General features: G+C 39.7%; 1 protein-coding gene across 1 annotated transcript; it reads left to right on the top strand.

Moving 5' to 3' along the window:
- Positions 1-46,681: 46,681 nt before the first annotated feature.
- Positions 46,682-139,605, top strand: ENTHD1 (ENTH domain containing 1; the record flags this gene model as incomplete). Its single annotated transcript, XM_079714370.1, is given in 8 exon segments — positions 46,682-47,030; positions 63,865-64,107; positions 66,137-66,192; positions 66,194-66,236; positions 74,038-74,156; positions 93,612-93,735; positions 127,969-128,364; positions 139,001-139,605. Coding segments are annotated over 8 exon segments (1,935 nt in total).
- Positions 139,606-141,983: the final 2,378 nt, after the last annotated feature.

The raw sequence follows: 141,983 nt of genomic DNA, 5'->3' as shown, positions 1-141,983 counted from the left end.
GGGGCAGCAGACCGGAGGACCCGTTTACAAGGATGGATTAATTTCCCATTCAAAGGTGCCCTGACTTCTGGGCAAACTCAGCCAGAGATAATGAAGCATGCACCCACGCTAAAGGTCTGATTTATTTAATCCAATAGAGGGCAATGGTGCGCCCCAAACAGTGGATTCCATCTCGTACCTTTTCTACGCATCTCGAGTCCCCGCAACCTCTCTCCAAACAGTTTGGCGACTGTCTTCTTTCTCTCTGGTGCGTTTTAAGGCATATAAACTTTAACGTTTCAAAGAGTCTCAAACCCATAAAATACAGAATTGCTTTGATGGATAAAAATTGGAAGACATCTGCTCCTACACATTTTCTGATGCTTAAATTCTCTCTGAGCTCCCTGGAAAGTTGGTCCCCTTTCATCTCAAAGTGACCAGTCCCTCTCTGCTACTTTGAGTCTAGGTTTATGATTTGTGTTGAAATCCCTACTGTGTGTTTTTCTTTTATCTGAACCTTACAGCTGTGATTAGGGCCTTTCTGCTTTATCACCTCTTACTGGGCATTGGACAGAGCAGGAAACCAAGAAAGGTCATAGATGGCTCTTCTTGAAAATCTGTAAGCATAGGATGGACAACTACCTGTAACTCACCTGTTAGCCTCTGCTGAAATATTCTTCTAGAGACCTAAATCAATTTATTCTGGAAAAGAAAGTGAAAAAAAAACAAGAAAGAAAAGAAAAAGGCTGCGCATGGCCAAGTGACCAAGGGCTGGCCTTTCCTCCCTTTGCGCTCTCAGTGACATTTTGGCTCTATTCGAAACCAGCAGAACCTCGCTTACAGGCTACCTCTTTCATTAGCTGGCCATGCTGGAAATGTTAACCTTCTCTCTGAATGTCTAACAAGGCTTACAGATTCCTTTACTGTGCCTGCTCTTCAATTACTTCTAACTCATCCTCTGGGGCCCTTAAAATAGAGAGCCTCCAGTCCTATTCTAGTAAGATCCTCCTTCTGGTTTCTCTGGAGACTTGGATCTGAGGCCAGGTGTGGAGGGTGAAGTGGGAGTTGGAATCATGCGGCTACAACCAAGCTTGCAGATAGCCGTGAACTTGGGAGTGGCCACCATGGGCTTCTCCTTTAAAAGATTTACAACCAACAACTCCTATGCTTATCTGGATCTCCCAAGTCAGAGAGGCAGGACCATTTCTTTTTGGGTTTAGGATCTCAGGGGCCTTCTCAGGAGGACCTGGCCTGTTTCCATAGGTACTCTCTCCACGGGATATAAACATTTCTGATTTTTATTGCAACCAGAGTACGCCAAGACAAGCAAAATATACTCCACAAACCATTTCTGGCTAGTTGGCTGAGATCTTTGTACTGTACCCTCTAAAAGCCTCCATTTTAAATGATTTTGTGCCCATGGGACATTCTTATTTTCCTCTTGTCCCCGGGTGACTCATTATTTCCCCCTCATAAGCCCCAGGAAAGCATAAATCCCCTGGCATGACCAGCAGGGGTGAACACACGGAACTAGAGGGGCCCTTTGAAGCTTGTCCGAGGACGATCATTCCTCGGCAGCTGATCTGCTGACGCCAGTCCTGAAGCCACTAGGAAGTGGCCGATGAACGGAACCCTTCAGGGACTGCTCCATCTCCCCGCGCAGGTGTGTTCCGTACCGAACAATGCATCCTCTAGCTGCTTCAGTGCAGAAAACGGCAACAGAGCGGTCTCTGATGACAGGTTAACAAATGGGCAGCGGGCAGTGGGATAGGAAACATGGGCAGGGGAGGCATGCTCTCTGCAATGACCTCAGGCTCAGCCCATAACCATCCACTGCAAGGCTGGCAGTACCCACCCTGACCTTCTAATGCCTCTCTCTGCCAGCACCTCCTGCAGACCCTCTGCCAGCCTCTTAGGTTCAGTCCAACCTGGGAACCCAACCCTGCCTGGACCCCTTGGATTTGCCCTGAGATTTTTTCCTATTTTCCAAATGGGAACATCTCCCCAGCTAGAAGGCACTTGGTTTCCAGGTTTGGAAGCCAAAGAAATATATTTCAAAAACTAACAGACAGACGTGACACAATGGGAGAGTCCCTCTAAGTCCTTGATATCCTTATTTAATCAAATTGCTCTTCTGCTGGTCCCCGTCTGTCACTGTGGATTATGGAGATTTCATTGGTCTCAAGGATGCTTTCTTCTTTTAAAATTAGCTCCTCTTTTCCTGCTTAAGGTTTTTTGTTGTGTGTGTGTGTGTGTGGAGGGGGGGAGGGATGGCAAGGGGAGGGAAGCAGAAGAGGGAGGAGACAAATCAGGAGATGGTCCCTGTGCAAGTCGCTCCCCTCCCCTGCCTCATAAACTGAGTGGCGCCCAGATAAAGTGTCATTTGCTCTTCCTTCTTCTGATTATTTATTACCTTACTTTTCTTTCATCAACACCAGTTTGGTTTATAAAACATAACTTTCTTTTTAAGTTCAAAGCACATCATATAAAATCTCATTCGTCTTCACACTTTTTGTAAGAAAAATCTTTCTTGAAGCAAAATGTGGAAGTTCTTTCAAACTCAAGCAAATTCTATTCTTTTTTTCCTAATTTGCCAGTCTCTGCAAGGTGAGGCTGCCAGTAACAGTGACCTGGTTTCATACCTCAAGTCTGTTGCCGACTTGGTAGCTGGGGAAACAAATTCTCTGTGCCATGGTTTTCTCATCAAGACTGGAGAGAATAATCCTCACCCCACAGTGTTTTGGGAAGAGGATGTAGAAGGCACAGCTCATCATTGGGGATCAACAGTTTAGTGTGTCTTTCTCCAAAGTATTTTTGCCTCTCAGCTCTCTACCATTCTTTCTCGTGAAGAATTTCAAAAAATTTCAAAAATTTCAAAACTCTCAATCCAAGCATATACTCCTTTTCAGCTTTTCAAGGCCCAATTTTCCCCCACTTACCCTGGGCAAGTGTTAGCTTCTCCCTACTTACTATGGGGCCCTGGCTGCAATGTCACCAGAAGGTACAATGCTTGTAATCAAGACGATCCAGTAACTAAAGAGAAAAGATAGCACTAACCAGAGGGAAGTGGGGAAATGGAAGGTTGAGAAACACAAAACTGATTTGGCCTCTAAACCCTGCCGTGGGCCCAGAGCTTGGTCACTGCGTTGCTATCTTTAAACAGGAAGCTCCAGGACAGTCATGTAGGGAGAGCACATGGAACATGCCTCACCAATGGCTAGGAACAAGAACCAGCAAAGACTAAGTTCCATTTATTGCCATGGTCTATCACGTGCCAAGGGCTTCACAAACGGCCATCCTTTGCAACATGCATTATTATTATTATTACCATTCACATTTTATGAATGAGAAAATGAGGTGAGAGTTTAGAGTACGTGCTCTCTCTTCTCGGTCCTAGCAAAATAATGCAAGTCCTGCGCTAGTTCAGGATAATTGCTAACTCGAGGGCTGCCTGAACCTTCCTGGGCTGCTGTCCATCAGCCAATGGGAGCAATTCTCACATACCTGCAAAATTCAAGCCCATTGTTCCTTGGTCAAAGAGGCAAAGACTCCAATAAATCTGGCGGACCTCACACCAAGCAATCATGTGTTAAGGCAACTGCAGATGTGGAAACAATCTCAATTAATAAACTTACAAGCAGCTGTTCTCTTTTCCTTTCCTTTCTGTTCCTCTCCCTCTCTCTCCTTGCCTCTTTCTCTCTTGTGATATCATGGTTGTCTAACCTTTCCCACCATCCACTTTCCCCACAATGTGTTCTGCTGTTTTCAACTTCTTTTTCTTTCTCTTCAAAACATTAGTAATTTACCATGGATCTATATAGTTAGAAAAAGTGTATCTAAAATGTTCCTGTTTAAATATCTTCCACACTTTTCTTATTCAAATAACCCCATGAAAACATCAATCTAAAACAACAACAACAAAAATGAAACAGAAAGAGCCCACGACCCGGAGATGTTACCTCTAGCCCCACTCTGCTGCAAGACTTGCCACTTTCTCATTTTATCCTGATGGTTTCCTAAAACTGTAACAATTGTCTGCAGAAACAGCAGGAATCCTGTTGGCAAAACCCAACCAGGAATGAAGCATTAAAAATACCCAGCTAAAATCAGAAATTACTTAATGAGCCCTATAAGAAGGGCAAGAGAATTGGTGGTGGATGTGAGTGGAAGCCAAGAACGAGACAGAAAGACAGACAGGCATTTTACACATCTCCAGTCTCCCTTTTTTTCACTTCTCATTTTCTATTCACATCCTGATTTTCCCTAGAATATATCACTGGGATTTTATGGTGCCCTCTCTTTTCCTTCTTCCCTTCCGTTCGCTTCGTGTTTGTTTTTATTGATTTGGGCTCTGAAAGCTTGGCTCATTTATCACATATTTGAAAGCCTCCATCTTCCTGATCTGTTGTCACCAGGGCTGTAACATCATTCACAAACACCACAAATACTCACAGCGCCCGCCGCCCCCCGCCTTTCCCTCACCATCTGTGCTCTGTGCTCCCTTAACTTTACCAAAGCACAAAAGGGAAGAGTGAATGACTGCATGACCACAGCTACCTTCATCTTCTTGTCACTTTTACTTATATTCCCCAGCCCCCATTTATTATTGGAATGCGGATCATTTTTTTAGCTCACTGGTCTCAAAAGCTTGCAGAAGTGGACATGAACCCGTATGACAGCATAGCTTCCTTCATTTGATAAGTCTGTCCCTGAGAAATTGGAGGTAATTACATTTTTATTGATCAAGTCACCCCATAAATGTACTAAAAAGCTGCCAATAGAACGGAGGATATTGTGAATTGCTTCCATCAAATGAATAAGTGTAACATTCTTACTTTTTGGAAATGTAGGTCTTAATTGGAGTTTGCTTGAACTGAGGAACACCTATATTAACCTTGTTTTAAAGCAGTTCTCTTTCTTTTTTAATTGCCAGTTTTGATCAAGTAGGGCCCTAAATCTTGGATTCTCAAAGTCGGAAGTGACCCAGAAAGTTGGTCTGGTCTTTCCCTAATGTATTGAGATGACAGGGAATGGGCGTGGCAGAGGGGAAGGGTGCGGTAGGAAGGGTGGACTTGGAAGGAATAGACTAAGAGCTTGGTGAACTGGTTATATGGAACCAAAATGTCTCACGATAATTTTCAGTCCGAAAGCTTAGACATAAGAATTTGGGACTTGTGAGCATCATCTTCTCATATTCAATTTTTTTTTCTTCTTAGGGCAAAATTCAGACTGAAAATTATTGTATTCCTTCCCTCTGCTTCTCTTTTCCAACTCTTTTTTTGTTTGTTTGTTTTTTTGCGGTACGCGGGCCTCTCACTGTTGTGGCCTCTCCCGTTGCGGAGCACAGGCTCCGGACGCGCAGGCTCAGTGACCATGGCTCACGGGCCCAGCTGCTCCGTGGCACGCGGGATCCTCCCGGATTGGGGCACGAACCCGCGTCCCCTGCATCGGCAGGCGGACTCCCAACCACTGCGCCACCAGGGAAGCCCATCAACTCTTTTTTTCGTAAGCAAACTTAATGCCTTTTTGGTCTTTATTCCATAATAAATGGAATGCGGGCTTTGGAGTCAGGCAGAGTTGGATTTGAATTCTGACTCCTTCATTCACCAGTTGTGTGGTGATAAACAAATTGGTTACCTGTGAACTCAGTTTCCTTACCTAAAAACTCCCTCCAGGTTGACGCTAACCTCTTAATCTATATTTTTTGCGTATCAACTCCAAACCAGCCAGTTCTGGTAGTTATCACTCGATCTGTCTTTCTTCATTTTTTAAAAAAAAATTTATTTATTTACTTTTGGCTGCATTGGGTCTTCGTTGGGCTTCTCACTGAGGTGGCTTCTCTTGTTGTGGAGCCCGGAATCTAGGCGCGTGGGCTTCAGTAGTTGTGGCACATGGGCTCAGTAGTTGTGGCTCGCAGGCTCTAGAGCGCAGGCTCAGTAGTTGTGGTGCACGGGCTTAGTTGCTCCACGGCATGTGGGATCTTCCCGGATCAGGGCTCGAACCCATGTCGCCTGTATTGGCAGGCAGATTCTTAACCACTGCACCACCAGGGAAGTCCCTCTTTCTTCATTTTATTCTCTAGGGTATCATGAAAAATGCAACCAGATGCCTTGCTGAAAGCAAACTGTGCTGTGCTTTTTCCAACCCTCAGGAAAAGAAAAATCAGAACAGGTCAACTCTTCCTTGACACTTGGGGAAATGCAAAGTGGAAGAAATTCACCTTCTCACTCACTTTCCCTCTTTTGTGTTTTCTGTTCCCCACTCCTTGTCCCCTTTTCCAGTCTGTTGAGTTTCCTTTTCTCATGTCTTTTATTTTTTATTTTTTGGCTGCGCCGCGGGGATCTTCATTCCCTGACCAGGGATCGAACCTGGACTCTCTGCAGTGGAAGTGTGGAGTCTTAACCACTGGACCGTCAGGGAAGTCCCTTCTCCTGTCTTTTAAATAGGCTGCTGTCACATTAGCTATCGTGCCCCCATCCTCCCTCTACCCTGTGTGTTGAAGATTTCTGACACACACACTTTCTGAGGGTCATTTTTCCATTCAGAATTCGTCAATGTCATGTTGCCATGCCACCTCCCAGATCCACTCAAGACTCTTGTTGTCATTTCAGGCCTTCAGCAATCTCTCCCCTGCCTGTCTCTCTAAACTGACTTCAGAGCACCACGTACCCCGTGCAAACGTGCTTTAGTGACTGGCCCCTCACTGTCCTCTAAGCACCCTGTCTGCATCCTCGCCTCTGCACTGGCCCCCCTTCTGCCATCTAACTCAGGCTGCTATGTACAGCTATGCAGGTTGTCTGCTGTACAAGGGCCCCTGGCTAAGGCTTCAGTGGGGACTGAAATCCATCTGGTGCTCTTCTAATCAAGCTGCCAGTCCTGGTGTGGTGCTGCATCTACCCTTTTCTAGCTTAAATAAAGGCACCTGGTCTAACTTCAACTGCTCCTTCAAGGCCTCACTCAGGGCCCGCCCTTGTCATCCCCTATGCTCCCACTTGTCTCGTACTCTTTTGGGGGACTCAATGTATCTACCCCTTGCTTGCTGCTGCCACCATGTCCGGTGAGGTGAGCAAGTACATGGGCTTTGCAGTCAGACTGCCAGAGTTCAAGTCTTGGCTCTGCCAATGGCTATCTGGGTGACCCTGAGCAAGTTATTTAATCTCTCTGAGCCTCAGTTTCCTCGTCTTTAAAACAGGAATAATACTAGTGCCTGCCTCCTAGCGTGCTTGTGAAAAACATGTGAAATATCCCCCTAAACCACTTAGCATGGGGCCTGGCACATAGTAGGTGTACTCAAGAATTGTTAGTTATTGTGACTTCCCACACATTCCTCGATTATTGAGATGTGTGTGGCTCCAAGGCAGTACGAATGAGGAAATGTATACCTCACTAAGGAGGGGTGTGAGATAAAACACAGAAGGCCCAGTTCAATTTGAATTTCAGATAAACAAAAAATACCTTCTAGCATAAGTATATCCCAGATGTTTACCTTCTCCACAGAACTCTCAAAGAGGACTGGCTCATTGTCGAGAATGATGGCAAAGGATCATTTGATCTTTTCACCCTCTCACCTCAATTCTCCCCGCTGTCCCTTCTCCTCACACCATACCTGTCCCATGAGGCCTTTTACATGAAAACTGAGGAGTGAGCTATCCTGTGGGATGAGACCTGAGGTGTCAGAATGAAGCCTTTAGGCATTTTTGTGAAGGTTGTGGTTTGTGTGTAGAAGTATATATTTTCCCATTCATATACCCCATGAGCCACAAAATGTCATACTTCTTACTTTCTCTACCTTTCTGGTGTTATTTGCTAGTTTTAATATTGTGTGCGTGTCAAAAGACACGCGTTTAGCATTATGCATTCTGGAATGCTACATGTTTTGATAAGTGGATTTTATATAGTGGAATTTCTGTCTTTATAAGTGAATTTTCTTGCAATCCATATTTGTGGTAAAGCTGGAATCCTCTAAACCTTCTTATGCATTCAGATATTTCTCTTGTGATTATTCTGGCATTTCACATCATTATTCTCAAATTCACTATCTGCTTTCTCATATCTATAATGTGTCAAAATTTTCCATGCTTGGCATTTGCACCACAGTAAAAGAATTCCTGGGCACCAGCCCCAGTAAATTATTAGTAGTCTCATCACGTAGTCACTAGGTTGACGTTTACTTGTATCACCCATGTATCTAGTCCTGATAACAAATAATCCTTGAATGGGTTGCTGATACCTCATCCTTTCTTTATATGATTTGTGCTTTCCTAGAGTCTTATTTCTTCCTGGAATCATTGTAGAGGAAGTTACTAAGCCACCAGCAGTACCAAATGTGGTTCTGTTCTTTTCATGATCTTCTCTTTTTTATAGTCTTTCATTTCAAATCCTCCATTACTGACTCCTTGCCCAGATTCTTTCCTCTCTCTTAATTCTGTCTGCATGGCCAAGAAGCATCAATTTCTCCTCGGGCTAGTCTTCAGATTTTCTGCTGCTTGACCTCACTAGCTCTCACTCTCCTTATTTCCCTCAGGAGTATCTCCTATACTTTAAGCATTCACTCAACAAACATTTACCAGGCCCCACTTTGTGCTGGGCACCCTGTTCAGCGTGGAGATCCCAAGTGGACTGGGGAGCCCATCCTAGCCCTCAGATGGCTCAGAGTCTTGTAGGACAGACAGACACATTGACCAAAGAAGCAAGAGCAGTATGACAATGTAGCCAAACCTCAAGTTGTTGAGGACCCCAAAGAAGTGGCTCCTAATCCAGCCTGGGATGGGCACAGGCACAGCAAGGACCAGGGGAAGCTTCCCCAAAAAGGTGTCAATTGAGCTGAGACTTGTGGACAGGTAGAGGGCCCGTACATCACAGATAGAGAGAGAGGTGTGTGCAGGAAGGAACTGGGGAGCCCAGTGTGTTCATTATAGCCATCGGGGATTGGCAGGAGGCGGGGTTGGTGTTTCCATTGGGGGCAGGTCATGGAGGGCCTTGCATAGCATACCAAGGACATTGGACTTTATCCCAAGGGTGATGGGGACTCACTAAATGTTTTGATAATATTTGCATTGGAAAATGTTTAGTCTGGTGGCAATATGAAGGATTGGAGAGCAGGATGAACTGGAGATGAAGAAACTATTACAGTAGCCTTGGCCTGAAATGATGAGGGCCTGAAATATGACTGTGAGAAGCTGTGCTCTTTCTCTTGGCATTGGGCCTTTGCACAGGCTTTTATCTCCATAGTAAGTGCTTTACATGTATCCTCTCACTTAATGGTGTCTGAACCTGAGGGGTAAGAACTAACATTATATCCATCTGACAGATAAGGAAATTGAGGCTCAAAAAGATTAAATAATGGCCCAGGTTCACATGTATCAAAAACTGGTGGAGCCAGGATTCAAATTCAGCCTGTGCACGTTGCTGATATTGTATACCTTGTCTTAACTCAGGAGAATCACTGTGACTTTTTGACCAATTAGGAGTGGCTAAAAGGCAGAGAAGAGTCTAGAGCAGCACCATCCAGTAGAAATATAATGCAAGTCACACATGCAAGCCACACATGTAATTGAAAATATTCTAGTAGCACATTAAAAAGTAAAAGGAAATTTTTCAAAATAATTTGTTCTATTTAATATTATAAATCCAAAATATCATCACTTCAACATGAAATCAGTATAAAATATTAAAATATTTTGTCTTCTTTTTCTGAACTAAGTCTGTTATGTGGTTTACACTTATAGCACATCTCAGTTTGGACCAGCCATATGTGAAGTACGTAATAGCACATGTGACCAGAGGCTACAAGACTGAGCAGCATGGGTCTAGAAAGGCTCTCCTTTTTCTGCCATGGACAATGTAGTAGATGGCGATGACATTTTTGGAGATAAGGGAATATAGGAAGAAATGATGACTTGGAAAGAGTTTGAAATGCGAAATATCTAAGTAGAGATTCCCAGTCAGGGGTTGAATACATAGGTGTGGATCTCAGCAAAAAAGGTTGGAGTGGACATATACATTTGGGAGCTATTCTCATCTAGATGGTTGTTAAAACCCCGGATAAGAAGGAATCACACGGGGAGATTATGTAGAAGGATGAGCCTTTGGAAACAGCAGGAAGGTATGGATGCCTTGTGAAGGTGAAGGAGTTCATCTGTAGCAGCAGATGAGGTATCTCCCCTCGAACGGGAAGGAAGGAGGACAAGGTGAGTGCGGATACGGAGGGTAAGTCTGTTCAGGTAAAGGGTGTGGGGAGGGGCAGGTGGTAGGCCTTCTGACCCGATTTGGCAGGGGTTCTCCTGACTCATTCTGACTCATTCTACTTCTTTCTCCTCTTTTATAGAGAAATGAACCCTAGCTTTTTATATCTGACTGCTCACAAAAGCTACATGTGAAAAGGGGAGGAAGAGGAAAACAAAATATGAATATTTGTCTAGCTGGGGAGCAAAACCAAGATGAGCATTCATTTCTCCTAATTGCCACCCCATTCTCCTTCTCTCTTTCTTTCTCTCTCATTGAACTTTTTATTTTGAAGTAATTATAGACCCAAAGGAAATTGCAAAAGTAGTACAGAGAGTTCCCTTATACTGTTTATCCTGCTTCCCCCAATGGTGATAAAGGTATCACCATAGTATAGTATCAAAACCAGGAAACTGACATTGGTACAATACTACTAACTTCTTTTTTACCACTTCCTAGAAAGAAGTAGCCTGAATAAAAAGAATCAAAATGATTAAGATGTAATGTCCTACCAGGTCAAGGGCTTTGTGTGTGTTCAAGAGGTTTTATCCCTGTAACTAAATGACATGCATCAGACACCGCACTAAATGCCACCGAAATGCTCAGGCCAAAAATACCTTCTTACAGACATTTGTAATTTGCACCAACATTATTTGGTTAAACCAGACTCTTCTCTGTCTGTTTGGTGGTTATCTCAATATGGAGAACAGCAAAGAAGAATAGACTGTTCTGTTGTTCCCATCAGCATCTCTAACAAGGAATGTGTGGCTCAGAAAAGAGAAGCCATATGCCCAAGACTGCACCGTTTTACGACCTGGGTCTCGCTGACTACAGCACTCTAGTTCAGTTTACAACATCGTGCTATCTCTTGGTAGATGGCTATTTCATGCCCCCGTCTACACAGAGGAAAACCAATGGATTACGAGGAAGTCAGCATTCAGATAAGTGACTCCATCCAACGTGCAAGCAGGGAGGATTTCAGAGGAACCCACAGCACCCAACACAATAGATTCCTCAATAAATGCTAAGAGGTTAATCGAACCAGCTCACAAAACAAAGACCGAAAGGAGACGGGTACATTCCTCAAAAGCAGGATCAAAGAAAGGAACAAGAGTCTCTTTGCTTCAAGGAAACAAAAACCAACGAGAGAAAATTAAGCCAACTTGAAAAGAGCAGTGGCAGTCCATCCAACCAAGATATGGCCAAGGCGAGTAACACATTTATTCAGAGAGTGAGAGAGTTCTGTTGTATTTTCACTGAAAGTGATAATTTGTTAACGGGTAAATATACAATGACTTTCTTTCTCCCTTGGAGATAAATGAGCTCACATTCTCAGAACAAAACAAAACAGAAATACAATATATCTGGCAAGAGGTAGAAGACAGAAAAAAGAAGTAACTCATCCATTAAGATCTGAAAAGCAAAGGAAATACATATTTCCGGTAGCTGGCTGAAAAGAGTTTAGCCTTGACAATTCCTGAGCAGCTGAAGAAGGAAAAATTTAGCAGGAATAGACTGAATAAGGGTGGTCAGGTGCCTTAAGGCTGATCAATCTCTATAAAATGCCATTTCTCCTACACGGGCTTCTTATTTATTTTGTGTACCTACACCTTCCCTTATATCACAGAGTATTATACGTGTGCTACCAGTAATAAAATAGTTTTTGTCAAATCCAAGAAGACAGGCTGAGAACAGTTTGCAGCTGTGAAGACAAACTAAAGGGAACAGGACACAGGGAAGGGGTTTTGTAATCCATTGTAGCCACTGGAAAGGGTCTTCAGCCCTCAAATGCCAAGACAGAGCAGCACACACATGATGAGAGCGGAGGAAATAGCTGAAATCAACTCAGCTCTACAAATGCTGCTATCAAATAGTCAAGGGGAGGAGAAAAAAAATCTCTTGTTTGGTGGACTGGCTCTGCATCGACCAGAGTTCAAATTCAGCCAAGAGGTCAGTTTTGTCATTGACCTCCCCCTAACCATGCCACTTGGCCATTTGTACCAGACCCCGGCCATTGGTTTGGGGAGGAATGGGTGCAGCCTGCATTTTGAAATCTGTGCAGATGCTCAAACAGACCCTTCTCTCCAGGAAGACAACATGAACCCCACCAGATATGACTTCAACTCGCCTCACCTTTTAGCTGTGGAAGTGTGAGAAATTCCTCCTATATCTAGTCCACTGCACTGGACTATTTTTATCAGGGTCTTTCAAGCCCAGCTCTTAGACACATCAACAGATATTCCCACAAAAGCTCCGTGAGTGGACAATGAAATAAACCCAATGCCAGACAGACATGCACACCCAGGCAGGCAGAGAGGGTAGGAATCTTGTCACAGCAACGTTCCCCGAGATCACTCTGAACTACAGATAAGCTACTGGGGGCAGCGCGGCCGTCGGGGCAGAATTAAAATGTGATCAACGGGGCATCTGGTTTCCTGTCTCTCTGCAGCATTCACAGAAGTGATCATGAAAAAAGGGAAGAAGCGAGGAGGAAAAATAAGGAGAGACATGGCCCCTTCTGGGGAAAACAATTCTAGTCCTGAATTCTCAGCTGTGCATTGCACCTCAGAAGCTGGTGATGGCTTCTACTGAGCACCGGGTGACAGACATGCTGAGTTAGAAGCAGGCTGGAGCCAGGCAAGGGGTGGCAGCTTCTGCCTCAATCTTTCTGCTCTCCCTTCCCCACTCCAGTCACGATAAATATATTTATACTCACTTGATTATGTCAGCCAGACAATGCTCACCTAATTGGCAGTGATCAGGGTTTCAGAATTGCTTGGGTGAACCCGCTGTCTCTCTATCAGGCCGAGCAAGAAGGGGCCGCTAACGCTGTCCCCATTAACAATTTCCAGTGGAATAAAAAGTAATCCCCCGACTCGTGCATGGCAATGAATTTTCCTAACAGCTCCTAAAGCCAACCCTTGAGGAACTCAGGTTTACATGAACCTGCCCAGCACAGAATGATTTTATAAGTCTTCCCCACCCCTGGGCTTGAGTGCACAGAAAAAAAAACCATAGCCACTTCCTTCTGCTCAAGTTTCTTTTGTTCTTTTGCTTTTTTTCTCTTTTCTTCTCTAGGGCTTCTATGGAGCTAACTGTCATTTTTGGTTCTTGGTTCTTTGCAAATTTCAGAGACATCTGGCACACAGTTTACTGCATTTGCCAGCTCTGGTGTTTGTAGACATGTACACAGTCTCTGCTGCATGTGCATGTGGACACACCACGTGCATAACTTATGCGTGCATAACTTGGAGCTTGAGTGCCTTGGTGTATTTTGACGTGTAAGGGTGAACCGTCAGTAAATATTTATTAAATGAATGAATGAATGCACCAAGAAGGCAAATGCCATTCATTCATTCATCAGACATTTGAACGCCTCGTATGTGCCAGGCTTTGGGCAAGATGCTGGGTGTTCAGTGATGCATACTCAGTCCCTGCCCTCAGGGAGCTCACAGTTGACGGGTGGGAGGCAGGCACATTATAAGACAATTATAAGACAATTATAAGACATCTAAGGCAATTATAAGACATCTAAGAGACACAGGGATACAGGCTTGTGTAGGGTAGCGCAGAACTCCAAGGAGGGAGACCTGAGTCCATCTAGGGGAGGGGCTGAGGCCAAGGGGTCTCCTGAAGGTGGTGAGGCTTACACTGGGACCATAAAGGGCTCTGGACAAAGAAGACAGCACAATCCATGCCAAGACACAAGAAACAACAGGGTCTGAGCAGAGAACTGGAAGCCAGAAGATGCTGTGGGAAAGCATGCAGGCAGGGAGTTGGCAGCAATGAAGAGGGGGCTCAAGCAGGGACTGGATCTGGGGGAATGGTTCTGGGAAGAGTCAAGGAAAGTAGCTTCAACTATCTCAGTTAGGGACCGGATTTTTCTGGATCCTGCCAGAATGTATATATACACACACACCTGAAAGCAGAATTTGGACCGGCTTTGGAAGCTTTGCTGGGGTGCAGTAAGGAGATCTGGTGGCGCTCTGAGCCCGACATTGACGAGCTGTGTGAACCTGAGAAAGGGCCGGCCCCTGGATCGGTAAACTGAGGGAGTGGACTTCGTGGGCTCTGAGATTCCTCCCAGCTTTTATCCTCTGAGTTGCCTAGATTCTCTGACGTTTACAGAGAGATCACACCTGGGCCTGTTCCATGTACACACTGTGGGGCTCTAAAGGAATGAGTCTACTTCCAAGCAGCACGCAGTATCACAAAATCACTGTCTTACGGTATGGAGCCAGTCAGGCACATTGAGTGCAATTTCGTAGAAATCCCTATAAGAAGCATTCACAGGAATGTACTGCATGATGGAGATATCCTACTGTCCCCAGCCTGGGTCATGGTCTCATTATCTCAATTCTGAAGACCCCCAATTAAATTCATAGCGTGGATCTCTGTTTGATTTAATTTCTGTAAAGCATTACTTAGCTCACATCCTTTCTGCTCCAAAATTCTCAATGATTCCACTTTACTTCTAGAATCAAGCCCCACAATCTTAGAGTGGCATTCAAGGCCACCCCCAATCTAGCCCCTACCTTAGCTGCTACAACCTTCACCTCAGCCGGTGGGACCCCTAGCAATGGCATCCAGGAATGTTCCTACCACTTTGCCCTTTCTCACTGCAGTCCCCCACTAAAGGTCCAAGTCAAATTCAAGTCCATCTCCTCTAGGAACACCATCTGGTTACCACTGTCCTCTTCTCAATCCTGTGTAGCACTTACTGACCATGTAGTTCATTAGTAACTATTAATTTTACTTTGTGGTTTCTGTCTTACTGCCCCAGCTAATTTGTAAGCCCCAGGGGATAGGAACCTTGCCTCGCTCCTCTTTGCAGTGTACAGACCTAGCACAGTATCCAGCTCATGGAAAAGATTTGCTGCTGCTGCTGAGTTTCCTACATTGTAGCCTCTAGGAGGCTACTGAGTAACATCCATGGGAAGTGTGATTGCTATTACTGTTATCTTAGTGCTGTGCGTTGAAGTTTTTTCCTTCTTGGAAAATAAGGAACCTCGGAGAGAGTGGTTTGGAGCAACCGTGTTGGAGTGATGAGGATGTGAAACATTTCTCCCACGATTCATAAGACAGTATTTTACATGCATCATTTGGGAGCTTAAAGTTTATCCGGGAATGAATTATTTCACAGATCAAAAGGAGCATATGTGCAATCCACCAGGAGGAATAATCTCTCTGCTAAATTTAAAGGGGAAAACAATTGAACACCCTAGCCTGAAAGTAGAAATGGTTTAACATCACCTCACCAGAGAGGAACATGAGAGACTTAATTTCTGGCCCCCAGTGTTCGGGTTTTCTTGTACGTGTTCCACTGAACAGCACACGGGAATTTTCACAAAAGAGGAACTGGCATGAAATCAATAAGGAAAATCACCATTTCCTTCCTGATCCAACAGCATTTAAGGAAGCTGAGCTCTGCCAATGTGTACAACTGTGCAGAATTTGTAACTGGGCAGTTAAAACCACCATCTAAGCTGGCAGCTGTGATTTTCCCAGAAGTAGAGCTTCAGGAAGAAAAATAGCTTTTAAACGTCAGTTCCATTTTTGCAAATTGGATCTGCTCATGAAAAATTGTTTTAAGTCCAGGTTTTTTTTCTTTTCTTTCCTCATTAGTAAAGGATATGATGATTTCTTTTCACCCGTATGGAAATTCATTCATTTACTCAACAAATATTTATTGAACAACTACGGTGAGGCAAACACTGTTTTAGGGGCTGGGGATGCAGATGTGAACAAAAGAGGCAAAGTCCTTGACCTCATGGAGCTTGTCTTACTTAATAAATAAGTAAACAGATAAGTAGATATCTTAGTGGTTATCAGGCACAGACAACTGAAATAATGCTAACATCTCACTGTATCTGGAAAATTAATTTCCAGAAAGTTAAAAATTAACTTAATTTTTAATTAACTCCTAAATGAATATTATCTTAGCTCATGTAAGCCACATATATTAAGGGGTCTTTCGAAAAGAATAACTAGTAGGGAATATATATACTGCCCTCTGCATACAACATTGACATTCCCTACTGACCTTCAACAAGACTTATGTCTTTGAGGAGCATTTCTAGGAGAAGGATTTGTGCCAACTTGTATTCGCTCCATTATGGCACAATATGGCACCGAGGCTCTCACAGGGGTCCACAATGGAAACCTCGAACTCCTTCTGGACTCTTCCTTCTCTTTTCCTCCTATTTCCCAAATCTGGCACCCCTCTCTGCTGGGTCTTTAAACCCTGTCTTTTAAATATGCCTAAAATGACTCCCTTCTTTCCTTCACCCTCCCCTTAGTGAGGCTTTACAGTCTCTCTCCATGACCCCAGCATCCTGCTTTTCCTCTCTGACTCCAGACTCAAATGCCTCCAGTCTCCCCTCTTCACTGCTTCCAGAGTGATTTGTGTAAAACACACCCTCCCCACTCTCCCTGGACCTGCAGGATGGAGCTCAAGCTTCTTGGGCTGGTCACTGTGGGCCCAGCCCCAGCCAACCTGGGCAGCTTTGTGTTTCTGCATCCTCCTTAGATCCTGGCCCCAGACATACCAGCACCACAGAAGCTAATGGTTTCTTCTTCCTTGAATACTCTCCTCCTTTTCTCCCCTGCCTCTTTTTTTTTTTTTTTTTTTTTTTTTTTTGGCTGCACCGGGTCTTAGCTGTGGCATGAAGGATCTTCGTTGCGGCATGCGGGATCTAGTTCCCTGACCAGATATCGAACCCGGGCCGCCTGCATCAGGAGCTCGGAGTCTTAACCACTGGACCACCAGGGAAGTCCCTCCCTGCCATTTTTTAATATGGCTCAAAAGTCACCTTCTCTGTGTAGCCTTCCTAGACCCACCAAGCAGGGCTGAATTCTCCCTCCCTTCTGCCCCAAGGTTATCCTGCCACCTTCTCACTTCAAGTACAGCATCTAATGAAAGACTATGACAATGCTTTGTTTACTTCCATGTCTTCCCTCCCAAGCTCTAAGCTCCTCTAAGCAGGGCATGTCTCATTTGTAATCTTAGAGGCTAGCACAGTGCCTGGCACATCATAGGCCCTCAACAAATATTTGGTAAATGAATGAATGACTTCTGGTCTTGTCTGGTTTGGCTTGTGCTGAATTATGCATTTGAGAATTAGTTGACTATGGCAATATGACAGAATAAAACCAACTGACAAATATGGTAAAGAACTTAACTTTGATCTTATGAACAATAGTTTTAAATATTTGAGCTAATGGACTGTAGATGATAAAGGATTCCAAAACCAAATTTTCCTAGACAATGTTTCTGCGTGTAGTAAATCTAGAGATGGTTGAGAAGTTCAAATACATGATTACAGCATGTAAAACAGAACGATTAAGTAATCTGGATCATTTCCGCAGAAAAGAAGCTTGAAGACACTTAATAATGGTTTTTAATGAAAGGAAAGATTGTACTCCAAGGATGGCTAAACATCTTCCTTCTGCACATACATAAAAGAAGAAGAAATAAGAAACTAAGTGCCACAAAGATTAAAGTGATGGGAATTCCCTGGCAGTCCAGTGGTTAGGACTCCACGCTTCCACTGCTGGGGGCCCAGTTTTGATCTCCAGTCGGGGAACTAAGATCCTGCACGCTGCGTGGTGCGGCCAAAAAGAAAAAAAAAAGAAAAGAAAGAAGATTAAAGTTAAAAACAAAAGAGAACTCAAGAGTTTCCTGTTGGGATATGTGAGCCCATTTGAAGTTACTGTTCCAAATAACTCCCATATCTTGGGGGCTTGCTCTGAACCAGGCATTGTTCTAAACACTTTACCACGTATTATTTCATCTGCTCTTCATAAAAAACCCACTGGGGTTAGTTTTAGTTATATTATTCCCATTTTACACGTGAGGAAATGGAGGCACAGGATGGATAAGTAACTTACCTGGGTTGTACAGCTGGAAGACAGTAGAGCTGAAATTCCAGCCTGGGGTGTCTGGCTCCTGAGCCTTCTTTCTTACCTACTCTGCTTACTGCCCTACTAAGGCTGAAATCTGTGCCAGCCTTCCATCTGAGGATGGAGGCCTAAAGCCAAGCTCACTAAGCTCATGGGACCAGTTTAAATTTGAACAGGAAAATCCTGGAAAACATTAATTTTCATTCACTGCCTGGGCAACTGTCTTGTGGGCTGCATTACACAAATGTGTGGTGTGTGGTGTGTGTGTGTGTAGAAGTTAGAGTATCCATTTTTCTTTTCTTTATTCTGGTGAGTTGGCCTACCAGCTCTTGTCTTCCTAATGAGACAGTAAGTTGTTTTGTTTTCGGCAGTCAGCATACATGGTTTAAGCATCCATGCACCAATACGTACGTGGTGCATGTATTTATCAGACCTGACATAAGTTGAATCAAATTTACATATTATGGTTTTACTTTCAGAGTGATGGAATTTACTCTTGGGGCTGAAAAGCCAGAATCTTCCTCCGTCTTATTTTTTTACAAGGCGACCTTGTTGAACTGGCCTCAGGGACATAAGCGGTGGGGTTACCGGCAGCACAGAGCAGGGGCGGCTGGCTGAGCAACCCTACCGTCTGTGCAGCGGGGAGTTAGCACTGATCTGATCTGCAGAGGAGAGCGATCAAGCCCTGAGCTGTACTCGGGCTGCAGGCGCCTGGAGGCCGGTTCAGGAGAAGCCGGGTGGCCCTCAGGAGCCCCGTTAAAAGGGTGTGAATGAGTCACTGGACTTTTCAGGTTGACTGAGATGACTTCTGTTGCTTTTCTTCGAATTTAGATGTGTTATCAGTGCTCACACGTTGGGCATAACGGGAAGACGAGCAAACACTTTCTTGATAGAGACTGACGTTTGGCAGGGTTGTGATAAGATTTGGGGTAAGATGTGACTCTGCAAGAATGCCCTGGTCAGCACGTGTGGCATGTGTCCCCGTGTGCACTGGGGCCTCATGGAGGCATGTCAGTGTGTTCTGAGCTGGGAGGAAACCCAGCGTGACAGGCGCGAGTGTTTTCTGTCATTGTGCACAGGTCGGTCTGGGTTGATATTTACCATTTTAGGGCATCAGAAGGCACTGCTAATTTGTCCCACTTTAACTTCATGGTCTGGGAAAAGCACTTGCTTTCTAACCTCGGGTCCTCCACAATAACCAGAACAATGGTTGGTGCCTTGGTCAGGTGTTTGAGTTCTAGAAGCTCACTTAACCTCTCTGGCCTCAGTTTCCTCATCTTTAAAATAGATATAACCATGGAACCTACGCCCCTCGGGTAGGGTTCAATAGACCAACGTGTCAGGTGCAAGAACAGTTCCTGGTACTTAGTTTGCACTAAATTCGTATGTATGTGAATGCATGCATTGTGGCCATATGACTTCGTATTTGACAGAAGCTGTTCCATAGCTTGCACAAAATAGGCGCTTGGTAAATATTTGTTAAATGTTGAAGGGATTAGAGGAATGGATTTAGTGGAATACCTGTGTGGTAACCTGTTCTGACTGCTCAGTAATCTGTAATTCAGGGACAGACCGACAAAATTGGATGTTAAGATTTAATCTTCCATAGAGAAATAGATCAAAAAAGGCAAGAGTGTTTAGCACTCAAACATCTCTGCAGAAAAGAAGGGAGACAGGAGAATTTTGCATGAAGATCACAAAGGAAATTGCCTGAAGAACTGAGTTGGGGAATATCACACTTGAAGAAGAGGTAGTAGGGTCTGTGACTCTAAATCAAATCAACAGAAGTCTCCAGTATAGTAGAAAACAAAGAAACAAACAAAGAAACAAACAGAGAAACCAAAAAAAAAAAACCTTAAAAACTACAAAATACATGCTATTTTTTTGAGTCTACAAAAATAAATAAATATGAAAAACAGGAGTCAAATCCCTGACCTATATTTACCTTCTACTGATTTTCTGATAATGACAGCTTCAACTTGAATCATTTCATTTAAAAAATAGAAAACGAACACTATAATATTTTAGGAACTGATACAGTATGATAAGAGTGCCTTAATTTTGGGTTGAATCATATGAAATTGCCACTTCTTTTGGTAAAAAATGGTCAGACATTGTCAATTTCATATGGTTCAATCTAGTATACTTAAACTAATTGACACTGAATTAAAACTCTTAATATTATCTTGCTCTTTTTTGCCTTTTAACTATGACTATAAAACTAAATTGGCCAATTTCGCCCATCTCAGCCTCTTTTGCCTCTTAGAATTTGTGCACAGTAGGTGCTAAACAAATGCCTTGTTAATTGAGTAGTGTTTTCTGTTACCTTCTCTCAAAACTTAGGCCGAAATTTCACTACACAACCTAATGCTGAGACTGCCCTTAAATATAATTAACAAGGTGTTAGCTTTATTTCATGTTTCATGGTTTAGATAAATCCTCTCTGTTCCTTGTTGGGACAGCACTGGGAAGCTAATTAATACATTATTGATATGCTGTAGAGGCAAACAAGACTCTGCTTGCACACCCAGCCATGACAAGAATAAATTCAGGTCAGAAATAGTTTTGCAAATAAGGAAAAATGTTATTATAAAAATGAGACATTACTGTTTATATTACACATCTCTCTGCGTTAAGACATATTATACACTCACAAGTGAAGCAAATGGTAGAATCAGGCAGCCTTCTCCTGAAGGTACCAGTCACTTAAGGCCCGACATGGGCATCCAAATTGCCCTGCGATGAACTAGAAATGACCACCTTTGGGACCCCAGGACTGAAGAGCATCATTATTATTCATATAAGGTTTCATAACCTTTGGGATTGGTCCCAAACTTAGGAGCGTTTACTGAAATAATTGAGCAGCCAGCATGAAATGGTTTTCAATTCAGAAAGTGAAGAGCTCCTTCTATGGCGGAAGAGATGCGGAAGTTCAAGAAGGAGTGTGAATTACCTGTGAGTTATTGCACCTCCTTGGGCCTCAGTTTCCCCATATTTGTTAACTACCTCCTAGAGGACAGTCATTCTTTATAACATCTGTTGTTGCCTGGGATCATACCTTCAAATGCCATGCATTTCTTTGGGGGGAAAAGCTAGAGCTCTAAAATGTATTATTTTCGTTTTGGTGGACCCAGTGCTGTGAGAGCAGGCACATTGCATAAGCAGAGTTCTGAGAAAACAGAGTTGCTTTCATTTTTTCAAACAGTAGAACCACAATCATCTCTATGTTTGGATCCTTATACAAATTAAATATATGGGTAAGAGAAAGCTCACGAAGTCAGCAATTTTAACCTTTCCCTCAATGCTGTGGATTTTTCTTAGAGATTTTTTTGGAGCATGGAGCATGCACAGTTCTGCTCGATTTGTGCTGTCTAATGGGAGCCCAGCCCTAGGTGATGTGCTCCTACAACAATGTCTTCGTGTTAATTACATTTTAGAATGGTGAGGGCAAGGATAGTTCCAAACATACTTGAGGTAATAACTAGTCATTTATCCAGAAGGTCAACAGTTCAATCAAAGAGAGAAAAAAATTAGCATATCTTAAGAACGAGTTCAAGTGGTTTTGTACAAGAACTCTCATTTAAGTCTTCAAGAATACTTAAAATACTGATAAGCTAGGTAATTCTATATTTTCTTTTTTAACTTGTTGAAAGCCCTCAATTTCAAGGTGCAACATCTGAGAAAAAGAAGCATCTGGCGGGCTTCCCTGGTGGCGCAGTGGCTGAGAATCTGCCTGCCAATGCGGGGGACACGGGTTCGAGCCCTGGTCTGGGAAGGTCCCACATGCCGCGGAGCAACTAGGTCTGTGAGCCACAACTACTGAGCCTGCACGTCTGGAGCTTGTGCTCCCCCAGCAAGAGAGGCCGCGACAGTGAGAGGCCTGTGCACCGCGATGAAGAGTGGCCCCTGCTTGCCACAACTAGAGAAAACCCTCGCATAGAAACGAAGACCCAACACAGCCAAAAATAAACAAATAAATAAATAAGTAAATAAAAATACAATTAAAAAAATAAAGCGTCTGGCAAGTGAAGGGGAGAAAGTGCGTAGTTAGGGAAATTGGCTGGAGTTTTAGGTTAGGGGTCTGTGCCAGGACTGTATCGCACAGAGTCTGAGAGTGGTGGGGGGGTGGGCAGCTGATGAAAAAACAGAGCCGATGCTAGAGGGTTTGGCATTGGATGAGGGCTCTGGGCCAATCTTTTATTATAGTAACAACGCAGCTTTAATCCACAATAACAATAAATCCCTCAAATAATTGTATATCAAATCACTATAAACAAAATTACAATCTGCTCTCATCAATGCAGTTTCCATAACAGGTCTGATATTTTCCCCAAATTCCCATTTTTCTATGATTTCTAATGAATACAAAAGAGCAGCAAATGGAAGCTATACCCATTGCTGTTTGTTTTAAGTGACTGAAGTTATCTTTCTTTTAGAAAGGCATAGTATTTTAATTTATTTTAAAAATATTTATTGAGCACCTATTATGTACTTGGCAATAGTTATATGGCTAATCATTTTAAAGATGATTCCTAAAAAAGACTTTCTGCTCTGGCAAAGGTAAAGTATTAAAATAATAAAACAGCTCAGGATTTTTTAAACATGTGCTAAAAAGTGGTACTTTTTATTCTCCAAGAGCCCCACCCTTTGCACAAGGAGTTCCTTTCAATATGGATGCAATGCAAGGTGGAATTGTGTGGATCACAGTCTATGGACTATTGATTTCATTGGGTACCATATTCAGTAGATAAAATACAGCTAAGCTGTGGCACGAAGGATGACTTTTCTAATTTAAACTACAGGAAAACTTTGAGACTGAAAATCAAGTTAGAATACAAGTTACTCAACTCACTAACTTTTAAATAGGATGGGGTCTTTTATGTTCATTTAAACATATGAAATAATTGCAAATGAAAAGTACGAAGAAGAATAAGAACGCTCCGTGTACCCACCACTCACAGGGTTTTTATGAGTCTACTTCATAGACCCTGTTCCATTTCATAGGGTCCAAAAATTAGCTGTGCAAGTAAGTACATAATCATATCTGAGACCAGCCTCTGGGAATAAAGCCTTTTTGTAGGACATTTTTGGTCCGTGGAATTCTCTCCTTTATCCTCTGGCCACTTTTCTTTGACTTCTTATGTCCATTTGTGGCGGGGAAGAGGGCCTGGCAGATGCTAGGATGGCCCTGCCCTTCAGCAGGTTGCAGGGAGATTGATACCCACATAAATAATTCTAAGGCTCATATGAGTGCTGGGGAGAAAAAGATGAATTCTGTCTGGGTAAGAGCTGGGGATAGAGAGTGGGTTTGGGGCTAGCCCTTGAAGATTGGCTGGGATTTCGGAAGGTGACTGTGGGAAATGGGGACACTCAGGTGAGAGTGAAGGCCTAGTTCCAGAATGGTGAGCAGACACAGTCCTTGGACCAGAGTGTATGTTCTCAACAGAATGGGTGTGCTTTGGCTGTAAAAAATGTTGAAGAGTTCTGGCTTATTGATGAAGAGGTCAATGCCCCAAATTCTCTAATTTTCATTTCCAACTGGGTTACCAAGTCTTACTGAACTTTTTATATCATCCAGCTGCTTTTTAAACCCTAAAATCATGTAATACAGTAATAATTTACTTTGAGAGAGTGTGTTACAGTTTACAAATGGCTTTTTCAGTACACATTATTACATTTGATCCATATAACAGCCCTGTGACACCACAGGCTCATCTCCACAAGCTATTTCCTTTGAAAGTAACCACTAGTTATAGAAACTACTAACTATGGAAATCAGAAATGTTTTTCCAATGGCTGCTTTATTGGGTTAGAAGCACAAACCAGCATAAAGTCAGCAATCTGGGAGAAATGAAAGGAGGGGTCCCAAGATAGACAGAGATTGAGAGTTCTGGGAGAATTGTGAGATTGTGGTTTTGGAAATGGAGAGTGAAGCAGAGGAGACAAGTGCGCAGCAGAAATTAGAGGATGGAGTGAGGGGGTGGTGGTCCAGTACTGGGTGGGCTGTGGTCCTTAGCGCAACAATGAGCACACAGCAAGCGCATGGTCAATACCTGTTCACCCACGTATGGGCTTGTGTATATCTTGAGCAGTACCATGTGAAACACAATTCAAAGATCTACAATGGCGGCTTTTAGAACATGAATACAGAATGAAATTAATATTTTTATAATATTTTCTCATTTTACATATCTGTGTTCTTTTTCATTCTAAAACATTCCCATCTAATCGTAACTTTGCTAAATTTTTTAATGCACATACTGAAATGGTGCACTTTTGCAACTACTTTATAGAGGCTAAAACAACCAGAGCACTGTGATTGGTGTAATCAAGCTGGAATAAATCTTACTGACGTAGGATGTATCAATATACCCTTTTAGCCTGCTGCAAATCAGTTTACTTTTCTACTTAGAGACATGATGTGAAATGAAATTAATCCAGTTGCAGCAAAGCGAGTGCATTCAGTTGAATAAATCCCTTTACGTGGAAAAGAACTTTGTTTTGCAGCTCATTTGAAAGAAAATCCACATGGCAGTATAATGCCTTCTCTGGAACTGAACAAATGCACTTATCCCACTTTTATTTACAGTTAAATTCACATCAGAGATATTTTATATGACAGTACACTCTGTTGCCCTTAGGTGATGGTCACAGTGAAAGCATTTACAGGACAACTAAAATTTGACAACGGAACTTAGCCTAAGGGCTGTTGTTCCAACTAGACTATGAACTTGGCAAAGATTGACAACTCCTTCGAGAGAAAAGAGACAAATAAAACCCAACAAAACCATGTATATCCTTTTATATTCTTTCTTTGCTTTCCATGGTCAAAAGGGCAATCTACACACAGTGTATATATATATATATATATATATATATATATATATATATATATATATATATATATTTTTTTTTTTTTTGCTGTACGCGGGCCTCTCACTGTTGTGGCCTCTCCCATTGCAGAGCACAGGCTCCGGAGGCACAGGCTCAGTGGCCATGGCTCACGGGCCCAGCCGCTCTGCGGCATGTGGGATCTTCCCAGACCGGGGCATGAACCCGTGTCTCCTGCATCGGCAGGCGGACTCTCAACCACTGCACCACCAGGGAAGCCCCACAGTGTATACTTAATAAATACTTTTTGGTGGTGACTATCGTGAGCAGGCAACACTTGGAGAGGGTCCAGAGACAAACAAAGGGATGAAGAGGTTGAGCAGAGACTCTTAGGGTGACATGCTAATGGGCCTGAGGTTCTTTAGTCCAGAGAAGAGAAGGCTGGGTTTGGCAGCTGTGAAGGTAGTTGGTGTTATTTATCATTACTGAATGTTAGAAAGCACATCATATGCAGGGTAGGATGAAATAAAGTTGACCTACATCCCGTAAGGTGATTTAGGGTTAGGAATACGGAAGCAGTTTTGACTTAGATGGATTATAAGGCATCAGCACAGGTCCTTAAGAAATCTTACTTTGGAAATTTTACAGTTGAAGAGTAGGTCATCTTTCTGAAATGAGTTAGGTGCCATGCAGTAGGTAAATGACTCAGAGGACCTCTCAAGTTCTATTCCAGTTCTTATCCTGTGACTTTTCAGCAGCCAGTATCAGGATCTGACTTGCTTCTTGCCCAACTTTCTCCTTAGCTGGAAGCCCTTGAGCTCTTCCCGCAAGTCAACCATACGGTACACTCAGCCCTAAGCCTTTCTTGGTTGGGAGGGATTTAAGAAGCTCACTCTAGCTGAACGCTCAGCTAACTGTCATCAGGTCACCCCCTGCTGCTGGCCTGGCTCTGAAGTGTCCCAGTTCTAGCAAGTGGGATTCTATCTTGCACCTAAGTCCACTTCTTACTGGATCTATATGAAATCCACCTGTGTCTTCCTGTGCTAACACCCAAAATCCTTTCTTTCTTTCCAGGTTTAACGTGATTTTTTTTTTTTTTTTTTTTTTGCGGTACGCAGGCCTCTCACTGTTGTGGCCTCTCCCATTGCGGAGCACAGGCTCCGGACGCGCAGGCTCAGCAGCCATGGCTCACGGGCCCAGCTGCTCCGCGGCATGTGGGATCTTCCCGGACCGGGGCATGAACCTGTGTCCCCTGCATCGGCAGGCGGACTCTCAACCACTGCGCCACCAGGGAAGCCCTCTAACATGATTTTGAGATCACACCTAACTTCCAGTCCAGGACTGAAGCTTTGTCTCTTTCCAGCCCCTCCCTCCCCCTACCCCAGCTCAGACATGGTGTCCAATCTCTGAACGCCAACCCTGTTACCTAAAGCTGGCAGTCTGCACACAGAGCACTGGTTACAATCTCCCTGAGATCTCTCCTCTCACCTGTGGCTGGATTCTCCACTCGCTGCCCCCCAGGCCCCCACCGTCATGACTCAGGCCACTGCCAATGTGTTTGCTCTTTGCCTGGCCACGTGATGATCTGCCCCATGGCTTCATTCTCCTGCATTCTGCTGTGAACCGTTGCACATGTGAGTCCCTCTCTACAAACCACATACCTCTACAATAGGCCTCCTCAACCTCGTTGCCATTGACACGTGGGGCTGGTTCAATCTTTATTGTGTATTGGGGCAGGAGGTGTCCCGTGTATTATAAGGTCCTTAGCAGCATTGCTGGCTTCCACCCACCAGATGCCAGTGATAGCCCCTCTCCCCCACCTCCTGATGGAGAGGGGGTTTCAAAATTATCCCCTGTTGAGAATTCTTGCTCTGCAAGAACCCAGAAAGGCAAGAGCATTTTAAAAACCAGTTATAGATACTTTGAGAAATAGTTGGATGTATCTAGAATATTTAAATGCAGATAAAAAATTTAACTAACAAATCTAAACTATTAATAAACACCAAATGGAGTTTTGTAAGTTTTGTATTACGACACAAGGGGTAAAGTGGGTAAAATGGGGTTATGGTGGGTAAAGTGGGGTGAAATCCCTTCACCTTAGATCCATTCTCCTCACATCTTATTGGGCAGAAGAATCACAAGAGGACTTTTTTAAAGTTCAGATTCTGATTCAGCAGGTTTTAGTCAGGGTCTGAGATACTCAGTCCTAACAGGCTCCCAGGTGATACCAATATCATTGGTCCCGGGACCTCACATTGAGTAGCAAGGCCCTAGATCAAAATCACTACTGAGAGGTGGGGGAGGGGCTATTTGAATCTCAATGATTACAAGGTCATAAAAGCAAGATTAAAATTTGCATTCGGAGGACAGACTATAAACGTGTGACTGTTCCCTGCACTCTTCAATAACGAATAAAACTGTTCTCAGAGATGTGTTTTGAAATGTGACATTTCTATTAGCTTGAAATTATAAATATTATACAAGCTACCTGCAAAAACCTGTGAACTGCTAAATTAGCTTGGCAAGACTTTGAAAGGTTTCCAAAACTCTGATGGAAATCTAAACTTCAAGGTCTTTGTAGTCCTTGTTTTAGGGAGGAAGAGACTAGGGGTGAGGATGGGCCTGGGGGAGGGGATGGAGAGAGGAGAATCATTTTAAATGGGGCCTTGCAAAGAAACAGATTCCTAGACCTTCAAACTACAAATAATCGTGTGCTGAAATTACACTGACACCACATGAAGTTACTACAACCCCAAATCAGATAACTCAATTATAGCTATAAAACAGTTGCAAAAATGAATGCTATTTACTGTAATGTATAGCGATCAGGGTAATCAAGTCTTCTGAAAGCTGTCAAAAGCCTGATATAAAAACTTCCTCCTCTCATTTAATACTGCCTTTGAGTAACTTTGACTTGGAGTTTTGCAGACATCTGACTCACTGTTGCATACCCTCGGGAAGGAAAGGGCTATTCACATTTGTTCCTAGTTTACAGTTAGAAAGATTGGGGCTCACTAGTTTCTCTAAAGATGTAGATAATAAAGTCCTGACACTTTTGAGGTCTCTTCCAGGCCAGTGATGAGACTAGCTATGCCCTCATGCCAGCAGATAAGAATTCACCTTGGGGAGGGAGAACTAATATCCTAGCTCTGAGATGTATTGATGGGTTGTTATCAATTTGATCAAGTGTAATAGAGCTAAATGTCTCTACATTTAAAACTCTGTGTTTTCTTTTCTTTCTTTCTTTCTTTTTTTTTTTTTTTTAAGAAAATCAATAATGTAAGTACAGAATAAGGATGAACTGGCTTAATAGTAGTGCATGGGAACTCATGGGTATGAGTTGACCACAATTTCAGTATGTTCATAGTCAGCAGTGTGACGTGACATGAGTGCCAAAAAGGCTAATGCAATCTCGGGCCATATTAATAGAAGTATAGGGTATAGATCAAGGGAGGCAACTACCCCATGGGATTCCGCATTTGTCAGACCACTCCTGGAGAGCTCTGTCCCATTCTGAGCACCATGGTTTAGGAGGGGCCTTACGCTGGAGTCCATTGGAGGTGAACACTTAAAATGATGCGAGCATGAAAAACCACATCATAGGAGGAAGAGTTAAAAGAACAAAGGATAGTTATGCTTGAAAAAGAAGACTTAGGGGGACATGATAAGAAGTGAAGGAAAAACAGGTTATCCGGGAAAAGAGCTTGAGGTACGGTTTCCGGTGGCACAAGTTTAATATCTGGATCCCCAAGGAAAAAAATTCACAAGAGCCTTCTCTACTCTTTGTCACTTGCAAAATAAACAGGTCTTTAGCAAAGAAGACTCCATTCCTCCTATGATATCCTTGAAGTACGCAAATTTGTGGATAACTTTATGCCCCTTTGCCAAGCCATCTCCATCTGCCTGCAGACGCACCTCCTTCAGGAAGCCTTCCCTACAAAGCCCGGCCTTGGGCCACTTACCCTATCTCCTGGGTGTTTGCCCTGCGGTAGCGTTTGCTTTCATTTGTCCTAGTTTCCCTAGGAGCTTGTTAGTTCCTTAGGGAAAAGGACCCTGCTTTCTTTTTGTTTTTATTACCCTAAATGTTCTCAGTACCTCTGGGTCCTCTGAATTAGGGACTGAGGGGATGTCTGCTGACAGTAGCCAAAAGATGAATTAAAGTCACCAGACAGGTAATTTTTTTTATAGTGTCTACATGACAGAGCATTACAGCATGCTCTCTTGATGGTAAGAGCACCTAATTGACCCTTCACTTTATGGAATAATATGAGCTGACAAAGTTGGCTGTGTAGTAAATCTTACTTTCCCTTACATCTTGCATTTTAAAATCAAAGTTGTGCATCCAGGCCACTATTTAAGAGCCCCATCTTCCTTGTGTCAGGTCTTGGGAATTACTCTCCAGCTAGGAGATTCTTTGACTTCACACATCCTCTTTCTTTGTTTATCTGGATATTTACAGGGTACCTAGTGTCAAGCCACAGCATCACACAGTATCTGGTTTGTAAAATGAATGAGTCGTCTATTGAACAATATTGGTCTAAGAAATAGAAATTCCACAAATGAGTTTAAATGAGAAAGCACCATGTTATGCATTTTAAAACTGAGAGATTGCACATTTATGTTATGTCCAAGATATAATAAACATGCTTTGGGGGTAGCAATGCACGACTCTTCTTAAGTCTCCTGTGTAGTGGGTTAAAGAATGGTATCGTTTCCCTCAAGGACAGAGGCATGGATGGGGCGCTCTGAGTCATCCATGAAGCTGAGAATAGAATGCAAACACAGGAGCTAAGTTCATGCTCTGTCACTCTCATCACTGGACAGTATTACCTCCTAAAATCCAATGACCTGACACGGTACAGAGCAAATTATACACTTCTCTCCAAGGAGTTGATAGAACTCCACTCGCCAGCCTAACGTTCAGTACAGAATGCAGTGAGCAAAAAGACAGGGCCCCCAATTTTCTATCATCGGCTGTTAATGATAAATAGAGACCGACACCTTCCTTGTTACTGAGGTAGCTAACCTGTCTGTGCTGATAGTGCTTGGCTCGGATGATTCAAAAGGCCAACAGCAGGGTGGTTCCTGTGATGGGTAGAACACCTTCGGTTCTAAGTTTCCACCGTTTGACAGCTGATATTATAAAACCCTGGTTTACTGACATACGGAGCATGAGAATTTTCTGCTTGTTTTATCTTCCTGGAGAGACCCAAAATTAAACTGGGGCTATATCATGGATTTTGTATACTTGGCAACATGCACTGCAGACACTTTTTATAAATCTGAAACAGAGGCTAACATACAAATTTGTCCTAATTATACTGACCCAAAGATTCTACGAATACCCCTAAAGGAAAGGGCTTGGTCATGTCCTTTCTTGTCTCAGGGCGTCTGTGTTCAGTGCTGTTGGTTCTCTCACAACTCTCCGATTTCCAAGCACATTTCAGGGACATTAAGGGAAATAACTGCTAATGACGAAAAATCGGGTGGAAGATTTGCGTCCTTCAAGAGAAATAACCTTTTTAGAAGGATAAGGTCTATCAGCCCCAAATAAGTCCATCAGCGTTCTTTATTTCCATATTATATTCTGAACTATCCAAGAGGGATCATAAAATATTATGGTACGTCTGTTGGATGCAGAGCACAGAGTTAGAGCAAAATTGCTGTGAGACAGCCAGCCCTGCAGGAAAATGAGGCAACCAGCAGGACGACACACCAGCAGCCCACAAAAGCACTGTCCATGTTGATAGTTTCTAGCAGGATCTGGACATTGAAAAGGACCCCATCTAAACTGGACGCCAGCTCTAATGACCTACAGGGCAGGGTGAAAGGTCTTGCCATCTATCACAGAGAAAAGTCATTTCCCTCTGCTCAGATTGCGGGGGGGATTAGGAAGTTTGCCACAGAGAATGGAAGGGGCTTCAGAGAACATGTGATCTAACCTCTCACTCGACCGAGAAGGAAACTGAGGCCCAGAGAGGCTATGGTGTCATGTTCAAGGTCACGCGGGTAGTTTCCAGTAGAGCCAGAATTCAGATTTCCAGAACCCCCATCAAGGGTTCCTGTGTCTCCAGAATGCTGTGCCCAGACCAGAGTAGCAGAAGGAGCCCTGGGTTACAATTTCACAGCCTAGGTACTAAGTCTTGGCAGACGTTAGCAAAATTACCTTGAGCAAGTCACTTAAACTCGCGAGCTTTGCTTTTCCCACTCTGCAGCATGAGAGGCAAAATATGTGGTCTGTCTGCCTCAAAGATCATAGGCAGATCAAATGAGATAATGTGTGAAAATGCTTTTTAAAGCTTTATAAGGCTTAGGGTAAAAAAACCCCAAAACCCTTCAGATAAAGGATGTTTTTCCTTCTGAGAATATATGGATAGACTCTTGGAGGGGAAGGAGGGAGGTGGTCCACTGGAAATTCTGTGTAAAGGTGTGTGTGGATGAACGCTAGACGTATTTTTTACCCCTGGGGAGAGTTTCTGTAGCTTTCATCAGCTTCCTAAATGTGTCTCTGAAACTCCTATTCACCTCTAGCTTCACCACCACCAGTAAGAACCTCTGTGCTATGGATATCAACACATTTATGATCAACCTAAAAGGTTGATATAATGTATTAAAATATGATTTAATGTATAGCTGGGATCTTCCTGCTGGCTTTACTAATTCACATTTTTAGAATATAAATCCATTTGGGGGAGGGGAGCTAATCTGACCTCACACTTTGCTCTGTAAACTGATAAAAATCTATCACTTATAAAATGATGATGAAAATTCAAATTATAAATCAACCAGGTTTTTTTCTACTAGTGTACTTCCTTAGTAATATTTCCTACTTATTTAAAGACTTTCCTTTAAAATCACATTTAACAAGAGAAGTATCTACTTATTATTTACTGAGTTCCTACTGAGTTTCCAGCAGTTTGTTTCCAGTATTTTCCCATAAAGCACTGGACAGTAGACACAAATCGTAAACCATTTGGAGACTGCCACATTAAGCTCGTGGTTCTGGAAGGCTGAGAGGTGTGGAGAAAAACAAATGAAAAAGTATTATTCATGACCAATTGATCAATTAGCCTGCTTTTCATTAAAAAACATAAAAAGGCAGAACCAATTTAGCAATGACTATGTTGGAAATGCATAAAAGCATTATTAATGTTGGACTTTTTTCTCATTTATTTTTAGTTCTCTTTAGAAAATTATACTTGAGAGCTTTTTGTAACAGCAATAGAAAGAGTGAATAAGACAGTACTGGAACCATTTTTTAATGCTAATGAAGGGGTAGGGGCCAATACCTGGTTTGTGAGGTCTCTTCTGTATACAGTTATGTGTTTCCAAAGCCATAGACTGACTTATGGAATATCTGAGTGAGTGAGATAACCAACCAGGAAGGTTACCTACTAACAAGACTCATCCATCGTCCCATAAAGAAATCCAGTGTGGTCTTTTATAAATCTGACAATGGCTATACTCTTGTGTTTTAGTGGTAAAATCTTACACAGTACAGTAATGTGAAAAATGAGGGGTTTTTTCCCCCCTTGACTATATCAAAATATCACCTTCTGCCCCAAGGCTCTGAGATCTCATAACTCCCCTCTGGTATTATTCCTTTCAGTTTTTTTTCCTTCCTCTTCCTTTATAGTTTTATATTTTAATAATCCTAGCATTATCTCTGATGTTTAAAGTTTCTTATACATAGCCTTGAGCTACAGAAATGCAATAAGCATACTCATCTGTGTTTAACAGAGTGTTATTATCAGATGAACAAAACCTAAAATACATTTTGGTAGCAACGCTTCCAGATTTTCAGTAACTTAAAATAACTTAAAACTTGGGTGGTGATAGGATGGGGTGGTGGTGGAGGCTATAACTGATTTTCTTTCAGTTCCAATTGTGTTCCTTCTCATCCCATGTGCCAGAAATCTTCAAGAGAATGCTCTGGAATCAGACTGCATGGGTTCAAATCCAGGCTCTACCACATACAAGTTAAGTGACCTTGTGCAAGTTACTTAACCTTTCTGTACCTCAATTTCCTCACTTACAAAAGAAGGGTGATATTAGCCCTCATCTCATTGTGCCGTTAGGAGAAGCAAATGAGTTAATACCTGTAAAGTGCTTGGCAAATAATAACAGACACTGTTTTAGAAAATTTACGTATAACAGAGAAAGACAAATATCATATGATATCACTCATATGTGGAATCTAATTTTTAAAAATGATGCAAAGGAACTTATTTACAAAACAGAAACAGACTCACAGATTTCAAAAACAAACTTATGGTTACCCAAGGGGAAACATGGCAGGGGGGAGGAATAAATTAGGAGTTTGGGATTAACATACACACACTACTATATATAAAATAGATAACCAACAAGGACCTAATGTACAGCACAGGAAACTCTACTTAATATTCTGTAATAACCTATACGGGAAAAGAATTTGAAAAAAAATGAATATATGTATATGTATAACTGAATCACTTTGCTGTACAACTGAAACCAACACAACATTGTAAATCAACTATACTCCAATAAAGTAAAACAAAGACAAAAAACAAACAAACAAAAACCTTTACGTGTATAAATTATTTAATCTTCAACACAATATGATGAGATAGGTACTAATATCACTCTCATTTTATAGCTTAAGAAACTAAGGCACAGAAAGACTAAGTAACTTGTCCCTATTGGCCTAGTTAGTAACGGAAGCATTGGCCTCAAACTTAGACCATCTGGCTCCACAGCAACACTCAGTAAATGTTACTTATTACTATCATCATCATCAACATCATTATCATCATCCTCATCACCATCATCATCATCCTTGATATTACCTGAACTTAGACACTCGATAAATATCTGCTGTTGCTGCTGATAATGATGAATGTCTAATCCTTCTTCAAAGTGTACTAAAATGTATATGACCCCCAATGGAATAGTTGATTTAGGCAAGGATTCTAAAGACTCACTAAAGCTAGTGAGTGAGGTTTGTTAGGAAATAGGATATTACCACAATGCCTAAGTGTGATCCTGTCAGATCACTTGTTAATTGCAAAGGGATCCCTGGAGTGAGAGGACGACCTTGAGCCACAATCAAACTGAGTGTCACAAATAGAGGGACAATCTGCCATTAAGTGTCTCCTGATGAGTTGCAATATGGAGCACCCTGTAAAATATGTTCATTTGAAATCTAATCAGTGCTTCAGTTCTAACTTGGAGTTTACAGGGAAATACAGGGGATAGAAGAACAAATTAAATGACACCATGAGACAACAACAAATCCAGGATGTAGGACATTCTACAAGATAACGCCTCACCTTTTCAAAAAAATCCAATGTTGAATAAAAAGACATAAAATCCTAATGCAAAAATGTATTTTTCTCTTTAAAAATTATATCCCAGTTTTTTTAAGGTACGGACAACATTTGGGGGATAATGGTTAAGGTTAGACATGGTCTAGATATTAGGTGATATTAATGAATTGCTGTTCATCTTCTTAGGTATAATGATTGCACTGTGGTTATGTAGGAGAATGTTCTTATTCTTAGATGTTTATTGAATTATTTAGGGGTGAAGTATCATTTTGTCTGTAACTTACAGGTAGTTCAGAAAGAAATACATATAGATAGAACAAATATGCCAAAAAGTTAGCAATTGTTGAACCTAGGAGGTAAGTATAGAGGTATTCACTGTACAAATATTTCAACTTTTCTTTATGTTTGGACATTTTATTCACTTTCTTCATAAGATGTATGTCTTATATCTTCTTTGGAGGGCATGTAAGACTTTAATCTTCACGTACTTAGTAATAGTTTCTTTTAATTCTCCAAAATGTTTGCTGTGAATGCCCATTTTTTTTAAAAACCTGTTTTTTTAATTTAATTTAATTTTTTTTTTTTTGCGGTACGGGGGCCTCTCACTGTTGCGGCCTCTCCCGTTGCAGAGCACAGGCTCTGGACGCGCAGGCTCAGCGGCCATGGCTCATTGGCCCAGCTGCTCCACGGCATGTGGTATCTTCCCGGACCGGGGCACGAACCCGTGTCCCTTGCATCGGCAGGCGGACTCTCAAACACTGAGCCACCAGGGAAGACCAAAAAAAAAAAAAACCTGTTTTAAAAATATATATATTTATTGAATTCCTATTGGCTCAATCTTATTGAAACCTAATATAATATTAACATTGTTGAAGAGAACTCAGTGCCTAGCACAAGGCCTGACACATAGTAAATGCAAAATAAGTGTTAATAAATGTTCATTTGTTAAATGAGGCTATATTTTCCTAAGAATTGTAAAGAGGCAAAAAAAAAAAAAAGACATGCACACACACACACAGAGGGCTGTGTTGCTCCTTTACAAATCAAGATATGGTGGGCAAGTACTTGAGATGGACAAATGGGGGTCAGTCAACCCCATCCTTTGATTCAAATAGCTTAGGTCATAAAGATTCTTGACCAAGTTTTGAGTTTGTTTTATGAAGGCACAAAAATGAAGCCTGTCCCTAGGACTAATCCAGCAGCAACTCTTGCTTGTTTAAGAAATCCTGATGGAATCACACTTAATGACACATTTTTGAACAATTGTAGACTTTTCTTGAGCCAGGAAAAGAAGCAGTGTCTGCTAGAGTTCAGGCATGAGCCCTACAAATCACCAATACCCACAGGTGTTATTCTCTGAGAATCAATAACTATGTGGGAACTAGGCTCATTTTCAGCCCCTCCAGAAGGCAAGGGCTCTGAAAGAGACGGCTTCAGGCAGTAAGTGAGATATATTTCATATAAGAGGTGGGAAGAAAATGATCAAGATTCAAAGAGATAACTAATACTGATATCACCCTATATTTTCACAGCGCCTTTTTCCTAAGCCATTTCATATCTATGTTAACTCGTTTATTCTTACAATATCCCTACGAGATAGACATAGAACAATTGAAATTTTTAAAAAAGATAAGGGATTTTCATCAGGACCCAAGATATAGAAGATATTCAAAAGGATATTATATTAGCAATGGAGATACTTCATTTTGAACAAATCGATCACCTCCTTCTCCTCTGCTTCAGTAAAGTCATTTTAAAAAGATGAAATCTATTACAATGTAGGGAGAATCAGATTACAGTTTACTACATGGGAGACACTCCAGGTTCAATCTAAAAAGATAGTTTTATTCAATGATATAGGGCTGCCTCCCTTTACCAGAAAAATCCCCAAGTTTCTCCAAAAGGGTGCAAATCAATTTTTAAAACTTGAAATTTAAATACACTTAGATGGTTCTCAACTTACACAGTGCCCTTAATTTAATAATGGATCCTTTTGTAAAGAGGATCACTTTAAAATTATTTTTAAAATGTGCAGTTTTATAAACAATACTGGGTTGTTAAAGCAGGGTACACTTATACTAAATGTTCTTTCTGAAACCAAAAAGAAGGAAAAAAAAAGAAAAAAAGAAAGAGGACCCACTAAAGAACAAGTAAGTCTATGATAAATGTAGTTGTAGAGGATGAAAGGTTTTTCACCCTGAGGTTTCCCACCCTCAGATGACAGGACATGAGCACATGTAATCTTTCCTATTGGAGTTTTAGATCCTAAACATTTTCCCTCCTCTTAATTCCTCGGGGGGTGTATATTTTCAGTAATGTGCAGATGAAGTTACATATACTTTATTAACAATTCCAGGTATGTAAAAATGATATTTTTAAGTTGGCTCAAACTTTGGTGCGTGTATTCAATCCTCAGGTTCGAGGGCAGGTGGGGCAGAGAGTGTCAGAGAGTTGTGTTCAGGCTCAGTGCCTGAACTGGAGACCATCTTAGGGACACAGTGTTAACTGTTAATAAAGAGACAGACAGACAACACTCTCTCAAAACCTATTTCAACGTAGTTTTCTTTTTGTAAAGGAACCCAAACTGGTGTTCTTTGTAAAGGCACCATAAATACTAACAGAAGTAGAAATGCAAGCCCCAAGAGAAATCCTGACCACACAGTACTGGTGTTCATTCATTGCTGCTCCGCCCTTCACCTGCCCCACCCCCACCCCAATTTGGAATAAATGCTGACACTGGTGAAGTGGAATTTCACCTCTGTAATCCCACGGTCCAAAGTCTTTCCCTGAGATGGCTCAGAAGCCAATTAGTGGAGTCTTTTTGTGTAACGGGCTGGGTAAGGAGCAGCCTAGTTCATTCGCTAGAAGTCGAATCCTATCACCACAAACACTGTTACAGAAAAAGATGTAGAGACCTTAGGTGATGCACCGAAAATTAAAACCAATATTTACAGAGCCCATGGGATTCATTTAATTAGATTGACTCCTAGAGAACATTCTGCAAATAATAAAACTATCCAAGTTCTTTAGAGCGTGTGGACGGATGGTGTATAATAACATACCTTTCAGAAGAGAAGAGGTTGAGTCTATGCCTTTGACACCGAGTTATTAGAATCCTTTCTTGCAACAAGGAAGATGAATTCCAACATCAAAATGTCTGCATTTCAGAGTACAGATCCACCTTGTGCTGTCTTCCAAGTACCACACTAACCCAGGGCACAGGCTCGCAGATCCATCGAGTGCCTCGTCCTCCCCGACTTCTTCTTCCCTCCCTCAAACTACCCCCAGTCGGCCCTGCAGTCTGAGTGCAAACCACACAGGAACTAGCAGATACAGGGCTCCAGAGAGTTGGGCGTGTGCCTTAGGGTATGTGGTTTTGTCTTCTTGCTGCTGGAGTAGAACTAAAATGCAGGAGGTTCACTGAAACACTTTTTCTTCCTTATGCTTGGTTTCAGTTTTAACAAGTTCGCCCTGAACGATTATGTTCACATAAGAAAATTTCTAATCCTAGAGATGGTCTGTCAGCGAGCTGCTGCTGGTCTTAAGGAAAATGCATTTTCTGAGTCTATCCAAGCATCCAGAGGAACATTAGGACTTCTTAGTGGAAATTTGTTAATACCATCCTGGATCACTCACAATGTTAAAATCCCAGAAAAAAAAAAAGCTTTCTTAGTGAACTCAGCCCATAATATTACCCTTAGCCCATAATATTACCCTTAAGAAAAGACAGAAGAAAAACTTAAGCCAGGATGAGTTCTAACCCCAGCTTTGCCATAGTCAGGTGTGAGCTGGGGCTTGTTACTTAGATTTGGGCGATTTCATTTTCTCCTGAGTAGGTTGGACTGAAATATTTCTGGGATTTTAAGATTTTTCACAACCTAACGTTTTTGTCACCTTCAACTTCCTTAGCTCTTACCTTCAAATTTATAGCCAGCTCTCTTCTTTAAGCTCCTTCCTCCCATACCAAGTGTAACTTGCAAAGGCCTCTTCCTCTGTCTTTGCTCTTGCTAGAAAACGGATTGCCAACGTTGCATCTTTTGCACAAAATTAGAGACATTGCTACTTGCTAAGTGGCACCGTTCAGTGTTGGGTGACCGGACCCAAGATAAAGAGGGAAATACTGGCTGACAAGATGTTCCCAGTGTTAATCCCTTAAAGGCTAAGAAGGAGGGTATCAGATAAGACAACTTGGGAGTCTCCGATTTAAACTTATTCTCCATTGTGAAATGGTATCCTTTTCTATCTCTTTGCCCCTTTATACCTAAACCTTGCTCAAGATTTACTTTTTTGGGGGGGGAATTTCTCCTTGGTTATGATCGTTCAACATTTTTATTGAAATAGAAAAGAAGAATCTTGTGTGGAGTCATTAGAGTACTTGGTCATAGTGGGTGCTCAGTAAATGATTGGTCAAATGACTTAAAGGAAGGAATTTGCTCCTCTTAAGTCTGTCATAAAGAACTTTCTTTTTATTAATGCAAGTTTGTCAAATGTTCTTAAATCCAAGTTGCATCTGAACAGGGTCCCCACTACTTCCACATGTTATAAAGACAGACTTTTCAAGATAACAACGATTTTAAAACCACATCTCCATGTTGGCCTCAGTGTTCTTCAGTCTCCAGATTCTAAGGGCCTTCTTGGTGGGATCACCCGACAGCTCCATCGCTAGTTTTTGAACACTGAAATCCTCTGGCCACAGTCCTTATCCCGAGCCAGTGGCTTTGAAGTGGGAAGGAGGGGGACTGTTGACTAGGGCTGTACAGGAAGTGCCATGGTGTTCTGAGCACGGGCCCAGCGAGGAAGCTGCTTTCCCACAGGGCAATGCCCCCAGGGAGCAGAATACAACCCCTTCCCCTCCATGTATGGCACCGAGGGCAGAACAGGAAGATCTCAGAGAGAAGTTATTTTGGTAGTAATGATCTGCAGACATGCTACAGAGCATACTGGGTGGGAAGCAAGGCCCCTTCAGTGGTTAATTTCATAGCAGCTCTGTAACTGAACCGGTGCAAAGGCAGAAACTGAGAATAAAAACCCTCATGTAAGAATGCCAGCAACTCAGTCCTCACCATCACAGGACGCTCATAAAAATATAAGCAAAATCAGGAGGATTAAGACATATATGAAATCTGGACTTATCCACCATGGAGACATTTTCATTTAAAACCATACTTGTTTAAATTTTTCCAGCAATTCCTTTTGACGGGTCATTGTTACTATCAGAACTTCTTATTTATAATTATGTTTAATTTAACTTCATAGTAAAATGTGTACTTTTCATCCAATAGTATGGATTCAGACATTCTCTTTTTATTCATTCAGTAGATAATGTTTGAACACCTACTCCTCGTTAGGCCTGTTCCAGATACTGGGAATGTATCAGTGAACAAAACATAGTCCCTGACCTCCTGGATCTCACATTCTGGTAGAGGAAGGAATAATATATACGTCAGGTGGTTGTACTGCCACGGAGAACTATAAAATGGAGCAAGAGTCATAGACAGTGTGGCTGAAGCGGGGGTTGTGATTTCATTAGGAGATCAAGGATATTTGAGCAAAGTCCAGAACAAAGTGAAGGATCTGGCCTGATGGTTCTTTGGGGAAACAGCTTTTGCAGGTATTGAGACTCGCAGGGGCAAAGCCTGAAGGTGGAAGCAAGCTTGATGCAGTGAGTGAGGTGACGAGGAGTCGAGATGGAGGTCAGAGAGGGAGCAGGGGCCGGAACACGTAGGGCCTCACTGGCTGTTGCAAGGTCTTTGGATTTTATTCTGGGGTGAGATGGGAGCCAATGGAAGATTTTGAACTAGAGAATGATATGATCTGACTTGTGTTTTAAGTTTTTCAAGTCTCATGCTGATCACTGTGTTGATAATAGATTGTACAGTAAGAAAGCAAGAGAAAAAGCAGAGAGAGCAGGTGGGAGGCTACTGCAACCATCCTGGCAAGAGATGATGGTGACTTAGGACAGATGTTGGGGAGTGATTGAATTCTGTATATACAGGGTGACCATAAAGTCTGGAGCCATACATATTATTATTATTTTATGTGTATTAGAAATGTGGCATTGATAAACCGTTTATTACCTATGGAGCACACATAACCCAGACTTGGTAGCCACCCTGTGGCACAGGTGCGCTCATGGACGTGATGTGCAGTGTGAGAGAAAAAGAGATACGTCAGCGGTGACCCCAAGGTTCGTGGCCCGAGAGACTAGCAGCAAGGATGTGTCATTTCCTGACACAGGAGTGACTGTGGGGTAGCATGTCTGGAAGACCAGATCAGGAGTTTGCTTTCGGACATATTAAATTTGAGATGTCTATGAGACATGCCAGTGGGGCCGACAAGGGAGTTAGACATGTGAGTCTGGAGGTCGAGAGAGGTTAGGGCTGGCGATGAAACCTTGACTGTTGTTGACAGACAGAAGGATGTTGAAAACTATGAGACTGGATAAAAACACCCCGGAAATGAATACAGACAGAGAGCCGACTCCTCCAAAGTTGAGAGGTCAGAGAAATAAGAGGAAAACCGCCAAGGAGATGAGAAGAAGCGATGTCCTGGAAACCAAGTGAAGAAAGCTTTGTTCACTTTTATAAAACTCTGAGTTCAGGAAAAAAACCAAAACAAACCCACACCAAGTTATTGTGGTAAAATGATGTCTGTATTTGGTGGATGCTACAGTATTGCAACTAAATTATGGTGCCCCCAAATGGAGGAAAGCAGACAAGAAGAATCTCTTTACACAATGTTTCTTTAGTGGAGTTAAATTCATAGGTTGGTAGCACGTGAGCCCTTTGCCTGCCTGATCCACACCGTCAGTGTTACTGGCCTCTCTACCTGCACCGGGACCACCGCCTTCGAGTTTGCTCTGTTCTCTTTTTCCCACCTGCCCCTTCAATCACCTCCTATGTGCTGGTTACTCTCAGGTCTGTGAGCCCAGCCCAGAACCCTCTCCTTTATTCCAGTTATTTCTACTCAGCTGTCTCCTGGGCATCTTCCCATGGTCGCCCCCAGACACCTCACATTCAAAATGTCCAAAACAGAATTATCTTTCCTGCCAAATCTGTTCCTCAGACCGTGTACATATCTAGGTGAACTAGCGACAACCATTCACCCAAAACAGAAACTTGAGAGTCACTGTAGACTCCTTCTTCTCCCTCACTCCCACATGTATTTGGAGCCAAGTCCAGTAACTACTACGCTTTAACATCATATGCAAAAGTCTGCGTGTCAGAGAAGAATGAGCAGAGTGGAGTATGGCACCAGGCCCATGACTTCTGCTTTGGTTACGGCTTTCATCACTTATTGCCAGAACTGTTATAAAATTCTATTCTATTTCCAATCCCTCTGTTCCTGCTTCCAATCTATTTTTCTGAACATACCGGGAGATTTGTTCTAAAAGGAGAAAGTGGATGGGTTTAAAAAGAAAAAATTGGGGTCTCTGACCTTCTCAAAATATAACAGGTAGACTTGTGACTGAGAAGGTCAATGAAGCTCAACATCAAGGACAAAAGATTGCTTCTCAGCATAGGGGAAAGAGCATAGGATTGCATGCAGGAAATCTGGGTTCAAGTTCCAGTTAAATCTTTGCTAGTTGAATATTACTGGGGAAGTCATATAACCTATTTGTTCCCGCAAACTCAGCTCAGGTTCACCTCCTCCAGGAAGCCTTCCTTAACTGTGTGGTTTGGACAAATTCCTTTTTGACTCCCATAGCAAGCTATACTTGCCTTTATCATGGTAATTTGTCACATTTACTGACGTATTCCTGTTTATTAGACTATTAGATTATAACTTCCTTATATTCTCATGGCTCAGAATAGTGCCTGGCTCTAATGTAGAATGATGGCATGTGCCTCAAACTTAACATTATTATCTGTAAAATGAGATAATAACACCTACATTTCAGACTTCCTTTGAAATTTACATAAGATATGCATATAGAAAGTCTTCATAAACTATAACTCTATGTAAAAAGTACTTTTGGTTTATTCCTCACTACTTTATCAAGTCCAACACCTTACCATGGCATTCAAGGTTCTGAACCACCCATTTCCAGGCCATCTTTTCAATTTCCCTCTGGCTCCTACCCCTACTACTCTATACTACAGCCAGCTAAGTTGGTTATAATGTACCAACTTCTTTCATATCTCCTATCATTTTAAAATATATTTATTTTATTTATTTATTTTTGGCTGCGCTGGGTCTTCATTGCTGTGCACGGGCTTTCTCTAGTTGTGGCGAGTGGGGGCTACTCTTCCTTGCGGTGCACGGGCTTCTCATTGAGGTGGCTTCTCTTGTTGCGGAGCACTGGCTCTAGGTGTGCAGGTTTCAGTAGTTGCAGCACGCAGGCTCAGTAGTTGTGGCTCACGGGCTCTAGAGCACAGGCTCAGTAGTTGTAGCGCACGGGCTTAGTTGCTCCATGGCATGTGGGATCTTCCCAGACCAGGGTTCGAACCCATGTCCCCTGCATTGGCAGGCAGACTCCCAACCACTGCACCACCAAGGAAGCCCCATATCTCCTATTATTTTGTATTACACTTAACTATCTACATGTCAGTATCAATAATGCAGGCTGTTATAATAATTATGATTGAAGCAGTAACCAAAAACAAAGGTAACTTTCATTTACTAAGCATTTTCCTATTCTCTAAATCTCTTTCCTTCCATTCCAGTCAGTATTCCACTCAGCCACTACGGTTCTTTAAAACATGGGTTTGATTACATTTTCAATGCCTACTGGATAAAATCACCTGGTTGTACAGACAAGGTTCTTCATGATCTGAATTTCCTCTGGCACTTCATCTCCCTGTGCTGTTTCACTAATAGTCTGCGACAGCCATGGTAACTACAGTGCTTGTAGTTTTACCAAGATAATAGGCTCTCTCAGCTGTCAAGCCTTTATACATGATATGCCCTTTGCCTCTAATGGCTTCCTCTACTTTGCCTATCCAGAGAACTCCTGTCATTCTTTAAGATTCAATTCAGATGTAAACTGCTCTCTGAAACCGGCCCTCAAAGACTCCTTGGTAGAATTAGATGCTCTCTCCTCTCCCATTATGCTATACATATCTTGTCGCAATCTTCTGGGATGCTGCCTGTCATCTCCACTAGCCTCGAAACTCATCTAGCATTGAACTCTGTCCTATCTGAGTCCTTGCTGCTTTCGGGGGTGCCTGACACATAGTAGGTGCCCAGTGAAGGTCAGTCGAATATTTCAAGGACTACCCATCAGTGGTACCCAAGGCCCTCATCGGAGGCACTCCATCACTGCCCATCACACACACTTTTCATCTCTAGTAATCTACTACTAGAGATTACATTCTTTGTCCTTTGAGATGAAAATCAGCTGCGGACGGTGTTTCCAGTCAGTTAAAATTACACTAGTAACACAAATTGTAAAATTTATTATTTGAATGAAGGATTAGAGCAGTGCCACAGCCCAACAGATCGTGAAATGAAGACATTTGCCTTCAAGCCGCGGGATACCCTCAAGCGGGGCTTATTTTAACCCTCGAGATCCCTCTCCTTTGAAGCCCTGGGAGCGGCGGACTTTGGCTCTGGGAAAGGCCGGAAGTTAGGGGTCGGAAGTGAGGAAGCGGAAGTGGGAACGGGCGTGGGCGCTCTGGCCCGGTTGGAGGAGGCGGGGCTTGTGTTTCAGAGGGAAAAGCCCGGAAGCCGGCGGCTGGACGTTTCCCTCAGGTAGGAGCCTCTAGTGTGAGGGTGGGAAGGGAGGGGGCCTGGAGGGGCTTGGAGGGGGTGCTATCCCGCTGCCCATCCCGTGCTGCTCCCTGCTCTGGCTGGAGGCAGGCGGGAGGGCGACGAGGCCCGCAGGTCTGCGTGAGGGAAACTACATTCCTGTGTGACGCCATCACGTCACTCCCTCCTTCTAGAAGCTTCTCCAAGGCCCAGCCTCCCACTCGCAGTAAATTCTCTGAGGGCAGTCGCCGGGCTGAGTCGTCTTTGTGACCCAGTGCCCTCCACAGGGCCTGCCTGGAACACAGTGGTCATTCTGAAAAGATTGTTGAATGAATGAAGTGAATGCCAAGGAACGACTCTGGCTACAGGCAGTTGATTCTCCCTCTGCCCTTCACGTAGGATTACACTGGTAAATAAGACAGTCATGGTCCCTGCTCTCAAGGAATTTCCAGTTTGGTGGTGAAGAAAGCCAAGAGAAAATAACAAACACATAACTATGCATCCTGATAAGTGTCATGAAGGAAATAAACTGGGTGCTGAAAAGAGCATGATGGGTAGACCTAAGTAGTAAGTGTGGTGGGTGAAGGCTTGTCAGAGGAGGCAACCCAGGTTTATGATATGAAATGTTTTACTTCTCTCCATTTCTAAATATTACAGGGATTTGGGTAGCCAGACAACCAAAATTCAGGTGTGAAAATTTGCCCTCTTGGGCACTACTTTTGTCTTAGATGTCACATCACTGTATTTATTGATATAATCTCAAAATTTTGAAGGACCGAGTAAACTGAGCATTTGCATATAGTCAGGTGTCTAAAACACATAGTAAAACAACATATAATTTACAACTAACACCAATTAATTGAACTCCTTGTTAGCTTGAAAAGATTTCATTCGTAGAATGATGTCTTACATATTCTGTGTTCATGTCACAAAGTATTGTACGTTAGTACGTAAGTAAATGATATTAATTCGCTTATCCAGACATTTTTCCTTGTGGTTTTTTGAATGGTTAGGAATATATTTAATTTTGGTATGATGTTCAGCACATCCATTTTAAACTACTCTATTGGATGGAAGCCTATTATGTAGATAGTTTTCTTGGGCAGAAAGTTCATTTATGAAAACATTTTTAAAAATTTTAAAATGCAGGTTAGAGAATAGAGGAAAACCTAAAAATTATTTTGTCCCTCCAAAATATACATAGGTAGTTACCCAGAAAAGAAAAAGAGGGTTTTAAAAACTGTTGTTATTTAAAAACTGCAAGTTATGATTCTAACAGGGTTTTTTTTTTTTTAATAGACTTGTGAAGAAACAGATCAGTATTTGTTGCTCTAAGCCAATGTCACCGTGCATCTCTGCATTGAGTGAGCTTGGTAGAGGGGGAGAAAAGGACAATAGAAAAAGAAAACCCTCGTGATTGAAAATTTTAATAGCTTATTGAAACACATTATAAATCGAGTTTTCGCTGCAGGAGTGAGTCAGATAAAAATGTCTGTGTTTGAAGTGCAAACGAGAGAAAATCAGAAAACTGTAAAAACACACAAGTTCTCTTTTTCTTCCTAAGGTTGATGATAGTCTCTTTTGGAGAAATCTTAATTAAACAGATAGATTTTCTATCTTGTTTATTTGAGGATGTGTTGGACTTTTACCAAAAAAGATTACTTATCCCCTTCTCTTATTTTTTTTAAAAAGAAGTGATAGTTTATTTAGGATGCTTCTGAAAATTTATGTCTTCCTTAAATACATACACAGAAATTAAACAAGCCTGAGCTAGGAATTGAGAAGGTCAAGGAAGAGAAACAAAACTAAAAATAACAAACACATTTGTTACGGATTTTAACATTTTTCTTTTGTATGTGTGCAGTATCTCTAGTAAAATCTGATTATAGATTGTTGAGGCTTCAATGGGTCTGGATGCTCATCAGGGCATCTTTTTCTAAAGCTGAGTGAAGAAAGTAATTTAACCTTTTCCTTAAACTTACCAGCCTTACGAGGACTAAAATATTGGTTTAGGGTGCCATGAGTTAGCTGTGGAGTCCACTAAGGACAATCACTTGTCTTAATAGTTGATGACCCTCCCCTCTTTTAGATTAACAAGAAAACAGACCATATTTCGATCTGATTCTAATGACTTGTAAGTTCTAAAAAGGATACAACCATAGGGTCAGTTGATGATTCTAAGACTCAGTTTTCACTTAATTACTCTCAGGACATAACATTTTTATACATGACAACAAATCTTAAGCAAGAGATATCACAGTGCAAGTTCCATTTTCTTATAGTAACTTGTCCACTGTCCATGTAATGCTTTATAATAATTTTATTTCTGGCCAAAGAGGTTCAGTGATACTTTCAATGGAAACTTTTAGGTCTAGAAAGACCACCTATATTTCTTTAAATAACATAGGCCAATCCCTTGTGAGAGATTTTCCCATATCAATCCTAGGAACATGTATATGGTACCCTCAATTCTGGCTGATGTAAGTGAGGCACTGATTTGGAAACTAAAGCTAGCTTTTTCAGACTGAATTGGTCTTCTGAGGACATTTAAAAAATATTTAACTTACGTATTGTTTGTGTCTTCCTTTGCAGGAAATTGATACCTTGTCAAGGTGGAGATTAATCATTTGTATTTGGGAGCAGCAGACCTGGGGATCAACTACCTCTCAAAGGTTTTATAAACCAATCACATAAACTCCTAGTCCATTGCTCTCAACTCCCATTTCACCTTCAAATTTGTCTTACCTATGGCATTCAGGAGGCAAATAAAAAACTTTGTGAAAAATTACTCAGATGCGGAAATAAAAGTCAGGGAAGCAACTTCTAATGACCCTTGGGGTCCTTCTAGTTCTCTGATGTTAGATATCAGTGAACTGACTTACAACACAGTTTCTCTCTCAGAGATTATGCGTATGTTATGGCAGAGACTCAAAGACCATGGGAAGAACTGGCGCCATGTGTATAAATCCCTTACCCTAATGGATTATCTCATCAAGAATGGATCAAAGAAAGTTATTCAGCATTGCAGAGAGGGGTTCCGTAACCTTCAAACACTAAAAGATTTTCAACACATAGATGAAGCTGGAAAAGATCAAGGTACCAGTTGAAGAAGTTTATACATTGTGCCAGTAAAGATTAAGAGTTTGGGAGGGGATCATTTTAAAGCAGGAGCTGGGGGAAAGTTGTTCTTAAATGTACTAGCTGCCTTTCCTCTGGGACAGTTATGGTTTTCAGTTTAATCCTTTGTGTTGACTCTTGAGTGCCTTAGAGAACAATATTTTGTTTTTCAAAAGGATGTGTGAAACTAACACACTTAGGTATCTGATAAAATCATGTCTTATAGACAATGACCATATAAGAGAGATCGTATGGTATTTGTCTTTCTCTGTCTGACTTATTTCACTTAGCATAATGCCCTGGAGGTCCATCCATGTTGTTGCACAAGGCAAGATTTCATTCTTTCGGACCTCGAGGGCATTATGCAAAGTGAAATAAGTCAGAGAAAGGCAAATACTGTATGATTTCTCTTATATGTGGAGTTAAAAAAAAAAGCTCATAGAACAGATTAGTGGTTGTCAGAGGTGGAGGTTTGGGCGGGGAGAAATGGGTGAACTGATTTTGTTTTTGTTTTAGTCTAAATAAATTGAATTTAAAAAGTGAAAAAAAATAAAACAAATACACCAAAAACGTTAAAAAGTTGGACTTGAGGTCCTGCTTAATTTAAATATGGCAAAATGAATAATTTTCCATGAACAAACTTCATGATTGAAGTCAATATGTCCTTGGAGTTAATATGTTATTTTGGGGAGCTAATCCAACCTTTTACCCCCAGTACCATTTTGTAAAGATCAGTATATCATACTAAGATATATATCTCTTTTATAAGTTAAAAGCTTCGGAGTTTGTCATCAAATAGTGTTGTCATTCAACCTGGGGTTGAATCCTGACTCTGCTACTGCCTAGCTGTGCATCCTCAGGCAATTTACTAGATTACTTGAGGCCTCAGTTTAGCTCTCTGTAAATTGGGATAATAACAGTATCTGTCTCAGAGGATGGTTGTGAGGAGTGCAAATATGTTTGCCTATTTTTCCCCAAAAGATGTCAGCTCCATGAGGGCAGGGACTTTGTCTACCTTGCCCATTGCTGGGTCTTGGCAGGAGAGGAGCCATCGACATTTGTTGAGTGAGAGAATAAATGAAAGAAAGAGAGTGAATATACAAAATGGTCCAATTTTGTTTAAAAAATTATGTTTATGTATATAAGAGTTCACCAAGTGGTACTGGTAGTATTAGAGATGATTTTTATTTCATTTTATATAAACGTGTATATTTTAAAACACATTTTATAATTAGACCAAATGAAACCAAGGTGGCAATGTGAAAAAAAAAGAACAAAATGAATAAAATAGGAGGCATGGTAATTTGATATAATAATGTCACTGTAATTATAATTAGACTGGAATTTAGTCATAAATGTAAGAAAGTGTTTCCAAAGACTATGGAATCTTCAAAAACTACGAAGGAAGTAGTTTTATGAATACGGAAATTTAGGTCATAAAGTAATTTTGTCGGGAGTGGAAGAGGAGAAGTAGGGAAAGGCTGTACAGGATACTGAACTGAGAAGATTCAGTAGTGCCTGATATTCTGCAATGGTAAAAGAATCAGCACTTCCTCCCCATCTAACGTAAAATTATTTTTGTTAAAGTGAATAGCCTTATGAATCATGAGAAGAGGATAAAATTCAGTGCAATCTCTGTGTTAAGTATACATTTTTTAAAAAGTCTTTTTTAGAGCAGTTTTAGGTTTACAGAAAAATTATGCAGAAAGTACAGAGTTCCTACATACCCTTCCCCACCCACACATGGTTTCTCCTATTAACATCTTGCATTAGTGTGGTACATTTGTTACAATTAAACCAGTATTGATACATTATTATTAACTAAAGTCCTTAGTTTACACAAAGCGTGAACGCTTTGTGTTCTGCAGTTCTATGGGTCTTGAAAAATGCAGTGTTGTGTGTCTACCGTTCCAGTATCATGCAGAACAGTTTCACTGCCTTGAAAGTGCCCTGTGCCCCACCTATCCATCCTTTCTCCCCTGCCTTGAACCCTTGGCAACCACTGATCTTTTTATTGTTTTTATAGTTTTGCCTTTTCCAGACCGTTATATAGTTGGAATCATTCTGTACATAGCTTTTTCAGAACGGTTTCTTTCACTTAGCAATATGCATTTAAGATTCTTCCATAAGATTCTTTTTACAGCTCGAGAGCTCATTTCTTCTTTTTTTTCCTTCACTTAAAAAAAAAAAAAAAGCTTTATTGAGATGTAATTCATATATCATACAGTTCATCCATTTAAAGTGCACAATTCTATGGGTTTTTGGTGTATTATTAATTTTAAAAATTATGATAAAATAAATATAACATAAAATTTGCCATTTTAAGTGTACAGTTCAGTCACATTCATTACATTCACACTGTGGCACAACCATTACCACTGTTTATTTCCAAAACTTTTTCATCACCCCAAACAGGAGCTCTGTAACCATCAAGCAGTAACTCTGCAGCTTGATCTAATCTACTTCCTGTCTCTATAAATTTGCCTGTTCTGGGTACCAGATATAAGTGGCATCATGTAGTATTTGTCCTTTTGTGTCTGATTTATTTAACTTACCATAAAGTCCTCTAGGTTCAGCCATGTTAGAGGATGTATCAGAACTTCATTCTTTTTATAGCTGAATAACATTCCTTTGTATGTACTTACTACATTTTGTTTATTCTGTTGATGGGTTCTTGGGTTGGTTTCACCTTTTGGCTATTGTGAATAATGCTGAAGTGAACGTTAGTGTACAAGTATCAGTTTGAGTCCCTGCTTTCAGTTTCTTTGGGGGTATACTTAGGAGTGGAATTGCTGGGTCACATGTTAAGTCAATGTTTAGCTTTTTGAGGAACCACTAAACTGTTTTCCTTAGCAGCTGTACCATTTTACGTTCCCACCAGCAGTGTAGGAGGATTGCTGTTTCTCCACATCCTTGCTAATCCTGTTATTGTCCATCTTTTTTTTTAATTATTATTATAGCCATTTTACTAGATGTGAAGTAGTATCTTATTCTGGTTTTGATTTATGGTTCCCTACAGACTAGTTATGTTGAGCATCTTTTCATGACCTTGTTTGGCCATTTATATGTCTTCTTTGGAGAAATGTCTATTCAAATCCTTTGTCCATTTTTAACTGTTTTGGTTTTTTTTTTTTTTAATTTTAAAGTTCTTTATATATTCTGGATACAAGACCCTTATCAGATAGTTGATTTGCAGATATCTTCTCCCATTCTATATAGGTTGTCTTTTTACTTTCTTGATTAAATTTTGAAGAAGTCCATTTTGTCTGTTTTTCCTTTGTTTACTTGTGCTTTAAGTGTCATATGTAAGAACTCCTTGCCTAGTCTAAAGTCATAAGGATTTACACCTATGTTTTCTTCTAAGAGTTTTGTAGTTTTAGCTATTACATTTATCTTGGGTCCATTTTGAATTAATTTTTTCATATGGTGTAAGGTAGAGGTCCAACCTCATTCTTTTGCATGCAGATATCTAGTTGTTCCACTACTATTTGTTGAAAAATCTGTTCTTTCCCCGTTGAATTATATTGGCACCTTTACAGAAATCAACCATAGATATATGGGCTTAATTCTGTACTCTTAATTCATTCCATTGATGTATATGTCTAGTCTTATGCCTGTGCCACACTATTTTTATTATTGTAGCTTTGTAGTAAGTTTTGAAATAAAGGAAAGTGACTTTATTTGCAACTTCAGCTTTGTTCTTTTTCAATATTGTTTTGGCTGTTCTGGGTGCCTTGCATTTCCATATCAAGTTTAGCATCAGCTTATCAATTTCTGCCAAAAAGGCAGCTAGAATTTTTTCGAGATTGCATTGAATCTGTAGATCAATTTCAGGAATATTGCCATCTAAATAATATTATTTCCTCAAATCCGTGAACATAAGAAATCTTTCCTTTCATTTAGGTCATCTTTCTTAAGTGTTTTGTAGTATTCATTGTACAAGTTTTATACTTCTTTTGTTAAATTTATTCCTAAGTTATTTTTCTTTTTTTGGTACTACTATAAACAAAATTGTTTTCTTAATTTCATTTTCATATTTTTCATTGCTGATGTATAGAAATTCAACTGGTCATCTGATTTTTTTTTTTTTTTTTTTTTTTTTTTTTTTTTTGCGGTACGCGGGCCTCTCACTGTTGTGGCCTCTCCCGTTGCGGAGCACAGGCTCCAGACGCGCAGGCTCAGCGGCCATGGCTCACGGGCCTAGGCGCTCCGCGGCACGTGGGATCTTCCCAGACCGGGGCACAAACCTGTGTCCCCTGCATCGGCAGGCGGACTCTCAACCACTGCGCCACCAGGGAAGCCCAAGTCATCTGATTTTTATATATTGATCTTGTATTCTACTACTTTGCTATAATATTTTCTATAATAATTATTAGCTGTAATAGTTTTGTTTGTTTGTTTAGATTCCTTTGGATTTCCTACGTACAAGATTATGTCATCTGCAAATAGAGATACTTTTACTTCTTCCTTTCCAATCTGGATGAATATTATTTCTTTTTCTTGCTTAATTGTCCTGGCCAAAACCTCCTGTACAATGTTGAATAGAAGTGGTTAGAAGAGACATCCTTGTCTTGTTCCTGATCTTAAGAGCTTTCAGTCTTTCACCATTAAGTATGATGTCAGGGATGGGTTTTTCATAGACACCTTTTATCAGGTTGACAGAGTTGTCTCCTATTCCTAGTTTGCTGAGTGTCCTTATCACGATAGTGTGCTGACTTTTTGTCAGATGCCTTTTCTGCATCTGTTGTTGTTATGTGTTTTTCCCCATTTATTCTATTGGCGTATTACATTGATCTTCATAGGTGAACCAACCTTGCATTCTTAGCATAAATTCCACTTGGCCATGGTGTATATCCATCCTCTCTTTTTTTATGTGTTATTTTAGGTCAGGTTTGAGGCTTAATGATGAAATTGGAGAACATCTTCTTGGGTTTTGAGCTTGCTATGCTTCTTAATCCAGAAATTGTAAAGACATCAACTTCTGTTAGGGTTAAATTTATTATTAAAATTAAATACTAATTAAAATTTTCCATGCCCAAGAGTTAGGTTGTAAAAAGGCATAATTTTTTGGATAATAGTGAATGAAATATAATCATTTTTGTACTTTACAGAACAGCTATTTTATCACTGTGCTGAGCAGAGCACTATTATAATTTCTTTTTAAGTAGAAAGAAAGGGTCAGCCCCTGCTTTAAAGAGTTTATGAGCTATTTTGAGCATGAAAATAGATAAGCATGCAATTATAAATATACAGAAAAGCCTATATATTCATTTATAACTTTTATATGTACAGGTATGGTATATATGGGTATGTTTGAATACACTGTCATAAAGGTCTTTCAGATTCCCTAATGGTTGAGCTTAGGATCAAAGAAGTACAACTATGCTGTGTTGGACTTTATAAATACTCTTGATGATTTGTTAGCATCAAGAGAGCAAAAAAAAAAAAAAATGCAAGTTAGAACTGAATTGTCAGCAGAAGCATAGTATAGTTGACCTTTGAATAATGTCGGGATTAGGGGTACTGACACCGCCCCCTCCCCCACAACGCACAGTGGAAAATCTTCATATAACTTTACAGTCCACAGTTCCACATCCTCAGATTCACCCAGGCACAAATTGTGTAGTACCGTAGTACATATTTATTGAAAAAAATCCACATATAAGTGAACCCGTGCAGTTCAAACCCATGTTGTTCAATGGTCAACTGTATATTCATTTGTTGATTATGGAAGGTATATTAGTTATTGATTGATAACATTGGTGCACACTATTAATTTAATATTAATTAATGAAAAACGATTCCATTGGGGAAAATATTACTCATTTTATTTTTATCTTTTATACACTTCTCTTTTTATGTTTGTTCCCTAATGAGTGTAACATATTAGAATAGTAACTCTTGACATAATTTAATTTATACATAAATAAATGTATATATATATTTGGGGGTGGATGCATGCACAAAAATTTGTTACTGATGGTGTGTGCAGTTGAAATAGTTCAAAACCACCGGTTCTCAGGACTTCCCTGGTGGTGCAGTGGTTAAGAGTCCACCTGCCAATGCAGGGGGCACGAGTTCAATCCCTGGTTTGGGAAGATCCCATATGTTGCGGAGCAGCTAATCCCGTGTGCCACAGCTACTGAGCCTGTGCTCTAGAGCCCATGAGCCACAACTACTGAGCCCACGCACCTAGAGCCCATGCTCCACAACAAGAGAAGCCACCGCTATGAGAAGCCTGCACAGCGCAAAGAAGAGTAGCCCCCGCTCACCACAACTAGAGAAAGCCCACGCACAGCAATGAAGACCCAAAGCCAAAAAATAAATTAATTAAATTAATTTTTTAAAAATTGTATTAAAAAAATCCCATTGGTTCTCGTGATAGGGTCAAGACTCTTAGTGTGTTCCCAATCTACCTTTCTACTCTTATTTCCTTAGTCTTCAATCTAGCACATTGCATCACCAAGCATTCTTTTTTTTTTTTTTTTTTTTGCGGTACACGGGCCTCTCACTGTTGTGGCCCCTCCTGTTGCGGAGCACAGGGCTCCGGACGCGCAGGCTCAGTGGCCATGGCTTGTGGGCCCAGCCGCTCCGTGGCATGTGGGAGCTTCCCAGACCGGGGCACGAACCCGTGTCCCCTGCATCGGCAGGCGGACTCTCAACCACTGCGCCACCAGGGAAGCCCAAGCATTCTTAATATATTATTTGCTTATACATCGCTGTGCTTCTATTTAAGATGTTTCTCCTTCCCTGTAATATTCTTTCCTTGCTACCTGCTTTCTTTTTTTTTCTTTAAATTAATTAATTTTATTTTATTTATTTTATTTTTGGCTGCATTGGGTCTTCGCTGCTGCAAGCGGGCTCCTCTCTGGTTGTGGCAAGCAGGGGCTACCCTTTGCCGTGGTGCGCGGGCTTCTCATTGCGGCGGCCTCTCCTGTTGGGAGCATGGGCTCTAGGCGCACGGGCTTCAGCAGCTGTGGCTCGCGGGCTCCAGAGCCCAGGCTCAGCAGTTGTGACGCACAGGCTCAGTTGCTCGGCGGCATGTGGGATCCTCCCGGACCAGGGCTCAAACCCGTGTCCCCTGCACTGACAGGCGAACTCCCAACCACTGTGCCACCAGGGAAGCCCAGCTACCTGCTTTCTGAATCCTATTTAGTCTTCAAATCCTAGCTCAGAGGCCTTTTCCTTTGTACCCCCAACTCTCTTCTTTTCTTCACTGGGCAGAATTAATTGCTGCAACATTTTATTCATAATATAAGAGTGGTATTTTTTACAGTGTATCTTATCTACTATATATATCTCTCCTTAGCTAAATTCTCAGGGTGTATACCATATGTTAATCATCTTTTTACCATCAGGCCTTGGCACATAATAGATAATCAGTAAATTTTTACTAATGGAAGTCATAAAAATAATAAGAGACTTGAACAAAGGAATGTGATCATTGAAAAACTACTCAGTATGAATGATTTTGTTCAGTCAAAGAAGAAAAAAAGCAGAGAGTGAAGTCTGTAATGGGAAATTAATCGAAGAGAAACTGTAGTGATCCAAGTAATCGACAGCTGGAGCCTACCCTAGAAACAGGTTATCAAGAAGAGATACAGAAAAGATGAAAGTAGAAAATATTATAGAAGAAAGTCTTTTTTTTCTCCATTGGTCTTTACACTTGCTGTTCCCTTTGCCTGGAGTCCCCAGATACCTGCAGTGCTTTCTGCATCCTCCGGATCTCTGCTCAAAAAGTCATCTTATTAGTGCGGCCTTCTAGATGTACCTTATTTATAAAAAAGCAGCCCCACCCGTTCTTTGTACTGATATGCCCTAGCCACCTTCTCTGTTTTCTTTCTCTTCATAGTATTTCTTATCTGACGTAGGGTATGATTTATTATTTGTTTATTGTCTATCTCCTTCTACCAGAAACTAAGTTTCATGAGTGCAGGAACATTTTATGTCTGCTTCGTCCATGCTCCATCTCCAACATTATAATAGCTCCTATCATATAGAACATGATCAATAATTAATAATAGTGATACTACAGGGGAAAAATTCAGAAAACAAGTCATAGTAGTTGGGAAACAGGAGAAATTTATTTTCAAATAGTACATTAGTTAACATTTTCAAATAATGTTCTCAATATGTTTTTCTTCAACTTCCAGACAGCTTCTCAGGTGAAGTAAATTTAAAGCAATGAATCTAATTATTAATCTCAAATTTACAATAAATACATGATTTTCCCTATGTTTTCAGACTTTTGGGACACTGTATTATACTTATTGTAGTTTTTTTAAAGGTTAACAGTTGGACACATTACTTTATATTTCGAGATATTTCACCTGAAATACTGGAGGTATATTTTGAGGTAAAGTTCTTTCTTTCCTGTATGGTATCTAGTTGTTTGAGCATTTTTAGATTTTAATAATAGAGCATTTCCATGTATGGTATCTCATTTGATCCTTACAACATCTTATAAGGAAAGTAGGATATGTCTTATCTTTCTTACAGAGATGATGAGTTAACACTCAGATTAAGTTTTTTAGGTAAGGTTGCACAGCTAATTAATGGCTGAACATGATTAAAACATATATATCCTAATACTGTTTAGTTCTGTTCTATTATTATGCTACACAGCCTCTCCTAATTTTTAAGGAGTTCTTAAAAATATCCTAACAAAGTTTCATTGAACTACCAGAATGAACTTAATTAAAATTGTCTGAAAAATACCTGGTTGAATGTTTCATACTACTAAACAATTTATTTAAACAAATTATAGTATTCTTTTTATAAAACCAATTCAGATTCTCAGAAATGCATATTTATAACTTTATGTACTGTTTTACTCTCAATTAGGTAAGTCATGAAATTGCGGTTAATTTCACTTAAATGGGCCATTTTACATTTATATAAAGTAAATATATATTATACACATATATTTAAACTAAAGGTAGATTTTTAAAAGGTACATTTTAAAAAACAAATTTTCAGTGTTGTTAAAAAGTTACGTTAAGCTATTTTACTAGAAGTAGCATGCCTTGATGACATTACTGCCATTTTAGTTTTCTGCTGTCATTATCAGTCATATAATTTAGGAAATTAGATAGTTCACATTTATGTTGATGGCTGATTTTGTATAGGCTGCTTCTCTGTGTGTCTTCCAAAACTCGAGGATGAACCCTTACCATTCACCTACACATTTGCTCATTGAAGTCGTAATGTCTTGGAGTAAGAACAAAGCCTTTTAAGCCATAGTTAAGAAATTAAAATGTGAAAGGTAAAATTTCTGGAATATGTAATACATTTGTTTATATTTACACTAGCTTATAAATCATTAAAATGAACTTTTTTTGAGAGGAAGTTTGTTTTTTGAGTTCAGGTACTCTTAGAAGGAGAGAAAATCTCAGGTATTTAGGCTTAGAGAAAGAGGAAGCCTGGGCAAGTAGGAGAAAAAAGGAATGATAGGGATTTTCTTTTCAAGGCGACTGGAATAAATTGAATAGAGACAAGATACCTGGAAAGAGAAAGTTCAAGAAAAAGAAAACATTTCAATGTAAAAAAATTATTTTAGATCTTGGTTAGCTGTGTTAAGGCTCTAAAAGTCAAAAAACTAAAATTTGGAGGCATTACTTCTCTTACGGAAGGGACTGGATGTGGGGAGTGGGAAGCAACAGTTCCTAAGCAGTGTGATGTAGTGACTGAGCACTGTGGAAAAAACTCTAGCTTCAAAGGGCACAGACTTAATTTTAATTTTTTTCTACAGCTGTCAGACAGCAGTAGTCAGAATTCTCTAACCATTGAACTCACCTGCTAGATGTTGGTGGCTTGACTAATTAATGCAGTGTAGGTGTGCTGATCTATCGAGAGGCAGGTTACTTAACACAGTGCTGCTGAGTTCATTTATAGCTTCCGTGAGCAAATGTGATTTCCTATAACAAACATTTTTGTAGTCTTGAGGAACAAATGAATTTCCTTTAACAACCGTATTATAGACTCTTGGGTCATCATAAGCCTGTTCTGTTATTGTTAAAAGTTATATTACTGTGAGTTTAAACAAAACCTTTATACCTAGTTGAATATTTTGGATCGTCTTTCGCTCCTTTTCAACAAATACAGTCATACTGATAATCATAGTAGCAAGAAGCAAATCATGAATTTATATAAAGTTAACTGTTCCCGTCCAGCCAGTCTTCCCACAGTGCTCTTTGTTTATTGTACTCATATGGACAGCAGACAGTAAACACAAAAGGGCCAGTAACCAGGTTAGGACTTCAGTGCTGTGTCAGCAGAATCATTCTCTTCTCAGGTTCTCATCAAATAAAATAGCTTGCATTTGTATAGTAAAGTCAGTCAAAGAAAATTAAAGTCTATATTTTGTTATTTTTATAGAACTAGAAAATCTCTGTTTTCTAGTTTATCAACTTTATGACTTTGGGAAAGTTTCTTACCCACCCTAAACTTTCTTTTCTCATCTGTAAAATGGACTTCATAAGCTCTGAGGGTGGTTGTGAGGATTAGAGATAATGTCTGAAAGTCAGGCCCATAGTAAGTCATAAGTCAATGTTAGGTAAAAATATTAGCCATTGACATATTTTTACTTTTATTATTTCCTGCATCGTATATTCACGTTCAAGTAAAGCTTCATGCAAAATGCACCAGAAGTGCTTTCCCACTGCCTGTGGAGTTCACCCATCCGTAGCACTTTGTCCACACGTCTGTGGTAGCACGCATGGCTCTGCTGTAATGACTTATTTTACCTCAGTCCCTTCACTGGACTGTGGGCGTTTGGAGGGCTGAGATTACTTTAGTTGTATCTCTGTTTCTTCACCTGGTTTGTGGAGGTGTCGAATAAATGTTTGCTGACTGAGTGGCCAGTGGGCTTTTGTAGGTTCTTCTGGTTTTCTACAGTGTTTCTAGGTATAGTTTTATTTTTATTTTTATTTATCCTGCTCAGTGTTTGGAGATCATTTTTGACGTGAGGATTCTATGGCTTTTCTGTAAAATCCCCAGCTCTTTCTGAATATTGCTTTTTTTGTGTCATTACTGTATTCTTCTTCTTTTGAAACTTCTTCTGAGTGACTACTGGGGTCTTGCAATCTGTCCCTTATGACTTTTAGTTAATCTTTTTAATCTTGTTGCCTCTCTGTGCTGTATTTTGGAAAAATTCCTTAGTACTATTCTTTGATTACCAATTCTCTCTTCAACTGTTAGATTTTGGAGTTTACCTTGGGTATTGAGGGTTTCTTCTTTTTAATCCCAGTGACTATAGCTTTCATTTCTAGGATTTTAAGTTGGCTCTTTTCATATCTATCTGTTCTTGTTTCATTTCTGCCTATTTTTGTTTTGTTTCATAATTTCATATTCCTTGTTGTGAATGTGATTCCTGTGTTAATCTTTATTTAGTATTTAAGTTCTGTCTTAATACTTATTTAAAACCTTTGTTATTAGATTTTTAAATCTTACAATAATATAGAATATTGATTTATAGAAGATCCTATAGAATCCTATAGAACATTGATTTCTTTTGGAGTGAATTTATGTTTTAATTGCTGCATTTATTGGCCATCTTAAGATTTTTAAAAATCTATTTTGGAATTTTAGTTTTCAGGCTTATTTTGGGTGAGAGGTTCTTCCCCAGCTAACCATGTTCACTTTTCCATTTATGCTGATTTTTCAGTTTCCACCTCCAGTACAGCATTATAAGGGTAGCTCAGGGGTCATGCCCTGTGATGATATGAGGGTGCCACAGATTCAGTTGCTGAGCCAGGGGGTGGCTTAGTTGAGTTCCAGGCCTTAGGGCTGCATTGTGTCCTTCTATTCCCACAGCTACAAATATGTTACAGCCCAGGAAGCAATTAGTGGCTGTTTTTTTTTTTTTTCCTTTTCCTTTTTCTTTTCTTTCCAGCCTTCTCTCACAAGCATGGATACCCCCTAACATCAAAGAGTGAGACCACCTCTGGTTCCCTAACACCTGAGGGGCTGAACTCCTGGCCGCCAGATCAAGAGCCCAGCAGCCCTGTGGCTTGAGCCCTGTTCAGTGCTTTTTCATTTCTCCGATATTTCTGGTTCTTGGAGGTTTTTATCTTGTTTTTCAGAACTAGTGATGTCTATTATTGCTGTGCATTTGGAACAGAGCAGAAGGGTACTTTGAAGCATGAACTTACTGTGCCAACTTGACTGAAGGTTTTTTATAAAAATAACTTGATCAGCTATACTGTTTGGGATACTTCTCCTCTTCCTCCACACTCCACCCCATCCCCACCCCTGAAGGCACTGTGGAGGGTAGATCGGAAAGGAACCTGCAGATAAATAAATGATTTAGAACATCACAGGCTTGAACTAAGGGAAGTGGAGAGGAAAGCATGGAATTAGAAGATGGTTAGTAGGTGCAGTCAACAGACATGGATTACTGAGTCTGGGGAGGTGAATGTTCATATTTCTGGCTTAGAATGGAAGTAAAACTCACTGAGAAAGGAATATAGGAAGAAGAGTAGATCTTGGCAAGTCAGTGGGTCAGGAAATGAGAGAGGAGTATTATGACGTTTTATAACAAGAAGCCCACTATGTGTTTTTTGGTTTTAAGTCTGGTACGTGTCTCTTGCTGATGCATCTCAGTGACCAATATCTTGGAATTTACCACATTTCCAAATCTCATTACATGACATTCAGTTGTGAATTTATATCGACTCCTCCCCTGCATTTAGGAAATTTTTCCTCAGCATATTATTTAACAAACATTTCTTAAGTCTCTCTTAAGTGAACAAGTACACTTCTGGCATTCGTGAATGTTACACTCTAATGGAGGAAAAAGACATTTATCACATAGGCAGTTACAAACTGTGGAAGCGCTCTGAAAGACAAGTGTAGGTGCTGTAAGAGTGTGTGAAAGCAGAGCCTGACCATCGAGGCCCTGATGTACATGTAGGGCGAGGCGGAAGAGGGGCTGTTATCTCTCAGTGGAAGGCTTTCCTGAAGAAGTGGAATCTGGGCTGTTCCCTCTGCCAGGTGCTCTCTGCCTGTATGTCTGCACAGCTGGCTTTTTCTTGCTATTTAAGACTCAGCTGATATGTTACTTCCTCAGTAAGACTTTCCTTGACTGCACCCTGAATTGATGTTAGCACGTCCCTCTGCTTTATTTCCTTTAGAGCATTAATTTTTATCTGAAATTATCTTCATTAGGGACCTTGTCTCTTTTTTCCTCACCTGTGCCCCCACTACTTAGAACATTTCCTGAAACTTAAGTGTTCAGGATTTGATTAAATGACTGTAAAAGTTAACATCCTTGGAACTGGTCTCTTGCATAGTTGATCCAGTGATTTCTATGTCCTTGTCCTTTCAGTTTGGGAGGATTGCTCAAATTGGCCTTTTCCTCATTCATTTTTCTATTTTGTTCATCCTCCCCTCACTCCATTGTGTCTTTCTAATGGGGGTTGCCAATGGTAGCGTTCCACCCTCTGGCCACGGTGATGAGTATATGACTTTCAAGCTGGGCCACTCAGTGTCATTCTCCTGGATGTTTCAGATTTGAATAAACGAAGAGGGGGACTTCTCAGGTGGAAGCGTGTGAGATGTGAATCTAGAGCTATCTGTGGTAATATCCACATCCAGATTGAAAAAGTCGACCTGCGAAAGGAGAAAATTAAGGCATTACACAGCGGGAAGCAGAGGTGGGAGGCGGAGGGTCCTGGTAGTTTTCCAGTCTCGGCGTCATTTGTATCTGAGGCCCAATTGCAGCCCCTGGTTTTCCCACGGCCCGTTCAAATTGAGTTTCTGTCACTTATAACCCAAACATTCCCAGTTAAACAGCATATAGCTTCATTTTTATTTTAACCTTCACCTCAACCAACAAGCTTTTCATCTTGATGTGTTTTACATAGTGTCTTTGGATATTGATCTCTTACACAGTTTAATTGCTTATTTCAGAGAATGTTTTCTCCCTCCCTCCCTCTCCTCTCTTTGTCTGTCTCCCTCTCCTTGCCTCCTTTTCTCCCTCTCCCCCTTCCCAGTTCCCTTCCCTAGCCCCCCTTTTTTCAAACACAAAGCAGTTGTTGCCTAAGTTTATTCTATTTTCAGTACTATTCTATTTTAGTACTATGTATTCATTCTTTTTTGAAACGTATTGGTAAGAAGTAAGTAGATGCCATCTTATTGCTATTGTTATTATATATCTCATCCCTGTTATTATTTATCTCAAGCAGGTTTATTGGGCTCTTAGATTTTTTTCACTTTCAACTTTGACGCTTTAAAACATCCAGGTTCCCGCTCTCCAGCATCTCGAGGGTGGTGGGAGGTGGCTAGGGCAGTGGGCAGCTTTGAATGGGAAGTTCACTTCTGGGTGATTTCTTCTCTGTTTTCTGTAAACTCCTGTGGCCCCACCGTCCTGATGCTGCAGGGAGGAGCCCTCCATCATTGACTGGCATTCTGCTTGACGTACCTGCTCGTCCCTTTGAACTACTGCAGCTGTCCTCAAATTCCACCAATCCATGCAGACTCCAAGTAGAATATTCCACATCTGTCCCATAATTTCTAGTTGTAACCTTTTCTAATTAGGAGTGTTGTAAGAAATTATTTCAGGCCAAGCAACTTTCTCAGGCAGCTAAGTTATAAATTGTCAATTAGTATTTTTCATCTATCTGGCTCCATTTGTATTATGTCAAGGAGAAAACTGAGACTTTTTTGGTCATTTGCTCCTTTATTGATTCATTCACTGAGTAAATGTGTTTTTTTTTTTTTTTTTTTTTTTTTGCAATACGCGGACCTCTCACTTTCGTGGCCTCTCGCGTTGCAGAGCACAGGCTCCGGACGCGCAGGCCCAGTGGTCATGGCTCATGCGGGCCCAGTCGCTCCGCGGCATGTGGAGTCTTCCCGGACCGGGGCACGAACCGTGTCCCCTGCATCAGCAGGTGGACTCTCAACCACTGCGCCACCAGGGAAGCCCACTCAGTAAATGTTTATTGAACATTTACTATGTGCCAATCACTCTTCTAGACACTAAAGAGTCTCTGCCCTCATGGAGCTTGTATTCTAGGTGAGAAAACAATAAACAAGTAAACAGATAACTATATAGAACAGTATTAGGTAGTGATCAATGCCAACTTGAAGAGTAAAACAGGGTAAGGGAATAGAGAGTGATGGGGGTGAGGCTATTTTAGAGAGGATGGGCAGAAGGAAAGCTTCTCTGAGGAGGTGACATGGGAGTAGAGACCTGAATGAATCAGGGGTCTAGTCATGCCAAGAGTCCCTGGCAGAAGCAACGGCCAGCACACAGCTCTAAGGAGGTAAAGAGTGTGGTGAGACTGCAGAATGAGGTGGCGAAGGTGGCTGGAGTAGAGGGAGTGAGGGGGAAAGTGGAAGGAGATGAGTTCATGAAGCAAACAATGGGAAGGTAAGTCCCCCCACCAAATCAAGCTATGTTAATTATCCGGGAGAAGGTAGTATCTGGTGTGTTGTCCCCAAAGACTGATAGTCACAGCAGGCTTCTATCATGCAACATAGTGGTAACCCAAAACACGTGGGATTTTTAGGTTATTGACTGCAAGCCAATCATAGGAAATTAAGAGTGCTGAGAATGATGTGGTTTAAAGCAGTTATCAAAGAAGTTTGGAAGGAAGAAATGGCTAAGAAGTGAGATTAGATAAAATAATCTTGGAATAGATGGCAACTTGAGCAAAGGTTTTTGACATTGTCCATATCAATCTTAATGAAATGACTGGCACTTAGAGAACATTGATGGCCCCTGCCATCTAAATATACCCTGAATTTGACTATTTCTCACTACTTCCACTACTGGTAAATTATAGCTGGAAATATTAACACTTTAATTAATCACACTTGGAGCCCCAAATGAGCATAGTAGTGAATCTTTAGGGACTTTCAGTTTACTTCTGGAAGACATGAGATGTTAATATGAGTTGGTCCCAAGATGTGGAGAGGTGTTTCCTTTATCATTTCTCACGGGAGATGGTTGAGAATAGTACTAGTAATACTATATATTTGAATGAGTATAATCTAATATCTGTGAATTAACCTGAACAGATATGCTTATACAGTTTTCAGATAGGAAACTCAGGCTTAGACAGACCACCTAACTGGCTCAGAGTCACTCCGATGGTTAAGGACAGCATCATTATTAGAATTCTGGTCTTAGACTGTCCTCTGGCACTCTATTAATGGCATCACATTATTTTGATAGGATGTTATGTCAGAGACAAGCCAATTGCCCTCCCTTCTCTTGTCCTACCCTAATTGTATCCCTAAGTTATACACAATGTTGATTGTGTATATACACAATGTTGTGGGTACACCTGCCCATCCATCGTCCATCCATCCGTCCATCCATCCACCCATCTTTGTATTTCTCTATCTGCTTCTCTCTTCTATCTACATATATAATGGTTTATTTCCCCCTGTGCTTTACAAATTTGGATCATGCTATGCATATTACTTTAAATGTTTAGGCATATGTCATGGTCATACATCTAGGTCAGTACATCTAGATCTGATTCATTCCTCTGTATGCCTGTATTGTTTGATTATTGAAGAGTATATATTGCTTTCAAGAGGAAAATCCAATACCATATTTAAGGTGAAAAATGTAATGCCAGTGTATGATATGATTTCATCATATGTTTATTTACTTCTTAAAGCATAAGAAAAGCAGTACAGTTATTGACAATTATAATGAAACTTAAATTTCCCTCTACATTTGCTAGAGGATATTTTGCTTTGCTTACATTTTCATTTTTTCCTAATTTTCCTTAGAATAAAACTTAATTGTAGCCTTAATTAATATTTTCTTTTCTAACCCAATTAATGTATTTTTCAGGTTATTATATCCGGGAAAAGTCTAAGAAAGTTATAACGTTGCTGACGGATGAACAGTTGCTGCAGAGAGAGAGGAAAGTAGCATGTTGGACTAGACGGCGTATCTCCTACTCTATGACATTTCCTAAAAGATTACCTGGTATGGGTAACTCACCAACAGCACGTGCTTCTGCTCCAGCACCAGAAATCCCTGCTTCAGAGAAGAAGCATAAGCTTTTTAAGGGTGCAAGGCTACATAATAAAAGTGAGTATAATGGGCATTGGACTAGAGTGCAATAGGTATCATTTAAGAACAGCTAAAACATACACAACATTAGGTTTTAGTACTGAAGCATTAATGCTGTATTAGTACTACTATTACTGTATTAGACATTATACTGTAGAGAACAATGATGAAAGATACTATTCAGTAGAAAATTTTATGACTGTTTTCTGAATGTGTTTATCTGGGATTCAAATAAAATGTTTTTGAGCTTTAAAGGTATTAAACTAGTGACTACCCTATTTGTCATTGTGATTCAGTTTTAAGATGTTAATCATAACTGGAGAGTGAAGAACTGTTTTCTGAGACTAGGGGTCTGGTTGTGTGTGCATTTGCACTATTTGATCCTCCAAATGAAGAAACTGATATTTTTAAAAATGTGCCTCAAAATTCTGAAAGTGCTCTAAAACTCTTCTAGGACAATACCCTGTGTTATATAACCCTTTCCTTTGCCTAAAACTTTAAATCTGGACTACTGAACCTAAAAAAGAAGGCACTTATTTATAATGTTATAATAGAAATCAGCAGGAAAATGCAGTTATCTTTTCTACTGAATTTACTAAAACATAAAGGAAAGTCATTTTGCTCTAACTTCTCTAGTCCAAACCCTGTTATTAAATTGTGTGTAAAGAATGGACAGTTTGAGGAAGCAAAAACATTAATGAAATGTGACTTACGTAATTGTCCCGTGAAAGGAACTACACTTTGTGCCGTAAGTGAGGGGCATAGTAGGAGTAACGTAGAGTTAAAATCATTTTCAGAGGCCTGCCTCCCAGCTTTATCATGTAATTCTATTAAGCAACATCTTGAAAGAGAGATATTCCAAGTGTCAGTTAAATATTGCAATTTAAAAATGTTAATAATAATACCAACACAAACCCATCCTGCTAAAAATCATTAAAGTACTACTCTAAGTCAGGAGTTCTCAGATGTTCACTCAATTTGTACTTGTGTGGACTGGGGCAGTCGAAAGATAGTAAAAGAGGTGGGCATTGTAATTACAATAGTAAATACCAACCAAATGCTTCTGAAAGTCGAGGAACCTCTTTCTTTAGGGTACCCAGTACTTTGAAATAAATCTCGAAAGAGACACATTCTGAAATTTTCTCATAGAAGCCTTAAATTCAAACTGATACTAGAAAAAAGTAACAGAGTAAAATAACCAATTATGACTCATCTAGAGTTTCTTCACCCCTTTTGCTACTTCTCTGTTACCTTTCTTATTCTTCCTTCCTCCATTTCTTTTCCTCTTCTTTTCTTTCATTATAAACATATTTATTAAATTTATAATTTGAAATTTGGATATCTAGCAGAAATTTGGAGCTATAGCAGTGAGTAAAATAAAGTCCCTTTCATCATGGAGCAAATATTCTAGTGACAGAGATGGATATTAAATACACATAAACAAAATAGATATAAAATATTATGTCAGATAGTGTCAAGTCCTATAAAGAGAAGGAAAGCAGTGACAGGACAGAGAGTGACAGGGATGCTTTATTTTAGGTCAGGTAAGGAGGGAAGGCCTTTTGGAGGAGGCAGATATTTACGAGACCAGTGCTCTAACCCCTGAGCTACGGAGCCTAGGCAGATATTTAAACAGAGACTTGTATGAAGTAAGGGAACAATCCAGGTATATCTGGGGTGTTCCCGGTAGAAGAAACAGCAGGTGCAGACGCTCTGAAACGGGAGCAAGCTTGGCTCACTTCACTGTAAGCTTAGGAAATGAGTCCCTAAATTGCTACAGAAGTAGCTCAGCTCGAAGCCATTATTATAATTCATATAAGAAAATCTAGCTTATTGCTTTATAGTCACTGCTTTTAAAAAACCCAAAATGGTATTTCCCAGCTTGATAACAGCTTCTTATTCACTAGGCTGAGCTCTGAATATCTTTTGACTATTTAAAAAAAAAAAAATCTACTTGCAAATGAAGAAGTTTTGCTACAATTAATTTTTTTTCATACCACAAACATGTACTGAGTACCTACTTACTACATGCCAGACACTGTTCTAGGCCTGGTAAGCAAACTGGGTGTATTTCTGCTCTCACAGAGGTTATATCTAGTGATGGGCTTTCAGTCTGTTTCAAAAAACGGTGTTCAAAAAGAGTTTTGGTGAGTGACAGCATCATTGAAGTGCATCTGTAGTAAGATTTAAAGTGAGTAGTGAATGTTTGTATATAAAACTGTAGTAAGTTTGTTAAAAATCTGTTACATTATTTTAAAATTTCATTTATCCATTACTGTGTATAGTACACATACATAGTAGACGTATAGATGTGCGTGTTTGTGTTCAAAAAAGAGAAATTAGAGTAAGTAAGCTTGGCAGTACTAACCATATCCATGTAGGCATTTGAATCTGAAACTGTATTTTAAAAGAAAAAAGAGAACTGACAGTTTGGTTGGGTGGGGGGGAAATAAGAAAATTTACTAGGGGGGCATTATTAATGGGTTAGGAGAAGTAACAAATGAAAATTTGGAGGTGGGTAGATCAGTTAAAAGTAGGTGCACCCACAAGTGACAGTATTAGGCCACAAAATTGGTAGTGGTGTAAACATAATAGGAATTCCGCTCTTCTAAAATAATCCAGAACTAGGTATTCTAGGATTGATATGGCTCTCCATGATGTTAGGGCTCTTTCTGTCTTGTTGCTCCACCAAACTCAGCATGTAACTTCCACTTTATGATCCAAGATGGCTGCTTGACTCCAGCCATCACATCTGCCTTCTAGCCAGTAGGAAGGAGGAGGGGTTGAAGATACAGATGCCCCTTCCCTTTAAGGACATTTATGGAAGTTGCCTGTGACATTTTGGCTTACATGCTACTGTTTAGCACTTAGTTACATGGACGCTCCTAGCTTTAAGAGGCTGAGAAATGTAGTCTTTATACGAACCAACATGTGCCCAGATGAAAGAAGATCTATTGTTAAGGAAGAAGGAGAGAATAAATATAGGAGACAACAAATAGTCCCTACCATAGTGGGAAAGAGTACAAGAAATGGAGCTTCCCTGGTGGCACAGTGGTTGAGAGTCCGTGTGCCGATGCAGGGAACACGGGTTCGTGCCCCGGTCCGGGAGGATCCCACATGCCGCGGAGTGGCTGGACCTGTGAGCCATGGCTGCTGGGCCTGCACGTCCGGAGCCTGTGCTCCACAACGGGAGAGGCCACAGCAGTGAGAGGCCCATGTACCGCAAAAAAAAAAAAAAGAATACAAGAAATGAATTAATCGTGGTAATATATGGTTGTCAGATTAAAAGGCATAGAGAATATAAATTTTAATATGTAGAAAAATGTGGGCAGATAGTTGAGAGTACTCAGCACAGTTTATAAAAGACATAATGAACAGTTTTGGAAATTTCAATTTGATATGACTTGCAACTGGGATCCATTGTAGGCCTTGGAGAACAGAAGGGATGTTTAGCTTAGTCACAGATCTTAGCTTTCTTATTACTGAAAACAGCTGTTGGTGGGAGATAATTCTTACCGCTTTGTGTAGACATGAAGGAGATACAAATTGGAGGGAAGCTTTATAAGAGACAGTTATTTCAATCCAGGCATCCAGGACCTGATCTAGGGTTATGGAAATGAGGGAAAGGTAATGTTTAAGGACAGAATTTAGAAAGGAAATGGGTAGGTAGCTGATGTATTGGAGAAGAAAGGGAGAAATGGAAAATGACTCTAACATTTGAGTTAGAGAAAATGGAGGCAAGTGATGGTATCATACAGGTAAATTTCCATCAGAGGGAATTTAAAGACTCCTCTGAATAATTTAGTTATAATGAAATGTAAAATTGAATGCATTGCTAGAAATCTGATACCCTGGCTTTAGGATCCAGAGCTGAAACAGCTGTGCCTCACTTCTTTGTGGTGAATTAGCAAGGGAAAAAAAGGTACTTTAGAGAAGGTGTTATACACACATCACTACTTATACTTCTTTTTACCTGTTCCTGGATGTTTCCCCCATGTTAATTAATTCTAGTAGATTGCTTGGGTAGTTTTTGTTTAAATGATTTTGTTGTTCGAAGGAAGAGATGAGCTGAAGGATAATTGTAGTTTGATTGGTAAGGCAGAAAGCTATATAAAGCACAGTGGTAACTCAGCTTCTCTGAGCTGTAAGCATCAGACTTAGGTCCTTTCCTTAGAGGTAATAATTATAAAAACTATCACCAGAGACATTGCTTACAACTAGACCAGCAAAGCATGACCTCTGGGGATCATCCAGTCTTCCATAAAGAGCTCTTTACTGGCATTATTCTTTGCAATGGAACTTTACCTGTATTAGAGAAGGATAACTCTGGCCTATGGTAAATGTAATAACATTCTACATCATGGAAATATTTCCCTAAAAATGGTATATGATTCCTGTTGGACCAAAAGTTAAACTTCAAAGTAGTTGTCATACTTTTTAAAAAACTTTTTCATTGATTTTAATATCATATTAGTTGGAAAGGATACCTCACAGAGAGCAACATACACAATAAACACATGAGAGAGGTTCAATAATGATATGAGATAGAAACCTGTATTTCAGTTAGTCTCTTTAATATTACTGATTGGAGGACAGGGCTGACCTCTTTTCACATCCTCTTAGCTTTCCCTTGTTTTGAACCCCATGATGTGGCTGATCAACAGCTTCTATTGTGGCTAGAAGTGTAGACTCTGCCATTTTCTTGTTCATTGGTGTTGCATTTTGGCATTATTTTCAATCTGGCATCATTTCACTATGTGAATCTCTAAACCATTTGTCCATCGGCGAAGATTATTTCAGCTAAAACTAGATCATATAATCCATAATGTCCTTTAATCAAGCACATGTATATGATCCTCCATCTTAAAACAAAACCTTCTCTTGACCCCATTATTCCCCTCCAATTATTACCCCATTTCTCTGTGCCCCTTTACATCTCAACTCTCAAAAAAACCCTGCTATGCTCAATTTCTCTTTTTCTGTTCGTTCTTGAACCCAGTCAGGCTTGAGTTCTTACCATCCTACCAAAATAACATTTGTCAAGATCACCATCTTACTGGAGAATTATCACACAGCTGCTAATCAGTTGTCATACTTTTATAAGCAAAACACCAGTGTTGATATTACTTCCCACAGTGAACTTTGTACTTAGAGAGTTGATGTAGAGTCATACTTGGTTGCCTTATCACATACAGTCTCAATGGCAGGGCTTATGGTACAAATGGTGGTTGCTACTAAAATATTTACATTGGTGAATGTTCAAGCAGTGTTTTTTGTTTTTTTTTTTTTTGCGGTATGCGGGCGTCTCACTGTTGTGGCCTCTCCCGTTGTGGAGCACAGGCTCCGGACGCACAAGCTCAGCGGCCATGGCTCACGGGCCCAGCTGCTCCGCGGCATGTGGGATCTTCCCGGACCGGGGCATGAACCCGCGTCCCCTGCATCGGCAGGCGGACTCTCAACCACTGCGCCACCAGGGAAACCCCTACTTGTTCATTTTTAAAAGTTAATTTTGTTAGGTAAATGACTTAGTTTACTTCTGTTACACCTAAAAGGACACTGTCAATACATAGCAGCAATGTCTATTAGATGCTAAATAATACATAGAACAATTTGGGTATTTATGGAGGGTTTCAACTCCAGAATGTGCTGTCACATTGTTAATGTCTGATAGTTTGAACGTCAGTTTGATATCTCATCTGAGGAATATCAAAGGGTTCACCAGTTCTGCTTTGTGGTATTATCTAGTGATACAGGCTCAATGAGATCTATAGCTTCTCTCCAGATGGCTTCTGCCAAGTACCTACAGCCGTGGTATCTAAGCACTCATCTTCGAATGACTCAATAGCATCGTTTCCTGCAGCATCTTCGCTTTTTCCTTTGAGGTTTCTCATTCACATACTAGTCCTCCTTGACTGTGACTTCACAGTCTTGATTGATAAATAGCTTGTGATATACAAGGTACTTCATTTCCACTAAGGAACTAAATGTGTGAAGTGTGTTCTCCCCCTCCACTTGCTTGTGAAAACCCAGAAAGCAATGTTGTGTAATCACCTAATTTAATTAAGCACACCTCACTTCCAGTGTTGTGCTGATGCTAAAAAAAAATTTCTAAATGAATTTCTGTAGACTCAGTATATTCTAACTGCCTTCCTTCTTGCTCCATAAGATAATTTATTATAGGCTTATAACGTTTTAGCTACTCTAGGCTAAAATGCATCTCCAAATATGCAAGATATTTTTTTCTTTCACAATCCTTACTATTCTTCAGTTTTCCTCACACTTTACTTCACAATTGACTTCCTGAAATTTTTATTAATCTACTTCTGTGATGTCTAAAAGTTAAGTCCATATCATTTAAAGGATAATTTGTTGCTGAATGCTCAAAGAGTGATAATAAAGATAGTTCCTCATTAAATCACTTGAAAGTGCATAGATGATCTAAGCCTCAAACTACTGCTGTTTGCCGGTATTACTTATAAAATCTCCAAGTCCAAAATAAGCTCATTTTAATTATTCATTTTCATGTGAAGTTACAAGAAAGTGAAAAGTTAGAGCCATAAATGCAAAGTTCTTATTCTTCAGCATCTTTGTCTTATATCATACTTGCTCCTTTTGCCCATGTAGTTCCTTCTGCTTGGAATACTTTCTCCCTCTGTATTTATCAGGATCCTAGCCATCCTTCAAAGCCTTCTTCACATTTTACTTCCTGTTTGAGGCTCTTTCTGATTACTCTGGTACACATTGATTTTTTTTCCTCCTTAGAATTTCTATTCCTAAAGTTAGTTATTTTAAGAAAGTTTGACCTGTAATTGTTCTCTTCTAATTTTTTCCTATAAGTCTGTATGTTAGACTTATCTCACTAGTCAGGCTATAAACTTTTTGAAGGCAAGGACCAGGCTGTTTTTCTTGTATAATTCCTAAAATGATTTTGAAAAATTATATGCCTCCTGACACATTTTTAACTGACATGTGAAATTTTGTCTTAAGTATAGTAAATGCAAAGGATATAATTCAAAATATTGACATTAAAGACAAAAGAAAAGAAAACAAGCAAAACTGTTTCATGAGTCTTTTAAGAGCATCTAAAGGAATATAAATACTATTGTGATTCATATCTGTAGTCATTCATTTGAAACAATACATGGTCTTCTTTAATTATTGGACATTGTACATCATTCCCTTTTCTCCTTGAAGTCATATTTCTATTCCACATCCCTCACAGAATTTTATCCTGAAAGTATGTTTATGCTTGAAAGTTGTCTCTATATAAAATATGTATATAAATGGAAATTATTTTTCTAAATTGTCTGTGACCAGAGGCTTTAAGTGGTAAAGTAGTTCTAGATTGACTTACTGTTACAATTATTTTTAGTACACAGTCGATCAAAACCACATAAATGGGAGCTTCCCTTGTGGTGCAGTGGTTAAGAATCCGCCTGCCAATGCAGGGGATATGGGTTCGAGCCCTGGTCCGGGAAGATCCCACATGCCACGGAGCAACTAAGCCCGTGCACCACAACTACTGGGCCTGAGCTCTAGAGCCTGCGTGCCACAACTACTGAACCCACGTGCCACAACTATTGAAGCCTGCTCGCCTAGAGCCTGTGCTCCGCAACAAGAGAAGCCACCGCGATGAGATGCCCATGCACTGCAACGAAGAGTAGCCCCGGCTTGACGCAACTAAAGAAAGCCCGTGTGCAGCAACGAAGACCCAATGCAGCCAAAAATAAATAAATCAATTAATTAAAAAAAAGAAACAACCACATAAATGTGGTTAAGTACTTATTAAACATAAAGAATAAAATTTTATTAGAAAGACATTTTTTATGAGCTACATGGAAACTGTTCATTTACCCATATGTGAATATTACTTATTGCTTGAAATAAACAGGGTTCAGCATAAATTCTGTTTCTGTTTTACATTTTTAGAGATGTAAATGCTGAGAAGATTTGTTCACCTAAAATTGGGTGGGGAATAGAAGGTGTTTTATTATAGCAATGTCAATCAATTTTATGAATTCTTTCCAAATAATATGCCAAAAATTATATAGTGATTTATTATAAAAATGTTTTTCATCTCTTGTCAACTGTTAACTTGATTAGATCTTTCTTTAATGTTGTTGAAAGCAAAGGATTGGAAACACCCCACTTAGAAAAAGATTTGTTAAACAGTCATTGGGAGCAATTTATGTTCTCGATTTCTGGAAATAACACCAAAAACCTTTTGCTAAAATTTATCAAATGACTATTAATTATTCTGGTTACATTTTAATTTAACCCAATATATTCAGAATGTGTGGGAGAAATAAAAACACTAATTGCAGTGTACCCGTCAATACAAAATCTTTTGAGAAAATGATTTTATTGTGTCATATGCTTTAAATGAATTTTCATCAAGTCTTCAGAACTGCAGATTTGTTTCATTCAATTATTGGAGAATATTTACCATAATTTCCTAGTTGTCAAAGTCGGCCCTCGTTGTGAAAACAACCAGTAGAATCAGATTTAAAGTTTCTTTCAGAAAACATCTAACTTTATTTAAATAAACATGTAACCAGACATCACTCTGGTTGTATTCACACTCCTCAGTTTTCTTAAGATAAATAGCTAAGGCATGAAGACTTGCCCTAAGTATGTTGCGTTGGTGAAATAAGGTGCCCCTGCCTCTGATGCTTTCTCTGCTCTTCTGTCATGGGACTCTTCCTCAGGAATGATGCATTCTTCGACAGTACCGAGGGATGGAAAGCACAAGGACATTAGATGAAACTTATCAACTGTCCTGCTCCTCCACACTGTGATATATCTGAGTGCCACACATCCTGGTGTGGACCAAAAGAACTGTTGCTTGTGCCATGCTTTGCGATTAAAAGAAATATATATAAGACAGGCCAAACTTTGAAGCTCTACTTTGGGTTTTTCATGCCTTGATTAAAGGAAGCTTCCCTATACCAGTCTTTTTTACTATTGTTTGGTGCCTTAGAGACAATTATGCTTGTATCTTAAGGGAAGATGCACCATAATAATATGGGTAAAGAAAATGTCTTTCTTTGTAAAGTGGGAGAAAATTGATTATGAAAGGGAAAGGGGAAAGAACCAGCCAGATGCTTCTACACAGTTGCATTCTCAGGCAGATCAGTTTTTGGTAAGAATATATACAGAACTTGTGCATCTGGAAATTGAGTCCTTTAAAGCTATCTATGCCCATAAAGCTATCTATGTACTTAGACTTGGGAAGTCTTCAAGTACCCCCAGAGGTGTGCATATACCAGTTTGGAGATAGATTTCTTATGCTTTTTGTGGTCCCCAATAATATGCTGAACTATAGTTGCTGCTAATACTTTTGTTTACATAGTAATTAACATAGGAAGGAAAGTGATATTAAGACTACAAAAACATTAATTCAGCAAAAATATATAAACAGATATATCAGCTTATCTTCATTGGCATTTCTTTTTTGTTTAAATTTTAAAATTTTGTTTAAAAGTTTCTTTTTATAAAATAATCTATACATTTCTGACTAATTTTGCCTAGAACACATGAAATTCACACTGCAGTAATAAAGTTCTTTTAAATATTATTAGAATAATTATAATTGTCATTCCTGCTTTGCTAAAATTTCATTTCAGTAATTTTCATTTTCAAACTCTATTTTCTACACTATATTATACTTTAGTTTTAAAAATGTTTCAAATAATAAAACTTAAAATTGAATCATTGATGGGAGAAAGGGCTAGAATTGAATTTGTATTTTTAAAATCTGTCTGAACTTGTCAATTATGATAAAGGGATATATTAAATGATTAATATTCATAGGTAACCATTGGCACATGATGTATATTTTGTAGACAAAATGGATCTTCAGAAGTGATTAACTTAAAAATTGTGAGCTAATGTGAAAACATTACCATTTTCTGTCAAAGTAAAATCTTAGCTTTATGTTGTTGACAGAAAACACTTCCAAGGCCGGATTGAAACAAGAGCAGTGTCAAGACATTCAGTTGCCTAACAGAACTGTGTTGTCCCAGGAAACACTACCCCTCAAGATTAATGCTTGGAAATCAACAGAGGTAAGTCATTATAGTAGTTTCCTATTGCTGCTCTAACAAATTACCACAAACTTAGTGCCTTAAATCAACACAAATGTAGTATTTTAGAGTTCTATGTGTTAGAAGTCTGACCCAGGTCTCACTGTCCCGGAATCAAGGTGTCTGCAGGGCTGTATTCCTTTCTGGAGGCCCTATGGGAGAATTTGTTTTCTTGCTTTTTCCAGCTTTGTGTGTTCTAAAAGAAACTGTGCTTGTCTTTTAACTTTGTTTTTGATGTCTTCTGTTATACAGAATTTTAAATAAGAATAAGGTTAAATTAAAGTTTTCGTTTATAGTTCATGGTTTTTAAAATCTTATTTAAGAAATTCTTTTTTTTAATCCTAATGTAATAAAGGTGTCTTACTTTTTCTTCCAATGTTCAAATTTTATGCCCTCTAGAATTTTACTATATAGTGTAAGATAGGGGTCTTATCTTATTTGTCCCCCTGTGGATAAGCAATATTTAATTTTTTGAACAGTCCATCTTTCTCTACGCATTTAAAAAAGGTTTTTATTGCAAAATAATTATAGACTTATAGGATGTTGCAGAAACAGTACAGAGTCCCATGTACCCTTCACCCAGCTTTCCCCTGTGTTGACTTCTATATAGCTGTAGTACAATATCAAAATCAGGAAATAAACGTTGGCATGTTATGCTAACTAGACTACAGACCTTATTCAGTTTTCAAATTTTCAATTCGTATTCATTTTTTACCCTGCATTGTGTGTGTATGTGTGTGGGTTCTATGTAATTTCATCCTAAGTATAGATTCCTATAAACCAGCACCAAAATCAAGATACAGAACTGTTCTGTCACCACAAAAGAAGTTCTTCATGCTATTCACCCCATCCCACTCCTCCCAACCCCATATATGGGCAACCACTAATCTTTTCTCCATCTCTATTGTTTTGTTGTTTCTAGAATGTTGTGTAAATGGACTCAGACTATACGTAACTTTTTGAGATAAATTTTTTTTTTTTCACTCAGCGTAATGCTCTTGAGATCCACTCAGGTTGTTGCATGAATAGTAATTCATGCCTTTTTATTGTTAAGTAGCATCCCATAGTATAGATGTACCAGAGTTTATTCAACCATTCACCCACTGAAGGATAGTTGAGTGTTTCCAGTTTGGGGCTGTTTATGAATAAAGCTGCTGTGAACATCTGTGTACAGGTTTTTGTATGTGAAGTTTTCATATATCTGGGATAAATGTCCAAGAGTGCGCTTGCTGGATTGCATGGTAAGTGCATACTAAGTTTTTTAAGAAACTGTCAAGCGGTTTTCCAGTGTGGCTGTACCATCTTACATCCACCAGCAGTGTATGAGAGATCCAGTTTCTCTGCATCCTCACCCACTTTTGGTATTACCACTATTTTTATTTTAGTTATTCTACTAGGTTTCTGGTGAGATCTCATTGTGGTTTTAATTTGTGTTTCCCAAATGGCTAATGATATTGAACATCTTTTTATGTGCTTATTTGTGCCATCATAACTTCTCTTTGGTTAAATATATATATTCATATTTTTTGCCCATTTTCTAATTAGGTTGTTTTTTACCATTGAGTTTTGAGAATTCTTCATTTATTCTGGATTCAAGTCCTTTGTCAGAGAGGTGACCTGCATATATTTTCTTCCAGTCTGTGGCTTGTCTTTTCTTTTTAACAGTATCTTAACAGAGCAACAGTTTTAAATTTTGGTGAAGTCCAGTTTATCAATTTTTTATTTTGTGGATCGTGCTTTTGGTGTCATATCTAAGAACTCTTTGTCTAACCCAAGGTTGTGTAGATTTTCTCCTAAAAGCTTTATAGTTTCATGCTTTACATTTAGGTCTGTGATTTATTTTGATTTAATTTTTGTATAAGATGTGAAGTATAGGTTGAGGTTTAAAAAAAAAAATTTCTTTTCCCTACAGATATCCAATTGTTTCAACACCATTGTTGAAAAGACTTAAATTTTACTCTAATATGCTTAAGTGTGATTTTCCTTCTCTCTCTTCTTTGTCACCCAATGAGACTTTCCAGTGGGAGGTCTTTCATCTTTATTTAATTCTGAGACAGTTATCTCTGGTTCAAATATTTCTTACTTTATTTTTATTTTCTCTCTTTCTTATCTGGGCTCTTCTTATCTGGATATTAGTAATTCTCTTTCTGATCTTCCAGTTTAATAATTTGTTCTCAGCTATGTTCATTCCACTGTTTATCCCATCTGTGTTCTCTATTTCAACATTCTGTTTTTACATTTGATATTTAATATTTCTATTTCATTCTTTTCATTGTGTTTTTTTCCTGTTTCATATTGCTTATCCCTTTCCTTATTTATTTTAGTATGTGTATTAAGTTTATTTTAAATTCTTGGTCCATCTTTTCTAATATCTGTGCTTCTGAAAAAACCTGTAATTCAGGGTTTTTTTAATAGTTTTGATCCCCAAATGACTGGTTACCCCTCGGGGTTATGGCTGCTCTGTCTAGGATTGCTAGCGGTCGGACCTTAGTCTGTGTCAGCCCTATCAGCTTAAGTGGAATGTAGGGGAAGTGGACTCTACAGTGGAGAGCACCTCTCTCCCCTCCCCGCTCCCTCCAAGGATACCAGAGTTAATCATTCCTCACTCTGAGGATCAATGCCTCACATTAGATCTTTATCCTTAGCACCCCAAGAAGAAGCAGCTTTAGAGGGAGACACTCCTTAAATTTAAACCACCTGCCCTGGGGGATTGGAAAAGGAAGTGTAAAGAAGCCTCTTCTCAAGCCTACCTAGTCAGTCCCCACTGAGTGTTCTTACCTCCTCAGGGCTTCTGCACTCGCCAGAAGCACCCCCTCCCAAGTTTAGCTCTCTGACTCACAGCAGGTGCGCAGGCAGGTTCCAAGGCAGTGAGTGGGCAGTAATTCCACCAACTCCTTCCTTATTTTATTCAACCATTACACAGGCCACCTTCTGCCCCAGGCTAAAGCCAGCTAGACACCCTCACCCCCCTCACACACAAACATACCAGTTCAGAATAGCCACGCCATCTCCCCTGCGGCCCCTCATGGTTTTCTTCTCATTAAAAAAAAAATTTTTACTGGGTTATAGTTGATTTACAATGTTGTATTAGTTTCAGGTGTACAGCAAAGTGAATCTGTTATACATGTACATGTATCCAACTCTTTTTTAGATTCTTTTCCCATATAGGCCATTACAGAGTATTGAGTAGAGCTCCCTGTGCTATACAGTAGGTCCTTATTCATTATCTATTTTATATATAGTAATGTGTGTGTGTGTGTCAATCCCAGTCTTCCGATTTACCCTTCCCCCCTTGCTCCCCAGTTAACCATAAGTTTATTTTCTACATCTGTAACTCTATTTCTGTTTTGTAGATAAGTTCATTTGTAGCCTTTTTTTTAGATTCCACATATAAGCGATATCATATGATATTTGCCTTCCTCTGTTTGACGTCACTTAGTATGACAATCTTTAGGTCCATCCATGTTGCTGCAAATGGCATTATTTTGTTCTTTTTTATGGCTGAGTAATATTCCATTGTACTGTATATATGTACGACATCTTCTTTATCCATTCCGCTGTTGATGGACATTTAGGTTGCTTCCATGTCCTGGCTATTGTAAGTAGTGCTGCAGTGAACATTGGGGTACGTGTATCTTTTCAAATTATGGTTTTCTCTGGATAAATGCCCAGGAGTGGGATTTCAGGATCATATGTTTTTAGTTTTAGTTTTCTAAGGACACTCCATACTGTTCTCCCTGGTTACTGTACCAGTGTAGGAGTACACTGTAGCGTAGGAGGGTTCCCTTTTCTCCACACCCTCTCCAGCATTTATTGTTTGTAGATTTTTGATGATTGTCATTCTGACCAGTGTGAGGTGATACCTCATTGTAGTTTTTTTTTTTTTTTTTTTTTTTTTTTTTTTTGCGGTACACGGGCCTCCCACTGTTGTGGCCTCTTCCGTTGCAGAGCACAGGCTCCAGACGCACAGGCTCAGCGGCCATGGCTCACGGGCCTAGCCGCTCCGCGGCATGTGGGATCTTCCCAGACCGGGGCACAAACCCGTGTCCCCTGCATCGGCAGGCGGACTCTCAACCACTGCGCCACCAGGGAAGCCCCTCATTGTAGTTTTGATTTGCATTTCTCTAATAATTAGTGATGTTGAGCATCTTTTCATGTGCTTTTTAACCATCTGTATGTCTTCTTTGGAGAAATGTCTATTTAGATCTTCCTCCCATATACCGAGGAATAAACCTACCTAAGGAAGCAAAAGACCTATACTCAGAAAACTATAAGATACTGATGAAAGAAATAAAAGATGACACAAACAGATGGAGAGATATACCATGTTCTTGGATTGGAAAAATCAATATTGTGAAAATGACTATACTACCCAAAGCAATCTACAGATTCAGTGCAATCCTTATGAAATTACCAATGGCATTTTTCACAGAATTAGAACAAAAAATTCTTCTCATTTTGATGTCGTCCCTTTATAGTATCTCCAAGCTTGATCCTGAGGGAGGGGGCCACTGAATCAGAACTGGAACCTGCTCTGTTCTTCAGTGTCCTCTGACCTTCCCAGACATGCACCTACTTACTCCTATTTGTACTTTCACATAAGAACACACATCTTTAATTCTGGCATATATAGCTCCTCAAATAATATATTTTTCTCTATTTCCTTGATATTTTTTTTCTGCTTAATTTCTTTTAGGTATATATTGGGCCACTTAATCTCTCATTTTCTATGTCTTTCAACTGCTTTATTTTATTAAAATTTTTATTGAAATATAGTTAATGTGCAATATTATGTTAGTTTCAGCTATACTACATAGTGATTTGACATTTGCATGCATTATGAAATAGTCACTGTGTTAAGTCTAGTAACCGTCTGTCCCCAACAACTGCTTTTAAAAGTAGATTTTTGTAAAAAAAATAAAAAAGAAAAATGGTCATGAAGAACCTAGGGGCAGGACAGGAATAAAGATGCAGACCTACTAGAGAATGGACTCGAGGATATGGGGAGGGGGAAGGGTAAGCTGGGGCAAAGTGAGAGAGTGGCATGGACATATATACACTACCAAACGTAAAACTGATAGCTAGTGGGAAGCTGCCACATAGCACAGGGAGATCAGCTCAGTGCTTTGTGACCACCTAGAGGGGTGGGATAGGGAGGGTGGGAGGGAGGGAGACGCAAGAGGGAAGAGATATGGGGATACATGTATGTGTATAGCTGATTCACTTTGTTATAAAGCAGAAACTAACACACCATTGTAAAGCAATTATACTCCAATAAAGATGTTAAAAAAAAAAACTTTAAAAAAAAAGTAGTTTTTTGTTTCATTATGTCTCCATGCTGTATTTTAGGTAATTAATCGAACCATCTTCCAGTTCATTTTCTTCTCCTTTCACCTCTGTCCACTCTAGAATTTTCCCTGCCCATTAAGTGTTTTATTTTGATAGCTATTGCGTTGCTTTTTTACAGGATATTCATTTGTACTTATTTCATCTCTGCCTGTTTTGGCTTCTTGTTTTTTTTATTTCTTTAAATTAATGCTATCCTTTCCATTTTCTTTTTGAGAACTAAATATACTTAGTTTTGTATGCTTTTTAGATTTCTTAGTTTCATTCTGTCAGGAGTGGGTTCAGTTTTCTTTCTGTGTTTTGGAAAACTGGTTTGTAAGCTCTCCTTGAGTGGCTCAAGTTTTTTACCTTTCTTTTTCTCTGAGTGTCCTTAACCTTTCCTGCCTAACAGTTTTTCATTTGCCTCCTCCTGACGCCTGGGACTACGTAGCACATTTAGAACCTACCCGGGCAGCTTGGGGCTCCTTTCTTTTGCTCATGTCAGAGATATTGCAGATCCGGTCCCCAGACCACAGGATGCTGTGGCTCAGTTGCTAGTGAAGTTTAGTTTGTGTCTTCTCACCTGCTTGTATACTACTTTCAGAAGCCATAGTCCCGCGCTGTGACTGATGCCAGGTTATTTCAGCTTCCTTTGTAAGTAGTGAAGCTCAATGCCTGGCATAGTTTCAAGCAGTGAGCCCATATTCAGCACTCCTATCTTGGATGGTCAGAAACTAACAGAAACTAGCACACCACAGTGGTAAATCTGTGTTTACCACTGTGGAATTGAGCTCCTGGTTTTCTCTACCTTTTTCTGGACCCAAAGGTCCACAGCTTCAACCTCCTTACCATCATGTGCTTTGTGTTTGTGCTCTCATCCATGAAGATGTTCATCTTGTCTTTTAACATGACTGTACCTTTAATTCTCACCTTTGTATTTTCTCTTTCATTACTATGTGTTTGGAGGACACATATCCCTGAAATATGAACACATAGAACCATCTTGACTAGAAACCTGTTCCACTCAAGACTGTATGAAATTATCTCATTGATTCATTCTTCTGTTTTATGTGTGTTTCTCCTACTAAAAGGAAAGCTCCTTTTCAGGCGCTTTAGAGACCCTTCTAGTCTTATTCATTATTGAATGTTCAGTTGCCAAATTCTTGTTAAAGAAAAGTGAAATGAATGAATGAGTAGACACTCAGTGTTAGCTCCCTTCCCCTCTTTTCCTGTGATACAGGCTTGTTTGGCCTCCTGCTCAGAATGCTTTGTTTAGTGTTCTGCCACAGTTCCTATGAGGGAGGGTTGAAATTATTTCTTGGCCTTCTGTTCCCAGCCCTTTGCCCCAACCAACTAGGTATTGGATTTACAAGATTTTCTAGCAGCTCAGAAAAGTACATAAAATTAAAATTTCACTGTTGCTTAATTGCATAATAGTCCACAGATTGAAAATATATAGGTTATTTTCAAAGGTATGACATTAAGTCAAAATGATTTTAAAATCTGTAATCAGTTTATTTGCTCCTGATGGCTTTTAAAGAAGAGAATAGACTTGAATAATCTTATATGCTTTAGAGGGTAACAAAGACATAAAATATCACCTAGTGGTTTTTTTTTTAATCAGTCTTTAAATTCCATTATTATTGTTTTTTCTTACTTTAGAAGAACCCTCCGTAATTGACTTACATCATTTCACATCTTCTATCTGTGAGCAGAAAATGGTACCCTTATCTCAAAAGAAGTTTAAAGCTAGATTTTCCTTTTTCAAAGCATTACTATATCAGGACACTATTCCATCATCCTACTGACAAGCATTACTGTTATTACTGTCATGAACATTTGATGCAATCTAATATGTCCTCTTCAGTAATCTGCTTTTGTAGCAGAAGACAAAACCTACCAAGTTGAATAGTAAATCTAATTGTTGTTGCCAAATGTACTGCATTTACATTAAAATTCTCATGTTTTTAATACAGAATGAGAAAGAAATGATATCGTTGATTGCTTAGGCAAAATGAGGAGTGCTTAAAAAATCTTTTAAAAACTTTAAATGGAAACTTCTTTAACTATTCTCTTTCTACAAATGTGAACATGATCTAAAAGCAGTAAATAAAATTCTTAACAGAATAGGGCTTTCAAAAGCAGAATAGTACTTGCCTCTGATACAGTCAAAACTAAGGAAAGCCTTTAAATTTATGACACTTGGATGAGTTTTCTCTCTGTGTACTGTCCAGAATTTTTATTATTAAATTTGCTAATTAATAAGACTATTTGTAGCTTTTCACCAGCTCAAAAGACCTTGCTCTTTTCTTGCTTGAGGAGATTCAACGATGAGGTTATGATTTTTTTGGTCTCAGTTGTTTCCATAGCAACAGTTAGGGATGCTATAAATTGGTTCACACAAAAGTAAGTCTGACCAAAGCCTTCAGTGTAGTTGTGCGTTACTAAATCGCTAGTGACAGAAGATAACTGTTTACGTCTTACTGCCTCTGTTTATTATTTGTTAGGTGAAGAGTAAACAGTTTTTATCCTTGGATCTATTAGCATATCATTTATTATATTTGCAAAAATTTGAACTCATCAAAGCTGTTAGAGAAATGGAAATTATACTTATTCTAATTATGTTAATTCACTATCCTTTTACCTCTTTTCTGCATCATTGCTTTGTGCTTAAAAGTCCTTTATTTTCATGTTTGGGCTTTTATTCTTTTTAAGTTAGAAAGTACTTGTTGAAAAAAGTTTAAACAATATAAAAGGGTGAAGAGTGAAAAACAAAGTTTCTTCTTACTTCTCTATACTCTTTCAGTTCCCTTCCTCAGAGGCAATTATTACAAAATTTTTTATGAATTTTGGGGGAGAGATTTTCTGTGTCCATACATTTTTTACCTAAATGGATTCATTCAAGATATACTGCTCATTCATTCAAGATATACATGCTTTTAACTAAATAATATATCTTCATCTTTCTCTATAATAAATGCAATCATTCAATGTAAATTGTTCCAAAATACGCTTTTTTCACTAAACTATATATTATGGACATATTTCTATATTAGTACATATAGATGTGCTGTATTCTTTTTTCATTATCACCATTATTATTAATTTTTCAAAAAAGATTTAAACACAAGGAGAGAAAGAACAGGGGACTAACTCACACACTTAATAGAAGTCTCAATAATCAACCTTCTGTTCACAAATATTACAACTTTCCTAAGGTAGCTACTAGACACATGTGACTATTTAAATTTAAATTAATAAGATGAAATGAAAACTTTAGTTTCTCAAGCACACTAGCCACGTTTCAAATGCTCAACAGTCACATGTGGCTGGAGGCTACCATGTTGGATGGTGCAGACTAGAACATTTCTAGTATTGAAGAAAACTCTGTTGGACAGTGAGGGTACTACCCTTGCTGCTTTAAGGCCTGGAGGTAGAGAACTTGCAGAGACAGAGGCCAAGATGTCAAGGGTATGTGGTTTTCCTTTAAAATTGTAAGGGATTTCCAATGCAGCATCAAAAAATGGACATTAAAAAAAATCTCTTTATCAGCAGTAAACATAAAAATTAGTTCTTATCACAACTTCAAATAGAATGCATAGCTGCCAAGAATTTTTTTTCTTTTCTTTTTTTTTACATTATGAAATGATTACCACAATTAAGTTTAGTAAACATCCATCATTTCACATAGACACAAAATAAAAGAAAAAGAAAAAATTGTTTTTCCTTGTGATGAGAATTCTTAGGATTTACTTTCTTAACAACTTTCATATATAATATACAGCAGTGTTAATTATCATGTTATACATTACATCCCTAGTACTTATTTATCTTGTGCTGTATTCTTGATGTATAAATGAATCTTAATTTATTTAACCAATCCCTGTTGGTAATCATCTTGGGATTTTTTGTGCTTTTATCTCTTAAAAGCAATGTTGCAATAAACAACCTTATACATACGTTTTTATGATGCTGTCCCAGAAGTGGAATTGCTGAAAGGTCATGTTTATCTTTAGTTTTGAAAAGTACTGCCAAATTGTCCTCCCAAAAGTTGTACAATTTATATTCACCAAATGTGTATCCCCTCATCTTTGCAAATACTGAGTATTATCAAAGTTTTACCTCTTTGTCAGTCTGAGGTAGAAAAATTTTGTTTTAATTTGTTTTATCTTAATTATATATAAGATTGAACTACTTTTCATGTGCTTATTGGGCATTTGGGTTTCTTTTTATTTGTTAACTCTATTTGTGTCCTTTGTTCATTTTTCCGTTTGGTTTCTCACCTTTTTCTTTATCAGTTTCTAGAGCTATTTGTTAAATATTTAGCCTATTATCTCATCCTTTATCTATTCATTTTTAGTTTTTCATTTGATTTTTCACTTTATTTATGGGCTTTTTTTTTTTTTTGCCTTTGTAAAGGAAAAACACATTATTCCTCCTGTGTTTCTTCTTTACTGTCATACTGCTACCACATTTCACTTCTAACACCAGAGATATGGGTTTTCCACACCTCAAGCAATTTTCTGACACCAACTGGGTGTCCTACAATTTAATTTATTTTTGACACTGTCTACCTGGAGACAGTGTCAGATCCCACAGGTTAAGGGCTCAGTCCACAAGACTTCCCTCTCCCCGCCTGTTTCAGATACCAATTGCAAGTCCCAGGTTGTCACCTGTACTTCTGGCTGACCACTGTAAATCGGTGTTCCAATGACCCCTTCCTTAGTTTCGATCATTTGCTAGAACAGCTTACAGTGCTCAGGGAAACGTTTACATTTACTGGTTTATTATATAATAAAGGATATGATAAAGGACACAGATGAACAGCCAGATGAAGAAATACATAGGGTGAGATCCAAAAATGCATCCGAAATGGTTTTGAGTTCAGGAACTTCTGTGCCTGTGGAGTTGGGGTGTACCAGCCTCCTGGCATGTAGATGTGTTCACCAACCCAGAAGTTCTTTGTACCCTGTAGTCTGGGGATTTTTTATGGATGCTTCATCATGTAGGCATGATTGATCATTAACTCAATCTCCAACCCCTCTCCCTTCTTGGAGGGTGAGGGTTAGGGGCTGAAAGTTTCACGTTTCTAATCATGGCTTGATCTTTCTTGTGACCAGTCCCCGTCTTGAAGCTGTCCAGGAGCCCACCAAGAGTCACCTCATTAGAACAAAAGACACTCCTATCACCCAGGAAATTCCAAGGGACTTAAGAGCTCTGTGTCAGGAACCAGGGTCAAAGACCAAATGTTAGAACAAAAGATGCTCCTAGTACTCTTACCATTTATGAAATTATAAGCATTTTAGGAGTTCTGTGCCAGGAACCACGGACAAAGACCAAATATATATTTCTTACTATGATCACAATATCACAGCCTTATAGAAATCTAATTTTAATGTAGTCAAATGTGCCTTTTTTAAAAACAGCTTCTTGATATTCAGTCATTTCTAAAAAGAGTTTCTCTAGTGTAAGACTTTATAAAATGTCACCTTGGCTTTTTATTTTAACAGACTATTATTTAGATCAGTTTTAGGTTCAGCAAAATAGAGAGGAAGGTACAGAGATTTCCCTATATACCCCCATCCCCACCCCATACCCCACTATCAGTATCCCTCATCAGAGTGGTACATTTGTTATCATCAGTGAACCTAAATTAACACTTCAATATCACCCAAAGACCATAGTTTACATTAGGGTTCACTCCTGGTGTTGTATAGTATAAAGATTTTGACAAATGTATAATGTTATGTATCTGCCATTATAATATAGAGAATAGTTTCATTGCACTAAAAACCCTCTGTGTTCCACCTATTCACTCCTTCCTCCCCACTAGCCCCTGGCAACCAATTATTCTTTTACACTCTCCATAATATTACCTTTTCCAGGAAGTCATATACTTGGAATTATACAGTGTGAAGTCTTTTCAGATTGACTTCTTTTACTTAGTAGTATGCATTTAAGATTCCTCCATGTCTTTTCATGACTTGATAGCTCATTTCTTTTTAGTGCTGAATTATATGCCATTGTTTCGATATACCACAGTTTATTAATCCATTCACCTACTGAAGGACATCTTGCTTGCTTCCAGCCTTTGGCAATTATGAATAAAGCTACTATAAACAATGATGTGTAGGTTTTTGTGTGGACATAAATTTTTAACTCCTTTGGGTATATACCAAGGAGCCCAATTGCTGAGCTGTGTGGTAATAGTATGTTTATTTTTGTAAGAAACTATCCCAGTCTTTTTATGCTTTAATTTTTAAAAATGTATTTAAATGCTATCTATCAAGAATTTGTTTTGATAGATGGAGAGTGTTAGAGATCCACTTAAAAAAAAATTATTCATTTGGTTGCTCCGGGTCTTAGTTGCGGCACGTGGGCTCCTTAGGTGTGGCATGTGAACTCTTAGTTGTGTCATGGCTGTGGGATCTAGTTCTCTGACCAGGGATCAAACCCAGGCCCCCTGCATTGGGAGCATGTAGCCTTATCCACTGTGCCACCAGGGAAGTCCCTAGAGATCCACTTTTAAAATTTTATTTTTACAAATGATAATCAGTTGTCTCAACATCATTTGTTGAATAATCTGTCTTTTCCCCATTGATTTGAACTGTGGCTTCAATCACATAATAAATTCCTATTTATATTTGGCCCCATTTCTGGATTTTCCATTTGTTTATATTAAAGAAGTAACATGTAAAGATAAAGCATAACATTAAAAAAGAAGGAAATACAGAAAAAGAAAGAAAAAAGACAAGAAGGAAGGAAGGTAGGTTGCTCATAAGGGGACAGAAGGAATAAGGTGGAGAGGGGAAATAGAAGCTATATTTCTTTGATTATACCTTGTTTTTAGATTTGTCATTGGAACCCTGGGAATATTTTGCACAATTATAAGACAAAAGTGAACTAAAGAAAATAATCCCTAAAAATGTAAAATAAAATTTACCTTTCATTCAGTTGGTATTTTTATTGAGATGTTGGTACTTTTTATCTGAGATTATGTGAGTATAATGTGGCGTGAATCAAATAATAATCATGTGGTACTTTATTTGCTTCATCTTTGGTGTCCTTGACACCTGGGATTCTGAATATCAGAGAAAGAAGATAGGGATGTAAGCGAGAAGAGATTGCCGGAACCCAGTAGATCGGAATTGAATTGGGTGAATTTTACCTTAAAATTTTTTGGTAATTGAAAAACCTCTAAATTATCCAAAGGTCAAAGAGGAAGCTCAGAGGAAATTTTAAAATACATAGAGCTAAATGAGAAGACAACACAACATATCAAAATATATGAGACACTGCTAAAGTAGAGGTGAGAAGGAAGTTTATAGCCCTAAATGCTTAAATTAGAAAAGAGGAATATAATTTTAAAAAAAGAGAGAAAAGGTCTAAAATCAATAATCTAAGTTCCTTCTTCAGAAAATCTAAGAAAAGCAAAATAAACCTATAGGAAACAGAAGAGAGGAAATAGTAAAGAGCAGAAATCAATGAAATTGAGAACAGGTAAGCTGTTAACAGAGAAAATGAATGATACAGAAAGCCAGTTCTCTGAAAACTATGTAATTGATGAACCTGTAGTAACACTGACAAAGGTAAAGAGAAAAGATCCAAATCACCAATATCAGGATGGAATGGGATATCGCTGCAGTTCTTGTAGCCATAAAAGGACAATAAAGTATTACTACCAATTTTATGCTCATAAAATTGACAACTTAGAAGAAATAGAACAATTTCTAAGAAAGTACAAACTACTAAAACTCAAACAAGATGAACCACAACCTGCAGCTGTTACAAAAATTGAATTTATAAGTGTCCTGAAAAAAAAATCTCTGGACCCAGATGGTTTTACTGGAGAATTATACCAAACTTTTTTTTTTTTTTTTGGTCACACTGTGAGGCTTGTGGGATCTTAGTTCCCTGACCAGGGATTGAACCCATGCCCCCTGCAGTGGAAGCTCAGAGTCCTAACCACTGGACTGCCAGGGAATTCCCTACCAAACCGTTAAAGAAGGATTAGCATGAGTTTTACACAGTGTCTTCCAGAAAATAGGAGGGAACCCTTCCTAATTCATTTTATGAGGCGAGTATTACCCTGATACCAACACCAGACAAAAACAATATGAGGGGCTTCCCTGGTGACGTAGTGATTGAGAATCTGCCTGCCAATGCAGGGGACACAGGTTCGAGCCCTGGTCTGGGAAGAGCCCACATGCCGCAGAGCAGCTAGGCCCGTGAGCCACAACTACTGAGCCTGCACGTCTGGAGCTTGTGCTCTGCAACAAGAGAGGCAGCAATAGTGAGAGGCCCGCGCACCGCGATGAAGAGTGGCCTCTGCTTGCCACAACTAGAGAAAGCCCTCGCACAGAAACGAAGACCCAACACAGCCATAAATAAATAAATAAATAAATAATTTAAAAAACCAACAATATGAAAAAAGAAAATACAGACTATTATCTCTCATGAAATTATACAGAAATCCTCAAAAAGACTTATCCAGTTGAATCCAACAATGTATAAAAAGAATTATATACCATGACCAAGTGGGATTTGATCTAGGTATGGAAGGCTGGTTCAACATTTGAAAATCAGTCAATGTAGTTCATCATATCTACAGATTAAACAAGAAAAAATCATAGGATTATGTCAAGTGATGCAGAAAAGCGTTTGACATAATTCAACACCCATTTAAGATAAAAACTCCTGGCAAATTATAAATAGAAGGGAATTTCCTTAAATTGATAAAGATCATCTATACAAAACCTACAGCTAGTATAATGGAACAGGACCCTATGGTCTATGCCCCCCATGTCCTCAGCCTGCCTTTTGTCTGTGGAAAAGCTTTAGCCAAAGAATAAGTTTAATCAGAGAAGTGAGAAAATGCAGAAACAAAGGAAAACAGTCAAAGAAGACCAAATAATAATAGTTTAGTCATCGAACATAGTCAAGGACCTTTAGCTCCTTCTCAAGGGCTAGAGATAATATTCTGAGCCATATCCTGTGAGGTGTCTTATAGGTACTGAAACCCCCACCAGGTGGAAGAGGTTAACTACATGATGACCAGACTGTAGCCATGACATAAGCTGGTACAACTCCGAGAATTGGCCCCAAGGAAATGGGAACAAACTGATCCTAGAACTGAAGATTAACTGTACTTAAAACAACCAAGATGACGCTGATCAGACCACCAATGACCAATTTCAAGATGACTGTCAGAGTTGACTGTGCTGTTTCTGCATGTACCCCCCTCCCTAAGCCTATAAAAGCTCGTGCTCACTGATTGTCAGTGGGGGGCAGTCAGCCTTTGGACAGACATCCGCCCTCCCCTCCCCAGTTTTTGACATCTGAAATAAAGCAAACTTTCCTTTCCACCAGTATGGCCTCTTTATTGGCTTTTGAGCAGCAGCCGGACCCCACTTTTGGTTACACTGGCATCATAAATAAGGGTGAATGCTTTCCCTCTAAGATAAGGAACAAGGCAAGGACTCTTATTCAACATAGTATAGGAAGTTCTAGCCACTGTAATAAGGGAAGAAAAAGAAAGGAAAAGCATGCAAAATTTAAAGGAAGAAATAAAATTGTCCTTATTTACAGGTGACATGATTGTTTGCATAGAAAATCTCAAGGAAATGATACAACAAACCTCATAGAACCAGTAGTGAATTCAACAAGGTTGTAGGATATAAGATCAACATACATAAATCAATTGCATTTTTATATACTAACAGTGAACATGTGGTAACTGAAATTAAGGCATATGCCATTTATAATCACTTCCCTGGAATGAAATCCTTAGATATAATTATAACAAAACCTGTACAGGATCAGTATACTGAAAATTATAAAATACTGATGAAAGAAATTAAAACCACCCAATTAAACACCTACCATGTTCATGGATTGGAAGACTCCACGTAGTAAAGATATCATAGTAAAACTGCCCTTAATTACTCTATAGGTTTGATGCACTTCCTATTAAAATTTCAGCAAAGTTTTTGTAGACATAGATAATAAGCTTAATCGAAAATTTATATGGAGGGACTTCCCTGGTGGTCCAGTGGTTAAGACTCTGTGCTTCCAATGCAGGGGGCATGGGTTTGATCCCTGGTTGGGAACAAAGATCCCACATGCTGCACAGCATGGCCAAAAGATTTTTAAAAATAAATAACTAAATAAAATTTATATGTAAAGGCACAGGCCCTAGAGTAGCTTAAACCATCTTGAAAAAAAAAAAAAAAGGGGCTTCCCTGGTGGCGCAGTGGTTGAGAGTCCGCCTGCCAATGCAGGGGACGCGGGTTCGTGCCCCAGTCCGGGAAGATCCCACATGCCATGGAGCGGCAAGGCCCGTGAGCCATGGCTGCTGAGCCTGCGCGTCTGGAGCCTGTGCTCCGCAACAGGAGAGGCCACAACACTGAGAGGCCCTCGTACCACAAAAAAAAAAAAAAAAAAAAAAAAAAAAAGAATAAAGTGAGAGTAATCACTCTGCCTGATATTAAAGCCTACTGCATAGCTACTGTAATCAAGGGAGTGTGGTATTGATAGACACTTAGGTCAGTGAAACAGAATGGAGAACCAAGAAATAGACCCACACAAATATAGCCAACTGATTTTTGACAAAGTGCAAAAGAAATTCAAAGGAGAAGGATAACTTTTTCATCAAATGATATTGGAGCAGCTGGACATTCATAGGCAAAACCATGAACCTTAACTTAAACCTTATACAGAAATTCACTCCAAATGGATCACAGATTTAAATGGAAAATGAAAAGCTATAAAACTTTAAGAAAAATATTTGAGAAAAGTCTTGGGGTCTAGGGCTGGCCAAAAGCACGATCCATAAAAGAAAACAAAAATGATGTCAGACCTCATCACAATTTGAAAACTTTTGCTCTGTGAAAGACCCTGTTAAGAGGATGTAAAGGCAAACCACAAACTGGGAGAAAACATTTGCAAACCACATAACCAGCAAAGAACTAATATCTGGAGTATATAAAGAAGTCTCAAGACCCAACAGTTAAAAACCAAACAATCCAATTAGGAAATGGGCAAATGACATAAACAGTCATTTCAGCAAATACAGGTAACAGATAAACAGATGGAAAGGTCAACATCATTAGCCTTTAGGAATATATAATTTTGAAATATGAAATATCAAAATAGCTAAAATAAAAAACAGTGACAATACCAAATGCTGGTGATCATGCAGAGATACTGGATCACTCATATATCACTGGTGGGAATGTAAAATTGTACAGCTACTCTGGAAAACAGTTTGACAGTTTCTTATAAAACTAAATATGTAGCTACCATAAGACCCAGCAGTTTCACTGTTAGGCATTTATCTCAGAGATATGAAAACTTACTTTCATACACTGTACACTGTGTTCACAGCAGCTTTATTATAGCACAATTCTGGAAACAATCTAGATGGCCTATAACAGGTTAAACAAACTGTGATACATCTATACCATGGATACTACTTGACAATAAAAAGGAACAAGCTCGGTGCTTTGTGACCACCTAGAGGGGTGGGATAGGGAGGGTGGGAGGGAGGGAGACACAAGAGGGAAGAGATATGGGAACATATGTATATGTATAACTGATTCACTTTGTTATAAAGCAGAAACTAACACACCATTGTAAAGCAATTATACTCCAATAAAGATGTAAAAAAAAAAAAAAAAAAAGAATCATCCAAAAAAAAGGAACAAGGTACTGATACATGCAACAACTTGGATAAATCTCCGGGAATTATGCCAGGTGAAAAAAGCTAATCCCAAAAGGTTACATCCTGAATGATTCCATTTATGTAACATTCTTCAAATGTCAAAATTACAGAAATGAAGAATAAATTAGTAGTGGGGAGCAGAGCATGGTAATAAAAAAGCGTCAGGAAGGAGCCTTATGGTGATAGAAATGTTCTGTATTTTGATCATATCAATGTCAATATCCTAGATATGATATTATACTATAATTTTGCAAGATGTTGCCTTTAAGGGAGACTGGATAAAGGATACACAGGATCTCTCTGTATTATTTCTTACAACTGGATATGAATCTACAATGACTTCAGAATAAAAGCTGAATTATGAAAAGTGGCAAATCACTTGGAAAGTGGTTTGACAGTTTCTAATTAAGTTAAAAATAGGGCTTCCCTGGTGGCACAGTGGTTGAGAGTCCGCCTGCCGATGCAGGGGACACGGGTTCGTGCCCCGGTCCGGGAAGATCCCACATGCCGCGGAGCGGCTAGGCCCGTGAGCCATGGCCACTGAGCCTGCGCGTCCGGAGCCTGTGCTCCGCAGCAGGAGAGGCCACAACAGTGAGAGGTCCACGTACTGCAAAAAAAAAAAAAAAATTAAAAAAAAAATAAACGTATCCTATGACCTAGCCATCCTACTCCTGTGTAAATATCCAGGAGTAATGAGTGCATTTGTCCACAAAAAGATTGGTGCAAGAATATTCATAGTAGCTTTATTCACAATAGCTGAAATATGGAAACACCCCAAATGTCCATATGCAGGAGAATGGATAAACAAATTGAGATATTTTCATGCAATGGAATACTTCTTACAGAAAAACAAACAAACCACCGATACACACAAAATATGGGTGAATCTCACAAATATTATGTTAAGCAGTGGGAATCAGATACAAAAGAATAAATAGGGTATGATTACATTTATATGAAGTTCAAAAACAGGCAAACTTATTGATGGTGATAGAAGGTAGAATACTGTTTACTGGTGGTGGGGGTATGGTATCAACTGGAAAGGAGCTTGAGGGAACTTTCTGGAGTCAAGGAAATGTGGTTATGTAAATATACACATAATGCTAAAAGTTACTGAGCTTTACACTTAAGGTTTTGCATTTTACTATATGTTAATTATACCTCAATAAAATACGGCAAAAAAAATTATCCCCCATTCATGGGGGAAGAAAGACAGGTCAGCCAATCCCACTGTGTAGACTTTGTTTGGATCCTTTTCCAGACTAGCTGTAGAAAAACCTATTTATGATACTTATGTTAAATTGAAAATCTGAACAGTTTATAATTGATGACATTAAGGAATTATTGTAAAGTTTACAGGTGTAAAATAATTATTATTGTTAAAGAGTTCTTATTGTTTAGAGATACATGTTGAAATAAGTGATATATCTAAAATTTGCTTCAAAATAAAACACATGAGTGGTAAAGATACAAATAAAACAAGACTGGCTGTGAGTTGATTGTTGTTTAACCTACATGATTGGATTATTGTCTACTTTTTACTCCATGATAAAAAGTTGAAAATTTCAACTATGGATAAAAGATACACACAGATAGCTTTGTTATTACCAATAAAACAGAATAATTCGCCTCTGAGATAGTATGTTCTAAGGATGCTCAAGGAGTGGTAGGGAAAGTTAATGCCCCAAACAAAATCATTGCTTGTCTGCACTAGGTGTCTTTAGCAAGGAGTGAGAATCTTTTTTTATACTTGGAAGGTATAGTTTTTAATTATTTATTTATTTTAATTGAAGTATAGTTGATTTACAATATTATGTTAATTTCAGGTGTTCAGCATAGTGATTCAGTATTTTTACAGATACACTCCATTAAAAGTTATTACAAGATAATGACTATAATTCCCTGTCCTATACAATATATCCTTGTTGTTTATCTATTTTATACATGGTAGTTTGTATCTCTTAATCCCATACCCCTAATTTGCCCCTCCCCCTTGCCTCTCCCCTTTGGTAACCACTAGTTTGTTTTCTATATATATGTCTGTTTCTGTTTTGAATATACGTTCATTTGCATTATTTTTTAGATTCCATATATAAGTGATTTCACTAAGCATAATATTCTCTAGGTCCGTCCACGTTGCTGCAAAGGGAGTGGGGATTCTTTTTTTGGTGGGGAGTGGAGATTCTTAAGGGCAGAATACCACCCAGCACTAAGTGGACACCCACGTGTAGATAACTTACGTGCAAGTTCTTTCAGTCAAAATGTATTTATGATGATGTTAGCACATAGAGGCACATTGTATCTCCATAAATTGTCCATTCGTTGTAGCACATTGAAGCAGTGGGATTAATTTTTTTTCTACTTTCATGTGCTCTCTTGTTTTCCAGAAGGATCTTATGTTATTTAATGAGGATGATCCAAAGCCAGTTTTGCCAACAGTTCCTACTTCCATTATCTCGTCAACTACATGGTCGTCAGAAGGGCAAACAGATGTCTATAACCTCTGGGATGCAGGTAAATTAAGTAAAGAATAAAATTTTTACTCAGAAACATGAATAAGAAACACTGGACAGGAATTGTTTTTCATCAGATTTTATTTTGTTAAATATAGCCACAGTGGGGCTTCCCTGGTGGCGCAGTGGTTGAGAGTCCGCCTGCCGATGCAGGCGACACGGGTTCGTGCCCCGGTCTGGGAGGATCCCACATGCTGCGGAGTGGCTGAGCCCGTGAGCCATGGCCGCTGAGCCTGCACGTCTGGAGCCTGTGCTCCGCAGCGGGAGAGGCCACAACAGTGAGAGGCCCGCGTAACGCAAAAAAAAAAAAAAAATATATATATATATATATAGCCACAGTGGCTTTAATTTAACTTTGGTCATGAGGGACAGGGTTAGCATGGATAAATTCAACCCACACAGGATCCTGTAACCTTATTTTACCATTTGTTTCAATGTTTTTTTCTCTTTCATTGTTTTATTTCAAAAACTATTAACTACAAGCCTTAAATCTTTTATAAATTTTTTTAAAGCAGAAAAATTCATTTTACTTCCTTCTCTTGTTTGTATTAATCTTCTCTTTGATGAAGAGTTTAAATTATGATATTTTTCAGAAGCAAGCATTAGATGAAAATATGAAAAAGCATGATGCATGGTATACCACAAGTTGGTTAATCATCTCTTGAGTAATTAACATTAGAGAATGGCACAGTATAAATTTATCCAAAACTGGCCTCCAGTAAATTACACTATCAAATTCCAACTGGGCTCTGCTGCTGCTCAAGATCTGACTGATCCACTGTCGAGCCACTCCATCCCGTCTATCCTCCATGAACTCTCAGTTTTCAATACATTCTTCCTCTTGATTTTCTCAGAAAATAGGATGAAAGATCTGCCAAGATGAGAACAAAACGTTCTCAGTAGCTTTTATTCCCTTGTATATCTTTGCTTTTATATCCAGCCAGGCATCCTTTTCCTTTTCACAGAGTTGGCTCCTTACATTCTGAGTTACATCTTCTCCCTCATCTTTGGACCATGCACCTCAATTTTCCCCTTATATAGCAACCTGATATCCAAAATATTAAAACTGAAGTTTATTAGTATAGGTTTATATTACAAGTTCATATGTATATAGTTTTCTTATAAAGCCAGTTGTGAGAATGATGAGGATATTTTAATAGACCCAAAAACAAGAAATTGTGGGTTATGGTGATATCTGTAGTACAAGGTTGGCATTATTCACATGAATAATTGGCTATAAGTGGTTACAATTTTTTAGACAGCTTGCTTTGTATTCTTAGAATACACTTTATGTAAACTGATCCAGATCCAGAAGTTTGAAAGAAGAACAGTAAGGAAAATGTTTTTGTATTTTGATATCTCCTAACATTTCCACCCCCTAATATTTTTGAACAGACTATATTTTTTAGAGCAGTTTTAGGTTCACAGCAAAATTGAAGGAAGGTACCAAGATTTCCCCATATAACCCTTGTCCCCAGACGAGCACAGCTTCCCCACTATCAGCATCCCGCACCAGAGTGGTACGTTTGCTGCAATCAGTGAACCTACTTTAACACTTTTTTTAATCACCCGAAGACCATACTTTTCATTGTGGTTCATTCTCAGTGGTGTACATTTTATGGGTTTTGACAAATATATAAGACATGTATCTACCATTATAGTATTGTACAGAGTATTCCTCTGCCCTAAAAATCCTCTGTGTTCTGCCTATTCATTCCTCCCTCCCCTCTAACCCCTGGAAACCACTGATATTTTAACTGTCTTCATAGTTTTGCCTTTTCCAGAAAGTCATATAGTTAGAATCATGCAGTATGTAACCTTTTCAGATTGGCTTCTTTCACTTAGTAATGTGCATTTAAGGTACCTCCTTGTCTTTTCATGGCTTAATAGCTCATTTCTTTTTAGTGCTGAATAAGATATACTAGAGTATTTATCTATTCACCTACTGAAGAGCATCTTGGTTGTGTCCAAGTTTTGGCAATTATAAATAAAGCTGCTGTACATATCCTTGTGCAGGTTTTTGTGTTACCTGTTTCTCTCTGCCAGCATTTTTTTTTTTTTTTTGCGGTACGTGGGCCTCTCACTATTGTGGCTTCTCCCGTTGCGGATACAGGCTCCGGACGCGCAGGCTCAGCGGCCATGGCTCACAGGCCCAGCTGCTCCGCGGCATGTGGGGTCCTCCCGGACCGGGGCACGAACCCGTGTCTCCTGCATCAGCAGGCGGACTCTCAACCACTGCGCCACCAGGGAAGCCCTCTGCCAGCATTTTAATACAGGTGAATTTGAGTATAAATGAGCATCAGAGGCAACCCTTAAGAGGAAGAAAGTCACAAAACATGTCACTTGAGGGATGATTCCACCATTTTACTTGTTTAGGACTCATCTTAATTGGAGGAGGTTTTCCTATTTTTGAGTCTTTCTTTTTTCCAGTCTTTCCTTCACACTGATCTCAGAGATATCTTGCAAATGTAGATCTTAGCATTTCATTTTCCAGCTTAAAAACTTTCAACAATTCTCCACTGCCCATAAGTCTAATTTTTTTTTACTGTCATATAAGACTTTTCATAGTCTGGTCCCAGCCTGCCTTTTTTGGCCTCATTACCCAATACTGCCAGTATTCACAATACTTTATGACATTCTATTACTTTCTCTTTAGAATGTCTTTGTTCCAGTTACTTCAGCTGTGTAACACATTGCTCTAAAACTTTTATGGCACAAAATAACCATTTATTCCGCTCATGGATTCTCTGGGTCAAGAATTAGGACAGGGCACAGTGGGGATGACTTGTCTCTGTTGTGTGATGTTATGTCTGGGCTTCAGCCCGAGAACACATATGCTGGGGACAGGAATCATCTGAAGCCTCATTCACTTATGTGTCTGGTAGTTGATGCTTTGCTATGTCAGCTGGGCCCTCAGTTTCTCTCCACATGAACCTCTTTATGTAGTCTCTCCACGTGGGTTAGTTTGGGCTTCCTCATAGCATGGTGGCTGGGTTCCAAGGTTGACCATCCTGTGAAAGAAAGGACCAGGCAGGAGCTGAATAATCTCAAAGTCATGCTGTGAACTTCCTCCCCATTCAGTTTATCAAGGCAATAGGAAAGACTTGCCAAAGTTCAAAGGGAGGGTACGTAGATGCCTACCCCTCCATGGACAACTGTCAATGGCATATTGAAAGAAAAGCATATGGGATGGGATGTGTATTAGCACGGTCATCTTTGGAATATACAGTCTGCCACAATTCTCCATCAAATAATGAATGTTTAACAAAATCCTATTCAAACAGCAAGGCCCAGCTCAAATGTCACTATTGCTATAAAATCTTTCTGCACACTAAACTAGTTTCCCCTTTCAATGTGTTTCTACAGGACTTTGCCCATACCCCAAAAATAGAATTTATAGTTTTGTATCATAATGATTTAATAAGTTTTATTTATTTTAAAATTATGTAAATAAGTGAATATATTCTGACTTTTAAAATCCAAACTCTGTAGATAGAACTAAAATCCCTCTTGACTGTCCCTTACCCCAACACACTCCCCTGTCCAGAGTTAACTGTTGTTTTCACGTGGTTGGTTACTCTCTAGACCTTTCTTTGTGTGTTTACATACATACATGTACCTTTAGAAGTATGTAAGATTGACTTTATTTTGTTTTAGAACATTGCTCTGTATTTTTTGGAAACTTTTTCTAAGCAGTATCACTTGTCAATCCTTCAGTGTATGTCAGTATTTAGAGATTTACTATGTGTTTCTTAAACTCTTGCATTGCCTGGATTTTATAGTTTATTTCCATGCTGATAGATATTTTGGTGTTTTATATTTTTCACTATTACAAATAATGTTTCAGTCAATAGCTTCCTGCACATATGTGAGTGTTTCTTGAGGGCGAATTCCTGGAATGGAATGGAATCCCTGGGTCATAATGTATTCCCATTTTCATTTTAGTTAATAGTGCCAATTAGCCCTCAAAATATCAATACCAATTTACACTGGCTTGCAGTATATAAGAGTACCTAGTCACTCACACCCTCACCAGCACTTGATATTTTTCAAGTCTTACATTTTTATCACTTGGATAAAGGTTGCATTGCATAGTAGGTATAATCTGCACATTTCCACATATTAGTTATATATTTCTATTTCCTCTTCTATTGGATAAGCAGGAGTACCTGCTTATATCCTTAACCTATTTTTCTTTTGGATTGTGTGTTGTTGTTAATATAAATTGATTTTGTAGGGACTTCCCTGGCAGTCCAGTGGTTGAGACTTCGCCTTCCAATGCAGAGGGTGCAGGTTCAATCCCTGGTCGGGGAGCTGGGATCCCACATGCCTCGCGGCCAAAAAACCAAAACATAAAACAGAAGCAATATTGTAACAAATTCAATAAAGACTTTAAAAATGGTCCACATCAAAAAAAAATCTTTAAAAAAATAGATTTTGTAGCATTTTTACATATATGTTACTAATCCTTTCTATTACATATGTTGCAAATATCACCTTCCAGGCTGTGAATTGTCTCTAAACTTTCTTTATAGTTTTTTGTTTTGTTGGTGTCTTTATGGAAGTTCTGTATTTCGTGTAGTCATTTATTACTCTTTTCCTTCAGAGCTTTTGTTTTTTGTGTTTTTAAGAAGGCTTTTCCTACACCAAGTTCATAATATGTATTTACCCATATTTTATTTTAATTGTTTTGGTTCTTTAATCCTTTGGGATTTTAAGTCTTTCTGAATGGTTTTAGATAGTGGGCAGCCAGTTGTCTCAGTTCATTTTTCTGTACTGTTTTGAAATGACCCTTTAACCTGTACTTAACAGTACCTGTTTTACGACTCTATTCTGTTTCAGTGATCCATTTTAAATTTTCCTTTTTTTTGTAACTATTATAATAATTTGCCATAGTGTGAATGTATCTTATTTAACCAGTATTATGTTAATGGTCACTTAAGTTATTTCCATATTTTTATTGTTAAAAATAATGATGAGGGGCTTCCCTGGTGGCGCAGTGGTTGAGAGTCCGCCTGCCGATGCAGGGGACGCGGGTTCCTGCCCCGGTTCGGGAAGATCCCACATGCCGCGGAGCGGCTGGGCCCGTGAGCCATGGCCGCTGAGCCTGCGCGTCCGGAGCCTGTGCTCCGCAGCGGGAGAGGCCACAACAGTGAGAGGCCTGCGTACCGGAAAAAAAAAAAAAAATGATGAAATGACATTATTCTCCTCTCTCAAAACAGTAGACTTTTTATTGATATTTTTCCTCAATTTGAAGCAGATTCTAAAGTGCATTATTCTGAATTTCTGTTGGTAAATTCTGTCCAGTTCACAAACTTATCCCATCAACAGATGGTTCTAATTTCCATGTTATGATTTTGGCACCTTCAGCCCAAGGCAAAAGTGAAGTGGGAGAGTGATTCTGGTACAGCATCCTCAGTTCTTCTTTTCTTCCTTGCCCTTCCTCTCCCGAGGCGCACAGTGATGGGCTGTTTACACTCTGGCCTGCAGTGGATGGGAGCACTCACCACACCCTCACCAACACTCCGTCTCTGCCTCACTGGCCTCATCCCTTTCCTTCACTCTCAGAGGGACCGCTCTTGAATTTTGTGCTCATCATTTCTTGCTTTTCTTTTTAGTTTTACTATATATGTTTATACTCTAAACAATATATTATTTAGTTTTCACAGGCTTTTAAGCTTTGTCTAAATGGAGTCATTCAGAATTTATTTTTCTGTGACTTCCTCTGTCACTCAATTATATGTTCTTAGGATTCATCTGTGTGTGTATATTGTTGTCATTTATTTTCACTTCTGTATAGTATTCCACTGTATGCATATATTAGGATGTATTTATTCCGTCCTAGAATACTATCATCAGTACTGTGTGTCAGGTTTTTTTGTATTGCAAACAATGCTGTTTATGAACATACTTTTACAAGATTCCTGGTTCTCATGGACAAGTTTCTCTAGGGCATATATTTGGGAGTGCAATTGCTGATAGTTCAATATGAGCATCTTCAAATTTACTAGATAAAACCAAACTGTATTCCAAAGTTCACGTTGCTCTGTGTCCTCACCAACACTTGACATTGTCTTTTTTGAAAACAATTGCCAGTCAGTTGGGCGAGAATTGGTATCTCATTGTTCTAAAGTGTATTTTCTTTAGTAATGAAATTGAGCCTATTTTCATATGTGTATGGCTCATTCATATTTCCTCAACTGTGAAATGTCCATTCATGCTTCTGCAAATGGCATTATTTCACTCTTTTTTATGGCTGAGTAATATTCCATTATCAATCTATCTATCTATCTATATACATATATATATATATATTACCACATCTTCTTTATCCATTTTTCTGTCGGTGGACGTTTAGGTCGCTTGCATGTCTTGGCTATTGTAAATAGTGCTGCTATGAACATTGGGCTGCATGTATCTTTTCAAATTATAGTTTTCTCTGAATGTATGCACAGGAGTGGGATTGCAGGATCATATGGTAAAACTATTTTTCGTTTTTTAAGGAATATCCATACTGTTCTCCATAGTGGCTGCAGCAATTTACATTCCCACCAACAGTGCAGGAGGGTTCCCTTTTCTCCACACCTTCTCCAGCATTTATTATTTGTAGACTTTTTAATGGTGGCCAGTCTGACTGGTGTGAAGTGATATTCAGTGACTAAGGAAAGAGGATGGTTGACATCCATTAAACAGAGCATCTTGCCCATCTGATTTTTGAGAACCTCTTCTGCAGTGAAATGTCTTCTGGCAAGCATTTATATGGGACATGAACATCTTCACACAGTGTGTACATACATCCTGAAGGTTCATCCACGTATTTCTTTGTCACCAGTGTTCCAATCTTATTCTTTCCAAGTTAGCACCCATCAGCCGTGAATTGCATCTTGCCTTCCATGTGAAGTGTGCGTCTGTTTGCAATTCTGTCTACTAGGAAGATTTTCCTACTGTCTTTTAGGGCACTTCTGAGTGAGGCTCTGATTTAGCAGTTAACCACTTCTGACTAGTGCCACCATTCCTTGCAGATATATCTGTAAACCAGTCCTATACTTTTCTCTCTTAACTGGCAGTTCTCCATGGAGCTATAGGTGTAAGTTGAAGGGGAAGCAGTAAAAGAATGCGAGCAGGTTTCATGGAGTCTGAGACATCTGCTTGAATAGTTTACATGGGCCTTCTGGCTTGGTCTGGTCTCATCTATTCCGTTTGATTTTACAATAGAATGCTGCTGTGTGTTCTGTGGACCAGATAACACCCATTACATGATGGGCACATAGTCATTTGGTGTCCTGTGGTGTAGGCAAAAGAAGACATGGCTTTACTCCAAAGCCCTAGAGGTCAGCTTTGTGATTTTCCTATTGGGGCTCATGAGAGACTCTGCTTAACATCTTTCTCTGCCTTGGGCACTAGCACTGGTTCTAGGTTATAAGGTCCACCTGGCACGGCAGCTTATACAGTGGCCTGGGCCTGTTGCAGAACCTTTTCTTGCTTTGATCCCCACTAAAAAATCGCAGGAGATGGTCAGAGCATCACACCCAAATGTGGTATACATTGCCTCCAAAATTCCAAGACACCCATGTTACTGTGTTTTTTTTTTTCTTTGTGTTGGACAGTTCGAGGGGCAACAGCTTGTCTCTCACTTCCAAGGGGGTATCCTGACACACTCCAGACCATTGAATACTCTAAAAACTCCACAGATGTGGCAGCCCTAGAACTTTCCTAGGGTTTATCTCCCACCTTCTGCATGCATGTAGCACCAAGAGGGTTTGTTACTTCCTGCTTAATAAGTCCAGTTAGCATTGTATCATCAGTGTAATGGACCAGTGTGATGTTCTATGAGATATCAAGAAAATCCAGGTCTGTCTGGTCTCTGTTAAAAGACACTGTGAGGCAAGACAGTAAAGGTTTACTGCGTCCCTGCCACGTGAAGCCTGATTCTAATTATCTTTATTAATAGAGATTTTTAAAGGAACATATCTAGACCAATAACTGGACATTAGATGCTAGGGGCTGTGTTGACTTGCTCTAGTAAAGATACCACAGCTGGAATTGCAGCTGTTATTGGCATCACCACCTGATTATATTTGCAATAATCTCTGGTCATTCTCCACAAACCATCTGGCTTTTCAGAAAAACAAGAATCACCACCCCTACAACTTTCAAGTCTTTGATGGTAGCGCTAATGTCTGCAGTTTCCCCAAAAATATTTTTTGGAGTGACGAGGTGTAATTAATTCTAGGGGTTTCTACCTAGTCCTTCTAAATGTAATAGCCTGAACTCCATGGGTTGTGGAACTAATGTGGGGATTCTGCCAGTTACTAAGTGTTTCTATTCCCATTATACATTCTGAGACCATGGAAATAACTAGAGGTAGGTCTGTGGTTTTACTGGACCCATTGTGAGTTGGAGCCTAGGCAGAGACTTCATGTGCCACTTGATTTCCATAAATCCCCACTTAGTAGAGGATAATGGCATTGTTGGATCTCCAGAGATTAGTGTCAATTAAGAGCCAGTATCTAACAAGACCAGAAAATTCTGTGTATTTCCCTTTCCAAGGACAGTCGTTGTAAATGGCTTCAGGTCCTCTAGGGAAGGCTTAGGGGAAGATTTACCATATATACCTGTGGTGGGCATTTCAAGATTCTTTCTCAAAGGGATCTGACCTTCCCCTCAATCAGGAGGTTCTGGCTCTGTGAACTGGCTTCAATTTAGGAATTGAGTAAGAGGTCATGACTCCTCCCATGATGACACTAATTAGGGTTTCCACCTATATATATCAAGCAGCACTTAGTAGGCTGCCCACCTATTTTCTATCCATCTTGTGATTCGTTAACCATTACTATACATCCCTGAAAGTAAAAAAAAGCAAACAAACAAACAAAAAACTGATGTCATTGCATCCCTGTGTCTACTGTGGTTGTTGTGCCTAGCTTGTCTCTACGAGTTAAGCGGTAGCATCTGGCTATTACCACTCCGGGATGCCATTATTCCCACTGAGATCAGAGAACCCAATCCCACTGCATCATCCCTATGGTCATCTCTAGCCCACAGATGACAAGCACTACAGGCTCTTCAATAATGCTTGTGCCCCATCACAATACATTTTTTAGCGCGTTGGTGAAGAGTGTATATTCCAAGGCAATTAGAAGGTATCTGAGCATGTTGTACATAATAATAGATCGTTCCAATGGTCCCATCTCCTGGAGCCTTTAAGCTTCCTCTTACAGCATGCCAAAGAAGTGCCTTTTTTCTGAAGGCCACTCCTGAGTCCCACACACATGGTGTTCTCTCACTCACTCTCTGGCTCTCACTGTCACTCTTTTCAGGTCCTGCTGAAATGTTACAGCCTAGGGAGGCTTTCCTGAACACAGTATTAAAAATTGGCACTTCATCACCTCCACTGGCGCTCCCTCTCCCTCCTCCCTGCTTTATTTTCCCTGTAACACTTATCATCTGATGTGCTATATTACTTATGTGTCTATTTGATTTAGTAAGAGGATCGTTGGATCCAGGGGTTCTGCAGACCACCCACAGTTATCATAGTGACTCTGCCATTACCTTAGCTCTGACTTTGAGCTCTGCTCTTTGCCACTTCTAGGTGTGTATGATGCTGTTCAAGCAGTTGCTCGTGAGTTGGGTGCATTACATTAATGGCTTCCATTTTGAGGGCAGTTGCTATATGCTTTCACATTTCCCTGAAAGTATCTTTCTATCGATCATCAGAGCATTGCAAAGCATGTTTTTAATTAGAGAACTGACTACAGAAATTTGAGAGGTTATCAACATAGTAACTGTGTATTATATGGTTGGTGAAGAAATCCAATTAAAACCTTTTTTTTTTTTTTTTTTTTTTTTTTTTTTTTTTTTTTTTTTTTTTTGGCGGTACGCGGGCCTCTCACTGTTGTGGCCTCTCCCGTTGCGGAGCACAGGCTCTGGATGCGCAGGCTCAGCGGCCATGGCTCACGGGCCCAGCCGCTCCGCGGCATATGGGATCCTCCCAGACCGGGGCACGAACCCGTATCCCCTGCATCAGCAGGCGGACTCTCAACCACTGCGCCACCAGGGAGGCCCAAAACCTTTTTTTAAATTTAATTGTTCCCACTTTTTTACTTCAAAAATATGGAAAACATGATTTGTGCGTGAAAAACAGACATAAATGAAACTACTAAATGGGTTTTTCTTGAAATAAATAGGGCAAAGCCACAATCATTTGCAGAAGTCAATTAAATAATTAAAAGACTAAAAGGATGGTAACTACATTTAAAGATGCCACCTTTTATTTGCCATGCAGTAGCCAACTTTTTTCATCATTTTGATGATTAAAAGAGACACTGACTTTTGAATTATTTATGCGTTTTAGGTCAAGAAGCCATCCCACCTAAATCTTTTTCTATGTTACTAATGAGTGTGTGTATTATAAAAAAATATGGTATAACCCTTAGACATTTCAAATTAGGAGAATCAAGCTTAATGTAAACTAAGGTGACAAGTTCTTCATCAAATGACTGTGACATCTGAGGTGTATAAGTCCCAATTTGACTTTGAGTGAAACAAATGGCTATATATCTATTTCCAAGAGTGAGTAAATTATGCATCCTACAGCTATTTACTGAATACCTACTATGTGCCAGGCACTGTGCTAACTGCTGGATATCCAATGATGACAAGATCCCTGCCTTTATGTAAGATGGGGTAAGAGGAAGCTGGGCAGGTTTAAAGAACTGAAATAAATTTAGTAGGGCCTTAGGATTAAGTGGATGATAGGAGAGGTACCAGATGAAACCAGAGAGATAAGCAGAGTCTTATCAGTAAAGGTGACCATATAATTTTTTTGTCCAAACCAGGATACTTTTGAGAGTGAAAGGAGGCACAACTAATAATTATGCCAGAATAACAGATGTAAATCCAGAGCTTCCTGGGCAAGGTGGTATTGCTATGGTCTGAATGTTTGTGTCCATTCCCAGTTCATATGTTGAAAACCCAATGTCCAAGTTGATGGTATTAGGAGTGTTAACCTAAAGCAGTAAAACAGCTGGTTATTTTATGGGCAAAGCAAGTTTATTCAAGAAAGCAAAGAATTGCAGTTTGGACATGCAACTATGGCAATCCATATGCAAGTCTAGTAAAACAAAGCAAAGGAAACTCTTTTATAGAGGAGAAGGGGAAGTTGGGAGGGACTGTTATAAACAAAACGTCCATTGGAGGAAACTGGAAGTTCAAAGTGTAGTGGCTTTTCATTGGCTGAGTTGTGACAGTCTCTCACTGGCTGAGCTGCTGCCAGGCAAGGAGAAATTCTATCTTCCTCCTGCTGGCTCTAGTAAAGTAGTGTCACTTCCTGTGGAAGATTCAAGGTACGTTTCTTCCTGTTGGGATCTGTGTTGATGTTGAGTGGTATGTGCCTGAGACCTCTTCTCGTCTCCAGACTTTATTTTAGTCGTTTCCTCTAAAACGGCTTTGGCCTTTGGAAGGTGATTATGTCATGAGGATGGAGCCCTCGTGAGTGGAATTGGTGATCTTATACAATACAAGAGACCTCACAGAGCTCCCCAGCCCCTTCCACCAGCTGAGTACAGAGTGAGAAGTCAGCAGCCTGTTACCAGGAAGAGCACCTTCACCAGAACCTGACTATGCTGTCACCTTGATCTCAGACTTCAGCCTCCAGAACTGTGAGAAAGAAATTTCTGTTGTTTATAATCTCCCCAGTCTGTGGTACTTTGTTACAGCAGACCTAACAGACTAAGACAGGCATGTGTGCCCGGTCTCCTTATAAGCCATGCTGAGGAGTTTCAGTTGTGTCTGGAGAACGATGGGGAGCCTTTGAAGTGTTTTAAGCAAGGACGTGATATAACCAGATCCTTGCTTTAGGAAGACGACTGCGGATGCGGTGTAAAGAAAGGATTGGAGGAGGGCAAGTTAGGAAGAGCAGTCAGGGGTCAAAACAGAACTAGAGACTAAGAACATTTCTAAAATGCAACTCTGATCTGGTCAGAATGCTGAGGAGCTCCCCTTAGGATGAAGTCTAACACCTTAGCCTGGCAGATAAGCTCCTTCTGGCATTGGCCTCTGCTTTCCTCTCCAGTCTACCTTTCACCTTCTTCCTCCTCCATCACACGCAGTGGTCTAGCTATGGATGCTGAACCACTTGCCATAAAGGCCGTGTTCTCTCACACTTTGCATATGCTCATTCCTCTGTCCTCCATTCCTATTCATTTGAATCCTTAGGGTTCAGCTAAGATGTGGCTTCTCCCAGGAAGCCTTTCCTGACATGCTGGAGGCAGGGTTATTGCTCCTCCTCCGGGATCTCATGGCACTCTGTGTGTGCTCCAGATCCGCGCTGATTCTGCTGTATTGTCATTACCCATTATTTCCTCTGTCATCAAGCCAACTAGACTATGATTTTTTTTTTGAGAGAAGGCCTGTGTCTTGTTCATCATTGTGTTCCCTGCCTCTAATCCAGTGCTTAGTCCATAGTAAGTGCTCCACTAAATAACTGTTGGCTAAAAAAAGTATCATTTGAAATGCCCCTAAATTGAGTATAGTCTTCCTCTTGCTCTTTCTGTATTTTTTGCATATACTTTTAAAAGTGTCTTCAGAGAAGATTCATCACAGTTTTTTTTTAACATCTTTATTGGAGTATAATTGCTTTACAATAGTGTGTTAGTTTATGCTTTATAACAAAGTGAATCAGCTATACATATATCCCCATATCTCCTCCCTCTTGCGTCTCCCTCCCACCCTCCCTATCCCACCCCTCTAGGTGGTCACAAAGCACCGAGCTGATCTCCCTGCATCACAGTTTTTTAAAAGAAGAGCAGCAAAGCGGGTGTGCCCCAAGTTCACCAGTGAGGTTCGCTACCAGCAGAGATACCTTCGGAAATTTTGTGGGATTTCCCTCATCCCTAATTGACACTTGATTGTTATATTAGCTTTAAAAAAGTCTGTTTAAAAGGAGGAAACACATACAATTTAAAATAATGTTCACGGATTTAGAGAGGGAATCATGTGGGCATTGGTGTTGGTCCAGATATTATTTATGTAGCTTTTCCTTTCATATCATTTCAAATCTGTTCTGAAACCAGGATCTGTCTCTGGTGTGGCAGGAACCCAGAGACACAGCGTGGATGATCCTCCTCCCCCGGTTTCTAGATGTTGTTACTCAAGTTAGTGAATTTTAGAGGGAGGAAGGTCTGGAGGGCAGAGAGAGAGCTGAGGGGCTATCTTAGCGGTGAAGAAAGACAAGGGGCTGTCAGAGAGATGGAAGAGCCCTCAAAGGCAGAGGTGGCGTCTTAACTTGTGCTTGAGTCGCCGGCATATTTTCAAGCCATGACGTCAAGTGTGCCAAAAGGAGTAGCTGTATTTTTTTAATTTTTTTTTTTTTGTAATTCAAGATAATCTTAAATTTCCCGATGGCAGAGCATGTAACCTCTTTCACGTAGTGGGAGGTTCTGAGTGGCTGACTCAGATGCCCTCTTCCCAGACTCCCTACTTGGATTTCTCTTCTTCTGCTTCCATCCTCTTCTGCTGGTGTGAGGTGAAGAGGGGTGGGCATTCCAAAATGTTGCTTGCTTTTCCAGGCTCCACCTGGGAAACAAGCAGAAATCCTCTTCACCCTCAGAGTGAAAGCAGGACGAGGGAAAGAATTTTTCTCTGTTTTGTTCATTGCTGAATGCTCAGTTCCAAAAAGAGCTAGCTAATGGTAGGCGCTTGTTGGATAGATGGATGACTGGCCCTTCCTTGGTTTCCCCAACTCCCAAGACTCGGCCCTGGACAGGCTCAGGATGCAAGAGCTCCCTCTCCAGTCCCTAACTCTTGCTTCCTCTGTTTATCTCCCCTCTCAGAAGATCTTTAGTCTCAGGTAGATGCTTGGGGGGAGGGGGGGGAAACAAGCTAAACCAATATTCTCCCCAGATTCCCTCTGTTACAAGTTAATCTGGCTTTTGTTTTCAATTCAAGTCTTTCATCTCCAGACCCACCATGAAACTTCCCGCTGGGCAATGGCAGCTTCATATTTAGGTGACTGTGCTTGGGGAAAGGGCCTTGGGGACTCAGTATGTGTGGGACTTGTGGGGAGGAAGACTATGTCTGTTAACACTTCACTCATCATCCTTTCACCCTTGTAACCCCAGTTTCTAGCACAATGCCCAGCACATAGTAGGCTCTCAATTAATCTTTATTGAATTCAATAATGGATGAGTCAGAATTGGTAAGATATTGAAGAGAAAAGAGCAGAAGCTTGGGGATGTGCTCAGGGTAAATGTGGAATGAAATAGATATAGAGGGAGGAATACTCAGTATTGTTGATTCTTTATTGAAACAGAATTCTATTCAATAGAGCCACATATTTTGTTAATTTTGATACTACTAAGGAGTGTTGCTGTTATTTTTATTGTTTGTAATGGTATGTGCTCTCTAGAGCACATTCCAACTTAGTAAACTAATTCTCTAAATTAGAGTCAAAACTCAGAGACTGTCCAACTTTTCATAAGCATAAACTGAAATAACTATTAATGAGTAGATACTAATTGCTAAGTCATAGTAAAATTCTAGAAGGGAGGCTTAAGAAATTTGGTTTAAATCCAGCAGATACTTACTGGGTTTCCACTGTGTGTCAGGCGCTGTGGGAGGCATGGAGATTTGGCAGTGAGCCAGGCAGGCCCTGTCTGCCCTCAGAAAGCTTCTTTTCTGGTGAAGGTGATCGGCAATGAACAAATAAGATAATTATAGAGTGTAAAACGTGCTGTGAAGGAAATAAACAGGCAGCTTCAGTAAAGTGAATGAGAGTCTTAACTTTAGTTAGGGTCATCAGAGAAAGCCTCTGAAGAGATGATAGGATGTAAGATGAGGATGAAAAAGCCTAGAAAGGAACATTCCAAGCAGAGGGAATAGCAATTTCAAAGGCCCAGTGTCGGGAAAAACTGGTTAGCTTGCTCCTAGAATTGTGAGGAGGCCAGTGAGGCTAGGAGGAGCAAATGAGGGGAGGTTGGTATGAAAGGAAGTCAGAGAAAGGTGGGCAGGAGCCACGTCACGCAGGACTGCTTAAGTCATGGGGAGTTTTGGATTGAATTCTGAGTACAAAGGGAACATTTGAAGCAGAACAATGGTATCATCTGATTTATAGTTACTTAAATATAAACTGGGGGAAATGCATTATGGGAGGAAGCAGAAGCAGAAAGACCAGTGATGAGGCTTTGTAGACTGTCCAGGTGACCATGGCTGAGGGTGGAGGTAGTGGCTATGGAGAAAAGTGGGCAGATTTGGCACATATTTTAGAGTTCAGCCCTCAGGATCTCCTGATGGTTGGTTGTCAGCATGAGGAAAAGGATGGAAACAAAGATTATTCCTAGTTTTCTGCCTTTGGGAAGTGAATATGTGATGGCGCCATTTACTGAGAAGGGCAGGACGGGAGAGAACAGGTTTGAGGATATATTAAGAGTTACATTTTGGATATGTTACACTTGAGGTGCCTATGAGACATACATTGAAAGTTCTGTATTTGTTCTGGAAATATTGAATATCAGTACACTAAAATAACTGAACTCGAACTTAGACGATTGTTTTTCCTGTTTCTTTAATCAGTCTCTCTTTCCTTGAGACACCTAATTAAAGATTCTAACTGTGCTTTCTGGATGGTGGTTATGTCTGCTGTGCATTTCAGAGATCTGAGAATTTTATTACTGTTTCAAAAAAGCACGACAAACCTTGAATGTAGGTCATCGTCAGACACACCTGATCCCTTAATAAAACTCAGAGAGAAATCTAGTAGTTACTCTTTTTGCCATTCTTGTTGATCACAGTCCAGCATATCTAACATGTTCAAGCTACAGTTTCGTTTCCCTGAAGTTAGCAGTTTTAACAAAATGGAAATAGTGGTGCTTGATTTTCCCTCTTCATGTTACTACCTTCTGTAAACAGGGTATGGGCACTTTAGAGGACTGGATGAAGTAGATAGTAAATGACCTCGTGTGTAATATGATAGCACTATTGTACTGCAAAGGTACTCTGAAAGTGCCTTAGAGTTCTGTAGCAGGTGTTTCTTTTGGACCAGCATGCAGTGTGGCCTTGAGACAAGATAAGCAAAGGGCTACAAATCTTGATAGCTCAGTTGTGGCTCATGGCAAGGTCAAGTGTTTTGAATAAATACATTAGAATAAATATGGATTTTAAAAGGTGTTTTGCTTCCTGGAGGTATTTGACTCAATTAATTTAGAAAAGAAAAACCCAGAAAGGAGCACTGAATACTTTGATACTAATAGTTACCAATCCTTTGCTACCCATAAACTTGGGAAAAGATTGATTATTCAGAAATATTCAATCACTAAATTGCATCAGTTCTATGATAATCTTAGGAAAACTTGGGAAAAGATTGATTATTCAGAAATATTCAATCACTAAATTGTATCAGTTCTATGATAATCTTAGGAAAACTTGGGAAAAGATTGATTATTCAGAAATATTAAATCACTAAATTGTGACAGTTCTATGATAATCGTATTTTAACTGTTATCTCTGCCCTTACTGTGTGGGCTCTTGTCATCTGTTACCTGCACTGTTAGAACACCTTTGTCAGTGATCTCTTTGCCTAAATCTCACTCCTGTCTATCTTCCACATAGTCTCCACAGCCATCTGTATAACACACAAATCCTCAAAACAGCCTTTAATGGCTTTTCATTATCTACAGGGTAAAAACTGTACTCCTGACTTACTTCATTTTCAGCAGTGTGGTGGACTAGACACTCTGAAGGCCCTCTTGCAACAAACAAACAAACAAAACCTCTAGATTCTGGAATAAAAGATACTTTTTAATGCACTGTTGGGTTCATGGGAGCTAAAGGAAATCTCTAAGGGCAAAACAGAACAAAAATGCAAAAACCAAATGAACCCGAGAACTGAAACCTGATTAGAGTGGGGAGCTGAGAGTTTAAAGGAATCAAGGACAGTTTTCCCTGAAGACAAATTCTGCTATCAACATCCACAATCAGAAAACTAAGGCTTGAATGAGTCTGTGGCAAGGGAGGGAGTGGAGCGGAACCTCAGACTTCTGCATTAGCTGGGGGGCTAAAGTGCTTGAGGTCTGTTGTCCCGGCTCCTGACAAAAACGCAGATCCTTTCTGGAGGAAAGCAGGCCCAGTTTAGACCCCACTCTTACAGATTAACCTTGGCCAAACATGATGTCATCATCAGTGACCACCAAAACACAAGGAATAAGCCTGCATGACTGAGAGTCAACAAAGTCACGAACAGCAGATTTAGCTTCCAAAGATTTCAGACATGAGCTGAGTGTGAAATGTTTAAGGAAAAAAAAATGAAATCAATAAGGGACAGATGGCTAGACAGATTTGGGAAATAACCAAATAAAACTTTCAGAAAGGAAAAATAAAATTATTTCAGAGTAAAAATCCAGTGGATGTGGATGGATTAAACAATAAATCAGATAAAACTGATATGAGAATTACTGAATTGGAGTGTGTATTAGAAGATATTCCCTAGAATGCAGCAAGGAGGCAAAGAAGATGGAAAATATTAAAGAAAACTTGAGACACAAATGATAAATGAAATTTAATATAGCCAATTACAGTCCCAGAGGGAGAGAATATATATGTAGAAAGAGAGACAAAGTTTGATAAGATATGGGAGATAATTTTTCCAGAACTGATGAAAGACATGAGTCCAAAGATACAGGAAGCATAATATATACCAAATAGGATAAATAATTTAAAAAATTTTCAAACTCTCATATCATAGTGAACCTGTGGAACACCAACGAAAGAAAGAAAGACAAATTATTTATGAAAGAATAACAAAGCAGACTTTTCAACAGCAACATTAGAAGCCAGAAGACAGGGAATAATACTGTCTCTATTCTCTGAGAAAATATCTGTCAACCTAAAGTGTGTAATCATTTAAGAACAAGAGTGAAGTAAAGTCCTTTGCAAAAAAAAAAAGACACTTCAAATAAACAAAAACTGAGTTTACCACCACAGACCCTCAGTAAAGGAACTTATAAACATATATTTCAGGAAGAAGGAAATGATTCCAAAAGGAAAGTCTGAGGTTTAAGAAGGAATGGTGAGCAAAGACATTGGTTAACACATAGGTCAATCTAAACAAATACCGTTTTTGAAAAATAATTATAACATTTAATTTGTGGTGTTAGAAGAAGAACTGAAATGCTAGTTGTAACCACAGCATATAACTGAGGAGAGGGGCAAGTTAGAGTTACAGGGTTCTAAAGTCTCTGAATAATGATTCAGAAGGTGGGTTAATATATTAACTTTGGACTCTGCCAGGCTACGTATGTGTATTCGGATGTTAAAATGGACTCTTTCTGACTCTCTTTTGCCTTAGGAGCTAATAATAAAATAGATATCATATACCAAATCCATATGTGGAAATATTTATTTATTTATTTATTTAACTTATTTTTGGCTGCATTGGGTCTTCGTTGCTGCGCGCGGGCTTTCTCTAGTTGCAGCAAGCGGGGGCTACTTTTTGTTGCAGTGCACAGGCTTCTCATTGCAGTGGCTTCTCTTGTTGCAGAGCACGGGCTCTAGGCACACGGGCTTCAGTAGTTGTGGCACATGGGCTCAGTAGTTGTGGTTCGCGGGCTCTAGAGTGCAGGCTCAGTAGCTGTGGCACAGGGGCTTAGTTGCTCTGCGGCATGTGGGATCTTCCCGGACCAGGGCTCGAACCCATGTCCCCTTCATTGGCAGGCAGATTCTTAACCACTGCACCACCAGGGAAGTCCATATGTGGAAATTTTTAAAAGGAAATGGAGGAAAACCTACTCTGTGACTCTTGAGCCCCACCCTCGTCACACACACACACACACACACACACACAGTTTGGAATGTTATAAGGGGACAGTGTGGTGGAAGAGTCTGGTGAAGAAATGTCTTGGGAGGGAGCTATTGCCATATGCTGTGAGTCTCCATGCAACCCCCTTTTTGGGGAGCAGTGAAGAGACTGCTACTTGCTAACCCCAACCCCATTGAGAGAGGCTCTGAAATACGTTCTCTGGAATTGGAGAACCAGTGCCTGGCTCATACCTGGAATTATAGTCAGGATCTGTGACTGTGGCCTGGAGAGAGTCGCTGACCAGTAGCGTTGGTAGTAAAGCCACTGAGGCCTGGTGAATTGGTTTCGGCCTGTGCCCCATAGCTGATCAGAACAAGGGCTTCCCAGATGTGGGTTTTGCAGGACAGAGAGCCATCGTGGTCATCTTGGGCCCTGTCCAGTAGTGGTGCCTGGAGGGCAGAAGGACCTCAGCAGAAAGAGGCTGGAATTCTGTGAGGAGCCTCCCAAACAGCAGCTGGAATAGAGATGCGTCCAACCCAGACCTTAGAGCCATCCCTGGCTTATTTCTTTCTCTCATATCCGCTCTACCTTCAAAATATATCCAGAATCAGGTCACCTCCGTGGCTTGTCCTGGTCCTGCCCGTTGCTGCTAACGTGGTTCATTGCAGGAGTCTCCTAGTTGGTGGCCCTGCTCCTCTCCTTGGCCCCATAGCCTTTCTCCACAAAAAAAGCCAAAGTGATTTTATAAAAAAGAAGTCATAGCATATCATTCCTTTGCTTCAGAACCCTCCAGGGACTTCTCATCTCCTCCAAGGACACCTCTGATTGCCTTCCTCTCCCGCCCTTTCCCCGTTGCTCGCTCTGCAACGCCGCCTGAGATCCCTTGGTGTTCCTGGGGCCTGTCAAGCACCCTCCTGCCTCTGGGTCTGTACAGGGATGCTTCCCTCCGACTGGAACACTCTGCCCTCCACTAGTCCACGTGCTTTTCTCTCTCACCTCCTTCAGTTTTCTGCTCAAATATCACCTTAACAGTGAGGCCTGTCCCCCTCCCTCTCCCCACTGGCCTGCTCATTCCTGGCTTTCCCTGTACCCCTAACTGCTTCATTGTCTGCCGCGGAACTTACCACCATCTGACTTACTATATATAAGTACTTAATTGTTCATTTCTTCTTCCCTCACTATAATGTGAGCTCCAAGAGGACAAAGACTTGTGTTTTTGTTCACTGTTGTATTTTTAGTACCTAGAATAGCATGTGACACATTGCCTAATAAATATCTTCAGAATGAATGAAGGTGTGAAATGAAGGACGTGGAGGGAGGAGAGACTAATCAATCTTAAACTCCACAGAGAAGTCGTGTGATGTAAGGACTGAAAAATGTCCACTGGATTCAGCAATTAAGAGGCCAGCGCTAGCCTCTCAGAGGGCCTCTTCGGGGTGAGAGAGGGGTAGGAATGGAAGCCAGAGTATAGCGTTTTGAGGAACGAAGTGAACAGGAAAGAAGGAAGTGAATTCACTGGGCGGGGGGCGGGGGAGAATCAATTTTCAGTGTGTTTGGGCGAGGGGAGCAGGAGAAAGATTCAACAACAAGCAGAGGAGCACAGAGAAGAAGTATGTACAGTAGAAGAGACTGGGCTCCTCTGCGCTGAGAGGAGAAAGCTAATAAAAAAGAAGTTGCAACAAGAAAGAGAGGAAGTGACTTGTGTGGGGGTCTCAGGGACACGGCTGGCAGAACAGGCCCAGTGGGCATGGGGGGGAAGGGCTGAGGGAAGGTGTAGGACTGGTTGTGGACGCAGTTCAGCAGGTGAGAGGCTGAGCAGATCAGCTTAAAGTCTCTCTTTTGTTGATGAATAAGGGAGAAGTTCATCTTCTAAAGTGAGAGAGAGAAGTTCAGGTTGACAGGAGTGCTTGAGGAGAGCAGTGACGGTTTGGAATTGTCTTTGAGGGAAACAGGAGCGCTGAGGACAAGCAGAAGGGTCTGTGGGCACTCCTGAGGACCCAGGCGGCTTGAAGAGCATAGGTTTACAGTGTGACTTTTCTCTCAGTCGCCTGGGAGAGGAGAGGAGGAGAGGATTCTAACGCATGTCAGACCTGAGGTGCTAGATTGAGAGTCTGTGGGGTTGCAGGGGGCGGGCAGCAGGGGCGTGGGTGGAAGGAGCCGAACCAGACCTGGACGGCCCACGTTCAGGAGTGGGAGCTCCCCAGGGCACACTCGAGCTCACCCCACAGGAGAGCCAGCGTGGGGTGCCTGCCGTACAGGGGGCCTGGATGGCCATCCTAGCCAGAGAAGCGACAGCCACCAACAGATACGTGACCACGACAGGGGCCAGAAGAGGAAGAGACAGACACTTGTCCCTTACCCCCTGCCTCTGTTCCAACACCTGTGAGAAGCTGAGCTCAGAGGCGGGAGCTGTGTTCCTCCAGTCGACCTCCAGAAGACGGAAGGGAAAGAAAAGTAAAAAAGCAGCCAGAGCAAAAGCGCAGAGGTGGGACAGCACCTGGTGTGCTGGGGAATCTTTCACATGCTTAAGAATGACTGGCACGTCGTGGGGCAGGTGACTGGAGACTGGAAGGAGAGTTGAAATTCTGGTCAGATGGGATGTAGCCCCTCTCACTCCTCGCATCCATATTGTCTTTCTCTCTGATCTCTGTGCTGTATTTTTTAATGATTTCTTTGTACCTGTCTTCCAGTTCCCAATTTTCTCTTCAACTGGAGTTAATTTGCTGCTTAAATCAACCAATTTTATTTTTAATTTCAGTTATTTTATTTTTCATTTTGAGAAGTCTACTTGGATCTTTGTCAGATCTACTTGGTTTTATTTTTATAATCTCTCATTTCTTGCTCATCTTTTCAAGCTTTTATTTCTTTAAACAAATTAAATATATCTGTGGTTATTTTGTCTTCTGTGTTTTGTAATTCCAATGAATTAACAATGTCTAAAGGCTTTGCTGGTCTAATTCTGCTGGCTTTTGTATTTTCAGGCACAGTGCATAATACATGATCCATCCTCAATATATTTGTTGCATAAATGAATGAATGAAAATATATGGAAGGTGCTGGAATAAAAAGAGCAAATGAAACATTAATAGATAAATTCCAATATGGTGCTGTAAGTCATATTATTAAAATATAAGCTACGGGCGAAATAGGTGAAGGGGATTAAGAGGTACAAACCTCTAGTTATAAAATAAATAAGGTATGGAGAGGTAATATACAGCATAAGGAATATTCAATAATATTGTAATAACTTTATATGGAGACAGATGGTTACTAGACTTGTCATGGTGATCATTTCATAATGTATGCAAATGTCAGATCACTATGTAGTACACTTGAAACTCACATAATGTTGTACATCAATTATAGTTCAATTATATATATATATATATATATATATATATATACACATACAGAGAGCTATAAGAACAAGGACCATCCCCCTTTGCTGGGGGAAGAGAAAAGGTACCTGTCATCAGGTATTCAGTAAGGTGTTTTCCAAAGGGACATAGATTATATAATACTTGAAGTTTTAATAGGTCAGGGTTTTGTGTGTATGCTTATCTTGAGTAATAGAGCACTCATGCTTTATGAGAAATAACACTTCATTTGAATTCACAATTTAAATGATATTTAAAGGTTTGTTGCGGTATTGCAGACTTAGACATGATTTGTACTCAGTACTGAGGTAAAAAAGTTTATTATTGGTCTGTACATCTAATGGGGAAAATGTTTGAGAACTGTAGTTCCTCACCTAATCGTCATCTTTCCACGGCACACCAGGTCTCTTGGTCTCAAATACCAAGAACCAGTGAATACAAAGAGCATGCATCGTGCTTGTGGTCTGTGAATACAGAAATTTCTGGGGAGAAGGGAGAGTACTGGTGTGTTCAGGTTCCAGTCTGCTTCCAGGCAGGGCCGTGGTGGGGACTCCCTCGTAATGCCACCTCTTTAGACTGTCCCAAAATACAGTGCCTGTTGATTTGTTTACTGTGGGCCAGGTACCATTTCAAACATCTCGTATATTTAATTCATGTCAGAATTAAACCTCTGATCCAATTTAGCTTAATATTTTACTCTCCTGGAGTCACCTGTAGGGTTTTATTGTCATTACAAGATTTGGTCGGATGGTCACAAACACTTCAGGCACCTGCCCATCTCGGTCAGCCTAGAGTATGCCCTGTAGCACGTGGAGACCTTAGCATGCCAGAGACCAGATCCACTTAAACTCTAGTCTAAAAAACAGAAAAATGGACATAGGTAATGATCACCAGCTTCCCGAAGACATTTCCAGCTTCAGTTGTTGGTTTTTTTTTTTTTTTTTTTGCGTTATGCGGGCCTCTCACTGTTGTGGCCTCTCCCGTTGCGGACCATAGGCTCCAGACGCGCAGGCTCAGCGGCCATGGCTCACGGGCCCAGCCGCTCCGCGGCATGTGGGATCTTCCTGGACCGGGGCACAAACCCGCATCCCCTGCATCGGCAGGCGGACTCTCAACCACTGCGCCACCAGGGAAGCCCCCAGCTTCAGTTTTGATAACGATAATCTATTGAGGGAAATTATAGTTTTTATTATTGTTGGAACCATAACTATGATGTAAAATTTAATAATGAGCATCCTGTGTCTACCTAGTTTATAATCCATTCATTGTGATCCATTTTCGTGGCCTGAAAGTCTTCAGCCGTCCCGCTTGAAGATTTTTAAAGAAAAGCACCTTAATTTTAAATGTGTCCATATCTCTATTTTTCTGTGAGACGCTAAACCATTATCTCAAATTTATATTGAAAGAAGTAGTAAATATACTTGGCATATTTCATAGCTGTATTTTCCAAATATGTTTTCTTATGTTAATACTTGGATATAATATATACTACAGTTAAATATAATGATATATGATAAAAAATTCTCAGAACCTACAACTGTGTGTATATAAACCCACACATACACATATGCGTACACACACTTATCATAGATTATATGGAGAGTATAGCTATTCTAACTTACTATGATTATTTGGGGCTTTATGTATATATTGTAAGGTACATATATTAAGATCTTCATGTCAAACATGTTATTTAACTTTCACATTAAATATCCATTTTAAATTAATGGCCTGTCTACTTTAAACCAATATATTAATAAGCAATTCAAATCACCCCTCCATGTTAATAATTTATAACTCTGGCCGCTTAGCAAAATGGCCTTATTATCTTTTTTTTTTTAACATCTTTATTGGAGTATAATTGCTTTACAATGGTGTGTTAGTTTCTGCTTTATAACAAAGTGAGTCAGCTATACATATACATATATCCCCATATCTCCTCCCTCTTGCGTCTCCCTCCCACCCTCCCTATCCCACCCCTCTAGGTGGTCACAAAGCACCAGTTGATCTCCCTGTGCTATGCGGCTGCTTCCCACTAGTTATCTGTTTTACATTTGGTAGTGTATATATGTCCATGACACTCTCTCACTTTGTCCCAGTTTACCCTTCCCCCTCCCCGTGTCCTCAAGTCCGTTCTCTACATCTGCGTCTTTATTCCTGTCTTGCCCCTAGGTTCTTCAGAACCTTTTATTTTTTTTTTTAGATTCCATATATATGTGTTAGCATATGGTATTTGTTTTTCTCTTTCTGACTTACTTCACTCTGTATGACAGACTCTAGGTCCATCCACCTCACTACAAATAACTCAATTTTTCTTTTTATGGCTGAGTAATATTCCATTGTATAGATGCCTTATTATCTTCAGGTCCTATTTCCTTTGATTAACATAATTACTAAAGTAGAAGCTCCTTCAGTTACACAGTTTTAAACTACAGAAAGACATATTTTGGCATCCATCTTTTGTCATGCATGCCAGCTCTCTGTTTTGTAGCTGTAATTGGATACTATGTATCAGACTTAACAAGAGAACTGATCACAGCAATAGCTCTGCTTTGTAGCTGTAATTGGATACTATGTATCAGACTAACAGGAGAACTGATCACAGCAATAGCTCTGTTGGAATATAACACCCATTATTAGATTCACAATATAATAGAATATAAAATAATTTGCAGTGATTATAGTACCTGAAACAAGGTAGTGGAATTATTGAAAAATGAAAAAGTGTTACCAGTATGGGAATGTTCCTATCTGTAGACAAAGTCTCTCAACTCAGAATTAAATCTGATATTCTCTTTTAAAAATGATTTCATCATCATCTCCAAACTAGCAAAAACATTTTCAGTACCTTCGACAGCATAGCTATTTCTCTTTTGTCCTTAGGCTCAAAGCGTGGAGGTGTGTTGTTGGTGGGTTTTTTTTTTTTTTCCTTGCTTCAGGCATTTTGGTGATAGTCTGCATTTAAATATGCTGTCTGATGTCTTACATAGGGAATAAGCTTCTTCCTAAAGATAACTGTCAAGAATATCCAAACCAGCTTTAATATGACTGACATTTCAAGGTCCTGTTTTGCATTAATCAAGTATATTAGCAGGTGTAAATCACTGTGCAGTAAAGAGACTGGGTACAGTCTCATAATTAATACTGGGCTTCCATCCAGGAGTCTGCTAGATATATACATGAGAATAAAGCTTTTTGACATTCAGGTTTAAATTGAAAGAAAATGAGAAACCAGATAAAGCAAGCCAACCAAATTAATTCACTCTGTACTCCTCTCTGCCTTTTCAGTGGAATTCAGAGAAATTCTCTCCCAGAGAAAGTTGGGAAGCCCTCACGAAGCAAACCCTTTAGTGTTTACAGAGTATCCATTTATGTGCTTTGTGTTCAAACATAAAAAGACAAACATTTTGCTGTTCTCCATCAAATCCCCACAGGTTCTCCTGGGCTTCAGAAAATTTTCCATAAATGCTGTTCATTCTTTATATGAATCCAAGAAAAAATCTACCCCACATCCCTTCCTGGGAGACTACAAACAGGCACAGATACACAGGCCAACTTAACTCTGTCCCCCTCTACAAGGACCCGCATCCCTAAAGGCAGCCCCAGGGACAAATGGCCTGAACCCAGTCACTTCACAGTTATGCACCATTACAATGACTGTGGGAAAGAAGTACTTGGTGCAGCTGCTTCTCCCACACTCTTTAGTCCTTCTTCTACTCCCCTAAAAAGAGCATTGGTTTAGAATCAGGAATCTGCAGTTCTAGTCCTACTTCTGCCCTTTAATCATTATGTGATCCTGGCAAGTCACCTAATCTCTGGAAGTCTCAGGTTCTCCTGTATATCACAAAGGGACTGAATTAGAATGTCCTCTAAGACTTCTCCTGTCCTATAATCAAGTTTCTTTTAATGACTAGATCATCCAGATAATGATTCCTTGAACAAACATTTATCAAGTGACTGTTTAGGTACTCCACGGGTCAGTTACAGGTTGAACAAGTTGAACAGGATGTGCTCCCTGAGCGGGTGTTGAGCCTCCAGGGGTGCCAGAGGTGTCAACAAGCTCTAACAGGTCGTCAACCACAAATTTGTTTATTGCTGTTACCAGAGCTTAGTGGCTGCCACATACTAATACGTAATAAATATTTGTCAAATGAATGAATAATATTTGAAATAATAAGTGAAAATAAGAATATTCACATTGTATTATGCAAAAGCAAAGAAAAGAGGGATTCATTTTAACTTTGAGTATATAGAAAAGACTTTACAAAGGAGGTAGTATTTGAATTGAGCTTAGAAGAGTGAAATAGTTTTTGATAGAGAAGGGTAAGGGTGAGGATATTCTGGACTGAGGGAAGAGCATGAGCAGAACCAGAGAGACATGAAAGTGTATGTCCGCCTAATGGCCATCACCCTGGAAGCTGGAATCAGGTATAAAGAGGGAGAAGAGCATTTCAGGCAGGAGGAACAGTGTGGGTGAAGACTTGGTGCCTGGAAGGAGCATGGTAAATGTGAAGAACCGGGAGAAGTTAAGCATAGCAGAATCATACAGTTTTAGGAAAAGTAGTACAAAACGAGATGAGAGGTAAATGGGGACTGATTTTTGAAGAGCCTTGTAAACCATATTAAGTAGTTTGAAGAAGTATTGGAAAGAAAATGGTCAGATTTTCACGTTTGGAAATGTCACTCTGGCTGTGCTATGCAGATTGAACTGAGGGGACAGGGCGGGGAGACCTTTTAGAGGCTGTGGGAGCAGCTATGCTCCAAAATAACCCGCGTGACTGGGAGGTTCATGGTCATATTAATAGAGGTAGAACAAACACCCAAGGATGAGGAGGCTGGAGGGTAGTGAGACTGCCCTGTGCAGAGGGATGACTATGTATTTAGGGCTGAAACTCAGCAGAAGTCAGAGCTGAGAATTAAAATGTGTGAATTACTTGCTTACAGGTGATATATCTCATCCTCCTTTAAGTATGGTAATAGGTGACATCGCCCTGGGGTATTGCAGAGGCAGAAAAGAAAGGGGCCAAAGATAACTGTCTACATTTTAGAGGAAACAGAGCCAGGGAAGAACATTGAAAAGATTGCTTAGTGAGATGGAGGAGCACCAGCAGAGTTCAGCTGAAGCAACCACAGAGGAATGAGTTTCAAGGAGTGTCTTGAGATTCCAATTTCCTTCTTCCTCATCGCTCCTGCCCGTCAGTCATGAGGTCCCCTGGCCCTGGCTCCTTCCTTTCTCTCCAGATTTCACTCCTCCCCTCTGCCACACACTTTGCTCTAGTACCACCGAATGGTTTGTATCTGCCCTGCTTTCCCCCACCCCACGCTGTCTGTAACCTTCATGGCTTTGCTGAGGTTGTCCCATCTACTTGGACACCCTTCCCATCTTTCTCATCTTCGTTGACTTCTCCTCCTTTCAGTCCGGCTCAAACACTACCTCTTTTAGAAGACTTCCTTGAACCTCTTTGACATCTTTGTACCTCTAAACCCTCACACAGTGCCTGAATGTGTAGTTTCGTGGTACTTGTTTTGGTATTAAATTAACCTTAGAATCTGAATTTCTCTGGTCTCCTGGTTGCTTTTCCTTATTTCTATTCTCTCCCAGCCCTAGAGCATTTAATTTAAAGATATAGCAATAATTTACCTAAAGTACTGTATCAGCCAGAATCCAGTAAAGAGACAAAACGGTGTACCAGTTATGATTCTGGCAGCTTTATTGAGGTATAATTATCATACAATCAATGTAAATATTTAAAGTGTATAATCTGATAAGTTTTGACATATGTATATACCCGTGAAATGACAACCACAATCAAGATAATACTTATCACCCCCAAAGTTTCCTTGTGCCCTTGGTAATCCTTACACCTGCCCTTCCCTGCCTTGCCCCTTCCCTGTTCCTATGTAACCACTAATCTACTCCCTGTCATTATAGATTTTATGGATTTTCTAGAATTTATATAAATGGATTCATACAGTAGGTACTCTTTTGTCTGGCTTATTTCACTGTCTGGCCTAATTATTTTGAAGTTGTGTGCATCAGTAGTTCACTCATTTTTATTGTTGAGTGATATTTCATTGTATGGGTATACCATAATTTGTTTATCCGCTCACCTATTGAGGGACATTTGGGTTGTTTTCAGATTTTGTCTGTCAGAAGTCTTGGGAATTCCCTGGCGGTCCAGTGGTTAAGAATCCACGCTTCCAATGCAGAGGGTGCGGGTTTGATCCCTGGTCGGGGAACTAAGATCCCATGTGCCATGCGGCTCAGCCAAAAAATTAAAAAAAAAAAACAAAAAAAAAAACCACCAAACAAAAAAAAAAACATTCATGAAGAAGTCTTTGTGAGGACTTAAATTTTGTTTTCTATTGGCAAATACCTAGGAATGGAATGCTGGGTCAGCCAAACTGTTTCCCAAAGTAATTGCACCCTCTTACATTCCCACCAGCAATGTGTGTTACTCTAACCAGTGTCCTGTGAATGATGAGGTCTCCCACTGGCTAGTGGATGCATGAACTCCCCACCTGTGTGAGCTCTGAAGATCACACCTACTGTTCCTTTCGGGAGGTGCGTGCCCCAGCTTCAGGTAGCTTCCTTACCTGCCTGCACTGGTCAGCAGATCTCCAGAGGTTTCTCTGGTACTCTGCCCTACACACTCCTATCATCTGGGCCTCCGCAGATGCCCAGCACTGTCTCAATTCGGATACTACTGCACTCCCCCTGGGTTCCCACTTCCTTCTCTGTGGCCTGAAAACTCTCTCCAGGCAGCACACTGGGAAAATCCTTAGGGCTCACCTTCTTTATTTCCTTCTTTCAGAATTCACTGTCCGGTATTGCCTGAAGTTCACAGTCTGGCAACACTGTTTCATTAATTTTGTCCAGTTTCTCAGTTGTTTTAAGCAGTAGGTTAAATCCAGTCTCTGTTCCATCTTAGCCAGAAGAGGAAGTCTAATCAGCACCAGTTATTTTAACAGAGTTTCTTCTTTGACCTATGGGCATTTGAAGTGTGTTTTTATTTATTTATTTTTTTGGCTGTGCCGCACGGCTTGTGGGATCTTAGTTCCTTGACCAGGGATTGAACTCGCACCCTAGGCAGTGAAAGCACGGAGTCCTAACCACTGGACCACCAGGGAATTCCCTGAAATGTGTTTTTAAATCTCCAAATATTGGGGAGTTTTTTCTGGATATATTATTATTTATTTCTAATTCAATTCCACTGGCCAGAGAAGTTAATATAAGATTTCAAGCTTTTAAAGTCTATTGAGATTCGTTGCATGGCTCAGCATATAGTTTATCTTGGTAAACATACCATGTATACTTGCAAATTTACCAAAAAGTGTATTCCTCAGTGGTTAGGTGTGGTGCTTTATAGATGTTGATTAAGTCAAGATAGTTGATAGTGTTGTTTATGTCTTCTGTATCCTGATATTTTGTGTATTCTGTCACTTGCTGAGAGAGGGGTATCAAAATTGCCAACTGTGATTTGGTTGGATTTGTCTAATTCTCTCTTTAACTTTATCAGTTTTTGCTTCATTTAGTTTGAAACTCTGTTATACATCTACATACACATATTATGTTTATATCTTCCAGATGATTGACTCTTTTGTCATTATGAACTGTCCCTTTTATTCTCTAATAATACCCTTTGTCTTGAAGCCTATTTTATCTGATCTTAATATAGCCACTCAGCTTTTTAATGCTTATTGTTACATGGTATGTCTTTTAAAATCCTTTTACTTTCAATTTACTTGTGACTTTGTTTTTAAACTGTGTCTCTTGTATACGGCATATAATTGGATCTTGTTTTTTATCCAGTCTGGAAAATATGACTGAAAAAAACACTGATATGGTTGGATTTAGGTCTACTATTTTATTTTCTGCTTGTCCCATCTGTGTTTTGTTCCTCTGTTCTTTCCTTACTGACTTCTTTTGGGCTAATTCAAAACTTTTTAGAATTCCATTTTAATTTATCAGTTGGATTTTTAGTTATACCTCTTTGTATTAATTTTAGTGGTTTCTCTAGGGATTAATTTATATATCCAGAACCTTGTGCAGTCCCATTGCATCACCACTTCGCATAAAATGTAAGAATCTTGCAACAATATAGGTCTAATTTACTACCCCATCATTTATGCCGTAATTGTAGTATAAATTATATTTACGTTTGTTGTAATACTTCACACACGGTGTTATAATTTTTTAAATAGTCACATATATTTTAAAGAAATTAAGAGAAAAAATAATATTCTATATTTACCTTAATATTTCCCATTTCTAGCACTCCTTATCCTTCCCAAAGATCCAACTTCCCATCTGGTATAATAATCTTTCTTCAACCTGAAGTACTTCCTTTAACATTTCTTGTTATAAAGGCCTGCTAGCCATTAATTCTCTTAGTTTTTGTTCATCTGAATATGTTTTTATTTTACCTTCAATTTTAAAGGATATTATTGCTGAATATTGAATTCTGCATTGACAGTTTTCATTTCCTTTCAGCACAATATATATGTGTGTGTGTATATATATATATATATATATATTATAATCTGGTAATTAATACAGTTTATTGGCTTTTGCCCCTTTTTTGTTTTACCTTTCCTACTCCCTCACTTGTGCTCTTGGGATCACCAGCCAAATCAACTACCTGCATCTAAGTCTTTTTTTCAGAGTCTGCCTTTGGGGGAACCCAAACTGAAACATGTTTAATTTACGTTATATAAATCTGTATCCGAATATACAAATACTTTCTTTTTTTCCCATGAAAAAGACCATTTGCTAAACAAATGTATTCTTTATATTCACTCATTTATTGAGAAGCTGCAGTCTCCTATACATTGTGAAATTGAACTGGTAACTTGTATTATTAGTTATTTTTATGTCTTTGGCACTTTGTGTGTATATGCATGCAAGTATGTATATATATTCTTTCCTTCTACCTATCTACTTATCTATCTCAATAAAATACACACTTGCTCTTAAGTTCACTGACAGTTAGAACTATGACTTCCTCTTAAGTATGTCTCTAAAATCTAATACACTTCAGTGCAAACAGTAGGTGCTCAACAAGCGTTTCTTGATTGATTATTGATTGATCATTCTTATTTTTAGGCTCCACATACACTATGCATTGTTATACACAAAGTCAACATATAAAATTAATATTAGATAATTTACAAATTAAGGAATTATTAAATTTAAAAAATATTTGCACCCCTCCTATAGGCAAAAGCATGGTGGAGGCTATGAAGTCAGAATGCAGGAACATAATATGGTGTGTGATAGGCTCTATACAGCAAATAATTCAGTGAAAAAATGAGTTTACAGAAATAAATACTATTTCATAGAAGGGAAGGATTAGGATTGAGCGATAGACATGACTGGAAATAGCTTCCAGAAGTAGTAATTATTTGAGAAGGGCCTTGAGGAATAGGTAGGATTTAAATAGACAGAGAACGGGGAGGGTGTTCCAGTGTTGGAGTGCAGGGTGAGAAATCAATGGTAATAAAGCTAAAGAAAGATGAAATAACACGGAGAATGAGGATAAAGGGACCTGAATGAACATGGGGTGTGTGAGCAACCAAGAGAATGGCCTGACTGAGAGTTAGTTTCCTATTGAGTAACGATAGAAAATAAGCAATGAAGGGCCTTTAAACCCAAGGCATGTAGACTTTGTCACTGAAACAAGAGGGAATTTTTGCAGGATTTTTTTAACGTGAACTCTAAATAACTAAAGTAGAGATTAAATTGAAGAGGATCAGTTTGGCATGTTGCACAGAAAGAGCAGGGATGAAACACAGCTGATGGCAGAGAAACCCAGTACAACTTAATGTCTAGAATCTTCAGGCCTCTGTAGCTTTCCGGTTAAGTGAAGATTTTTTTCTTTTAAGTAATCTGTGCATTTAAAATCATTATTTTTGATTTGTCATTGTGCTTTCTCTTTTAGATCATAGTATTTTATTCATTTTAAAAGGTTATCAGTTTTTAAAAAAGTCTAAGCAACCAGAAGATTGCATTCTGTTCTTTCTGGACTATTGAGAAAGGGGGCTGATAGAAACATAATGACTCCAGTCTGGTTTTTTTCGTTGAATTTTAAGATTTTCTTTTTTGTTCTTTTGTAATTTTAAACTTTTGTACTAAACTTTAAAATTACGGTTATACAGATGACTTTATACATCCCAATTCTGAGATTTCGATGGAGTGTTATTACGAATATTGTCACCAGAAAGTCAATGTCACTCTGAATTATCTTAGTTTACATATTGCTAAATTTCAAGATGATTTCATTACTTATAGAAAGACTTTCCTCCTAAGAAAAATGAAAGTCAGTGGAAAAATATTTAACTAAAATTCACTTTTTAGGAATGCTTTTATGTCAATCTGGTGATGTACACATGCACTTTGGGATACCATTGATCTCGTATTCTACTAAGAATATATTAATTTTTTAAAGAACGTTTATCAGCTAGGTATAACTTGATCATATGCACATCAGGAATATTTTAGAAGTTATTAAGTAGTTAAACTATATTCAATTAAAAAAACAAAGGCATTACCTTTTTTTATTCTTGTGCTTCAGTTTGGCTTTTCACTCAACAAGCACTTATCAAACACATCCTATGGGAATGGCACTGTTGTGTGCTGCGGTATAAAGAAAACTAGTAAGGTCTCCTGAAGGAGCCTGTTTTCAGGTAGGCAGCCAGACTTGTAGTTAACAAGATGAAGTGTTACCACTGCTCACAGGGCTCCAAACAGGATATGGTAAGATAAACAATAATAGGATAAGGCAAGGAAAAAAAATCAGGGCAAGCTTTATAGAGAAGGTGAGAGTTGAATTGAGTTTTAAAAGATGAAAAAGTTTGGAGATGAGAGGGCTGGGAAAAATGGAATTCCTGGTAGAGGTAATGATTTAGGTTTCTTGAACTGTCTGATTCTGTGGTAAGCCAGCAGCACTTTTGCCCAGGTTAGCCTCCCAACTGTGGATGAAAATGGAAAGGAAGGTTAGAGTCAAAGAAAATTTGTTTTTCTTTATAATAACTCAGAGCCTGCAAGTGATGATAATAAGCATCTCACTGCACACTATGAGGCATGTTGTGATGCACATTGTGATATGTAAACACTTGATAGCAACTTACTTAATTCCTGTTGCCTCCTCTCTTTTGGGAGCTCAAATGAGACAGTCTTCCTCTTGCCCTCTCTCAGTTTTCTTTCTTTCCATATCCAACTTCAGATGAAACTATTTGAGAGCAAGTCCGTAGCACTGACAGTGTTGATAACAATTTGCATCTAGAAACTTGGACCAGGCTCATAATTCATATTCAGTAATATTTCCATATCAGACCCACCCTAAATTTCAGACCCTCTCCATTCTTTCAATTCCTTCAATTTGTAATAAATATTATTTGTCTGTTGTATTCCAGGTACTTTGTCTGTTATATTCTAGGTACTTTGGTAATATTAATGAATAAAAGGGACAAAGATCCCTGACCTGATGGAACTTACATTTTAGTAATCATCACAACTGCTCTGGAAAATTGCTTTTTTTCTCCCACAGAGATTTATTATTAAAATTAGGTTGCTATCTAAGAGAGTGATTTTCTTTTACGGGCTTTGTATAGACACTGGGGTGGGAAAACATTTTTTATTTCTGGGGAAAAAGGCTTTTTTGTAGCTGGGGGTTCTGTAAGGCTAGACCAGTATGATGTGGCATATTTTCTCTAGTTTATCTTGTAAGAGATGAAGGTTTGAAGGCACTAAAAATATAGTGGTTTCAGAGACAGATAAGTGGGTGAAGGGAGAAATATTTAAAGACAAGTTATTTGAAGCTTTCCTTGACTTGGCTTCAGTGAGGAGAGAGAGAGAGAAGACAGCCACCAAATGACTAGTGCATCAATTATAGCTTGGGTATACTTTATATAGACAGAATAGAAACATAGTAAGAGAATAGAAACGACTAAATAGAGAATTCTGTTATGGCATAAAAAAAATCCAATTATTAAAAATGCAGTAAATTTGAAATAGAGTATTTTCAGTTTTATTTTTTGTTTACAGCTCTTACTTGTTACTTCACAGATGCTGTGCCTGTTCCCTCAGAAAAAAGCCCATCTCTGCAGACAAGTGTGAGTTTCGACAGGAAATCAGACAGTACCATTACAAATATTGTAATAGAAAACCCTTTGCAAATGTCTCTAGAAAAGCAGCCAGCTGCAAAAAGTTTTGAAGCATTGACAACTTTACCAGCATTTTGGCCATCTAGTAAAGAAGAGTTCGTCAACCCTGATTTAAGGATATCAAAGTCGGAGTCTACTTTCTATAACCAGGGCTCTGTGGAGACACTCTCTGTCTCTCCCTCATTCAAAACATTTGACCCAGTGAAAGAGACTGTAATCAGTAAGGACCATCAGAAACGAACAGAATCCGGCCTGGTTCAGAAGGAGGATGAAAACCTCAAGACCTTAACCACATGGGGTGAGTCTACAAAAAACAAGCAAAAAACCTCTTTTGAAGTACTCTTCTTTTACTTTTCTCTGCTTTCTGTCTCCTGTTTTTGTTCCCTCTTTTTACTCTCCATCCATTGGTATTAAGAGAGGTACTTGAGCTGGGAAAGTCCCTTTTTATTAAAGGGCTAATAGCAGTTCATCTTTGTGGGTTACACGTGCTTGATTGAAGCACACATTCTGAACAGTTTTGATGCAGAACAAATTAGAAAGAACTAGCATTAAAGAAAAGCTTCCTGTTAAACATTTAGGCTAATTATTAAAAAACTATATGAAAAAAATTGTTTAGTATGTATATCGGTATGTATACGCACACACACACACACACACACACACACGGGAACACATGCATATGTGTGTGTGTTTTCCCTTTTTTAAAAGAGTTGTGTACTGATTCCAAAAACAGGTGGAGAATCTCTTCCCTTTTCTGTCTTACAAAACATTAAGAGGGTTGCAGTATTCTTTAGACTGGATGATAAAGGATAAAGCCAGCTGAGATTCCAGGTCGTTGGCCATCAGATATTAAATCCTACATTTTTATAATTACACTTTCTTCTGTAAAGTTAATTAGTAAAAGAATAACTTGTTTGCTGGTGCATTTTTCAAAGACTAAGTAGTTTATTGATTCTTATATATGATAATGCTAATTAACTCATATAAATATAAAGTTTTTAATATAAATCTTTTAAACTGCCTCAAATTCAGGTCAGAAGTACAATATAAATACAAACAATGGAAGACAAAATGTTGAAGTTAAAGAAATTTATCTTGGTGCTAGTAAGGCCAGTGAATAACAAAAGACTCTTCTTACTGCTCTTTCCAGAACTTTTTTGAATTGAATAGCCTAAAAATAAGACTAATTCTTAGTTTTGTCACCAGATCAACTTTTCTGCTGAGACTGCTGATGGAGAACCCAGTTAGTACTGGTTATGATGGCCATGTTAGTTTATGTGCATGGCTGTCCCCTGGGAAGTTGTTATTTTGATTCATTTCTTTCACAAATACCGCAAAAAGAAAATTGAAAATAAATTTTGGTCACTGCTTGTGCACCAAGTACATTTAATTATAAAAATTAGCAAGAAGTTCCTCTAAAACCAGTTAACAAGGAAGACTTCTTCTCCTACTTAAAATGAAGTAGATAGCATTAGTCTAATCCTCCACCAAAAATACTGGTTAAAGCTGGAAAACTATTAGAAGTCATCGTAAAATAACCAAGGTAGAAAACACATGATGGGTCAGGATCCTAGGAAAAAGGATTGTGATATTGTGATATAATAAGAAGTATATATTTGGTCTTCATCACTGATTCCTGGCACAGACCTCCTGAAACCCTTGTAATTTCCTGAGTGATAGGAGAGAGAGGAGCATCTTTTGTTATTCATAATAAGCCCTTTCAAGCTCACCCCTGACTTGTGGGGAGAGGAGAGTGGGTGGATGCTGAGTTAATCATCAGGGGCCAGTGATTTGGTCAATCATACCTACGTATTGGAACTTCTATAAAAACCCTAAACAACGGGGTTTAGAGTGCTTCCTGGTTGGGGAACACATAAAGGTTCTGGGAGGATGGCACATCTGGAGAAGTCACGGCAGCTCTGTGCCCCTATCCCATACCTTGCCCTATGCATTTCTTCCATTTGGCTGTTCCTTTATAAACCAGTAATAGTAAGTAAAGCATGTTCCTGAGTTTTGCGAGCCATTCTAGCAAATTATCAAACCCAAGGAGGGGACCATGGGATCCTTCAATTTATAGTCAACAGATCAGAAATAGAGGAGGCCTGAACTTGCAATTGGCGTCTGAAATGGGGGGCAGTCTTGAGGGTTTAAGCCCTTAATCTCTGGGGTCTGCACTAACTCTGGGTAGTTAGTGTCAGAATTGAATTAAATTGTAGGACACCCAATTGGGTGTCCACAGAGCACAGGAGAAATCCTTTGTGTGGAAAACCCACACGTTTGGTGTCAGAAGTGATGTGAGAAGAGTAGGAAACTAGTTCACATTTAGTTGGTCCCACATTCACCTCAGTTTTCCCCGCTTGCATTGTTTGCTTATTAGCAGAGCAGGATGATAGAAGCTGAGGGAAAATTAGAGGCCTGGGCTTTCCACAGTCTCACTGAGCTTGGGAGGTAGGGTTGGAGTTTGGGACTTCCAAGGTGTCAGGGACTCAAGGGGCCAATATTCCAGAGGGGAGGGAATCACAGAGAAAAAGTTGATAAGTCTTTGTGTAATTTCTTACTGTTACATTTGCCTGCTGCTAAACTGCTAATGTTCTGGATAAGATGCCGAGAAACGAAATGGGAAGCATCCAACCCATTTAGCCAGCCTAAATGGGAAGAGGCTGACGAGCTAATCAGAGATTCTCATAATCTTGTGGCACTAAGAGACAGAGGTTGGAGTTCAGGATATGCCAAATTGTAGGGGCTCTGGTAAATACTCTGTGCTTTCAGCTGGGCTCTCTAACAGGCTACACCCTAAGCATCAGAAGTACACTCTAGGAGTAAGGACAAGCCAGAAATAGAACAGCCCTCCCAAATGCTGAAACCAAACTTCAACTAGAGCAAAGTGTCTGGAAGACAATGAAATCCTTTCTTGAGAGCTGCTACAATTTTTCATGCATAATGTTTGACATTCAACAAAAAATTACCAGGCATACCAGGAAATGAACAAATGACCAGAAATACAGGAGAAAACAGACAACAGAAAGAGACTCACAAATAATCGAGGTACTGAAGTTATAAGATAGGTACTTTAAAATATTTATGATTAATATAATCAAGAAAACAGAAGAAAAGATGGGGAATTTCATCAGAATAGAATACTACTATCTATAAAAAAAGAATCAAGTGAATTCATGAATCCCAAAGCTGAAAAATATAGTAACTGAAATTAATACCTTGAGGGTACTGTTCAGTTCACATGGCCTGAGATGTCCAAAGAGAGAGTTCAGCACTGGCAGAGAAGCTGAAAATTTATGAGGGAAACCCTGAAAGGGAGGGAGACTCAGATGGAGTCTCAGATTCCATTTATAAACTCTGCCCAAATCCTTGACTGACTGCTAAACTGTATGTGTAAGGGAAGACCCCAGTGACTCATGGGAAAAAAAAAGAACACTGGAAATTATAAATATGTGGGTAAATATAAAATACTATATATTTTATTTTTAATTCTAATTTGAAAAGTAACATACAACTGTTTTCTTCCATTCTTTCTAGAGAATGGAAGAGGGAGCTGATAAGACACTGAGAAGACGAAGGAGTAGTAATTTGTAGTCCAGATTTGCATCCACCTGTGCTTTTCTCCTGTAGTGCTGAGCATCCCAGGGATAGGAATGAAAAGGGTAGATATTTAAATTGAAATAGGATTAGGACAGGGATTGGGGAACTGCAGCCTCTTGGTCCACAGCCTGTTTTTGTAAATAAAGTTTTATTGGAAAACAGCCACACTACTCAGCTCACATATTGTCTTTGGCTGCTTTTATGCTACATCAGCAGAGCTGAGTAGTTCAAACAGAGACTGTATGTACCACAAAGCCTAAAAGATTTACTCTCTGGTCCTTTATATAAAAGGTTTGCTGACTCCTGAATTAGGAATTAGTAGCAGGTAAGGCAGAAGACGTGTTGGCAAGGGGGTAGGTAGAAAATGGCTGAAGTGATGGATCCTTGGATTCTAGACTGGACAAGAAAGGAACCAGAACCAGGAGGCACTGATAGAAAATAGAAGGATCGTTGCATCTATTGTCTCAGTGAGGCCAAAGTGTAGATGTATTAAAAGGAATGTAAAAGGAATCTAAAAGGCTGGAAGTAATTGAGAAGAAAAGTAATCTTGGAAAACAAGATTTCAGAGTAGGGCAGTTGTGAGTGATGACATATTCTAGGGAATACTCAGAGGAATGGCTGAAGGTCATTGTGGTTGAGGAATTCAAGAAATGATGAGGCTAGGATAGATGGCTAGTCTCAGATGATGGAGGATAGAGAAGATAGTACCTATTTCCTGGTTTTCTTTTAAGAAATATTTGTTTACATGAAGGCTCCAGGTCTGATGTTATAAACTCTTTGGAGATAATGAGCTGGGGAAATTAAAAAATACTTGCACACTCATATTTCAGCAGTTCGCAAATATCAGGGAGGCTGTCTGAGGCAGCCACCTAATACACTTTAGTATCTTTACTGAATGAGAGGGATGGATTTGCTGCATCGACCTCCTTTGACCCTTTGATGATAAATGACTGTTCCTAGAACAGCCCATTCCTTCTGCTCCTCTGTTTATTTGGAGCTCAAACTGTTGTTTTAGGTCGTTAGTTTATCATGCACGCTAAAAAGGAAGCAGGAGCTAGTAAGTACTTAGAAGCCAGATCTGGTGGCAGGCAGCTTTCATTATAGTCTCATAAGCCACAGTTAGGGTAAGTGTGTTAGATGCACTGGATTTTACTTTCTAATTTGGGGGAGGAAAAAAAACCTATACATTCTCATGTTGGGATAGTTGTGAGCATTCTCACTGGCTTCGTCCTTTCTTTCTGTCTCATCGGTTCCATTTTCTTACTCTGAATTTCAGCAGTAGTTGTTCTTTGTAGCTGTTTTTCAGTTTACCTTTGCTGGGGAAAGAAACCAAACATGACACACACACAAAAGACTCATTAACCATACCTTTTCTTTTGGGCTATAAAAACCTTCAGAGCTAGAACAATTAACAATTTCCCTAAGAAATGGGGAAAATGATAGAAAACAGTTCTGCAGACCATCTCAGCTAACTCTGAGCTACTGGTCAGGATGATTCAGAAGCACCACGCAGAGCAGAGCATTGAAGGGAGAGGGGAGTCTTATCACCTGCCGGGGAAGTCACAGCACAGGTGCTCCCTGTCCCCCAGACACGGCCCCGACAACTCTTCCAGCTGTGCGGCCCCTGCCTGCTTTTGTACAGACAAGAAGACACACTGATTTGATTTTTTTAATTTAGTGAACCAAACTTATACTTCATAGGTAAGTGAGTAAACTCACCTTTAATCCAGTAATCCAATTTTCCTAATACAAATGTAGCATAAGTGATTTATAATCACTTATAATGAGGCAGACTTATTAGCATTTCTCTGTGTTACTCCTAAATCTGGTTCTTTTGTGTAGCTTATTTATAATAATGGAATTAAAAATAAAATTTCAAATATTAAAAAAATTGAGATCTAATTCATGTACCATAAAATGCACCATTTTATAATGGACAATTTAGTGGTTTTCAGTATATTCTTAGAGTTGTACAGCCATCACTACTGATTCCAGAACGTTTCCGTGACCCTCAAAAGTCCTGTACAGGGACTTCCCTGGTGACGCAGTGGTTAAGAATCACCTGCCAAGGCAGGGCACATGGGTTTGAACCCTGGTCCAGGAAGATCCCACATGCCACAGAGCAACTAAGCCCATGCGCTACAACTCCTGAGCCTGTGCTCTAGAGCCTGCGAGCCTCATCTACTGAGCCCTCATGCCACAACTACTGAAGCCCGCGTGCCTAGAGCCCATGCTACGCAACAAGAGAGGCCACCGTGATGAGAAGCCTGCACACCACAACAAAGAGTAGCCCCCACTCGCCGCAACTAGAGAAAGCCTGCGAGCAGCAACGAAGACCCAACACGGCCAAAAAAATCAATCAATCAATTTTAATTTTTTTTTGTGTGTGTGGCGGTACGTGGGCCTCTCACTGTTGTGGCCCGTCCCCCAAAGTGTCTGATTCAGTTAGTCCGGGGCGGGGCCCAAGAAGTTCATCTCGAACAAATAACCAGGTGATGCTGCTGCTGCTCCTGGTTCAGGAACCACACTCTGAGAAACACTACACGTAAAGTGGAATACCAGATACTCATCACGTCATACATGTGTGACTATCATAACTGTGTTCTCTTTACATATATAACAATATTTGACTCAAATATTATTTTCTTCCTGGCCTTCTTAAATGTTCCTTATGAAATCATTCTTCCTGACCAGAGTGAATTATTTCTAGAATAGTTTCTTAGTACTCTTAACATATGTGTTTTGGGTCCTAGAATCTTAGAATCTCACCAAGGATATATAGTTCTGTCACATGATGCGTTGATCTTGCCTGAAACATTCCTGCCAAACGGTCATTCAGGCTGTGCATGAGCTCCATGAGTATCAAGAAACTCACCACTTTCCAAGGCAGCTCATTTCATGTGTGGAAAACCATGACTATTAAAAAGTTTTCTTTTTTAAATTGGGCTGAAATCTCTTTTCCTATTACTTTCACCTGTTAACCCCAGTTCCAACTTGTGCACAATATGAGAAAAGGGAGATAAATATTACTAAGATTTTGTGACTGTTGTCCAATAACCAAATATAGCCTCTTACCCTTTGTCCTCCTATCCACTTTTTTTTTTTTTTTTTTTGCAGTACGCGGGCCTCTCACTGTTGTGGCCTCTCCCGTTGCGCAGCACAGGCTCCGGACGCGCAGGCTCAGCGGCCATGGCTCACGGTCCCAGCCGCTCTGTGGCATGTGGGATGTTCCCATACTGGGGCACAAACCCGTGTCACCTGCATCGGCAGGCGGACCCCCAACCATTGCTCCACCAGGGAAGCCCCCTCCTATCCCTTTTTGAATAAAGATTTGCATATCCATCAACCATTCCTTATATATCTTTATATAAGGAATGGTTGTCATATTCCCTCACCATCCTGGCTGCCTGCCTTCTCAATTTTATATCCAGAATTTAACATAATTCTCTAATACTGTAAAAATAATTATAATATAGTAGAATAGTGTGGACTTAGAGCTTAGTGGGTTAGATTATATGGTTTAACATCAGAGACTAGAATTTGAGTCTCATCTCTGCCCCTTTTTAGTCCTGTGATCTTGGGAAAGTTTCTTTGCCTCTTTGAGATTCCTTTGCCCATGTTTTAAATGGGGTTATAGGGACTTCGCTGGTGGTGCAGTGGTTAAGCATCCACCTGCCAATCCAGGGGACACAGGTTCGAGCCCTGGTCCGGGAAGATCCCACGTGCCACAGAGCAGCTGAGCCCGTGTGCCACAACTGCCAAGCCTGCACTCTGGAGTCCGAGAGCCACTACTACTGAGCCCACATGCCACAACTCCTGAAGCCTGCATGCCTGGAGCCCATGCTCTGCAACAAGAGAAGCCACCGCAATGAGAAGCTTGTGCACCACAGCAAGGAGTGGCCCCCGCTCACCGCAACTAGAGAAAGCCTGTGTGCAGCATGCAGCAACGAAGACCCAACATGCCAAAAATAAACTAAAAATAAATAAATTTATTAAAAAATAAAATAAATGGGGTTATAAAGCCTACTCCACATGTTGTTATTGGAGTGTGGTGCTAAATAAAGAGAATTAGAAAATAGCTATTTGAAAAGCAATTTAAATCCTTAGACTTTTCCTCCTTGCCAAATAGATGAACAATTGCCCTGAATATTCACCCACTCTCACAACCTCTGGCAGAAGTCTGGAGATTTGTTTTCTGGAGAAGGTAGGTGGAAGGTCTCTGAAATGAGAGATGCTAGGTAGAGTTGAGTGTGCAGGTCCTATAACAAACACTACAGGATTAAGTGACCATATGCAAACCAAATGCTGAATGCTGAGAACCCTGTCTCCTTTCCCTGCTAGACTCCCAGCACACTGGGAGCCAGATCTTTACTTTCTAGGCAGGAGAGAGAAACTGTTCTCACAAGAACCTATAACCCTCAGAGGAAAGAACCAAAGACACTGACATTAGTGGTTCCCCAACAGATGACCCACTCAAATGACTATACACTGAAGCTCAGTGTTGACAAGTCTCAGACTCAGAGCTTCCAATCAACTCTGTAATTTTTCACTCTTAATCATAAGCAGACAGCAAGGTGTTCCAGACATCTGAAAGAAACTTCTAACATGGAACCTTGAAACAAGGGATAAGAATATGTTGCACCCATGAAACAAAAACAGGGTGTTACAAAAAGAATTTCTGAGAACCCCCAAAAAATAGCTCTTGGAAGTTAAAAATATAATAGCAGAAATTAACAACTCAGTGGTAGGATTGAAAGCTAAAGTTGACAAAACTCTCTGAGGAAGTAGAGCACAAAGACAAAGGTAGGGAAGATGGGAGAGAAAATTAAGATTAGAGGACTAGTCCAGGAGATCTAATACCTGGACTAGTTGGAGGTTCGGAAAAAGAATACAGAGAAAACAGAGAGGAGAAAATAAATTATTAAAGCAGTAAAGAAAATTTTCTAAAGCTGAAGGAAATGGGTTCCTGATTAAAAGTCAGTTGACTTTCAGTTGACCTCAATGAAGTTACCCTTGGGGCACACACAGAAGCCTCCAAACACGGCGGACAAAGAGTAAATTCTATGAAACTTCAGAGATAAAACCGTTACATACAGTTATACACAATGAATGGAATGACTCCCACTCCAGAGCAGCAACACTGGAAGCAAGAAGACAGTGGAATTTTGCCTTCACAATTCTGAAAGAAAGGATTTCTGGCCCAGAATTTTTTACCTAACCAAATATCATTAAGCCTAAAATTAGAACGTGGACATTTTCAGACATGCGAGTTCTCAAAATTTTACTTCTCATGCACCCTTTTTCAGTGAACTACTGGAGAACGTGCTACTCCAGCATGAGAGTAGACCAAGAAAGAGAAAGACCTGGGATATAGAAAACAGGAGGATGGCGAAGGGACATGTCAGACGACAGCTGTGAGTGGAGCTCAGAGTGTCGCTGTCTGACTCAGAACACAAATACGCTGAGGCTTTCGTCATTGGCATGCCCATTACCACATACCCTCTTTTTTTTTTTTTTTTTTTTGCATTACCCGCACGCGCAGGCTCAGCGGCCATGGCTTACGGGCCCAGCCGCTCCGCGGCATGTGGGATCTTCCCGGACCGGGGCACGAACCCGTGTCCCCCGCATCGGCAGGCGGACTCGCAACCACTGCGCCACCAGGGAAGCCCACCACATACCCTCTTTTTAATCCAAGGATAGAATGTCTGGATAGGCCTGACCTAGATTCCTAAGTGTGCTTGTCCTATCTTGACCGTGTGTTAATGAAGTTCCTACTTTCCTTTTTGTGTCCTGCTGCTCAGGATCAGCATCAGCTGAGAATACAGCTGAGAATTTTGTGTCTCAGCATCATCTGAGAATACTCATTTCACCCCCCAAAAGTTTTGTGAATTCTTTCCTGAGAACTGGAGATAGGCCTCAGAGAGCTTTGAAGCAGAAAGTAGAAGCGGCCTGCCCTGGCCACATTTTTTACAGGAGGTCCAATTTAGTTTAGAAGGACATGAATATGTAAAATAGATAAAATTAATATAGAAAGATAAGTGCTAAACGGTAAGCATTAATTCCCCTCTTCTATGACTTACAGTGAATAAGTTTGTTTTGTTTTGTTTTTTAAGTAACAAGCCCAGAGTTAGTTACAAAGACTTTAGCACTGGAATTTGCCAATTTTTACCACCTAAGACATAAGTGAATGTAAATAGACATTCCAAGGAGACAAGAAAAAGTTCTGTGCCCAAGAAAGCTTGGAAAAACACTTGAATAAATTACAGGTGGCCCTTGAACAACATGGGTTTGAACTGCATGGGTCTATTTATACATGATTTTTTTCAATAAATGCGTAGTACAGTACTACAGGATCTGAGGTTGATTGAATCTGCTGATTCAGAACCTCGGATATGGAGGGCCAACTGTAAAGTTATACAGGGATTTTCAAATGTGCAGAGGACCAGCACCCCTAACCCCCATGTTGTTCAAGGGTCAGCTGTACTGTCGATTTCTCAGAACCTTAAATATGCTAACGGATATTGTTAATCTCCTAATGGGAGGCACAGTATGCAATTGGCTAGTCTTGACTTTGAAGCCCTGTTCTCACAAAACATCTTTTTACATCTTAAGGAACACAGTGTTCCCCAGAACAGTTTGGGAAATAATGATTTAGAATGAAGTGTGAAAGAAGAGATTTAATATGATTTTGCCTGAAGGGAAGTTTAAAACGTTATCAAATTTTTAATTTTATGGAAAATAGGCTTAGAATGCTTTTTATTTTACTTACAGTTTCTTGGTGGAAAAAAAAAATTATATACATATGCTGAAGTGTCCAGGATCTCAGATGGGTTGGACTCAGTCTTGACTATATTTGACCATTAAGAGAAAAAGACTAGTTTTATAACTGTGGGGTACTTGTAGTTAGTTGTTCATTTTGCCATAATATTTTCTGTCAAAAAAAAAATGAAGTAAGTTACAGGTTTCTGACATTTTCTACTTTAAATGTCAACTTAAAATGCTGGCAGTGAGTAGAATACTGTGTAATACTTTACTTTTCTGTCCTCTCTGATAAGTGTAGTGTAAAAATATATTGGGCAAGGTTTGAGAATCAAGATGAATATTGATATTTCTATTTTAGTTTCATTTCCATGGAATTATTGATATATAACACATCTTTAGATTTTCTCTGTTTCCTGCTTTGGGTTTATTTGGGCTTATTATGAGTATTTAACATATAAAATTCTAAGTGATTTATTTAAGTTGAGACCAGATAGGATTTTACACTGTAAAATTATTTTAGCTCTTACTGTCATTTGTATGTTGCCTAATCTTTGTCTGTCATTTATACATTTTAGTTTCAACTGCCTCGGAGGGAGCATCCTCCTTTTCTCCTTTATCCGTGTCATCTCCTGATTCAGCCTCTCCAGAGAAGTCTGTTCATCTCTCACCCCCAATTTTGGCCAGACCTTCCTTCTGGACTTTGTCCCATCAACAACCTTCTTCTGCCTCTGTTGAAGATAAAGATAAGACAGCCAGGGTTCATAACCCTTTTGCTTCTAAGGGCCCACTGTCCTCTGATGAAGAGGAAAATGACCACCTCAACCTACTGGAAATTCTTCCAGACAACTCTGATTCTGCCAAAAAGAAGACAAGTCCTATTTCTAGCAGTAATTGGGTAGCATTTTCCACCCAAAATGTAGACCATTTCACCTCTATGTCCTGTTCTAGTTTTCAGGCAACCAAAGACCTGCCTAGGGAGCCTGAAACAAACGATTCCACTAACGTTCTTCTAGGGGAGGTGAAAAATGCAGTAGTTAAATTACATGAAGATCTGAGCATGGTGATACGAGAACTTAATGTCATCAGTAGCCATCTGGTAAGCATGAGTGGGAATAGTCCACAAATAAACAAGTCTCTGCAGTTTCCCCAGTGTTCTGAGGGGGGCTCACATCGAGTCTAACAATCTCAATAGCCATTTTCTTATAGAACTCATGTGGTGTCACTTCCCAAGGACTAAGAAATTAACCTTTTATAGATTCTCATTACTATGGCAAAAATAAGGTTGTTGGTTTGATTTTTCCTTGTCAGGTTTATTAAACAAGTATATTTCAAACCAATAAATTCATTTGGGTGGTTTATTTTTTACAGAGACAAAGAATCACCTTTGATAATATTTTCAGGTTTAGTTATTAGTTCATTTGAAAATGAAGAGAATTTCATTCTTCCACGCTCTGTACTTTACCTCAAAATACATTGAGCACTAGTGAAAGTTGTGGTCAGACTTCAAACTGCAAATGACTATTCTAGAGCTTTTGGATAAATTGGTAGTAAGAAGCCCTTCATTTTCCATCTGTATGGAGATTCATTGTTAACAAACCTTTGCCTTGATTTAGGAGAACTGAGTCTGGAGTATACATTTCACATGTTCTCATGTCAAGTTTCAGGTTCTGCAAACCAAGGGCCAGAAATCTTTCCCTTCTTACGAATGCCACCGTTGGTTGAGAGTTAAGTTGAGACAAGTAGGACATGGAACAGGTGGTTTGTTGTTAATGTATATTGCAAAGTGAATTTAAATGTGTACTCTTTTTCTTGTATTTTGGAAAATAAATTTGGTATTTTTCATCTTACATGTATCTTTTTAATTCTTTAAGACTGCCTTTCACGTAGAAATGTCTCAATTATTTATAGGGAAAAATGCTCTGGTTTTGGGATTACAGACCATTGTTTCTCAATCCTGCTGCAGATTAGAGTCACCAGAGGACTTCCCTGGCAGTCCAGTGGTTAAGACTGCGTGCTTCCACTGCAGGGGGAGTGGCCAGGGAACTAAGATTCCTCATGCCAAGCAGTGCAGCCAAAAAAAAAAAAAAAAAAAGTGGTAGAGTCACCAGAGAAGTTTTTGTTTTATTTCATATTTATTTGAAAGAATAATGTAAAGGGCTCCATGTACCTGTCACTCAGTTTCAACAATTACTAAGCAAAGGGTAAAATAATATCTGATAATTTTGAAGAAGTATGAGACATTTAAAAAGTATTCTAATGCCCTGGGTGCCACTCCCAAATCAAAACTGATTTTCATCATGCAAACTTGGTTAAGAACTAGAGGAGACTCTTAGTGCAGGGACATGGGATGAGACAGGTAAGCCAATCAGAAGGCTGTTGAAGTTAGCCAGGTAAGAGCTGATGTGGCTCAAACCAGGGTGAGCATAGTAAAGGAAAGTGAGAAGTAATTCGTTTAGGGATTTGCTGATGGGTTGGATAAAATATATCAGAGAAAGAGAGGAGTCAAAGATGAACACAAGGTATTGGACTAAGCAACTAAAATTCAGGATGAAGTTGCCATCAACTGAGATGAGGAAAGTTGAAGAGAGAAAAAAAATTGAGGCATCCATTTTGTTAAATATCAGATGTCTATTAGATAACCAATTAAAGATATCAAGTGAACAGTTGGATATGAGAGTGAGTTTGAGAGGTCTAGATTGGAATGGAGGCTGAGAGTTAGTACTTGATTTTTATTTAGAGCTATGGGACTGGATGAAGTCACCAAAGGAGTCAGTGTGATAGTGGAAAAGAGTCGAAGGCCTGAGCCCTGGGGCATTCTAACATGAGATCAGGAAGAAGTTGGGGAACCAATGAAGGAGCTGAGAAAGAGCCACCACTGAGGTAGGAACAAAAAAAATACAGTGTGTAGTGTTTGGAATCCAAGAGGATTTTTCTATTCTTGGCCCTTTTGTCTTCCATATGCATTACAGAATCATCTTGTCAAGTTCTTTCCAAAGCCCTATTAGAGTTTGAACCAAGTTGCATTAAGTCTATTAATCAATTTGGGGGAATTTTTAAAAATTAATCTTCTAATCCATGAACATGGTATATCTCTATCTATGTCCATATAAATGTTCTCCTAATGTTTTTCGATAAGCTCATTATTTCCCCCACTGAGGGCTTCTATATCTTTTTTAAAGACCTAATTCTTTGTTCTTGATATTTTTATGCTATTGTGCTACCATTTTGCTAATTTACCATTTTTAAATTTTAGAATAGTTTATAAAAATGTTCAGTGTACAGTTGTACATTGCACATCCATATAGCCTTTATTCAGATTCATCAATTTTTTTTTTTTTTTTTTGCATTACGCGGGCCTCTCACTGTTGTGGCCTCTCCTGTTGCGGAGCACAGGCTCCGGATGCGCAGGCTCAGCGGCCATGGCTCACGGGCCCAGCCGCTCTGCGGCACGTGGGATCTTCCCAGACCGGGGCACAAACCCATGTCCCCTGCATCGGCAGGCGGACTCTCAACCACTGCGCCACCAGGGAAGCCCAGATTCATCAATTTTTAACATGT

This window comes from Hyperoodon ampullatus, assembly GCF_949752795.1.
Source record: "Hyperoodon ampullatus genome assembly, chromosome: 11".
In the NCBI taxonomy this organism is placed as follows: Eukaryota; Metazoa; Chordata; class Mammalia; order Artiodactyla; family Ziphiidae; genus Hyperoodon; species Hyperoodon ampullatus.
This window is presented reverse-complemented; position numbering and strand designations above follow the sequence as displayed.